The sequence below is a fragment of the Drosophila hydei genome, unplaced genomic scaffold (assembly GCF_003285905.1).
Source record: "Drosophila hydei strain 15085-1641.00,03,60 unplaced genomic scaffold, DhydRS2 tig00000001-arrow-pilon, whole genome shotgun sequence".
NCBI classification, from domain to species: domain Eukaryota; kingdom Metazoa; phylum Arthropoda; class Insecta; order Diptera; family Drosophilidae; genus Drosophila; species Drosophila hydei.
In genome coordinates, this window is record NW_022045643.1 from 13175756 (window position 1) to 13303751 (window position 127996).

Here is a 127996-nt window from a genome sequence, read left to right on the forward strand (position 1 = left end):
AATATTTAATAATACCCTAAATTCTAAATGAAACAATTTTATCAATATATTTTTATTTATTATGTTTAAATTTAAAGCAATAAAAGAGATAATAAATCAAATATTTAATTTACTGATTTTTAATATTCATTACTCTGAAATAGTTCCAAATATTTGCTTGGGGCTAGCAATTTTTTTATTTAAAAGTTTTAATCTTCACAATCTATCAGAAAACTTGGACAGCGACAGCTGCGGGTAGCTGAAAATTTAATTTTGCCGCCCCATGTTCAGCAAACGGCAACTTAATTTACGCTGAAATCCATTTGACTTTATCTGACATTCCAATCAAGCCGTCTAAAAATTTGTAACAACATAAAAAAAATCATAATAAAAAGCCAAAAAAAGATCCCGAAAACAAAAAAAAACTTGCTCACAGTCACGTCGTACAACTTTTGATACAAATTTTTTTCCTAGAGCATTTTTTTCAGTTTGGCCTGCCTGTGCCCTGGCGATGATGATGATGAGAAAGGATGATGATGATGATGATGATAGTGGGGTGGCGCTGCGCTAATGGGCAGCCCACCCCTCGCTGATTTTACGTACAAAAATAATTCAATTGTTCGTGCGTTCGCCTCTCTAGCGAGAGAAGGACTCGGAAAATTAAAATAGTGTGGCAAAATAATAAAAAAAAATAACAAAAAACGCTGAAAAATATAAAAAAAACGTGAACCGACATGGCAACAATATGTGCTGCGTACTTGCCACGGGGCCAGTCGGCCTGGTCGGCAAATGCTTGGGTAACTCGGTTTCCTTTTAGCTGCTGCCATCTGATGCTCTGCTTCTGATGCTGCTGCTGCTGTTGCTTCTTTTTCTGTGCGCACATAATTTCCGGCTTGCTTTCATTTCATTTTTTTTTACTGGAAATCACATGCTGACATATTCTTCCTTACAACAAAAAAAAACCTTTTTTTTATTAAAATTTTTTAAATGTAATTTTACAGTCAAATTGTAACAGTTTTTTTAATGCTCTAACAAAGAGCATTTGCATTTTGATACACAGCTTATAGGAGACAGCTATAACCACATATGTTATATATTCTGATTCCGCTTTAATTTAGACTTTTAGAGTATTTAGCTTATGTCACAAAATTTATAATATGTAAACTGAATGTTTTGCATATAGCCTTCAGTCATGAATGTACTTCAAGATGCAACTGAAATGTCTCTTGTCTCTTACTAAAATCTCAACTATTCGATTATTTTCTGGAAGACATGCCCAACATGAGTTTGAAAAATAAATGTATTTGTAATGTTTCATATAATTAATTCCGCAATTCTTTAGGATATCTTATTCGTCATCTTTTAACCTCTCCTTCACATCTCGATGTCTCCATCAAATTTCTTAGTATTTATTAAAAATAAATACATTTTTGCTAGAGTATTCAATATTCGTCTGTTTGTGCTGTTCTACTTATGTTTCAGGGTGTACTTAAAAAAATAAATATATATATATATAAAAATATATATATATATATACATATATATGTATATGTATAAATGAAATTAAAAAGTGCACAGTTTACGCTCTATAAATTTTAATGTAAATGGATTTAGGTTTCTTCTGCTTCTTGTTGTTGTTGTTGTGGCCATTGCGTTTCGTTTCGCACACGCTCGTTAGCTTTAAAGCGCATTGTTACTGACAAGCTGTCGGATGCGTTTTATGTTATAAATTTTGACTTGTTTTTGTGAAGAGCAATAATAAAAAAAAGAAACGAAAACCAAAAAAAACAGAGACAAAAAATGTTGAAAAAACGGCGCATAATATGCAAATGCGTGAGTAGTTTGTTGTCTGTTTGGGAACTTGGTTTTATGTGTGCATAAGTGTACTCAACTCAGCGCTATATGGCTGAAAGGTAATGACAGCAATGAGCATGCCTAATGAAATATAGCCAATGATATATGCGCCTAATGATTTATAGCCTAGTTGCTTGGTTAACTATTCAGTTAAAGGTTAATTTTGTAGACTATATATCGCATGCTATTTAAATGAAAAATCACTCACAGATCTGGGCGATTTACAAAGGAGAACTTGATCGGTCACAGGGCAGTTGCTGGCTAGGAAAAGTTAGACTTCCATCTTCTTGAGTGGCTGCTGTAGAAGCTGTCAGAGAAGACACATTTGTAACCAGCTTGCTTTTAAATCAATTCCTATAATAGTTCTATAGCATCTACTTGGCCATTTGGCCTCTAGATAGGTCAAAGTCCAAGTGAGTCGAGGGCATCTAAACATCCTTTACTCCACCTACTTCCTTTGAGTATAATAAGCTTATTGAACATTAAATTGAATAATAATAAATAAAAATAATAATAAGCTGAATAAAAACATTATAGCCAAATCTTCCAGCTCACCTTAATCATTGCTATTGGCCTTAATTCGCGCCTGGCTACGATAACCTATTAATCTTCACTTGTTAGTTTCATCAGTTTCCAATTGCACAGCCTTGGTAATTAATGGAACTGCATTTTTCCAAGCCAGCGAATTTGATGTTCAACAACTTAATGGGACAGTCAACTTCATCTACTACTGCATGCATATCTGACAAACTTTTCCACTAACTTAAAACCACATTAATCTTGGCCACTCGTCGTCGTGTTACGTGGGTAACATCAATCACCAGTCAATTTGCTCACCCCGAACCCAAGTAACACACAGGCAACCCACAACATGGCGGCCGCTCTACCAATCTCTCTGCCTCGCGCCCTCTCTGCACAGATTTTTTCCACTTTTATTTTTTTTGCAAATTTATTGACATACAAATGGGATTTTGACGGCGCTAACAAGTCAATAAAGCAAAGTCATAGACCTCAAGCGACGACACAAACTGACAGCTAAAATTGTCAGTTTCAAGTGCTTGGGCAAATTTTACAATAAATAAAAGTCGAAAGAGTGCGCTACCAACAGCAGCAACAGCAACAGCAACAGCAACAACAATACGAATTAAGCCTATTAACCTTTTTTCTGCTAACAATATGAGTAGTACAAAAAACGAGATGAAAAGAAAAAAACTCTGACGGGTCGCTCCGTTAGGGGTTGTGCCAGACTTACCCCAGCGGACGCACCCCACACGCACAATTTCACACCAAGCGATCAATGCTCATTTTGCCGATTGTCGATGTTGTTGTTGCTGGTGTTTGCTGTGTGTGTATATAAATATATATTTCCAATATAAGTGCCGATTTGCGATCGATTATGCGGTCTGCATTGATCCCATTATTGATTATTGCTGTGCTGCGCCCCTCATTAGAGCTGGGCGTGAAAAACCCCTCGGGCAACCCTCGAGCCTTTCTCGCGCTAATTTGCTATTTGTAATTGCATTGTCTGTGCCCAGGCTCGAATTTTACTGTCGCAATACTTTAATTTGCCACCTGAGTTCATTGGCGACCTTTCCGCCTTACTTTCCTTCGCCTCGCCTTCTCCTCTTTTTGTGGTTACCTCCCGTCAGACGCTCTTCCAATTGGAATTGCTAAATACGAATGCTGCAGACGCGAAACCAACTCAAAGAATTTTGTTTGAATCAGCATAATTATGCAAAGCGAGTGCAAATTCGCTGGCAAGGAGTGTGCGCTCACCAGATACTCTGTCCGTCTCGTCCTCTATTGTAAGGCAAATTCATAATTAATTATAAACATCTTTCAAAACATTTGTTATTCATTGCACAACTATGGCATATAGTTTACATATAAATATATTATAATTAATTAATAAATTTAAATATTTAGCTTGAGTTATTATTTATTCGATCAATGATCTTTAAGTGAGCTGCATATGCAATCCGACTACCACAGACAAATTTATTAAAAGCATAAATTAATTATGTAATTGATAATATTCTATGATTAGAAAAAGTTGATAATTGCTTCCACTTGGAGTCACATAAGTCGAGCTTTTCGTTTAAGCCAAGGCTTTCTAAAACATCATGATATATGATTTATCCAGCTGGAACTTTGAGCTTTTACAGTCTGTAACTATCTGAAAGTTCACTTAGCAAAGAGCTTCAACACTCTAACCAGCAGCTTTAATGAGCTTTCCCACCTCAAAGCCTTTTAATATTATTTTAAGCAATAACCCTGTATATAAATGTTTATCCACCTTTTCTCTGCAGCCTTTTCTATGCGGATCCACTGGAATCGCATTCCGCAAGTTTTGCAATTAGCTGCTGGTCAGTTCGGAGAGGCGTCTCTCTTTCACATTCATTTCATTCGAGAATGGAACAGCTTTTTCATTTGCCATTGTGTGCCGGCCGGCAGACCCCAGTGCCCAGCTCCCAGCTCCCAGCTCCCAGCTGGGGCCTGAGGCGGGGAAGCGCCGTTGAAATGCCTTTTAATGTGGGCTGCCGCCCGCTCACTAATATTTCTTAATTACGCGCATATTTCGCTGGTTTAGCGTTAGCCACAAAAATATTTCGCAGTTCATAAAATTCGCCCGGTCGGCCGCAACCCCAGAACTCCCTGGCAATGTCAGAGAATTTAAAAAACTATTATTTTTCACACAAAGTACAATATAAGCTCGCCGGGGCTTCCTTATTAAATTTCCAGCACAGACACTAAGGATGCCTGCGCGTGGAATTTCTTCAAGGAAATCTTTTCAATTACAATTCGTGCAGATGGTTGCGTTTCCTTCGCGACACGCCGCTTCCCCTCTCACCTCTTTCTGCCTCTCTGTTCCCTCTCTGACGGAGCTTTGCCCTTTTTTGCTGGTTACTTTGTAAGGCCGGCAGACAGTGGCAATTTCTTTTCATTTTCTGGCGTGTCTTCCCGTGGTCCTGAATGTCGTCCTGCTAGAGCCTGTTGACAAACTGCGGGCCATTTCCCCGCAGAGCCTTACGGCTCGCCCCCTTTTGGGCTCCCTCGAGTGGCGCTGCGCCATTACAAGTGTCTACTCGAGACCCGGACCCGCACCCGCACCCGGACCCTACTCAAAAGGTAAGGCATCTCCTGGCCTGCAACTTGCAGTTAATTAGTGTATGTGGTGCACAGCGCCGATTGCAGGCGACAGCTGCCACCAAGCCGCCCGAAGCTGCACAGCAATCTGGTTTCTTGCACAGTGCGATTAGTCCACTGCCATCAGAAGTATTTGCGACTTCATAAAGAACGGAAAAATCTTGCATTTATGTACCCAAATGACGTCAGCAGTTGTAGCCGCCTTGGCTGGTGGTCCGGCTTGGCCATAAGTTATGGCCGACGACTACAAATTGGAAAACCATTTAGGCCCTAATGAAGATCCGCCCATGGCTTGTAGCGCCAGCTCATGTAAAATATGTCTGTGGCCAGACAGAGAAGATTGTAGTCCCAACGTACCTGGCAACATCTCCCAACTGAGCGCTACTCTGTGTGAAGCTCGAACTGTTAAAGTGCAACCACTATTCATGTTTGCTTAATGCTGACTCAAAAACTAAAATGCTCTTTATCTCTAACAAAGGAGTATGAATAGCTATGGCAGAGAATAACTCTGCTGCTGCTAATACTAGATTGTTTATTTCGATAGGGTCGGCCAGCAGGTTGATTTGATAACCTGCACTAAGGGCATTAGGACAAATTATTTATCAAGAATATATTAATGTAATGTAATGTAAATATGATTTCCAAAAGAATGTTGCTCACATAAATTATAATAATAAATGTTGTTAAGAACAAGTGAAAGAAGTCGCAGAGCAGCTCATCTACGTTGTAGCGCAGCATCCACTGGAAGCCAAGCCATACTGCAGTTTGCAGCGTGCAACAACTTCGCATCAATAAAAATTTGTTTATGAACGACAATGATTGAGCGGATTGGGGAATGGAAATTTTGGACCGAGCGATTGGTGATCAATAAGAAGGCAGCAATGCAGAGTGGAGCGTTTGTCATTCAGGTGGAACGCCCACATTGATGAGGCTCAATGCAGACGCCTGAGGCTCGAGTGTTTCATGGGATTTGTGCAGTAATTACAGTTAACATTGTGAAGCTAGCACAATGTGGTGTGGAGGCCTTTGCGACAGAGCTGACAAATTTTTGCCATTTTTATTTACAACTGAAATCGTAATATTCTGACATAATCCGCTTAAATGTATGCAGCTTTGCCATAAATTCCAGTGCATTGTTCCATGTCACTAAATCATATCAACAGCGACAATTTATGCAAGCCCACAACACAGATACCGAATAACCTGAGCCCACAGACTCTGACTGTCGACTCAGATGGAGACTTCGAGTCGGAGGCAGACCCAGGGGCAGAGGCCGAGGCAGAGGCAGACGCTGGTCCAGTTGAGCTCTAGTCTCAGATTCAGTTTCTGTTCGCCCAATTAAAATGCAAGAATTGTTAATGTGCGACATTAAAATTCATTATTATTACATACGTTTATTACTATTACAGGTATTTGGCATGCCTATTGCTCTTGTTGCTTTTATAGTTGTTGTTCCTCTAGCTGATCTCGTGGCTGTGCCATGCAAATGGCCAAGTGAAACGCCTCTAAGCGCTTCAGGCGCACGTCTAAGGCGCAGAGATGTAATCCGCAAAGGGGCTCAAATTCGACTTTTATAGCAGCCAAATGTGGGCTATTAAAAGTTTAGAAGTCAAGGCATGGACTAACCCGCAAGTATATTCGACAAATAAGCAGATATATAAAGTTCTATGAGGATATTCATTGCTCTCCAGTAGCTGGGAGTCTGCATCATTGAGCTGTAAGGCCTGGCATGTGCCCCTTTCGCAGTCATGGCAGCTGCGCCTCTGCTGTCTTTGGCACCTGAGGCCAGGCAACTCACACGCTTTTTCACTCCTACCGTCTGTCAAACGCGTCAAAGACCAGCCCAGGCCGCATTGTAATTATTGACAATAATTTCTGTTATTTCTTGTTGCGGGCTAGCTCGGGTTCTCGAGCACTGCTACCTTCATTTGGTGTCATTAAAATTGAAAAATGCTGCAACATATTTCGCTCGTGTGTGTTTTGTTCATGCCCACCAAACGGCAAACCCGTTATAATTTATGGCCACAACTCAGGCAGCAAGTTTTTGCAATTGTTATTATTATTGAGTTGTTAACAGACGTTGCATGATTTATTTTTTACCTTTTGCCAGATTGCCTATCGACAAGCACTAAACGAACGCGCCAGGCTGTAAAAACCCCAAAAGCACTCGCCGGCCGCAGTCCAAATCAAACAGCTCGCCAATCCACCCCGTGGCTGACCCTTGGCCTAAGCTCAATCAGTGCCGTGCCAGCCCAGCGAGATAGTCCAGACTAGATAACGACAGCTGCAAGTCCGTTTACACACGCACACACACACACACACACACTGATGTATGTAGCATGCAGGATCACAGGACCTCAGCTCACAGTTGGATGCACAACAAAAGCCTTAACCCTTTGCGAGGCGCTGGAAAAAAATCAGAAAGCAAAAAAGGAGTCGTCGCTGCCGAAATTTCATTTTAAAACATTTTTAATATGCACGCATGCGGTTCGTGTTGAGTTCTTGTTTGATTTGCAGTTCATTTCGGGCTGGTCCTGGTTCTGGTTCTGGTCAGAGGCTGGCTAGACAGCTGCCTGCTGCCTGCTGCCCGCTGCCCGCTGCCTGGCTACTCAGCTCCTCGACCTGCCCTCCTCCTGCGGCCCGTGCAATAATTACACGCGGCATTTGCTTTGTTTCGTGTGAGTTTTTTGAGCAGGGCAGGGCCAGCATCCCGTAAAAGGACGAACGCGCGCGCTTAAATAAGCAATTACCGTCTAGCAGCATCCTGCCAAAGTCCACAACGGCAGAGTTAAAACGAAAGGGTTAAGGCACAACTCCTGTGCTTTGTGCTGCTGTCAGCTTTGATTTAAATCTCTTGGCCATGACATGTGGCCAGCAGACTGAGCTGCCTCGCCTCACGAGCTGCGTCTCTGGCCCTCTGCTGAGCATCCTCTATGGTAAAATCAATAAGCGTCAAGGCACTCTTTAAAGCCCACTCTCCGCCTGGCTGCCAAGTTCAAGTTCAACACTCGATAATTAATTGCGCGCCAGCTCGGAAGCCCCACAGCCCAAGCTGCTGCCCCAACCCTAACCCCAACCCCAGCCCCTGGCGCGAATGCGTGCCGGCAAAAGGGTCGTTGGGTCGGGTCATTGTGCTTTTAATTACAAAAAGGACCAAAGGACGGACTGAACGGGTTGAAAATGAAAATAGAGTAAAATAAAATGAAAACTCATTAAGATTTACGCTGTACATAAGCCCTTTTTTAGCTTTGCCGCTGCTGACCCAGTTTCGTCCAGCTCTGACCCTTGACGATGGCACGCCTAGCCCGAGTGCTAATTAAGTAATTAAGCTAAAAACACTTTCATCCTTTCTCTGCGAGCGACCCAAAGCGAAACGAGCCCTGACCCAGGTCAACCACGTTTCGCAATAGCCAGCCAGAAGCACAGGTGTCGTTGAATGTTGTGTGTGTGTGTGTGTGTGTGCGTGTGTGTGTGTAGGTGCGCTTGTGCATGTGAGTGTGTCCACTTCCTGTCGCTCTTTTACGTGATTGCATTGGCCGGGGCCAATATGTGCAGATGACCTCGTGTATCTCTTTTTGGACACCAACAGCTGCGCTCGACTCGACCGCCAGTTGGCTGGCCAACTGCAGTTGCAGTTGCAGTTGCCTTCCCCACGATGTATTTGTGTTTGTTGCTGTTGTTGTTGGCGCTGTCCTTCACATTGACACATTTAGGCTTGTTTTGCTGTTTTTTGCTGTCTGCAACATTTCCCACACATGCAACATCCCTGACCCAGCGCAATGTGCATTTTATTTGGTTGCGACTTTTCTGAGTTTCGCTTGGAACAAATTCATTGAAGCTATTAAGTTAAGTTAAGTTAAGTTGGCTAAACCGAAGACAAAATTTCTGATTGTCGAAATATCTTAAATATAAATTAACTTCAAGTTACTTGTATCATGGCTTTGATTCATATTCGACCTGTAGATCTCAATCTGTTAATGTCTCTGGAAATCGAGCTCTTTGATTCTACTTTGAGCTACTAATGAGCTCTTTCAGCTTTGCCTTTTTTCGAGTAAAATCTTACAGAAGACAATATATTGCATATTCCTCATTATAATCTGGTTCAACAGAAACATATATATATATATTAATATTATTTATATACATATATATATGCCTAATGCATAATTAACTCTGAATAAAATAGGAAATTTCAATTGAATTTCGAATTAGTTGAAGAAAAGCTAAATAATAATGAGAAATATATATATATATATATTATTTGATGAAATTTCCTATTTTATTCAGAGTTAATTCGCATATCGATTACAAATATTCATATCAATTTCAAATGAGATCTTTAAAGGTTTCTATACAATTTTGTGAGGCATTCAAAGTTTTTTGAGAAATGTATTTTGCAGGTAGTTTCAAATTGTGTTTTTCTTAATTTATTTAATTTATTTGATGTTGTCGGATCCTCGAACAGTCGCATTTAAATGTAAATTATTCGAGTGCCTTGTGCGAATTCCTTAGAACACGCGCCAACATATCTTTGCACCCGAAACATATCAGACCTGAAGCATCACTCGACGGTATGCCGGGTGCTAGCAGATGTTTCTGCTGTGGCTGTCTGTGTCCGAGTCCCTTCGAGCTGCTGGCCACACAATAAAAATGCAAAAAGACAACTCCGAAGCCATCGATCAATGAGGAACGTGGACATTAGAAGCTTCTGGCTGGGACCGAGACAGCGAGGATCCACGAGACTTGATTTATGGCACTGCTCTTCCATTGAAAGCTAGTCTTGCTTTCGATAGCCGAGATCCAGCACAGACACACACATACATATATATATATATATATATATATATATATATATATATGTGAATTTGATCGACCCGACAATAAATAACAAAATAATACAAAAAGCTGGCTCAGCTCAATTTGTAGTTTTCAATGTCTGAAGGCGAAAAACAGCGGCTAATGAGCATCTCCCAGAGATGAGACCCATCTAAGTTGCCTCTGGCTGGCTGACTGGATGGCTGGCCACCTGCGCCCACCCTTGACTTTGTCGCTACAACTGCTTCTGTTTCTACTCATGTCTGCCGTCGGTTACACAATAGCCTGTCGGCAGAGCGAGGCCTGGGCACAGGTGGGGGCGGGAGTGGGAGCGGAGGCCGATGCCCGCATTGAGCGTGCCTCGGGAGCTGCAATACGTTTGCCGGCTGCCTGATTTTTCAAGATTTTTAAGCACTGCAGCTGCAGCAGTGCGGGCGCCATAGGCGGGCGCAGCGCATGCCAAAGAGTTGAGGTCGAGGTCATGTGTGGGTGGAGCGCACTGCTGGGCTGGTGGCAGGAACCGCTTCAGTTGGAGCTGCAGCTTTTGTGTCGGTTGCCAACCGCAGAAACTCGCTGTGCCTCGCTGTTTGTTGTAGTTTTTGCTGTTGCCAAGCGAAAAGCAATGCCAACTAATTGAATGTGCAAAACTCTCTCTCCCACACACACACACACGGATGCAACAGCATTAATATCGCGTTATATGGCGCATTAAGGCGCTCATTTCAACGCTTTTTTTGCTTTGGCTTTGGCTTTTGGTTTGTTCTGGCCCCAGAGACGGAAATCTAAAGCAAAGACCACGAGTGGGCGGCGGCTCATGATGATTTCTCCGTTGCGCCTTGCATTTGTATTGGTAATTACGATGTCCCAGTATATATATATATATATATAAGTGTGCGTGTGTGTGAGTGTGTGTGCGTGTGAGTGAGTGACGTCTGTTTGCTGTCCCTTTGCCATGGGGTGGATTTTGCTCGCATTTTTTTCCAACATTTTTTTTAGAATTTTTTCTGTTTGGCTGTCGCTCTCTCGCTCGCACTTACGCAGGCACGGCGGGGGCAGGGACAGCAGCAGGGCGACTGCTCCTCCTCCTCGCCCTCGTCCATCGGCTTTTTTCTCTGTTTGCCTGCCTCGGAAACCGCCATTTTTTATGCGCGCTAACTACGCCAACCTCTCCGTCAGCCCTCTTACAGCGTTGCTCGCCTCTCTCATTCCGTCTCTCTCATTCCTTCGCATCGGCCAGCTCGCACCCTGACGCACTCGCACCCTCGCACAGAATTTGCGCATTAGAAAAAAATGTGGGCTGCAGATAAATAAAAAATGGCGGTTTCTGTTGATGCAAAAAGTAGATAAAAGTATTTTGTACATTTATTTGCCTGGCAATAATAAAGTATGAAAAAAATAAACAGTAAATAAATTTATTAGCTTAACATCAGATTTACTCGGGGAAAAGTTCATATCGAGGTACAATTTTGTGATGTGTAGTTTTTAATTTATTCATTTTATCCACTTAAACATATCTTAAACGAGCCAACAGAAACCACATTGTCGAGTTTAAAGAATTAAAAGAAAATTAGTGAATATTTTATAAATTTTGTACTTCAATAATTGTGTGCCCAAATCGCCATCTATTGCACAATTGCCGAACATGTACAATCAAGTGCCATCTAGTAGTTGAGTTTCAATGTTACAGTTTTGCCTTAGCGCCACCTATTAGTCAGCAAAGCAACATAGGCAAATATATCGATACTTATATCGATTGTGATGTATATTATATTAGTATTTTCGATTTATAGCAGCTGGTCACACTAATTCAACGTTCGACTATTCTGGCAACAAAATAACGCGAAAGTATTAAGAAAATAAATTAGTATTCAAGAAGAAAATAGTAAGTATATGCATAAGCTGTCAAAACCAAAAGCGTCCTACTATGTATTAATATAACCATAGCGAACTGAAGCGGACTGGGAGAAAACACTGCTTCCAACCACCTACAACAACAACGCACAACAATATGAACATGAATAATGTCAATAAAGGCGGATATGTACCGCCTGGCTATTATCCACCAAATGCACCGCCTGCAGAGGGTGCTCCATTCGCGCCGCCCGCCGCAAGTGCTCCATACGCACCACCGAATGCGCCCTATCCACCAGGACCACAGCACGGTGGCCAGCCACAACCACACAACTATGTGAGTACCCTCGATTTTTGGGGGCGTTGTCAACTCGGGTATACATAATAATACATTCACTCGCACACATTTATATATGAATATGACGTCACTTTTAAGTTTGCGTGTTTATTTTTGTTTCCAGTTCACAAATGATAAACTATTTGTATAATAACAACACAAAAAGGGCGTGTTCTAATATGTTTCAAGTCCCTTATAGGCAGGTTTCCCTGTGTAAATAGCAAGACGTAGAATTTTGAAATGAAAATGGATTGCATTTGTTATTTCGCTGAGTTGTCCATTGCGAACATATTTAGAAATTATTTGAGTTTCCAGCATTGCATTAGTCATTAAACAATTTAAAGAGCGATTGCATTGAAGACTGAAACAGGTTTCCTAATCGATTAATAATGTTAAATAACACATTAGTGAATATATATCAATTAGCTTTTTGGAAGCTTTCTATTTTGTAGCGTTTGTACCTGTATTTGTTGATTAATTTTAATCAACGTTTCAAATTGCTTAGTCTCTATCTTTATTATACGAACCTTCCGGTTCTTTCATCAGCAGACTTTGCTATCGACTACTGACTGGTCTTTGCCTTGCTGCTCTTGCTAAGCTGTAATCATTTGAGATATTATTGTAAACACAGGTATGCAATAGAATTCTTATATTTATCAGAGTCAGCGGTTATTATTACGTCATACTATAGCCATCAGATTCTTGTAAGTTCTATCAAATATTGCAATAATCAGATAACACCAGAATTACCTATATATTTGTATGAAGATATCACGTTTGACATGCCAGTGGTAGCTTTTCTTTGTCATTGACTATAATTTATGGTGAATTATTACACGTTAATTGCTTTGCAGGGCTTCACGCCGGGTCCACCCCAAGGAGGTTACGCACCAATACCTCAAATGCCTAGCGGAGAGCCCCATTATGGAGGTCCAGCGCCTTTTGGAGCTGGTGGTGGTCCACAGCCGTTTGGGTACCCGCCTGGGCCGACTGGTCCGCCGCAACCATTTGGATATCCACCAGGTCCAGCAGGGCCTCAGCAACCAATTGTAAGCCAGCCTGGTATGCCGCCAATTCATCCACATCCAGGCATGGGACCAGCTCATCCACACCCTGGTCCAGGGGGACCAGCAGGTAAGTTTTACCAGTTGCTGTATAAATAAGATCACTTTCTACACCCTTTACAAAACACATGTGCATGTGGTCTACTTATAGGTTTGGGGTACAAATCAAGCAACTTTGAACAAACGCACAATAGCACAATAGGAATGGACTGAAATCAATTAAGACAAAAGAGTGCATTCACGCATTGCTCAGTTTCTATATTCACAATTAGGGTCACTGCACTGTGAATGTGATAATAGCTTGTCCACATCTGCACTGGCATCGTAACGCATCGCCGTGTCAAGGTGTTTAATGATAACGAAGCGGTAGACTACAAAGTCAATTTCTATTAGCACCCGAAATAGAGTGGTAAACATTTACATTTACAGTGTGATTGGTTTTTTGAACTGTCCCAGATGAGCTCTTGCCCAGATAAGCAAAGATAACACAAAGACGTTTCTGTCAACTGAAAGATGTTGTTGACAAACCAAGTGCGCTTACTCTCCGACTTGATAATGGGCCGAGGCTTCCTCATATGCAGGCTATATGCATCCCAAAGCCAACCCGCTGGCTCTTATCGCGAAGCGCCGTTTGCTTTAATTGAACCAATAAAATAATACAATATGCTGTTTAAAACACGTTCGGCTATGGTGACTACGATGAATTTTGAAAGCCGACGTGCTGTCAACTGTCAACTTGTGTGGCGTCTCTCAGGCAGTCGTTTCAGTTCAGCTCAGTGCAGCATCGTGAACAGTCGCAACAACGTTTCTATCAATTACTGAGTGCGATGTCAGCCTCAAACGCCGTAGTAAACGCTACAGCTGCAGCATCCAGTTCGAATTATCTGTCCACATTGGATCTGACTAAAAACGAGTCTGGTGACCAAAAGGAGTCCACGAGTGGCGGTGCCAGCAGCGGCTCGAAAGTGATACGCTTCATTTGGCATTCACTGTACAGCCAGTATAACTTTTTCTGCACACGCTCCAAGACGCTTAAGCAGCTGGTCTGTCGTGAGGCTAATAAGCCCTTGCCTAAAAAGTTTCGGCACACAATGCGGCTAAATAAGTCGGCTAAGCGCAAGGGCTACGAATTCTATATGAGTGATGAGGACAAGAGGTGAGGCAAACCACAGCAATTTACAGTTTTACTGTATTCATACTTCAAATGTGATTGGCTTATCAAGGTTAAATCAGCTCATCACGATATATCTTATCGTACAGCTTAGAAATTTGCCTTGATAGATGTGCCAAAGAAAACAGCCATATAATAATAGACTCATCGTGATGAAATATTATCTGACGTAAATATTACCGCTAAGCCTACAATGAGATTAGATAAAATAAGCTACTCTAAGTGGCGTAAAAAGCACAATAAACCGCCCAGGGTCGTGGTCTTTCCACTGTAATGCCTTCAATTAGGCTTGTTCTTGATGACGCTGGGCAATTGAAATGATGACAGCGACATTGACCAATTGACACGCTTTTGTGGGCGGTCGGGGCTTGCATCCCACATGTGTTGATGTGATTTTGAAAGAGTGCTCCACTTAAGAGCAGCTGCATTGATGATGTGTATTTTATTCTTTATTTTACAACAGGCGACTGGATGAGTATACCTTCAGGAATTCCGAACTGTCCGCGCGGATTGGAATACCTTACGAGTATAGATCAACTTTTAGTTAAACAGAAAGTAGAGTTGCTTGAGGCTTTTACTGGCTTCGAGACCAACAACAAGTTCTCAATCAAAAACGCACTCGGCCAGAAGGTCTATTATGCGGTGGAGGAAAATGATTGCTGCACACGCAACATGTGTGGTCCTTCACGGCCCTTCGATATGAAAATTTTCGACAACTTCCAGCAAGAAGTCATTCACTTGAGTCGTCCATTGGCCTGTTCAGCTTGCTGCTTTCCCTGCTGCCTACAGACACTGGAAGTCTCCGCGCCACCAGGCAATGTTATTGGATCTATAGAACAGGAGTGGTCCATTTGCTCTCCGTCGTTTCGCATTTTAAATCACCTTGGCGACACGGTGCTTCGCATTGAGGGTCCCATGTGCACGTTCTCACTGTGTGGCGACGTCGAGTTCAACGTAAGAGTTTTCAACTTGATAAAGGACTTGTTAATAATTATATTTGCAATACAGGTCGTCTCCCTAACTGGAGCGAAGGTGGGAAAAATATCCAAGCAGTGGTCAGGTCTGGCACGCGAAATCTTTACCGACGCAGACTTTTTTGGCATCACTTTCCCACTGGATCTAGACGTACGCATGAAAGCCGTGCTGCTGGGTGCCACGTTCCTCATTGTAAGCAACTGCTTTTGTTATTTAATCGCACAATCGGATAGTAAATCACACAATATGCATTTTAATTTCGGCTTATTACATTTTGATCTAATTTATTAATTCATTCAATTTTGTTTCTTTATAGGATGCCATGTTCTTTGAGAAGTCCGGAAACCGCGAGACCGATACGCCAGGAATGTTCTAGCTGTTTGTGAATTTTTGTACAATAGACGTGTCCCCAATGTAACGCTAAATTTACTATCGAAACCCTGTGACCTATCGCATACTAGTCCCCTATGGCCAAAGCAACTACAATCTTTAACTCCCCAAGCTATACTGAATTGATTTCAACCAATTTCGCTAAAGGCAACTTAAAAAGTTTAAACATTTTTGTTATACTCAGGATACATTTTGAATGTAATTATTTTTGCTCTATTAGGTAACAGTGTTACTGGGATTTTTATTTATATAAGTATTTGAGATATTTATATATATATATATATATATATATTGATGTTTTAATGAATATAAAAAAATTATTGATGAATGATATAAATATATATGAATGAAAAATTGAATCTAGACAGGGTGAAAAATGTACTTTAACTATTTATGTGTCTTCGTATATTTAATATAAATACAGATTATATATGTATAAATATATATATAAATATTTAGTGCATATAAAAAGATATATATATGTGTGTATTGCAGAATATTTAAAGTAAATATCTTTAATGTACTCATCTACTCTGAAGAAGTACCTATCTTTGATTGTTAAATAAATTTACGAATATATATGTACATGCACATTAATGTTCCTTGTACTGTTTATATTTTGTTAATTGAATTTAAAATCAGCTTAATAAAATAATCGAGTAGAACAATTTACTAAAACTGAAATATTTTAATATATTTTATTTATAAACATGTCTAATCAATTTTAAATGTACTATGAAGCATTTGATATATGGATTCCTTATTTCTTACTTTGTTAGTTCAGACCACGCCTAACAAAGAAAACGAGTTACTGACATGAGACATCTTTTAAAACACAAACTCCGTAGAACGCCTATTTTTACCTTGGGATTACCAAGTTTTGAATAAAAGGATAATCGAATAACTAAATAATTTCTTATACAAAACGGACTACAGCAGAATAAATAGAATTCTGTTAAAAATATTTATGGACATCTGATTCCTCCGACTCTCTCTCACGCGTATAAACTGGCTTGCCAGCAGTTCGCCAGGCTTGAAATGCGTCAAAACAAGTTTAACGCCTAAAAATAAACAATGCTACGCACTGCATGTTAATTAAAGAGCGGTTTAGTAGTAATTCAGATGTTGTCGATATCGGTTTTAGCTCTACTCGTGTTCTGTGGGGTGCAAACAAAAGCAATACAGGAATGTGAGCATGTTGAACATCAAAGCTATGTTTGCCGTGAGATCGAAAACTTTGAGCAGCTGAGTCAATATATTGAAGAAGATTGGCAAAGCGTGAATATTGTCAACGAACATACTGACATTGAAAATGATAACAGTCCGCTTCCTAAGCTATCTAAGCTGCACGCACTGGATCTGTCACAGTCTGGTGGCTTGACGCTGGGCAGGAATGGGTTCCGAGATTTTTCTTCGCTGCAGCGATTAAATTTATCGCACTGTCAACTCGAGGAGCTGCGGGGAAAACACTTTGTGAACAACGCGACCTTGGTTAACTTGGATGTCAGCGACAACGACTTGTTGCGTATCGACCGCTCTCTTATGAGACAGATGCCAAATCTTGTCTACGCTAACTTCTCAAGCAATTCAATAGCCCACGTGGAGCTTGATGCCTTCAAGAACCTTAACCACTTGATACTCTTGGATCTCCACACCAATGAACAGGAGAACATTACAATAGGCTCCAATGCCAATCTGCGGTACTTATCCATTGGCAACAACAATGTTAGAGATGTAAGTTAAGATCCTTTAAATGCCAGTTATAGGGCAATTTAGAGTCTTGCATTTCTTTGTAGTTTCAGTGGTGTCGTCTGCGAGGGCTTCCACAGCTGTACGAACTGCACTTGGACAGCAACTGGCTGGAGGTTCTAGACATGGGCATTTTCTATGTGTTGCCTCAGCTGCGTGTGCTCAACGTTTCCAATAACAATATCTATGAAATTCAACGTCAATTGTTCGTTGGTCCTGGACCTGACGTTGACCCTTTGCTGCAATTGCTTGACTATAGCTCGAATAATGTGGACTTTCTGGAGGATTATGTGTTTAATAGGTTGCATCACTTAGAGACACTGAACCTTAGGCTTAATCAGATCAGTAAGATATCTCCAACTGCCTTTCGAGGCTTGACCAATTTACAATCTCTGCAGCTGCAGGGAAACAAAATAAACCATTTGCCCGACGAGGTTTTTGCTAACTTGACCGCATTACGGATGCTCGACCTGAGTAAAAATAACATAAGGCAACTAGGCACCAATGTCTTCGGAAGTTATATTCTGAAAAATCTCAGTGCGTTCTATTTGAGCCACAATGACATTGAGCAACTGCATCCGCTGGCTTTCAGCTCCATGCCATTTCTGCAAGAACTGCGCCTGAGCCGCAACAAGTTGACTGCGCTGGACATTCGCATGTTTGCCCCGTTGCGTCGGCTGCGGGTGTTGACTGTGAGTGAAAATCGGCTAGTGGAAATCGAGGATGATTTGCTTAACACCTTTGACAAGCTAACCGACCTGGAAATTAATAACAATCGTCTGACCTTTCTGCCTACATTGAAGGAGCAGCTGGTCCTGCCGCTGTTGCGTCACATCAGGATCGAGGGTAATCCTTGGCAGTGTTTGTGCCTGGACGAACTGACAAGCTGGCTGCACGCACGTCTTGTTAGCTATGCGGCGACTGCCAGCGCCTATTACAGTGGCCGGAAGCCTCTCTGTATAGTCACGCCCATGGAGCAATGCTTGAGGGACTTGCAGGCGGTGCGCGAGCACGGAATAGTCGAGAGCTACGAACACATCTAAGGTGGCAAAGGAGCAATAAATCAATAACACTAAATGCTAGTGGAGTTTCTTAATGGGTGGTCCAGATGAGCAAGGCTGGGTGGCTAGTGGGTAGTGGGTGGCTGGCTGACTGCCTTTCGTAAATCACGGACAAATGAATGACCATCAGGCGCAAAAGTTTTGCAAGCCAAAGTATTTTGCCAACTGTCGTAAAACAATAAAACAAAAAGCGGCCGCAGAGCAAAGCACAAATACAGAACAACAGACGAGCGTTCCATGGAGTGGCCATGGACGGGGATACATAGAGGAGCACAGATTTTCAAATACTTAACACCACTTAAGCGAACACTTGGACAATGACAGCGACAAGTGGATTGAGGGTGGTTGGACATGGGCATGGGCGGGGCATACATTGATTGTTGAGCGTAATTTAACGTAAGAATTTTTATTAAAATTTTCCGTTTACGTATACAGCAAAAAGTTTTTGCTTGCAATGAGCAGCTGACTGTCCGTGACTTAATGAATAAATGATTGATAATGAATAAATGCGAATGTGAGTTTGTGTCGGCGTTTGAATCGAAAGGAAGAAGGCTTCCGGTGTGAAAATTGAGCTGTGGGAACTTTTAGTGTATTTTGAGGATTGCATAATTGAACGAACGAGTTCAACAGCCATCCACATGAATAATGAATAAATAAGTCAGGTGAGTTGCGCGCAAATGTTGCATATTAAATACATTCAAGCCTGAACCATGTTGAGTGCTGGGCGAATATTTATTTGTCTTATGACATTGTCAATGCAGACGATTCATTTGCAGCAAGTTTTTCTATTTCCTCAGCTCAGTTTTCGGAAGGCAAATTATTCTGAATGTTGTCCTAAGAAAATGTTTGCTTCTGTGAAGATAAATAACTGCACAGGTCACACACATAGAGACAGAGACACACACTTACACTGGTAGCTTTATGTTGTGCGTCGGCAAATAAGTAGTTCAAGATTTGCGTATTCACGCAAATGCATTGAAATCGCGCACAAGTATTTGAGGCATTCACACGCACAGGTGACAAAAGCCAACAACACCAACGTGGAGCACTGAAAAAGATGTCAACGCAGTTAGTGCCAGAATAAGGTTTCAGATACGAGCACAGCGCCAAGCGCACAGCGAATGCGGCAATTATAGGAGCCGAAGGAACAGTAGGAGCTGCCCAGCACAAAAGAAGATGGAGCCTAGCAGCTGGCGTCGTTGCCCAACAGCGACAATAAAAGTTTTGCTTAGCTTTTGCACAATGCGGACCGAGAAGGAAATTACTTGTGCTGGCTATGTAGGTCTCGCCGGCGCTGTGTGCGCAAAAATGCAAACTAATTAAATTACTTTTATTTTTGAGGTTAACATTTTCAAACGCATGTCGATGTTCGGTCGGTCAAACCGTTTCCGGTTAAATCTAAAACTTTTTAAAGGTTGCGTCAATTTTCTTATGAATCTTGAGGCCGACAGCGAGGTGACGTTAGCAGGTAACTGGACAGGGTCCTTTCAATTAATTTCCAAGCAAGCCTAGATTAGAGTTTTGTTTGAACAATTTGATAACGCAGTCACACTCAGTTAGGCTGTGTGCGTGGGCGTGCAACAAGTGTGCTATCAACGGAGTGGCAAATATTGAACCCTCATCAAAACAATTTGACGTTCAGTGCTGTCAAAGGCAAAACAGCCATCCATTGGCAGAGTAAAGTTTTGTCATTGTCCAAACATTGAACTTTCAGTTTTATATTCGGCTCACCTGGCGTATGCGTGATATTAGGAAACGTCATATTTTTGACTATCTGCAGTTGATGTACTCGGCGCTTGGAGTGCAGCAATTGTTGTCGAGTTGACTTTGAGAGGCTCCTGGCTACCACGATGTATGTGTGTTTGCCGTACTCATATTTCAGTTAATTTCGCTCACGGCTAATTGCATTTTTGTGGCCTAAATAGCCACACATAATTAGCGAACAAAATATTTGTAAAACATGTTATCATTTTTATACAATTAGAACGGCAATTGTATATATTTTAATGCAACGCATTCTCTATGAAATACCAACAAAAATCAAAAATTAGCGCAAACTATGCAATGGCAGCGACAGCGGCAGCGGCGGCCGGATGTGGTACGGACTGCACTTCGAATTACAAAATTTTGCGGCTCTGTGGTTCGCTGAATTTATAATTATCCACAGTTGCAGTTTTCTGTGTGTTGCGTAATTCGATTTACACGCAAACTTTTCGGCTTAATTTCACGCTGAGTTAAGAGTTGTGCCTGACTGCCAATTCGCAGGAAACTTTTCTGCGAGTTCTGTTAGTCATTTTATTGTGTTGTTGCATCGACTGCATATATATATTCTTAAACTAAAATATATACATGCACATGCAATATTGTAGTTCATCATCAAGAGATTCTTATCATTCAGCTCATCTTCATCTTCATGTCTTAAATCTACTATTATTCTATACTTTTATTGTTGCAACACCAAGTTGGATGAGAAAGGGAAAGTCAACAGCTAATTATTTATCTACCCTTAAGTATATGGTATAGCTCCCTATGCTACGATCGTTCCAGGCCGATCCTTGATCTGTGTTTAGGAAACTTCTGAAGCGATTCGATTTATGTATCCAGCTGGTGCGTGTCCTGTTCTGCTTTATCCACTAAAGTTGCATGTTCTGATTGTTCCTTTTTATTTAGCTGTTTACCATTGGACGCAGTGGAGGAGCTTTCGATACCGAAAGAGGCAGTGCTGGTACCTAAACCAGCACTGCAGGCAGCCCATGTTGTCAGTATGCAGTTTTCGCCACACAATGCCGACTTGCTACTGAAGTTGCAATAATGTCAGTGCCTGCTGCCTCTTCGTTTAATAAAAACGCTTGGCTGGCGCCATAAAGTATGCAGCATGCAGCTGTGGCTACGTTGCCTGCCAAAAATGTGACTTCATCGTCATCGTGCTCAGGGCAGCTAGGCAGCTCTGGGCAGGCAGACACAAAATACCTATGCTAATGATTTTTAATGGCTAAATTGCATGGCAAGTCTTGAGTTTGAGTAGAGGTCGCTTAAGGCTAGCTAGCAACCAGGTTGCCAGGCTCTACGGATGGTTGCCATCATTATATGATAGGACCTGCTCGTTCCAGCTGCTCGCTTGCTTATTAAAAGGGTATTTGTTGCTGGTCCTCCATTAAGCTGGGCCAATAGTGTAGACTTTCAGCCTCATACAGGTGCAAACAGAAATCGATGCAAATTTTAGGTCAATAAATTATGCATGCCACCGACTCAATAGCGCCAACCCCAACAAAAGCAAAAAGGCGTAAGGTGAGAGGGCAGGCAGCCATACCACAAAAAAAAAAAAAAAAAACAAATTAGTGGCGCTTACTCAACAAGATTGAGTCTGTTTGTGGCTGTGTCATCGTAATGCTCCTGTCTGTGTCGTAGAGAGGCAGTTCACTCAGCCCCTTCACACTCGCCGCCTCTGAGCGCTGCGTGCAACATGCGAGTGAACGCAGCATGCAAAAAAGAGGAATTCGAACTTAATTAATGAAAAAGCTTCCGGCTGTCATTCCGGGCGTAGAGCCCATTCTCTCTCTCGCTCTGCAGGGCACCACTATTTATATACCCATAGATATTAAGTGATGAATATTTACACAAATATGTGCGGGATGAGTGCTCGCATAACGTACGATGCTGACATGGCAAATCAACAGTTGAATATAAATTTGTTTATAAAAACGTGCAATACTCCTTATTTGTTGAAGTCCTGACATTGTGTGGGAGCTGCGAATGAATAGGCACCGCAACGCGAATGTTAATGGAAATGGAAATGTGGAGATGTGTGGACTGCTGGCAATTGGCCTCCGCATCTGTTGCAAATGAAATTATGTAAATGTGACAGCAGCAGCTGCCGCGTTTCCCCGCACGCGCGTGTGTATGTCGGAGGTTGACCCACAAATACAATGGGCATGCGGTTTTGGTGGCTGTCGCTTGCCTAAACATGGCTTAATGCTGATTACTTGCATTAAGCATGCGAAAAACGCACAGTATATCGGCAAATACATGCATGTGTGTGTTTGTAAAGCGAATTGGCGCTACAATTAAACATTCGCGTGGCAATTGAATACATTTAATTGCAAATAGAGCTTATTACGACTGGCAAACGGCCAATGAAAATGGAAATTACTGCGGCTGCCCATAAACTTAGCAAAGCCAATCGAAGCTGCAAACTCCGACTGCAGCATGCAAATTGTAAGAAAAATCCCATTCAAGTGCCCACAAGCTGTTTACGATGCTTGCAACGGCACGGCACGGCACGGCACAGCACGGCACGGCACGGCGCGACGCGGTACGGCACGGCACAGTACGGCTAACTTTAATCGTAAATAACAACAATAACAAGAGCCGCAGGAGCCGCCAAGCCGCAGCTGCGCCACGTTCAAAACTTGCCACGAAAAAGTTGGAGAACAACATTTTCCTTTGACGGCCGTCACATGGCCAGCTCCTTGACGGGTTTTACGGTCCAAGACAGCGTTAAGCAAGGGCCTTACAGGAACAACATTGAACTGTCTATTCATCTCTTCTGACAGATTAACTAGCTGAGGCAAATATTTGATTTGTAAATCAATTTATTGTTAGATATTTGTAAGAGTATTTGCCAGTTGCATTGAGTGGCTGCCTTTTCCATTCCCTATTTAAAGTCAATGCCAATGACGGCGATGCTGAGGGCTAGACCAAATTAATATTGATTTTGTTATTGGCCTGCTCCGGCTGCTGGTTGGCTTGGCCTTATCAGAAAGGGTTGCGCCTCAAGTGACAAAAAGTTTCCAGTATTATTTATGCGCTTTACATGGCCCAAGGCAGTGGACTCTTAATACATTGTTTATCCAAACGGTGCTTGAACGTTTCGTTTTAAACTTATGTAACAGCTGTGTACAATAAAATACCATATACCGAAATGTCAAATGCATTCGGCTAAAGAGCCCAAATTCTCATAATGTGTTAAGTTTTGGCATTTCGAATGCTGGCATTTCTGAGTGCTGCTGCTGCTGCTGCTGCTGTTGCTGCTGTTGCTGTTGGTGCCACTCGAGCTGTTGGCAAACAGTCTGGTAAGCAACTTCGCCACTTGAAATGCCGAAAAGTTTACCCAAAAGAGGCCAGCAAACTAATTATTTAGTTTCATTTCGAGCAATGGCAAACGGCAAGCGGCAAACAGCAAGCGGCAAACGGCAAGCGGCAAACGGCAAACGGCAAACGTCAGCGTAAGCAAAATATCAATAAAAACTCCAATCGAGATCTATTTCAATTAAGTTGTATGAAAACTTTTTAATTAACGGCACTGCAGAGCCAGAGAAACACAAGCCGGTCTTTATTTCCGGCTTGCCTCAAATTGTTGAGCAATTTATTGCTGCGTCTAATTGGGCAACGTGCAACAACCAAAAGCTTAAACAATACAAAAAGAACGAAGAAGAATAAAGCATCTAAATGAAAAAATTCTAGTTATGTAAATGTGTATAAATCAAGTTGTGACTGTTGTACTTGACAAGCGGACAACTGTTGGACAGTCCAAATAAATAAGTAAATACGTATTAAGCAAAGGACCTCAACGTGTTCATGCTGACCCCATTGTGTGGCTGGTCTAGTGGGAACTACTTGTAATGTTGCATACTGTGCTGAGACCCTCATCAGAAATGGAATCGGAGTCGCGGTCGGAGTCGGAGTCGGAGTCGGAGTAGGGCTTTGCCATGACACCTTGTGATTTAGAAGGCAGGTGGAAACTAAAGCTTTGCCATTCGACTTGCTGATTTATTACAGTTAACCTGGGTTAGTGCTAAAAATGCTATTAGCTGTTGCCAAAGCAGGCAGACTACTAAGCAGAGGCGAACACACGATATGTTGCCCACAATTATTTCGTCTAGACTCCGAGCGCACTCTAGGAACTGTCTACTTTTCATTGTTCATCCTTCATCGGCAGACTTACAGTCAATGGCCCGAAGTTTATTATAGAAATGACAAACGCAGCGACATCTCGAATTGAACTGGCGATGAGACGCTTTTTTCTATCCAGCTGCTTGATAAATTATGTGCCGCCTTCACCCATCGGGCTATTAATAAGATAAATGAGCGACAATAAGTTCTGGGGCTTGCTTCCGCTGCACAATAAGGCATACGCGTAATTACCATTTCATATGCATTAAGCTTCAATCACAAGCCGCACAGCTCTGAGCGCAGAGCACAGAGCGTTTAAGCAAATATTTGTTGTACTTGGCCTGGCTAAGAGGCTTCCCTAGCTGGCTGGGATGGCTGGCTGGATGGCCGACTGTCTGGTCTGGTCTGGTCTGGTCTGGTATGTTGGCTGGTGACTGGTGGGCTGACTGCCAAATGGCAACGCAATGTCATTAAGCGCATTTGTAAAATCATCAACAATCGCTGATGTCGTCGCCGGCGTTGTCGGGTTGGTAAATGGATTTTATTGTAAGTGAGGCATAAAAAATGCACAACAAATTGAAGTGCGATCAATAATAATTATTGTTGGGGCACACAGTCAATACACAGAATAATTGCGTTTCCATGCAATTGCTCAATTCTCAATTCCACAAGGAGCTGCCTATCGCACAATGCCGGGATTATCGAAAGAAATTGATGGTCCTCAAATAACATCGAGTGACAGCTTGAACAGAAATAGTAATGTATATACAAAAATTGTTTAGTGACGTTTATAAATCGACTGCATTGCCTTGAGATCAATCAATTTGTAAACAGAACTACGAAAATAATTTAAGCCGCTATTCGAAATCGATTCTTTGAAATCGCTAGCCTGCAAATTCTCACCGCAAACTTTCAATTATCATCCCATTGTGCGGCAGCAGCCGGCGGCGGCATCGTTTAAAAAAACATTAGTCCGCGTGACAGTTGGGAGCGGGCAGCATTACAGCTTCAGCTTAAAGCTATAAAGTAGTAAAAGTTTACGGCTATTGAGGCACAAGCATCCTGACTATTTCGGATGACCGCAAGGCCGACACTGCTGCTGGTAAACGGCCTTGTCTAGTTCGTCACAATGAAAATCCAATTTAATTTTACTGACTCTGCACTTTGAGCAAATCGAAGCGGGCGCAACGAATCGTCAGACCACAAACTGTGTGTGTGTGGATGGGGAAAATGGCTGCATCTCAGAGATGTGGGCCATATTGTAAATGTATGCGGAGATCAGTCGACGGCGCATCTAATTATTGTTTACCGTTCCTAAACGCCAGGAAAATTGAATTGAAATCAAAATAAAATGCGAGGAAAATTGAATTTGGGTCCGGAAGTTGAGTTGGCGGACAAGACAAGCAACCGTAACCTGTGTCAGCCAGGTCAGCTATGCCTGGCGCCACATTGAAGCCCAGCGCCCACAAGTCCTTAAAGATTTCAGTTTAGCCCGTAGCCCTAAGCAATAAGAAGCAAAAGAAGCGTAACATCAGCAAAGGTAAAAGCAGCAGGTAAAATAAGACGAACAACCAGCAGAGTCCAAGAACTCAGAGCAAGGGCAAGGAGTGCTCTGCTTCAGTATTAGTGGTCTGCCAAGGTTAAGCTGGGTCTTGCCCTTGCCCGGTTTATCGGTTTACCGGTTTACCAACATCCAGCAATGTGTGTTTGACATTTGATTTCACGGAAAAAGAAAAGTCGTCAACGCTGCTCCTCGCCGCTTGTAATCATTTTACTGCATGACTCTCGACTCGCAACTTGATGCGGCAGGGAAAATGCAGCAGAGCAGAGCAAAACGATATCCAATCATAGGAAAACACGAAACGAGCAGGCCGAGCAGCTGTCAGGTATTCAAGTTGCTTGACCTCGCCAACCTTAAGATTCATTTGCATTTACAAATGCAAATTAGATTCAGATGCGTGTGAATGGGCAGCAGTTCACAAAAAGCAAAAACAGTTCACAAATTTAAGTTCCTGGAGTGAGAAATATTTTCGATTCAATTTTTGTGAGCAAATGTTAGCGAAAATTTAATTGAATACATAAAATAAAAATGTTTAAGGATTTGCTTCAGGGTAAACAAAAGTGATATGTAAATGTCCAGCCCTAAGTACTGCCTGTTAGGCGCTTCATAGTCAGAGTCCGAGTCATGCAGTGACGGTTGGCGCTACAGGCAGCAGCAGGCTGAACAGGATTCTTCCGGTTTGTGTATCTACTCAGATTTAATGCAAATGCTTGCCTTTTTAGCATGACCAACAACTCAAGACGCTCCCGTTATTTTCGATGGCCTCCCAAAAGTATACTACAAATATACAACCACAGGTTATGCTAATGCCCTGGCCGGCCGTTGAAGCCGGTGGGGAGGGTTGAGCCCGTTGACTTTTTGGTGTTAATTCAAATGACATTATTTAATGCACAGCACACGAAACACGGTGCTAAGTGTCTTTGCGTACGTGTGTGTAAAAAGAAAGTGTTTTTATATGAATGTGTTAACCGCTTGCATAATTCGGAAATGTCACTAAAAGTGAATTTATTCATGCTGGAAACTTTTTATTACACAATCGATGCATGTCTGTTAACAATTGCTTGAGTGCCAAAAAAACGAACTATCACTAATGGCAACTCAATGCTAAAGTGGCAATTACAGCTCATCAATTGTATCGCAGGAGAGTTGAAAACACGCATACGACACGTATTCGTGTGTCTGACATGCTTGACAAACACTTTGCCACTAGTTAATAACAATAGCAACACCTTCAATGAAAATCAATAATTTTCAGATAAGCTTAAGCGTTGCAAATTTGCATGTTTATTAAATTTTGTGATTGGATACGATTAACCTGAATATGTGCAGCTTCCGGAAAGTAGAAAAACGTATCAGGTAATCAAAGGACGCACCTAAATGCAATTAAGATAATTGAAAGCTTTTGTGATTTTACAGCACAACACGAATGAAGGGAATTTACATAAATAAACAAACTAAGACAATAAATTGCATAGTCTATCCCCTTGTTATCTACTAAATATTAGTGACAAAATAACAAACAGATGAATCATTTTTAATGGAAAGCTAACAATGCGACGCAAACAAGGTGATTCATGAAAAAACTCTTCAAAGCTATGAAATTCCGCTTAAATTGTTAGATTATGAAAGTAAAGGCTGATAAAAATCTGCAAAATTTGAATTAATGTTGTGCTGTTAGAGAGTTGTTTTCCATAGCAAATTGTTCACATTATTTTGAGTGGAAAGATTAAAGGGAATCTTGGAGAATTAATTCCATTTATTCTGTCTGGACTAACACATTGACCCCAGACCCTTCGCTGCCCCTGTCTGTGATAGAAGGGAGTAATTTAAGTAAAATTTGTCGTTAATCTACAAACAACAATTGCGCTCTGCGTATGCCGGAAAGGTGAGTAAGTACTTAGAACAGAAACAGAGATACACTGCACTGGAACTCGTCGTTGCTTGCATTGTCAAAGTCGATTCTGATCTGACATTGATATGGCTTTTCAATGCGCTCTGCGCATCTCTTGCTGCTTCCATCATATCGCAGTTGTTGTTGTTGCTTTGTTGCCGACACTTCAGCTTGACAGTTTTATGAGCATAAATGGCATTTTGTTAATGCTGTAGTCACGCCCACAGCAGTCAGCTGTGACGCCCACGCGGCCTCTGGCGCCCATTTCATTGCCTTCAGAGTGTCAATTACCAAAAAGACTTCAAGCGAGTTTCTTTCCCGAATCTAATAAATATATGTATGAGTGGTTATGTATATATAAATGTGTTTGTGTGTGTGGGTGTATGTATGCTTAAATTATAAATTGCCTAAGGGCAACAACGACAAGAATAGCAACAACAATTGTAATAAGAGCAATTGGTCTATTTATTTTTATTTGTTGTGGATGCCAGTCGTTGATTTTCTGCTTCCCTTTTGGTTGTTGTTACCTGTTGTCGGCGTCGTTGTTGTTGTTGTTGCTGTTGCTGTTGTTGCCGTTATCGGCAGTGAAAGAAAGAGAAAGTGCCTCTAGCCAGTTTTTGGTATTTAAGTTGTTGTTTTTGTTGTATTTACTTATTTGAATTGCCTGCTCTGTGCTCTTGTGAGTGAGGAGGCAAAGAATGTCAATTTCTTGCCGTAATGCTCATGTAGAGACCACATCAGACTTTTGCTTTTTTTGAAGCTGCGAAGCAAGCCCCACATAAACTCAGTTACAAAGACACACACACACACAAACACACATTCTCTTCTGCTTACAAAGTGACACGTTCGTCTATAGCTTTCCCTTCCTGTTCGAGAGTAGCTCGTGAGGCGTCCACTTCCACCTGGCCGGCGTCTCTTTGTTTTTGTTTTTTTTTTTTTTTTTTGTTCGATAGGCTTTATTCGGTGTTTTTTGGTTGATTATGTTTTTTTATGTTTCTTATTGGTTATTGGCCCAGCCATAAGATGCGACGAAATTAAAAATGGACATCAATTAAATGACGTCGCTGACAACTTTTTCTTTTTGTAGAACGATGAATATGCATATCAGTGGAAGGCTTCTCGTGGCAGACTTTCGCTAATTGAAAGACGAAAGACAAGTTTTCGGCTCAGAGCTTAAGTTCTCTCTGCATATTCATTGCAATGCGACACAATTAAATCAGACAGATATAGATATAGAGATGGGCATGGTCAAGTAGCCGTTGCCCAACCCAAAAGACTTCGGGCCAAGCGCACAAATTTAGAAAACATTTTGAGGGCACTTTCATTTACCATTTTTTTTTCTATATTATTTTTCGCCGGTGCGTATTGAAATTGCTTGGCTCGACTCGGCTTTCGTTCGATGGATGCGCCGCTCATTGAATGCGAAATGAGCAGCACAAGAGTACAGGAAGGTACTTGGAACTTATAGCTTGAAACTTGAAGCTTGGCACTTGGAGCTGGCTTAACGGTCAACAGAATTGCCGTCCGATGTCGTAGCTGTTGCTGTTGCTGTTGTTGTTGCTGTTACCGCTGCCGTTGCCGTGGTCGTTATCGTTGGGGATTGTACGTGAATGAATTCATCAAAAAACAGCAACAACCACCTCTTGAGTTCAGTCAGTGGCAATGCACAGCCTGAAAAATTGAATATAATGTGCAAATGAAATTCAACACCAACAACAAGTTCAAACTCAAATTCAAACTCAAACTCAAACCCAGTTCCAAATCCCAATACAAATCCGCGTCGACAGTTTCTGCGGCCTGGCTTGCCACCGCATATTTGAATTTTCAACAAATGAAATTGTTAGCACGCATTTCGAATATAATCAGGCACCAACAAATAGTCGCTATCTAAAAACCACTTTGAAAATCGATTAGTTGGCAGCCACACGCACTGGATGGCAGGTAGCCTCTTACTTAGCTGACAATTGTGAGGACCCCCCTCACACGCCCTGCTAATTATTCCGAGCACAAAGCGTCGCTTTCATGCATAATCTCACCTAAAGCTACAACAGCAACGACAACAATAACGAAAACAACAGCAACAGTAGCAACACACGTGCAGAGAGATAAAACTTACTAAGGTATTTTTATTTCACTTTTTGTGGGCTGTTCGAAGCCAAAAGAAAAGCGAAACTTTTTCGAGACGTTGAGCTGGTTTGGTTAGAAAAACGGATGGTAATCAAATAATTTCTAGCATTTAATTGTCAACGTCAATATTGTGTGACTGCTCGCTAACGAAGGCGGAAAAGAGAGTCAGCAAATTGAATTGCTTAAGCGCAGCAGACACGAATATCGCCAGCGCTAAACGCCTTTTCACAGGAACTGCCAATTAAGTTTGCAATGCCCTGGCACTCAAACTAATATTGGCCAGCCCTATGCGAATGAAGTGTCAGAATGATATAAATAATTTGACCTGGCTAAAATTAATTGCCCAGTGAAATCGATAATTCACATTGACCAAGAGACCATTGGCGTTAAATATTAATATAACTATATTATTGGCAAGTGGAAAAAGACATTAGTTCCATTCAATATGAATAATTAAAACACTTTTGAGTTCTTCAATTAAAACTGATCGAACAAAAGATACCTTGTGCTCAGCACTGAACTTCCCTGACTTCATATAATATATGCACACACCCAACACGCCTAATATATTAAATTATATTGAAAGTAGTCGATGGTCTTACTGTTGTGAATTGTCACATTCTATTGTAGTTGCATGCTTCAAACTAGAAAGTTATGGCTTCTGGAATCTCTTTGAAACTCTGAGACGAACACATTTGCAATTTATTTGCATAACTTACATATGTCCGTTATGAATGGTCAAAGGGTATTCACATATGTATCAAGATAAATATCAAATTCATTTTCATGGCGTTTTTAATGCATGACATTATTGTAATATTGAACTGAGATCTGTTCATTTAACTCAATTAATTGTTGGGGATAGACTCTATTAGAGAAGGAGCATATTACAAGCATTGTATACACTCTATAGGAACTGGTTATGCTGGCCCAATTTAAAGCTTTATTTCTAAATTTTGTGTTCCTTCTGCATGCAAAAATAACAAATTTTTGATTACTCAGACCTACGCAATAAAATGAACTTGAGTGGATTTTCCATAAGTTCTTGACAAATGAGAAATGAACAAAACCAAAAGCAAACTAGAAAATTAACATGTAAGCCGAAAAAACTTTTTTGCTAGCTGCGAAAACTAATCAGCCGCAGATACCCGCATTTTCATCATTTTCTGTTTGCAAGAAAGTTGAGAAAATTAATTAGTCAAATGGAGCAACGTCTCTGAGTTGGAGCCGCGAGGACCCCGAGCTTTCTTGGTACGCCCCGTTGATTTGCTTATGAAAATGTTAACAAAGCCACCAAATAGCAAATTACTTTTTGATTAGGTGCAACTAAGTTTGATCTTGGGTGGTCTTTAGTTGGGCAACAGCTTCGCCTCATTTCGCACAGCAGTCGGGCGTTACGTTTAATTTTTTTTTCTCTTTGTCGGTTTTGCCACCTGACTGGTGTTGGTAACAAAAATGTCAAAGTATATTAAGCCACCAAAAGGGTAAGCTATTTGGGGTTTGAACTAATGCACCAGTCACCAGTCATTTTAGAATAGTCAAAATTTAGCCAAGCGAAAATATGTAGCCTTGAACAAAAGTTTTTGCCAGTTGTTGATGTTAGTCTAAGCTCTCTTGTATATATATATATATATATATACATATATAAAAAATTAAGTTTTTTTGTGTTTTCTGTTGTTTTTTTCGGCGCATTACATAAAATTTCGTAACATTCTGCGGCAAAAGACTGAAAACGTCTGCAAGTCGAGTTAAGTTTTTAAGTTGAGAAAACTCCACTGACCTGTTAACTGAAATGCATCGCAAAGGCTTACATACTTGGCCTGCTGTCTCAATAACAGCAGCGACAAAACAACAACAGCAACAGCAACGACAACAAGTTGCGAAGAAAGTTATAGACAGCCCAAGCTCTCTTCTACAGTAAAAACAACTTTTGCCCAACTAGAAAAACTACAACTACAACAACTACTCCAGCAATAGACCGCTATAAACGAGTAGAACACGTTTTACTGTTGTACGCGTCGACTGCGCAGCCAGCGACGCTTTTGTCGTATATTAGTGAGAGCGTCTATGTGTGCGTGTGTGTGTGGGAAAGCTTTGCTTTGAACCCTTTACACGCCCCTCCCCGCTGACTGTCCATTTTCCACTCTGTCCCGGACATTGAAAATGAAATGCAAGTTAAATTAATTACATTACAAGCTGTCAAAGCTATGAGTAACACTTTACTGAACGTTTTTTAATTCTTTTTTTTGGCTAATATCAGAGTCAACTGCTCAATGGCTGACGATTTCACTTTAATGTACCTGTGCTCGCCAGCAGACCCCAGAAATTAGCACTTCCTATTGACCGAACGCGAATAAGCTCATCAATAAAAGTCGCACATAGCCAAATACTATATACACGAACATTCTCATTTACAAAGTACAAGTTAAGAGAGTGGGCTCGCAGGAATGTCTGAAATAGGCCACGGGAGTGTCAGCGAGAATGAAAAGAAGAAAGATGCATTCAAATGTTAATTGATAGTGACAAAATACGGACAGAAAGTCGAATATACGAAATTGGCACCGAATACATTTAAATATTATGTCATGCCATTTTTACCTTGGCTAAAAGAGTATGAAAAAATCTTTAAGAACTGCCAAAAATACTCCAGTCCATCTTAACTGATAGCTCTTTGAGGTAAGTGCGCCAGCAGCCTGTTTGGTTGCTAACTGTAATAACGAGTTGTTTACTGTGCCAAATACTTTCCCATAGGAACGCCGACGAGCGCATGTCCAAAATTGATTGAAAATCTAGTTGGCCAGTAAAACGAGATAGCAGAAGTAATCTAAAGATAAAGATAGAGAGAGAGAGAGAGGGAGAGAGTTAGCGTGCGAGAGAGGAATGCTATCAAAAGAGAGCGCAAAGAAAGCAATGCAAACAAATTGTTGGGCAACTGTTCACTGTGTTCACCGTGTCGTCTACAACTATGCTGGTAACTGAAGATTCCAGCCTCGATCAGTTGCAGACGGTCAGTCGTGCGAGACAGTTGTGTGCGCGGCGGTGTGAAAATTGCCAACATCGAAGCTCGACAACAACACTAAATAAGCAACAACAATCACAATCACAAACCAAAAACTCCCCCAGCGAGAAACAGGTAAAAGCAAACGTTGAAAAAAGAAAGTCAGTTCAGAATCGCATGGGGCTAAAAACCATACGAAAGAAGCTCAAACAGCGACAGTCTTGGACGGGTACTCGAGGAGTGAGCAACGGTTACTTACACTCAAACACAAATCGGTTTTCGTAACACGACCTGCAAAACTAAACAAACATTTCAAAAATTTATGGTGTGTGACGAAACTAAAGCTGAACAACATCACTCAAATAATCGATCAACATTATCATAACCAAGGGCAGCTCAAGGTTAGCATTGGATTAACAGTGTTTAAGCCTGAGGACTATCGTTACCTCGTATCGTATCGTGTGTGTGTTATTCTTGAATGATAAGAGCAAGCAATTGGCATGCAAAGCGATTACACCATCCAAACGCATTGCTGCTGACCCATAAAACAGTTCGCAAACGAGAAATAGAAGGAGCTCCGGCAACGTCTTGGGCCAGAACTTTTAATTGATTTTCGAGAGCTTACAAAAACCCGAAACCGACTGAAACTCGGACACAGGCTCTTAACTGGCTGGGGCCATAAATTGTATCAGCGCAGCAATTTAGAGCCATCCCCGGTTTTTTTATGTGCTCTGCCCCACATACACGCCATACAGCCCAGCTCTGCTCCATTTCATGTGTGCTCTGTGGTCAGCAGCAGCAGCACCAGTAGCAGCAGCAACAACAACAGCAGCAACAGTAGGAGCAGTCGCCTTGTTGAGTAATCTCTCATGCCTTCTCTCAGGTTTCTTCTTGCAAACTGACCCACATACCAGACAGTGGCTAATTTAAGTGTTTCCTGGCATCGCAGTTATAGTTCACGTTAGTTTACACAGCTTCTGCACTTTGCTGCCAAAACAAAACATTCTCAAGTGTTGTACCAAAGAGTCACATCAGTATCAGCAGCAGCAGCACCACCACCACCAGCAGCACCGATGCACTTAAGACAAGTAGAAGCTATTAAGAGAGAAATATTCGACACGGACATTGTGGCTCTGCAAAGAAATTTGAGTGAACCACATGCCCGAAAATTTGTCCACTTTTTTTTCGTTTATGACAAAAAGTATAAAAAGTTTACGCTTCTTTTCAAATGGTTTAACTCGCATGAAACTATTAAAAAGGTATCGTGGTTAATGACTGTAAAATACCTTGTACTCTGATAATCGTGAAATAAGTCGAATATTAATTTAAATAGCATTTTCTTATTGCTTAAAAACATGACTTTGTAATCAGTTTTCTATAAAACTATAATTAACATATCGAAGATCAGAAGGAAAATTAAAAGCTTCGATTGAGACCATAAGACCATAAGGCAAAGAATAGCTAAAATGTTTGGCATCAACACTCCTGCTCAAAGTAAAGGGTATGCATGTAGAAAAGCTTTGGGTAGATCGTGTCCATTACTTGGTGAAGGAACCTGGCAGTCATGCAGCATGTGCATTGTTGTTCCGCCAGGTGGCGCTGATGCGACGGTACCAGCTCCTAATTCATGCGATGTGCATGCAGAAAGTGAGCGGGATAGATGTAAAAGATTGTTGAATGTGTGTGCCTGTGTGTGTGAGGGTATGTGGGAGTGTGTGATAGAGAGAGAGAGAGGGAGACGGAATCTTGTCTAAGTGCTGCGGCTGCAGGTGCTGCAGCATGGGGCGAGGCAGTTCAAGCGGCACGTGTAAAGATTATTTTTCTACTTTGCTTCTTCAGCCATTGTCTTGGAAAATTAACCGCACCAGCAGCAGCCGGCAAGACAAGCTCGCCCAGCCCAACCAACATATGAGGCAAGTTTAAACAAAGAGTCGACAGCTCTTGAATAGCGATGGTAGCAGTCTGATATGCAAATCCTGAGGCACTTTTGTGGCCATCAACGCGTAGCCTTTTGTGCGGCGAACATATTTATTGATATGACGCTGATATGACAATGCATACGTAGATTGAACGGAGCAGGAGCAGGAGCATAGCTACGGGAGGGTGGACTGCCATCGGGCACAATAATGCCCATTGTGAACGAGTGTGTGTATCTGTGTGAGACTTAAGTAATTTTGCTGGCTGTCATGCAAGTGCACAGCAAACACACTCGTTGCGCTTCCCCCACCCCATTCAGTCCTCCACATGCCGCACTCCCACTTGCATGAATATTAATGTAAAATGCACACACGGTTAGCTTCATTTTTCTATGGAACATTAAAATATAGTGGGAGCAGCGTTCCATATGAGTTAGTGCCTACAATAGAGAGCAACGCCAACCGGTTGCCATTCCCATTGGTGAGCAAGACGAGCGAAGCGGGAAGCAGGGCGGGCGCTGGAGAAGCTGCCACGCACTCGTGTGCTTGTCAAAAGTTTTCCCATTGCATTGCTGCTGTTGTTGTTGCTTTTATAGCATGATGCGTAAAATGTTTGGAGTTAGGTGAGAAAATGGAAGAACATTGAGCAGCTCAAGAAGCACGAGAGAAGCGGGCCACGAGACAAAACGTATGCACGGGCAAAGTAAACGCTATTTCGTAGACTTCAATAACCTGAGTTTATAAGTACCCAACTGAAGATGCCGTAGAAGGTAGTTGCGAAAACGTCAACAAGTACAATGGGAAAATAATGATAAAACTCTTCAACATTCCTTGTGCACGAAATAATTATAGTGCTGAATATTTTGTGTATGAGTGCTAAGTCTGGAGTAGAAACAACTTCAGTTGAATCTTATTTGTTGCCCTTAATTTCAGTTACTCAGCCCCAAATAAATAGATGCAATATAGAAGATACCTGTATAGCAACATTATTCCCTTTTTTGCTGCTCAAGTTCATTTGGTTTCCACATTCCATTGATTGGTTGTCGTTGCCTAGCAGCCGCAGCTGATAGATGTGCGAGGCGTGGTCTAGGAGAAGGTGATATGTCATCTCCGCTCAAGTGCCACGCCCAAAACGTCGCTTCCTTTTCGCTGCTGTGTCGCTGCCATTGCACTGCCAGGGGCTTCAGATTTTAATAAACGCTGCTCAAGAAAACGCGGCGTCGTAAAAGTTTTAATTAAGCGGAGCGTTGTGACGATGCGTCTTCAGCCTCAGTTGGATGGTAAGAGATTTGGACGCCATGAAACTGCGCTCTGAACTTATCATCTGGGCTATCTTTATCTTTGGCTTGGCGAAGCCCTTAAAGAAAACCCACAGATACTGGCATAGCCACACACACAGCCACATACCCCAAGCAGTTGGCCAACAGACTTGACTTCGCTTGGCCTGATCTAGCCTGGCAGCCCGGGCAGTAGGTCACTGGGTTTTCACTTTGCTTTATGGTCAGCGACGTTTGCTTATCAGCACTAAGCTGAACTCGATTTTTAAAACGTTTTACTCATTTTTCAATAAGTGGCCGAGCAGGCAGCCAACAACAGTAAAAACGCCAGCGACAACACAACAACAAATCGCTGCGGCAACACTGCCGCAACAAAACTTGTTCATGGCAGCGACGACGACGTTGCTTTCACTTGGGGCAGTCGCACTTGACAGTGCGACAATAACAACAGCAACAAGAGCAACGGCAATTGTTGCGGTTGTTTGTTATAGCCATTGGCTGTTGGCCATGCTGATTGTCATGGCTAAAGAGCCAACAGCAATCGCAGCTACAGTAACAGCAACAAAACAATACCAATGCGAATGGAAAGTTGAGGATGGGCACGTAAACAACAAAGATACCCTGCAAATAGCATTACGACTTTACTTACAGACGTCGAAGTGATACAAAACACCAAAAGAAAAGCAACCCAATCTCGCAAAAGAAACTCAATCACGCTCTCTTCGATATCAACTGTTCGGTTTTTTACATCATCTAAGCCAATGCTTTAATTTGCACTGTCGTCGCTCGGAAATGTTTTCGGATACGTGGAATCCGATTAGTAAAACCTGCATTTGAGACTGTCAGATGCCAGCTGTCAGCATGAAAACGTGTCTAGATCTATGAAGTTTGGAAGCGGTAGCTTGGTGCTGCCAATTAGCTTTGACTTTGCACGTTTGCAACATCAGCCACAGAGTCGCTGTACCACTGCAATACACTCACTTTTGTCTGTCTTTACCTGCCACTGTGGTGGCTGCGGCGACGGCAGTGGCGTCAAACGGCGCCTGCAGCTGTCCAAAAAGCATTGTTGTAGCTGTTCGAGCTTCAGTTGCTGCTGCTGCTGCTGCTGCTGCTGCTGTTGTTGTGTGTCAAGTGCCAACAAAGTGGACATGTGGACACAGCCCGGTGGCAACTTTGAGGCACAGTTCAAAAACATGTTTGCACTTACGCAGCTACACACACACACACACACACACACACACACACACACACGTACACAGCACGTTGTGTCTGCAATTATTTGGTTGCTTTCTTTGATGTCTTATTGACTAGCTGTGCAACTTGGTGGCCAGTCAGTTGGCTTTGCTCGATAAATATGTAATTTATAAGTCATGGAAAAGAAAGTGTTGCACTTCGACAACAAATTGGGTTAACCGCAAAAGTAAAAGTTCTCTGCAAATATTGTGGTCCCTGAATTTAACTCTTCTCGTTTTGCTTTTCATCTGTTGCAGAGACGAACCAATAATGAAATTCGTGATTTTGCTGTGCGTACTAAGTGCGCTGCTGCTGCAGATTGAGGCATCGCCGGTGAAGCTACATTCGAGGAGCGAACGGGCCGTGTCCCGCCAGCAGGCGGTCAACAACGAAGTGGCACCGGCTGCGGCGCCAGCCAGCGATGATGACGACGACGACGATGAAGACGATGACGACGATGAGCCGGACTTGGGCGATTTAGTTGATGACGATGATGGTAGGTAGACAGACCGTTTGCACTCACCCACACACACAGATTTATAAGCAAGCACCCGAGCACCTGAGCACCATGCACCACCAGCAGCACTACTGAGCCCAGAAACTGCATATGCAACTCCAATTGCAACCACAAAGTGGCACTCAACGATCAACCACCATTCGCAACTACGATATCTGCATAATTGTGTGATGTTATTAACGAATATCTTGTGCTCTCCTTTCCTTGGGTAACACAGTTATTTTGCTTTCGGGGTTTACAGATGATGACGACGACGAGGACGACGATGATGAGGAGGAAGACGATACGCCCCAGGGCCAGGCTGCCCCAGCAGCCACCGCCAGCGACGACGACGACGAAGAGGATGACGACGATGATGACTACTTGGATAGGCTCTTCGATGATATTTTGGGTGGTAAGACCGAGCAGTTGCAGGTGGCTGGCCAGGGGAATTTAGTCTATTTCCCATTCATTAACAGATGATGACGATGAGGACGACGATGATGAGGTGGTGCCTGCTGCCAGTGTGCAGCAAACCCCTGTTGCCGCTGCGCCCGCACAGCCACTTGAAGAAGTTGCGCCCGCTGCGGCCGCCAGCTCGCTGAGCTCAGGCATTTCCGATGGCGTCGACTTGCCAGCGGAGAGCGGCAATGCTGTAGAGGCTGTTGCAGCTGGTAACGCTGTAGAGGATGTGGCTGCAGCTGTAGCGCCCGCCCAGACATCGAGCAATAGCAACAACGAAGGTGAACTAAATGTTTTTTACGATGAAGATGCACTTGTAGACGGTAGTAGTGGTAGCACAAATAGTTTAAGTAGCACAAATGCAATTGACCAACAAAAACAAAACATAATACAAATACAACAACAACAAATACAACAACAACTGCCACAACAACAGCAACATGCGACACATCAAACAGTAACAGCAAATCAACCATCATCACAACAGCATATCACAACAATCACAACAACATCAACAACGAACACTCTTAAGAATAACAATAACAATAACTTAGTTGTCAGCACCGCTCCGGCGCAGTCAGCGGTGGGCGCTGTGGGCGTGGCAACTGGGCCGATTGCAGCGCCTGCTGCTGTTAATAATGGCGCCGGTGCAGCGTCTGATGACGAAGACGACGACGACGAGGACGATGAATATGATGATGATGATGATGATGATGATATTGATGATGGAGTCGATGAAATTACAGGTGCGCTGACAGGTGACGACGAGGAGGCTGACGACGATGATGATGACGATGACGATGATGATATTATTGGCGATGACGTCATCGAGGCCAGACGCGAAGCACGTGAGTCCAAGTCAACAGCAGCAACAAAAACAGCCAAGGCCAAAAAGTCAACAAGTGTTGCCAAGAAGTCCAAAAAAGAGCTGAAGCATTAAAAACGCAAACAAACAACTGCCACAACGACACAAACACAACAACGACAGCCAAAACAGGAACTGCAAATGACAGGGACAATCAAACCACATCGAAATGACTTATAACGTTGCAAGGCATTGCCAACCGTTTTTTGGGTAGGACAAACTTAAATCTCTCGGACATTGCATAATTCTTTGCTTGCACTGACTATCCCTCATGCCCAAAAACTGCAAATCAATCAAACAAACCACTGAAATGCAACAACCTATTTCTAATTTATTTATTTATTTATTTTTGAGTTTTAGTTAAAATGCAAAAGAAAGTCTCTAGTTTAACAAAACAAAACTAAAAAATAACAGAAACAAAAACAAAAGCAAAATTGCATATTAATGTAAAGAAATATTTATACAATATCCTCGAAAAGAGTTGATTGAGAGTTTGGTGCTAGTCAAACTATCTGCAAAATGACAACGAACAGCACAGAAAAAATCAAGCAAATACAAATGCAAACTTTTAAGCTGCACGCACAAGCAACATTTATCCACAACACCCCCACCCCTTACAGTTTCACACACTTGTTTCGTTTAATTTCCAAGTTATTTACGCACGGACTGTTTCACATGACCACCAAGATCACAGCAACTACAAGAACAACAGCAACAAACCGCACAGCAACAAAATGTTTAATGCCGAAGCACAAATTGTTGAAATTATGTTCAGAGCAAAATGAGCAATGAAAAAATGCAAAAGTTAAAAGTGAAGAGCGCGCTCGATGGTATGCAGCAAATGTGGCTGAGCTGAATGGCGAGCCGCCATTTTGGCGGACATGTTTGTTGCCATCGCACGTCGCACTCACTCACGCCAACACAGACACACTCACTCACACACAAATAGCTAAATTTATGTATGTAAACCACGAGAACAAGAGCAACAACAACGGCAACAATAATTGTTCACATAGTGTAATTTATTGATAATAATTTTAATTTTTTCTTGCTTCACATTGTTATTAATTTTACTGTTCACATCAACAACAAAAACTACAACAACAAATTATCGGAGACATTATCAATGCATCTTTATAATGCATATCGAAAGTCCTCTATACATACTTTTCTACTATATGTGTATTTCTCTATCCCTGTCTCTGTCGCTCACTTACCCTTTCACTCACGCTTTCACACATTTGGCTTACAATTGACATCAAAGATTAATCGCTGACTATTTTCTTTTTTGGCTTTTTTCTGGCTCGCATAACTTTCCGTAAACGTAAATAACGCAAATTGTAAAAATAATAAAAGCAAACAACGAAAGCAAAAACAGAATGAAAAAACACACAAAATTAAACCAACTGTAAATTGTAGCTAAAAGTTGAACGCTTGAAAGGCAGCGCACGATTTGCCAAATTTTTCCCAAAATGAAAAGTGACGTCATTTACATCTACATTTTCATTGCACAAATTGTTAAGCTTTGCGTTTTAGGTTCATTAAATTTGTAATTTATTATTTATTTATTTATTTATTTATTTATTTATTATATATTGTAAAAAACATAAACAAAACAAGACAACAAGTAAAGCTGCACACGCACATGAACACAAAAGAATTGCTTAAATAAATTTTTAATTAAATTTGTGTACAATTTTTTGACAAATCAATTGAAAAAACTAAAAAATCCGAATTTGTGTTTTATTTAAAAAGTGTCCGTATAATACTTTCAAGCGTCACGATTTGCATAATGGTCAAGGTATTTGTAACATCTCCTTTATCCCTACTATCCGTCTCTCTCTCTCTCTCTCTCTTTCCCTCTCATTATTAACAGCTTCAGCTATGACTCCCTGTCATCCATTTAATTAAGTTTACATTACACCTGACATGTATATAATTTCGTTCCTCTTTGTGGCTGGGCAAAAGTCTCCCATTATATTATATTTTTACACCGCTCACAACTGCACTCACATTTAAATATAGTTACTTGTGGGAAGTGGCTGCTCTATAAAAAGGGATTATTACATCTATTTTAAATACATATGCCAAACGTGTAGCAGGCGCAATGACCTTAAGCAGAGCTTTGCCTTAATTAGTTATAAAGGACAAAGTTGCACTTAAACGTTTCAGCTGAGTAGGGGCTCTCTTTCGGTAGTAAATCTGTTGCTCTATAAATGAGTGCACCTTTTTGCATTACAGCTTAAATGAAAGAGTGTAAAAAGAGCAACAGAACGAACACCCAACATGCTCAAAGTAGCATAAAATATTTAACGATTAGTAAGTCAGAGAAGAATTAGGCAAAATGATGAAATCAAAACTCAATGAAAATATATTCAGTAGATAAAAGATAATACTTAGCAAGGGATTTTAGTGAAAATATTGATAAACTCTCAATACGTATTGTAGTTAATTTGAGTGACTATCCAATTGAATTAAACAAAATTTGACAGAATTAATTATTGAGTAGTCACTCAGGAGTTAATATTCTAGTGCCGTTCCCTAGTGAAATATTTAGCGCTCTTTGAGCAAGTTTCTAGCCTGTTTAAAGTTAATTGCGAATCATAATGAAACTCACAAACTAATGACAATAATAAAAGTCTAAAAGCTGCTTTTTCTGTATATAATTAGCTATAGCTATATATAATGCTTGTTGTATGTGCCACTGATATTTAGTTCTCATTTCTGTGTGGAAGTAAATCTTCTTTGTGCACAAGCTTATGGGTATGGTGGTTCAATGGATTGGCCCTGTTTCCCTATCTCACATGCTCGTTCAGATACACGCTCACTCGCTAAGCCGCACAGTTACACAGTAAACAGTGGCCACACTGTGTGTCTGATAGGCTCTATGTGAGCCTACGCTAGTTGACACATCTGAAATTGGAGGCACACTGCACTAACACACTGCAAAGCTAACCACAAAGGCCGAAATACCCACAAATTTTCACCCATACCAGAGCGAACACACGAAACCACAAAATGAACTTTTAAGCAAGTGTCGTAAAAGCTTATTAACGTGACATCTTCTATGGTGCGGGGCAGGTGATCTGAAAAACAACGTGATTGACATGTCGACGGATGCATTCCAAGCGCGCCATAATCACTTCATCGATGCCATATTCTCTCGTATAAACCGCATTGTCGCTGACAATTACGATCCATTTGTTGTGCGATTGGCTGGGCGCTCAGCCACGCCCACGTATGGCAATGCTGCAGTGAAGAGCCCAACGAAGACCAAGGGCAATGCCAACCATAAGGCAACAACGCACAAGAAACTGTAAGTGCCAAAAATCAAAACTTGAATATACACAGATGACAAACCCTATCCTCAAATTAGACTTGAATATATCAGTGAATATAGTTTTTATATTGAAATCAGATGTAGTTGTAGGGATTAAGTAGGGAAATAATCTAATCTTAAATGTGATTAACTAGCTTCTCAATATCTCAATTGAAGTCGATGCAGCCTGATAACGAAAGAACTTCATTGCCTTAGTGAGGGTATAAAGCTGACAGCCAATTATGTTTACAGCAAAGTCAAAGTCAAATTATGCAAATTTGTCAATCTCTCTGACTTGCAGCAAGAATACCCGATCGGAACCGCGCATGGCCAGCAGCACGGAGTCTGTCAAATTGCAGCAGCAATTGACGCAATTACAGACGGAGCTTGGCCTCAAAGCCGGCGAACAGCGAACGGTGGAGGAACAGAGGCAGCAGGCCGTGGCATCCGGCTCTGTCAAAGCGGAAACTCGCACCGTGTTCAATGGGGAGCAGGCAGTGAGCAAAGCCAGCCAAAAGAAATCCACGGCTGGACAGCAGCAGACGACGCATAAACACAACACGAAGAAGACGGCGGCTGCAGCGGCACAGAAGGCGGGCAACGGCAACTACAATCAGCCAGCGGGCGTGGGGGCAACTAAAGCGGGCACGGAAGTGGAGAAGTTGCAAAAGGCTGAGGGCAGTCTGTCTGGTCTGGCGTCGCTGAAACGTGTGGGCAATGTGAAGGTGATCAGCGATGTGGAAACTCGCAATTCGACCATTAAGGCCAGATTTACGTTGGGCCCATTGACTCTGCGCGTCGAGAAGTCCTTCAAGCGAGGCAGCGTGCGAAACGTAAAAAGTGCAACGGCCAGGACCAATGAGATGATCGGCCGCATCAAGTTCAGTGTGCTGGATGATCGGGCCACCCTGATGTCAATCAAGGTGCAGCAGCCCAAGCAGGTAAGCCAGTCACCTCACCGCAAGCACCCTTTGTGCTTTGTGCTTTGAGCAATTAGCCTTAATTCTTTGTACTTTCCCATTTCCCTTTTTGTGCAGGTGGAGGTGGAGAGCAAGGACAATCACGACCGAACCCGCGAATTTGTCTGGCGTCGCACACCCAAAATTGCCAAATTGGTCAACGAGAAGCTTAAATTGGCAGCAGAGTCCCTATTCATGCCGCAGGGCGTTGAGGTTGTCAGACTCTAAAAACCCGGCAGGCAGTCGCCTTCTTTTGCACAGCCAGATTAATGTAGTCTAACTTAACCTAAGTGTAATGCGTAATTTATTTATTTAATTTATTTGCTTTCACTATATCATAATGAAATTATTTATTTCAATTCACTATGGACTTAAGTTCAATAAATTCTGAAGAAAAGTTTCTTTAAAGTAAAACCCTTTATGAGATCATTTTTTATTTGACTCGATTTATAATTAATCTATTGAATACTGAGACGACACAGGGATAACAGAACAGACAGAATAACAATAATAGAATAACAGACAAAATAACAGACAGAATAACAGAATTTCAGTCTTAACTTTTCCCTCCAGCTTCATTAAAATCTGGAGCAAATGTGGTTTAAGTCGTGGACAATTCTGTTATATACCGTTCTCCCTCTCTCCTTCTCTTTCTTTCTTTCTGTCTCTCTCCCTTTCTCTCTCACTCTCTCTTTCTCTCTGCTCTGCCTCTCTCTCACTCTTTCTCTCTCAGCTCTTCCTCTCTCTCACTCTCTGCTCTGCTTCTCTCTCTAACTCTCTATCTCCATCTCTATCTCCCCCTATATTTCTATCCATCTCTATTTATACTTCTTCAGTACACACTCTGATGCTTAACAACAAAATATTAATATTGCTAATGGATGTAAGAGAAGATTGCCAGACACTTACAAGATGTCGGTGCGCTTGAGTTCATTTAACCGAAAATATATGATTACTGCTTTTGTGAATGTCGAGAATTCCTATAACAATGTTTTACACATTTGCAGTGTGTGTGTCAATTGGTCGCTCCAGGTGCAGTTTTAGTTGGCTTCAAACAACCAATATTGCTAAGAGTATCTGTATCAGGTCACTTAAGGTTTTCATTAATGCTGCAGGTGGATTTCAACTGTGTTGCTGTAACCCTCCGCCCGACGCCGAATTCGTCCATATACTTGGTAAAGTAAATATGAGTGCGTATGTCGTGTGTTGCAGCTAAGGCGGAAGGACATGCAATTTGTTGTTGTTTGCTTTTGTTGGTGTACGTCCTATGTCGCATGCAGTCCTTTTTGCTGGCTACCGCCTCGATTGCCCTCTGTTAGAGCCCCCTGTCAGTAAGGTCTAGGATTCTTTGTCGCCATCGTGCATGCTGTTTGTTTTGTCCTGTCTGACGTTCGTTGTTGTTCTTTGTTGCACCTAAATTGACAACAATATCGTTTCATTTGCTCAGTGAAGTGAACTCATCAGTGCCGAGATCCGTCCCACAGCCATACCCCGGCAACCTTTTTATCTCCTCCACTAGCATATGGGACACGCATTGGCACTTCATTTTTTGCCATCTGCTATAGCTGCTGCTTGTGCTGCTCTTGCTGTCGATGTTGCTGCCGCAGCTGCTGTTGCTGTTGCTGTTGGTGTTGGCAGTGGGCTCCCATTTGGTAGCTTGATTATGTTGGCTGGCATTAGCCGGCAGGATGTCAGGACAATCTGTGGATGTGCTCGAATTTAATCTTAACTTCAGATACTTTTACATTGTATTACGTAATGCAATTGTTGCTTAGTTATGCCACACGAACATCTGAGCAACAAATTAAACCAATTCAATTGGTCAACGGAGCAGAAAAGAGCAAAGGGTCTCACTGTGCCAAAAACTCATTTGCACAGTTGCCTGTCAGAGCGAAAAATACGTAAATTTGTAGTAACTAAATTTCTTCAGAATTCATTTGCATTTAGAATTACTTCGTCGGTTTCCCAGTTGCAGTTCCTGACCATGCAACAGTAACAGTAATGGAGACAAAGCAACTCAATCCCGGGCAACGCACTGCCCTAAAACTCTGTTAGAAAATTAAATTCCATCCTCAAACTGATTGCATTACTCGAGGGAGGTTCCATTGTCCATTTCTTAGAGGAAACTAAAATAAATTCATAAATCATAATATAGCCTTGCCAGAGAGTATGGTCATATAAATGCGTTCAATAGTGCTGAGAAGTCAACTTCAATACATGTTCCTCAGTCGTGTAACTTGGTCATAACTATTAGATGAAATTGTAAAATTGAAATTGGAAGTGAAAAGTTTATATTTATTTTCGTGAAGTCTGCACGTAAAGATCAACTGCAGTTGGGGTTGCCACGAGTTTTCCCACAACTTAAGAACTGCCAGAAAAAGACATAAAAGATGTCGAAACTTAAATCTAAACTATTTAGTTGGTGGTATTTTGCAAAGTTTAATACCTTAAGCATGTGGCACGCTGTTCATTATATAGGTATAGACGCACACGATAATACGTGGATAAAAGTTAGGGGAACATTATTATAGCTATGCTAAAGTTGGCAAAGACTGTCGCTTGACAGCTAGGTGGCTTGCGACCTGGCACAGTCAAGGTCAAGGAGCATTGAAATTAATCAACTTGTTTTATTAGCTCGCTAAGCTTTGAATGAGCTTTACCTGCTGTCAGGGCCAAATTCTCTGATCGGCTGTGTTCTCGTGGCTCGCCACAAATGCGACAACTAATTGCCACATAATCAACATCAACAACAACAACAGCAGCTGAAAAGACACTGCGAATGAGCAAAGGCACAGTGACAGCCGCAACTGACTGCTGCGGGACACAGTAAGTTGGTAAGTTGGGTGTCAGCAGGCTGTAAATCGGGTCGGAATTTAAGCTCTTGCGCTTTTTACCAACTCAATTTACGCTAATTACTGATTTTCGCCACAGCTACAACACGGCCGCTGTATTTGCCCAGCTCTCAGCTATCCCAAGAGATATAACCGATAGTAAGTGTATATATGTATATTCTCATGCAGAGGCAGAGCTATAGCTACAGAGTTAACAGTAGGAGCATCGTCAACCACAGCGCTTATTGCCCATCTGCAGCAGCTTTCCGAATACCATGTGAATTTATATTGTCATTAGCTCTTTTTATGTAAAGTCGCGACGTAAATTTTATTAAAATTCTTTGAATTCGCCGTGAAAGAGAGGCGCACTGAGAGCACGTTATGCTCATGCGCTCTGCAGTCTAAGTTCTCTTCATGTCTTCTTAGCACTGACCTAAAGTTTTCTTAGTGCGGATGCTGTTGTCTGAGTCCGCCACTCAATTAATGTCAATGCGATTGTTTATGCTGCTGCTAAGTGGAGAATAACTAACAAAACTAAAAAATTCATTTCAAAATAAGACTGAAAAAAATTAAGAAAAACACTGTAAAATAATAACAAGCATGCTTTTCTAAGTATATTTTCTAATGGAAATACAAAATAATCTAATATGTGTTGCAAAAAATTTAATATCTTTCGTTAAATGATATTTTATGTTATATGTGGAAAATATTTGTAATATACAAAATATTGAAACATTTACGACATGATTAATTATAGTCAAATTACCATTTGAATTCGGTTTTGTTTTCTTTGACTTTTGTTTAGAAAAAAAAATGGTTTTAGTGTTATTTATTTTTAAAAATTACTTTGCATACTAAACTTTTATACTCTGTATTATGTTTTGAACTCTGTATCCTATACTAAATAAAGATTTAGATTTAGATTGACAGTCAAGTGACTTTAAACAATTTAACGGTTTCATATATAAAGAGCACGAGTTTGTGAAAGTAAAGAGCGAATTGTGTTAAAGAGAAACAGATTGCGGCGAATTGACAGCACTGGCTGGCATTCGGTTTTTGCCACACATCGACGACGACAGCAGCATAGCTGGCGATGCCCACAAGACCCGAAGACGAAAGCAACAACAACCGACAACAACACGAGGCTTCATCCTGATAATGGAGGAGGCTAAGGCTCGTCCGGTGTTGGCTGGCAAGTGCAAGGCCCAAAATAAGTTTCTGTTTCAGTTTGTGTGCGACTGCGACAGTGAACACATGCGAGATAGGCGCTGCGGGTTACGCGCGCGAATCAGAATCCCAAGTCGGATCCAAATTCAAATTCGATAACAAAAACCAGTTGATATAGATCGTGTTTTTAGAAACACGTGTCGCAAGTGACATCTGCATCTACACCAGTGTGTAAAATTGTGTGTGACTGTGAGTTTGTGTGTATAAGCAAAGTTGAGACCAACATCTTAAGAATGACTCAAAAAAACCAGTGTCGTAAATTTTGAACGTGTGAAAACGCAGGAAAAGCCTCATTGGCTCATTGCCGGCGTGGTAGGAGACGAAATTGAAAGCTCCATTGTTGTTGTTATTGTTGTTGCCATTGTTGTTGGCAATGTTGCTGGCATTGTTGTTACTGCCGTTAGCTTATGTCTTTTGGGGCAGTTTACTAAAGCGCGCGACGCACGCGAATATTTTATGATATCGTTTCGAATTATATGCGATTTTTTTTCGGTGCCCGCCTCGTGTTCGCAACTTGTTAGCAGTGGCAGGCGACAAAAGACGAAACTAATAAAATAAAGGCACCAAAACGCACACACAACAAATAAAAATGTGTTTACGCCTACACAACGACTTGCTGCCCTACCCGCTGCCGGAACACTCGTGCCCCTCTGCAGCACTCTGTCTCATTAGCAGTCAGCAAATTAAGTTGTTTTATATTTAGGCTAGCAGTTCCACAACGCCAAAATAAATTAACAAACTAAAAACAGAACTCAAACTCAATACCAGCAGCTCGACAATGTACTAAATCGTCTTTGATCTTTAGCACTGCCGATAAATGGAAAGCGCGTCAAAACAAATTGTGTACACAAATTTCCCTGGCGGCAATATTTTGTAATTCAATATTTTCATAGCCTTCGGGCGGCGGGCGAGTGACAAAAATTAATAGAAAACACATAAAAAATTAACTTAAAAATGTGCCAAACAACGTGGCTGTGGTGGCTTTTAGCGGGGTAAATGAGATCGCCAGCGAGCGCACAGTGCGTATGCGCATTGCGTAAACGAATTTGCTACGCATACGTCATGTTGTCCCACGGACAAGCAGACAGCCCCCTAACAGCTACAATCGTTATTGCTGGGATGCTTTTTTTGCCAAAAAAGTTTACTCTTGATTGTTGCACTAAGTAGTTGAAGACAAGCGAGAAAACTTTTGCGGAGTTCTTAAAAATAGGAGCACACATCAGCAAAAGTGGCGACAAAGAAAGAAAATCCCAAGAGCCAAGTTACATTTTGTTTTTTTATCTGGACTCAAGCTGTCGAAAAACAAAAGTCAGAAACGGGGAAAAAATTGGGACAATCCTTTCAATAGTAAATAATACTTAAGACTCTTCAAGGCTCTACAGCAGACAAGCTGAAACCCAGAGGCATATTTTGCAATTCAATCAGAAAATATACATAAACTGAAATATTTGATAGTCGTATAAATATTTAGTTATTATTCAAATGTCCTGTTATATTCTGAAATACATTTCGAAAGTTTTGAATAAAAAATAGCTGACTCTTGAAGATTCTCTTCATTATTACTTCATGAATTTACTTTTAAATGCAGTATTAACGAACTCCCGGCAGCCCAATCAAGCTGGGCCATAACCATTACGCTAAATGCAAGGGAAATCTGAGTAAATTGTTTTCAATTTAGCTAAACAGGCAAACAAAATGGAAACGAACGTAAAATCAACACACATATGTGTATCTGTATCAATAAAATATTCATGAACAATGCTCCGCAGTATCGCACGGGGAAACACTGAATAGTAGCAATGCGGAAATGTCCCGACGCATGGGGGAGTGCAGTGAAGGGCATATCATCTAATCACGGATACTAAGCATACTGGTAAGCGTTGCCGAAGGGGATAGGAAAAGCTCAAGAGCTGAGCAACAAACTGCAGACGTTCACAATTACACAAACCAACACAATTTGCGGGGGAAGAGAGGGAGACAGCGAGAGAAAGTGCGACAAGTGGACTTCACTTCAGCTTTCACAGCCTTAGGCAACAATTACCAAGCCGCATACACTCACACACTAGACACTTGTATGGTATACAGCTACGTATATATACATATATATATCAACAACACAAAGAACTTGAGTGCGTTAACACTTTCGAGTGGCACAGGAGCAACGGCGTTGTCCTGTGCCTTTCAGCCAGCTTGCTGCCTGGTCTTCTCTCTAATTCCATTACGGAAGCAACAGTGACAAGTGGCCCCCACAGGGCACGGGCCTGGCTAAACTGGATAAGAGGCTTCTGCTGCTGATTGAAGTCTCGAATAGGGCAGCATCAGCTGCTGTCAGTCATTGTACCTTTGAGTTGGCCCTCAACGCGACCGCCCATTCCAGCTGTAGTCCGTAATTAGTTGAAGGTACTGCTGCAAATTTGCAACTAATTAGCTTTTAATTAATTTTGCACTCCACCCTTCAAGTCCCTAAATGAATGCCAACAATGGCATCAACAAATTATAAGTAAATCACAAGCTAAAAATGTACCCAGGAGAACTGAGGCTGAAGCTTGGTCGAAAAGTTCAACCTGCCGCAGGTCAAATTGATTGATATCCAGACGACATCATGTGAATAAATTCTAATACATGGGAACTGCTTATGGTGGAATTGCCAAGGGTAACCAAAGGTTGCCCACAGGCCGAGTCGACAGTTGGCGGGTTTCCATTTTGCGACGTGACGAGCCCCCAGGCCAATCTATTTCCCCTTCCAATAAGATCCCAGACGCCCATATGCAATAAAATACATACAAATATGTATGTAAATAACTCTGTGTTTATCTTATATGTTTTCTTTGCGTTTAGGACATTTGATTACTTTATTCGAGAACAGATTTATTTTCGGATGGGCTCAGCTGACATGCGTGTCAGTTCGATTCATAAAATATGCACCATGACTAAAAGTTCTGTTAATTATACACGTTTCCTTTGAACGCGTGCAAAGACTTAATTGATTTTTTATTTTAAAAGAATCGGGCTTAAGGAAATGCATAGACTCTAGATCTGGCTGGGGCAGTTATAAGAAACTTATGTTTACAATAGGCTAAGTATAAAATTAACATGTATACGTAATAAGTTCATTCTATTTAAAGTTCAACATTAAAAATATCTTGCAACGCCTTTGAGTCTATTTTTAAAAGTCGAAAAATATTATAGTGAATGATGAAAATAATCAATACAGACAAAGACACACACACGCTAAGCAATACCTTTTATTTTGAAGTTTTCAATCAGTAGATTTTATTAGGTGAAAATGCGTAAATGCGCCCATGCTAACGGCATTATAAAAACAATGATAAATTTAATCAATTTAAGTTCAGAGAGCTGACAAAATCAATTTACTTTGGCAGAGGCGACAAAAAACGGTGAAAACGAATGGCAAAAAGCAAGGCAACAACAAAATGGCATAAATAAAAGACTAAGAAGAAAATGGAAAAACAAATAATGATATTTGGCCTAGGCAGCAACGCAAACAACAACACACAACAGCAACAAACAACAACAAGCAAGAACGAACGGGAAAAGGTTGAAAACAAACAAACGTTAAAAGATTAAATTGTCTGCCGTTGGAATTAAGTGTTTTAAATGTCATTGCGAGTGTTTAATTCATGAGAGGCGACTGTAGCACGAGAAGAGCAGTAATTGTTGTTGTTGCTGTTGTTGTTCTGTGTGTGCAGCTGCATCCAAATAATAGTATCATTTACAGTGAGAATGCAAAAAAGCGTAATGCAACTATAATAGTGCAAATACAAAAACACTTTCAGCTACCAAATTGTAAGTCGATAGCGGAAATTAAGCAAAACTTGTGGAGAAAGCGAGAGTATCGGGGCAAGTGATAAAGAACCAGCAAACAGGACACTCCAGGAGTAATCCAGCGATAGACAGAGAGAGAGAGGGAAAACGAAGAACAGCGTGAAGCACACGGAACTGGACGCCCCTACCAATCAAAATGTTGACCCTTACGACGGTGCTCTGCTGCATGATGGGTAAGTCGTAAGTCGGGGCATAACACTTGAACGTCGCCATAGTCCCAGTAACACACACGCACACTTGCATATCGAATCCTGTTTAAGCATGCATAAGATTATCGGCGATTGCCGGCGACAACGAACCCAAGCGACCCCACCAAGTTATTATTGTGGTTGCGGCCGCAATGGCAGCACCCACGGCGAATCCTTTAAAAAACATTTGTGGCCCAGGCTGCGAAAATCCTGATTTATGTCTGCCTGCTGCGCTGCACTGCGCTGCGTTCCCATTCTCGGGCTCGGTGTCGTTGTCGTTGTCGTTGTCGCTGCCGTTGTCGTTGTCGTTGTCGTTGTTTTTGTCCTTGCCAACGACATGGCCAATGCCAACCACAGCAGGGGCAGCGGAAGGCAAACAAAAAATGCGGTCGCTTCGCCTTAGCCCGCCCAGGGGATATCGCATAACGGGAACGAATAGCGGGCGAGTCCTGTGCAGGGGACGGCCGATTGCTGCTGCACTTTAAACTTTCAACTTTAAGCGACAAAACACAAATTGCTCTCTGCACATAATTATGCATAATTGAAAAGTATAATTATGTGCTCGACTCGGGCGCTGATTTTATGAGGCGCAGCTTCAAGCTCAATCAAGCATGCCGACAGAATAAACAACGGGCAGCAATATCCGCAGGAGTGCCAACAAAAGGCAGCTAAGGCACAATATTTATGACCCTCTGCTCCTTTTAATTGCTGTCAAATACAGCCCAGCCCCAAGATGTTAAAACCAGGCCAGCACCAGCCGTCCTGCACCTCCTGCACAAGCTAAACAAAACATTGTAACGCTCGAGTCTCCCTTCACAAAAGCCACTGCTGTTCGCCACAGATCAGTTAACCCACGCGTATATAAGAACTAAAGTATTACCATTTATTATATACATTATTGAATCTTTCTGCCTTCATCAAAAATTAAGTTAAACATTTTCGGGACTTAGTGAATTTGTTTGTGTAATTTGATTTTATATTTTTAATTGTATTTGTGTCCTTTGATAATTGAGTTATGAAATTTGACCAAGTATTAAAACCTTTATGCTTTATTTTGTCTGCAATTTAATGAATTATCATGTTTTATCTATGCAAATTACTGATTAACATTTTTCTTTCAATAACCGTTCAATGATTTTAATTTTCAAATCAAAAAATTTAATTTAACATTGTTTTTTTTTTATAAACATATCATTTTAATTTATAAAAGTGAAAAAAAAAATAATGGGCGTGATATATTCCGATTAACAAAAACATTACTTAATAAATATTTAAATATTGATATTATTATGTAGTAAAAAAGCTATTAAATGAAATGAAAGCCAAACAAATGTGAGTACAAATGTGACTAGGAAATACCCTGCACCCTGCAAAGAGCTGACTCATGTTGAACAGTTCAGGAAAACACTGTATCCAAAATTTCCATTTCCCATCATACATATATTGTTTTATATTGAAGCATGAAAGAAATAAGCTAACTATTATTAACGATTTCCCAATAGTTTTTTATGTACAATAAATACAAAATAGTAAGAAACACTGACCCTCCATTAAGACAACGTGTCAGGCATTCCTGACGACCATTAACACAACTCATCTATCGAATGTTACTTGATATATGGATATGCAACTGAGTATACAAATATTAACGGACAACTGGTATCAATGTATATTAGAGGGCTCATTAGGGATTACAGCTGTGAAGCATACAATGAGCCGGAGTCAAACAGTTATTTGGTAGATATATTCAAAAACACGCGGCTCTTTTAGCAAGCAAAAGCGACCCAATACTCCCCATATGAGTCTGATTATGAATAGTATAGAAAATGCTTAGTCCGTCACAACGATTAGTGGACTTGGCTTGGGTTGACTGAGTTAGGAATTAGGGCACCTGGAAACCGTCGTCTGCATGACAAGCAGTGACACATTATGAAGGTTAGAAACCTATTTTATGCATAATGGAGAGCCCACGTGCCCTTGGCGTACACTTGGCTGATCAAAAATACATATGAACAATAAAGAAAAACGTAGTCTACTTCCATAGCTGTTCTACGTTTTTCTTTTCGTGTCGTGCTTAGCTGTTAGTTGTGAAGATTTTAACTTTAGCTCGCTTGGTCTTTTTTTCCTTTTATACTTCGCTCATTTTGACGCTAGCTTTTCTTGAGTGGGGTGTTTTCTCTGTTGCCGCTTGCCATGTGTTTTTATTGCATTAATTTTTATGGTCTTTGGGTCGCGTTGTTGTTGCCGCGGCTGTTCTTGAAGTTGCCGCTATTATTGCTGTTGTTGGTGTTGCTGCTTTTGTTTTACTTTGCGTATGCCCCAAAGTAATAAAGTGAATTGGATTTCTCAAATAATTTCCATTTTAAATCCAGTCAGCAAATCCGCACAAGCCATGCCTCCTCAGCCTCTGCCGATCAGTGGCCCTCTTCAGCAGTAGCCCGGACAACGTTTGTTCTTGTTGCTGCTGTTGTTGTGCTGGCAAAAGTGGCTTCATTTTCTCGCATAAAATTGTTTTGTAAAGTTTGTTGAGATTTGTTTGGCGACAGCACTTGCAATTGTTTTTGTTTCCTGAATTCTTTTAGTTTGTGTTGTTATTGTAGCTGTCGCGTTTTGGTTTTTTGGCGTTGAATACTATTTGCATTTGCGTCCAATAGCACCGCTGTCGTCAATGTGAACAAGGACTCAAAATTTAATTGAAATTTAGTGTAAACAAAATGACAGGCTGTCGATTATCCTGCGCCGAATTCCATACCGACACCTACCGACGCCCCAGCACGTCTAAGTCGATATTTCCGCGAAAGCCTTTCTCGCGCAAATCCTGTCAACTTGGCTTCGCTGTCAATTTGCCAAGCGCCTTTGTATGTCAAAACTTGATACGTAACACGGCAAACATTTCGCACATGTCACTGAGCCAGTGAAGTTGTTGCCGTGCGCCCTATCAAGGATGTGCCCCGCCACGCCCACTACACGTTTGGCTGACAAAAAAAGGACCAACAACATTGTATCAAGACCTCCACACACACGTACAACATACTCCCCAAGTTTGAAAGTAAACTTCAATTGTTTACATATTTGCCTTGCGCATATGGAAATAAAATGGCAAATAAGCGAATGAAAAGGAATGAAAAAATTACGTTGACTTTGCCAAATGTACATAAGCGACGTATAAACACACATATAAACAGGACTCCAAACACAAGCATACGGGGCAGAAAGGCAACACGCCGCCGGCGATAGCGGTACAAAAAATAAAGTAACAACAAACTGATTTCGTATGACCCCTTCGCTTGCAATCCGTCTCTGTCACAAGGCAATCGTAATGCCAAGCAACAGCTGCTTGTGCGGCAGCGATTTGTTGTTTCTTCTTCGCTAACCCAAGTTGCAATCTCTCAGATTTACAATGATCAAAATGGTTTATATTGGTTTTACATCGAAATTGACATAATAATACTAAAGCCTGCAAAAACTGAAGCTGCCTTTTACGACTTCTCTGCGCAATTGTTCAATTGTCTCTCGCTCTGCCTTTGCTTTATTTTAATTGTAAAGCATATTTAAATCTTAAAAGCCAATTGTCACTCTGTACAGCCCATTTAACCAATGAATAGCTTTTGTTGTATTAGCGTTTCGGCTTCGTTTGTTTTATTTTCTATTTGTATACTTCTCCTCTGTTTTTTGCTACATTTTTATTTCTCTGGGTGGCAGCTTTTTCAATTTCTCTGTGTATTTCTTTATTTTGCTTATCAGAAGGCATCGCATTGAAATAAACACAAAGAAGATATAACAGAGTAGCTAGAAAAAAGGAAAATAAAGGGGCATGAACAAATTGTTTACGGATGTGTTTGCGTCCTTCGTCTAATCTTCGTTGTTGCCGCAACTGCCATTGCAGAAAGGAAGTAAATGGAGGCAAAGAAGCAACCCAAAAACGAAAAGGGATGTAACAGAAATTCATAACAAAGTACATTTCATGGCACTGCGAGCAACTCGTTCATCCTGTTCGGTTTCATTCGGCTGCGTGTTCTGACTGTCTGTGAATCTGTTTGTGGTTCCGTGTGTGTGTGTGTGTGTGTGTGTCGCTTTTTTATTGTGTGTTTGGCCAGAAAAGGAAATTCACTTGACTTTTTGGCTACAATAGTTTCATTTTTTGCAGCTTCTAAGTTTGTATGTTGCTTGTTGTTGTTGCTATAATTTTTTGTGCTGCTGCCGAGGTTGGCTAAAGGCATAAATAAGCCAGGAGTCGGCTGCAGTTGTCGCTGCTTGGCAGCTTGAGTGCGTTTTGGCCATGGCCAATAAACTAAGATGTGGCCAGTAGGCAGAATACACACACTCGCACACACGTCCAAGACATAGATGTGTACGTACTTATTTATGGCAATTTGTCGTAAATGCTTGGGCATCTATATTTATTAGAAATAAGAGCTTTCGCTACAATGTAATATTTTCAAACAATAAAATACGCCTCAAGACTGTTCCTGACAGGAATGATAGAGTAGTCAGCTGGTGTAAGTCCTATTCCTATTCCCTTATAATTATATTAAACGATGTATAGTTAAATCTTAAATAGATCACAAATTAGTGCTTAGTCTGTAAATTAACAAATAATTGTTGTAGTCAGTAAATCCGCGCAAAGTTGGGACAAAATTTCTTATATTCGAATATAACTTTAATTTTATTCACTTATATAAAACACTCGAAGTACTCTCTTGTTACTCTTGAAAGTCTCATTCACTGGCACGTTCAATAGCAAATCAACTGGCTGCCACATAGCAATTGCTGACATAATTGCAGCATAACAGGAACATGTTAGGCCCCATCAAACAACAACAACAACAGCAAAGTGGTGGTCCACTCAGTGTGCCTTCCTTTAATCCCAGTCCCACTCGCCGCACACCAGTATCAGGGCCAAAACATAACGACCCAGGCTAGCTTTTATTATTCCGCTAAATTGATTTTGAATTTAGTTCAATGTTTATGGTCAAATGGTTGCGTTTTTGTGTCACCAGCCTTGGTGTGGAAATAGCAACACAGTCTGATATGTCGATTTATACAGTACCAATGGCTTGGCGCCTCTACCTTCACCTTGCGCTATCTATTTTGGGAGCTAGGTGCGGCTACATTTCTTGCTTTGTGTACGTTATAAATCATTTTTGCTTCAATGCGTAAGCGAGACCAGGTCCCGAGTACGCCCTGGCAGCTCCTAGAACCGATAAGTCTCTCGGGCCGAAAATAAATACACCTATGCCTAAAGAATGCCCGGAACGAGGTAAAAATGAAAAGCGTTCGAAAGTAATCCCCAATCGATTTTCAAGCATATTCAATAATGTGTCGGCGGCCATTTTGTGATTTAAAGGCGTTTTTTGCGGTAACCTTTTTTTTACTTTTTTCTACTTTTTGTTACACATTTTATTTTTATTTTTTTTGCATATTACTCATGCATATGCTTAGAACGCGGCCCATGCCAAACGTAAGTGAGTTTATACATTTTTTATTTATTTCATATCCATTAAGTTCAAAGCGGAATGTGTCAGAGAAGGCGTCTAATGTATTGGCTGCTGGAGGGCGTTCGGGGGAGTGACTTTAGTAGAGCGTTGGGATGCGTTCCGGCTTGCCAGCTTGGCTTCTTTGGTCTGGGTCGCTGTCGGGGTGTGTGTGAGGTGCGGTGAGGTCTTGTTTGGTCGGATGGTTCCAGCGTTGAAATTTCAATTACTCAAGCATATGATAAATGAACTTGTAGCCGCAAATTTGCTCGTCTTTTTTCTGGCAGGCCAGGGAATCCATTATGAAGACACGCCGCAAGCCGCCCACTAAGTATGTAGGCGTGTCACTCACATGTTCATATGCGAAAAGTGCAGCATGTAAAATGATTGCGAAAAACTTGCGCAACTTTGGCCCAGGGCAACAGTTTGCTCTGACCAAATATGCAAAGCCTCTTCCGAGCTAACTGGAGCTTGCAGGAGCTGGGCTGGGGCTGTTGGGCAGGAGCCTCCTGTTAAATGCCATTCGCTCGCTGAAAAGTTGTCGTGACTTGACAGCTTTTGCTAGCACCAGCTGCCTGGTAATGCCACTGCCAAGTCACTTTGGCACTCGCTTAATTAACAACAAAAATAAAGGTGAGCACTAGTTGTATGCATGCTTTAAATTAAGTTAATTAAGTTACGTGTCTGGCATGTCAACTGCGTATTATACTTACTCGCATAAGCTCAAATGTGCTCACATATGAGCTCAATACTGGCCGTCATTAGTGCTGGAAATTCATTTGCGCTTTGCCAATTCATAGGTGTTACAGTTGCCGTTGTTGTTGCGCCCTAAAATAGCTCTATGTGGCTTTGTCAGTCAGCCATGCATTCAAGCATCCAGCCACTATAAACATGTATCGACATCAACTTAATTGCATTTCATTCATTGCTAAGCAGCAGCAGCTGCTTCGACAGCTGGCATCAAGCTGCAAGGTGGGCGCGGAGCGCAGACAGGTGATGGGATCTCGGGCAAATGGTGTGAAGTTTTATTTCACTTCAGTTCCATTTGCTGATGCGGGTGCAAAAAAAGGCAAGCAACAAAAAAAACACATATAAAATGAAAGGCGATGCTAGAGGAGCAGCCCAGCTCAATTGCGAATGAGACCGATGGAGGCTGCCACTCAGCGAGGCAGCGAGCAGACGCTCTACACCAGTTGCCAAACAATGGGAGCAGTGACTGAGGAAAAGGTTTAAACACAAACATAACTTTTCAAAAAGTTTTTTTACGTTTTTCATTTTGCAAAGTCAAAGCATACAAAAGTGTTGTGAGCTCTCTTCATATTATTTAAAAATTATATTTATCGGATGTTTCTATTTATTTCTGACAGCAACTGGATCTAAGTTTAAGCTTATAAAATATTTTCTCTTCTTTTGTTTTAAAGAAATACTAATTTCTGTCATATTCTTTAAAAGATATGCTAATATGGACTTTATTTATATATTTTAGCTTAGTTGTATATACATAAATATATATTTGTCCCACTGTAGCTCTTGCTTGCCTCTAGGCACTTATATACCCGCTCTTTCGGCTGCTCTTCTGCTTTCCCATTCGGTGAACGTTGCTCATTGCTTTCGGTTTTTGCCGCGTGGCACTGCTGAAATAGCTAAAATTGAGACGTCACCGTCATTTTACTGCACCGAAAGGAAATACTAGAGAGCAAGAAAACGAGAGCAAATAGAAAAGGATAGGGGAAAAAACAAACTTTTTAATTGAATTGTATGCTGCACAGCTTCAATTGCAAGTACGTTTCGGTTAGGGTTAGATATCGGTCTGGGACTCACCTGGATGGGGCTGGGTTAGTGTGTGCTTCATCGACATTGTTCACATTTTAGCTGTCAAATGGGAGTAGGAGTTGCAGTTAAAGATCCGGCGTCTGTTTAGCGTTTTGGCACGTTTTACTGATTTCGTTGCCCATCCCCGCGCGGCGTCTGTTCCTCAAATTTAGTTGCCACATCCGCTCGACTAAACGCGCGTGCTTGGATCCAAACAAGTAATGCAAACACTTACGACACAGCTGCTGCCGGAACGAAATGGTCTGGCTGAGATCAGGGCGGTGCTGTTGCTTCAGATTGTGGTTATATTTTTTGTTGCTCTGGTCCCCTTCTCTCCTCGCTTTTATTAACACAAATATTAATTTTTGCGGCGCTGCATGTGGCATGTGGCAGTCTTGTTTACACTGACGCCATCGGCAGCCGGCTTTGCCCCCGCTCCCTTACTCATTTCCGCCCAGCTCGTTTCTGTTTTGTTGTTGCGTGTATCTCATTAAAGTCAAAGCGCCCAGCACGCACTTCAATTTGCATGAACAAAGCTTTGAGATGTCCCTTTTTCGGCAAAGCGGACCTGCTGCCTGGGCAATGGCTTCATTTGGACATTCTATGTATAACTTAACAGTGTGGAGCAGCAAGAAAATCTCATCATAAAACTGACGGCGTACGTCAAATGCATTTGGGGCCCTGTTGCTTATCGCCGGGGCGATGGCAATGAACGTAACGATGTCCATCAGCACAGGGAAAAGAAAACTTTACAGTAACGACAAATTGCATGGGGAGGGTTGATGGAAGATGGGGAGATGGGAGTGGATGGCACTGTGGCTCTGACTGTAGGTGGAGACATGTGTACAAACTGCCAATCGCACCTGACCCAATTCAGCGCTGATTTCGCCGATACAGCAGGATGAATAAGCAAACTGATGTGTAATCAGACAAGGCTCCATGTCAATACACTTTATCAGCATGCAATTATCAGGGCCTTCTCAAGCTGCTGTGGACCAAAAGAGATTCCGGCTTCCTCCTTCTACAGTAGAGCTTTTAATTTATTTGAATTAAGATCATTTTTTGTTCAAAACTACTTTGGCGTTCACTAGACTCCAATAACTACTGTACTGATAGTTTCCATTCTTCTTTTCATCTGCTATAAATTTGAAATCATTTTCAAGTATTTCTTAGACAGTCTTATGTGAGCGCTTGCTTAGCTCAAAACAGATGATTCAAGACTTACTTTCACAGAGAAGTTATTTTAAAGTGTATAAGAATGGTCTGATATATCAACAATATACATACATATGCCCGTATTCATTTCTCCTGCTCTTCTTCTTTTATACAGTTTCCTTTTGGAGCAAGGCCGCAGCTGCAGCCATCTTGGACTTGCTCTTGGCACACAATTGCCGAGAAATGTTTTGTGCTACTTCTGGATGCAGCAGCTCGTTGCTCGTTCCGAGAAGCAATCTCTGCAGGCGGCATTGCCATACATACATGCGGCTGTTGCACGCCTGGCTGGCTCTTTGGCGGAATCCTTTTTTTGCCACAACTCTGCTTGGCATTTCCTGCAGCATTTGCAACGCATTTTAGTCTTCTTCCCATTCAGCGCCTGTGTTGGCTGGCCGTGCGATTGCTTGGCAAATATTTTCTTAATTAGTTGGCAGTGTGCTGCCTGAAAAACTTGGTAATTTCACTTTTCACTCGTCTACACATCTTTCTACTTTCTTCTTCGCTCGGCTGACCAACTGTCAAGTGTGAAAAATTGCAACTCAAATTGCTGTACAAAATGGCTTTAAGAGCTCGTTAAAAGTCACGCAGCGTATTGTTTAATTTATGCGAACGAAAACAGAAATTATATTAATTACGACTGCAGTGCAAGGGAGTGGCAAGTGTCCGCAGTGGGGGCAGAGGTGTCCCACAGTGCAGCGTACAACACGAAACGGCAGCGAGCTTAAACAGCAACAGCAAACAAGTCCGAGCAAGTTCTCAAATGTAGCCCCCCAGTATTTCGAGTAAAATTTCCCCCAAGTTCAGAATAAAAAATGCATAAAATTTGCATGTCAAAAGTGCGTCGACGACGTTGTACCCCATTCGTCCTGGCACAGCTCCAGTCCTCCATTCCCTTCTGGATCGTCAACAGAGTTGCTGGCAAGCGGTCTGGGCTTTGGCTTAACCACAAGCGGTAAAAATTTTGCAATCAACATAACAATTATGTGGCGTTGAGGACGCAATGGTGGCGATGAGGTTCGGCAAGGGGAATCAAGGGGAAGGAACAGATTTTCAAATTTTTGGAAGGAAACGTCACAGCACACAGATTCATCTTGTTTGCATATTCAAAACTCTCCCGTGCCATGTGCTTTAATAGTGCGTTTAAATTTTTACAGTCCACGCGGCTAATTACGTGTGGGCTGTTTATACGATTCGTTTTGCCACGGGGTGTTTAATGTCGTCGCATAAATGTCGAAATGATGCGGCTGTTGCGCCACATGTTTGATTTGATGTAGACGTCGCGTTGATAGGGGGCATAGTTAAGGGCCAAAAAGGGGCGCGGTATGGGTGCCTGGCTCATTGTCTCGTCTGTGCGTCTGGCTGCCTTCCGTCTAAGCAAGATAAACGAAATGTGAGCAACGCGCACAGCAAATGTCAAAGCGTATTTAATGAGCCCACGTACCCCATACCATCCGCCTGCACACCCATGAATGTTGCCGCGATTTTCTGCGAAAATCAGAAAATCAGTTGGCAAGAAATCAGATTGAGAGTTGCGGCAACTGCGGCACGGCGAGAAGGCAACATCGACAATGTGGTGGCAGAAACAGTCGGGGTCTGAGTGTGGAGAGTCTGTCGGTATGACGACACCAAGGAGCTGTAGATAAAGCTAAAGCATATGCCACGATGCGTGTCAGAGACTGTCGGCCGTCTACTGTCTGTATTCCTAGGTGCTGTACATCAAGCGTGGCTAACAAAGAACGAGACGCCACCAATGAAGACGCTGATGAAGTCTATGCTAAGTTGACAGCAACAAGGTGGTGTAGACAATGTGTCTGGTCACATGCCACAAACGACAACAAATTGTTGAGGCAGCGCCCCTTAAAAGCCTGTGCGTGTGAGTGTTGCCCCAGGTAGATAATGTCATTTACATTGCGAAAAGTCGGTCGAAATGTGACCTAACATCGTATCTGACTTTGACTTGATTTGCTACGCAAATATTGGATTTTATAAATAATATACCAAATTTTGTGTATTTAAGAAAGAAACTGAAAAATGCTAAGCTTGATCTCTTCAGATTTACCACGTTTTCTATGAACAATAATTGACCTTGAAGCCAATTATATTGAAGTCAAAAGAAAACTCCCACACACTAAGAATGCACTTATATCACGTATAGCAAACATAGTAGCAAATGGACTTATCCTTGTTTTCCCAGTCGGGCAGTTGGTCACTCAAGAAATATATAAGTATTTATATATAAAAGATAAGCTGCAAAAATTTCAAAGCATTTGATTCAGACAATTTCTCTCCTATTTGAGTTGGTCTTCGCTTTATCTGTGCCTCTTGGCTACTGGTGCATGCCTTTGAGCTGTTAAATGCCATTTTCAGCATACACATTACCACAGCCACAAGACTTTTCATTAGTGCAAGTGCTGCATAGCTCACACATACGCACGCACACAGAGGCACGCGCACACATGAACATTCACCGCGCGCTTCAAGCATTGCTGAACGTGCCAAAAGCCATTGCATAAGCGCAGGCGGACGACAATGCAAAATAAATAAGGTAGAAAGGAATGGCGAGTACAATATTTTTGCCAGCTCTTCACCGTCGCACAACGGCAAACAAATCTCAGCCTTGGCAGAGTTAAAACTGAAAACAAAAAAACAAGAGTGCACAAATACCTTCAGTGTCTGGACTATTTCATACTCTTGAATGTTCACGCAATGTATCATTATTTAGTTTATATACAAACACAACTCAGTTAACAAAGAGAGATAAACCAGTCTTTACACACATTCATACTGCGATTTGGAATAAGTTTATTTCGCTTATTAAAAATATTTTATTTTTTTGTCAATTGAAGCTTTGACTGCTGAAATATTTGGTTTATAAAACTGCCTTTTGCTGCTGCTTGGAGTCCAAACTAAAATACCCGTTGACAGTGTGTAAGAAAAGCTAGCTGGCGCCACGCGCTGGCCATAAATGTGGGCAGTCCTCAAGCACTACAAATGGAAGATATTGGAATTGCAATACGATTTGCAATCAGCTCACGACCCCACAGTTAAAGCCGCAGACGGCATGGCACTGGCACTGGCACTGGCACTGGCACTCGCAGTGGCAGTGGCAGTCAAACTCTTGGCAGATACTGACTGCCAGTCAAAAGCACTGTTGAGTCCTGTCATTCGGTATTGCGCATACGCCGCGTTGCACATGTCTCTGCTCTTGCGGTTTGCTGTTGCTGCATTGTCAACTAGGCTACGAAGCGTGTGTTAATAATGCGTGACACAAACTGAAGCTCAGGCAGCTTCTCAGCTGCTTGACTGTTCGATGCGACATGGACGTGACAAAACGAATTGAGTTGAGCATTTTAAGTGACAGGACCGAGGCGTATGGCGCGTGCAGCTCAAGAAATGGTATTCAGGATTGCGACATTGTCATTGTTTTATTGACATCCCAATGTGATTCGCAGACTCAGACATACTTCGGCACTCCCGTACACAGCATTTACGCCTGACTGCCTCTTACATGCATAACATTTAAATTTTGCCCTTAAATATGCAAATAAATGCTGCATATGGCAGTGGAAGGAAGCCAACAATCTAAGCGTGGGAATGAGGCAAGGAGTCAACAAATTCAAAACTCTCCTACACTGCATAATATATATGTATCTATGCATGTGTGCATGTGTGAGAATTTCAATTTCCGCTTTGGTACACTGACACACACACGCACACACACACACACACACACACTTACAAACAAACATGTACACAATGATGTGCAGAAGTGTGTGTATACTAAGCATGCTGCCAATTGCCGCCAATCAAAAGAAAACCAAAGTCGAAGGACGTTGCTGGCAACGCGTTTCTGATTTTTGAGGAAATTAAATGAAATTGATTTTAACCCCAAGTGTGAAAGTTAACCAGTGTGTATACATATATGCATATGAGCTTGGTGTGTGGGAGTGCGAATGTTTTCAGTCCTAGGGGCATCAAAAATAAATTTCTGTTTATTTCACTATTTAAATATGCGAACAATGCTTTAAATGAAAACTGACTTTCGTAGGAGACACTTAAAATTTAAAGTGAACAGGAGAGGCGAAGAGAAAAGATACATTTAAGCTGCTGTCGTTCGCAGCGTTTAATCCCTGCAAAAATAATTACAAACTGCAATTATTAGCCAGGAATGGGTAGTGCAGGGCACACGGCGCCTAAGCAAATCCAATTAAGCGAAAAGTGAGTGTAAGGCGAAGCTTTTCTTGTCTCCTTTTCGCTTTGCTTAAACCATTCCTTTAACGTGCTCTAAATGGAAGAAACTTGCCCAGAAAAATTGCAGTAGCTGCAAACTTGTGAAGAGTATTTCAGCTCTCAAATTTCTATTCTCTTTTGTAATCATAAAGCAAATGACCTTTACCTTAACTTATATTAAAGAAGACTTTGTCAGCTCGGGTATATATATATTGTAAACCTTAAAGCGCATACTTCTAAAAGATTCTGAAGCCTTAACTGAAGTGTAATTGAATCGCAAACAGTGCAATGGGCAGTCGGTCACAACCAGCTTACTTCTCTTTACCTTCTTTTTCATTTTACTTTATTTGCTACACGACCATAAAGCTTGAAATTTAATTGGCGTCAGCTAAAATAATAATAATAGTAGTTTCCGTTATTAGACTTGGGAAACTACAGATTTTCTTGTTGTAAGCTTTACGTTTTATTGCAGTCATAAAGAAATAATCTGACTGTTGTTGTGACTTATTTTCCCCTGCTGTTGAATTTAGCTTTGCCACTGTCGCTTCTCTGCTGTTATACCTGTCTCTCTTGGCAACAAATTAAATGGCTAACTCAACATCTTTCTCGCTCACAGGTATAAGCAAGTCGGTTCCCTATTTTTACTGATTCCTTCTCTTATCAATTTAAAGAATTGGCATGCTTTTCTTGTTATATGCGTTAATAACATATATTTCTTGTTCTTCACTAAATTATTAAATCTGTCTACTGTTTTTCCCATATTAAGATATGTCAATTTGCATTGGCACGTAGCTCGTTTTTGGCTCATAAAATATTTTTCAAATATTGTCAAAGATCTTAGTTCTCATTATTTATTACAAATATATGTACATATCCCTACACATACATTTATAGACGTATATAATTTTATATATATAAAAATTGAGGGATTACCTGTTATTACAAATATATGTACATATTCCTACACTTATATACCTATATAATTTTATATATATAAAAATTGAGGGGTTACCTGTTATTAGAATATAAATCAAAAACCGTTTGAAGTATCGATACATTTATTTATTTACATCAAAGAACATTTGATCACATTCTGAATAAAATTCAATTTAGTTGACATGACCTTTACGCCCACAATTGCTGAAGTCTGAATAATTTTCGATTTGAATTGACAGTAAAAATGAGGCTTATTATTATGCCACATGCCATCGACATGTTATTCGGCCCAAATTATTATTTTGCGGAATATTGATCTTGACTAATAATAGAAATTGAGCGGACCCTCCCATGAAATTCAACATTATTTAAACAATTTTCTGATCATTTGTTCTGATATAAACATAAGCCAATGAGCAATGACTGATTTTAGTCTTGCTCAGCTAACGCTCCTACAACGTCAATACTTTCCTTACTTATTACCTATACCCTGAATCCATTGAAAATTGGAATTCAGGGTATATTGGTTTTGGGAAAATGTATGTAAAAGACAGAAGGAGGCGAGTAGGCTAGCTAAGTCGATCTCTTCTGTCCATCCGTGTGAACGAAGCGATCTCGTATGCCACAAAAGCAGTACAAGTTTATAGTTTTTCTCTATTACACATGCCATGAAAAATTCGATAATTTGCTTTCTTTTTTAAGCGTAGTTCGAAAATTGTACTGAACTCACATTTGCTCTGTAGGCTTCTATTACCAACACCATTCCCTCAAACTTATGCATGCGTGTGTATGAGTATGTGTGTGCATGTGTTGTTTGCATTGCATGTGTAACAAAATCGTAGAATGTTTGGAACATCTCCTACATGCAGGGTTCAGGGTATCTCCTAGTCGAGCCGTCTCGACTAGAACAGTCTTAATTGCTTCTTATGTTGTATAAATGTTGACTGGACAGGTCGATTATGATGAAACTGATACTCTTGAAGTCTTTGTAAGAGAACGCAAAGGAAACGTTATGCAAACGTAAACTACTCCATAATGATGCGTCAAAGATTAATACAAAATATAAAGGAAATAAATAATGATGCAAAAATCAACTATAAACATAAACTATAAACAATTTGAGTTCCAATGCTAAAAAGCGTGGAATTGCTTAATCATTTTCATCAGTAGTCAAAAGAATTACTTTTCTATAAAGGCAGAAAGACAATCGTCGGCGTAAAAATTATGATTAAAGTTAACATTTTCTTACTCTGTGTATGTGTGCGTTGTTCACTTGTTATGGAATGATGAGTTTTTGTTTATTTATTTGGCTATTGATGAAAATGCTGTTTAAGCATTCTCACGCTTTTTAGCATTGGGGGAGCTTATGCTCAATTTGTTTATAGTTCACTTATGTGAAGCTTTGGTTTGGGATGAGGTCTAAGTACTACATATATAGATACATATATATAGTACTTCAAGTGGTTTTCTTTTCTGCAAAACTTGAAAAAATTAAATGAAAGTGAAAAACTACAGGAGAAGAATGTCCATTCGAAACTTGGCGTCAAGAAAAACTATTTCAATTGAGGTAGCAAATGAGCGGCGAGGGTATGGAATGGCGGCGTTTCCATTTCTCTTTCAACCGTGTCGTTTTTCTATCCTTTTTGCTTCGTTTTGCTTTTCGTCTTTTTGTCTTTTCATGAATTGCAGCAGAGATTCACAGAACATTCTGTGTTGTGTTTACGGCTTAAATTGCAGCATGAAAAGTATTTTTGCGTTGACATTTCAACACTCATTTCGCTTTACTCGTTCTACTCTACTTTTATTTTGAACATTTTTTTCTCTTCTTTTATAGTAAGTGTCAAGTGTGGCAAGTCGAGGCGGCAAGCCATTCACAGAAGCAGTTCGGATGCCTTTGGCATTGATAGCCCCTGAGTTAGTCTCATTTGCATGACACTTGAAGCAATGAATTGTGTGTGTGTGTGTATGAAGAATGTGTGTCTGCTGCATAATGTGCTAAGCCACATAGGCATGAATAAGCTGTAGTAAAGTGATTAGCAACAGTTGTTTTAGCCAAAAACAGTTGTCAAAGCACCAACGCTTGAGCTGGCAAAGTGGCTAAAATCAACTATAAAAGCCCCAGTCTAACACCAAGCACTCAACAAAAACGAAGTAACATGCCGCATTACTACAAGCATCTGTTGGCCATAGTTCTGCTGGTGATTCTGCAGCAAGTACACTGCCAGAACGAAACCAATTACTGCCAAACAGGCCTGTGTTCCAGTCTGAAAAAGCACATTGGCTGCAAGAATAATGGCGTAAGTATCGCATCAGTGGCTATGCACCACTAGCTGATCTCTTGTCCATCCCATCAGGAACTGGCCAAGGTGTGTCCACCAACAACGGAGCTTCTGAATCTTTCCCAGCATCAGGCGATTATTCTTAGCCGACACAACCAGCCACGCAATTTGCTGGCCGCCGGCAAGATCGAGGGCTTACGGAGTCCCGAGAAAATGGCTACGATGCAGTGGCATGAGGAACTGGAGCAGCTAGCGACTCTTAATGTTAAGCAGTGTGCGCTGCACTATGATCCTTGCCACAACACTTTCGACTTTCGTAATTCCGGTCAAAACTTGGCGCTTATAACCATTAACAAAACAGATATCACAAATGAGGAACTGATTAATTCTACCATCGATGGCTGGTGGAATCAGTACAAGAACATAACACAGCAGCGAGTGGACTACTTTCCCAAGGAAACAAAAATTACCGAGTGCGTCAATGCAATTCCACAGAAATGTCTTTCTCTATCTCCCCCTCTCTTAACAGCTTCGTGCGTAACTTTGCGGTGATGGCGCGCGACAACAACACACACGTGGGTTGCGCGGCCGTGAGATTTACCAAGGGACTAGTGCAGAACTTCCTAATGGCCTGTAACTACGCCAGCAATTTTGTGCCCGAGCATGCCATTTATAGAGTGAAGAGCCTGAACTGCCAAAGCGGCTATGACAGAATCTATCCGGCATTGTGCAAGACGAGCGAGCAGTACAGAGACATAGAGCCACTAGAGCCCAACAAGTGGGGGTTTTAAAAGTAATATTCATATCAGCCATTTATATATAGCTTAGCCTGCTATAGCATACAATGCCAGCACAATAAATTCAAGTGAAACGGTTTAGCTCAACTGGCAATTATATTCCCTCATATACACACTCTCAAACACGCCTGTGCTCTATTAAAAGAGGGTCGAATGCTTACTGTGTGTGGTTTTAAGCAACCCAATTTCAACAAATTACTCAGAAAGAGGAGAGAGAGAGAGAATTGATAAATATCGCTTACTTATAGTTACACAAGATGATTTTTGACATAGCGTTGACATAGCCTTGCGGAAGGGTTTCCGTTCCTGGGAGGTGATTGACATCTGTTTTACTCATTATCTACTCATGCCGTTTATTTTAATTGTTTCGCATTCGTGATTCACTCTCTTAGCTTATATCCTGAACTCACGAGCATTATTACAATAATGAGCAATTTTTGAAATACTAATTGCTAAAGGGATGCCAATCTGAGTCGGAAAATCTGAGAAACTCATCTCAACAAATCTACTGATTCTGCTCAGCTATGTATCAGACAATTGGGACCTCAAAATTTGGTTGCCCATCAGCTGTTACATATTATGCGACATTTGTGTACTCATGCTTGGCATAGTGATACTTGCTTAAAAATAACATTCAACACTAGCCTGGTCTATTTAACATGTTGATTTGTGTGTCGGAACGTGAGGCAACCATATATCATCGCCTTTATGACAGCCACATTTATTTGAGGAAGCGCGGGAAGGAAGCGCTCTTATTTGGCTGGGCCAGCTCATCACCATTCACATGCCGCAACTACTGGCTAAGGCATCATCCCATCTTTCCATTATCATCATCATTTTGAGCATCAGCTAAAATATGATACGCGTTGTTTCTGAGGCTGAGACTCTGCCAACGACGCGTCGTCGACAAGTTGGCATCTAATTTTAACGTCAATATACGCAATGTAAAAACGTGTCTTCATCAACGTTCCACGGCTCGTAATCTGCGGCGTCCGTCCTTGCCTGCGCCCCACGCCGTGTGCCTATCACTTGCAGCGCTATGCTCTAGCCTGCCCCCACACAGTTTTAAGTGCCTATTAATAATGTTGGCCTGGGCTGGCTGGGGCAATTTTTTCGTTCGTCTTTTGCTTTGCTTTGCTTTGCTTTATTTTTAGTGTACATCGTTAGCAGGCACTCTCCTGCGTTCTTCTGCGTTTAATATGCCGTTATGTCGTCAAATCTTAGGATCATTAAAAACAACAACAACCAAGAGAAACCCAAAACAACGTTTGCCAAGCGAAGAGCTCTCAAAAAGTGATTCCATTCTGCCATTGTCACATTTACAGATAATTAATAGACGCCCAAATGACGGCTACATAAAATATGCCCCAATTAAACACAATCCCCGACTTGGGCAGGTAACTAAAGTCCGAGTCGCCCAATGCGCACTGGGAGCAGCTCGTCCGATACATGCACAAATTAGTTGTTAGTGCATTTCATAAAATTATGCATACTTCTCGTTAATTATGTTGTTAAATTTGAGTTGTTCATTTTGCAAATATAATTTACGTTCTTCATGCTCATTAAATTCATGTAAAAGCGCAGTCAACATATTTTGTTATGCGCATTATGTCGTAAAAGCTTGCAACCGGCTGCCAAATACTCTGCACACAGACAAACTTCGGATGAAAATGTTAGAATGGTGTCTGCTAAAAATCCCAAAAATAAATGGACCGCGACGACACCTCTTTAAATGACTCCTGGTGCGCGAAGTGAAGTTGGAAATGATTTGTAGTTAAACAACTTATATTCATCTAAAATTAGCTTCGAATTATATTAAATATGATGTTGAATATTATTTATTACTATTTTATGATGATGAATATTTATCTACTAGTTATAAAAGTTAAAAACTAATCAAGTACATTGAAAGTTCATTTTTATTTTTCTTTGTATATACTCAGTTTCTAAAGGGTAAAAGGATATTAGCTTTGTACACTGTCCGTCCTGCGCTTCGCCTTGTCCCGTCTCTTTTAACGTTATTGTATGTGGTGTAAAAATTCTATAATTCGAAGAACATAACCTCACCCACAAATAAACATAAAAGCGATGTGTTCTGCATCTATTAAAAAAACTGAAATATAATATTCCATATATGCCTGGGTGAACAGAGTATAATGTAGTCGGTCGCGCCTGAGTGGAACGTTTTTCCTTGTTGTTTCTATTTTTATACCAGGATAGGTAGCTTAGAGTATATTAGGTTTCTCACACTATATGTACCATGCAAGCGGCGCAGATTTTCCTATTTATTTATTTTATCATTTTTAATTCTAATATAAAAATTTTATAATAATATAAATATTATTGCTGCACATTAAAAACTTTATGATAATAATAATATTCCTGTTTTAAGACCAAACATGAACGCTGAATAGAGAATTCATTCTTCACCATTTTCTCACATGTGTTAATTATGTATAAATAAATAAAACGTTTCAATTGGCACAGAAATATTTTTTACAAATATTTCACAGTCGTCATTAGGCAAATGGTATGCACACACAGCTAAAGCGAAAGAAAGAACTAAATTTATATATTTTAAATTGGGGTCCCTCGACGCTTCTCACTTTTTATTGTTGACATGTTTTTTGGGGCCTTTGGTTCGGTGGTCGTAAAATAGAAATTAATGCGCGAATTATAGGCAACAAAATATGGCATTGGTTTCATTTTGGCTTTCTGTTGTGTGAAATGTGGTCAAGTTTAAACAAGTTAGTCTAATATAATATTAGATCGAAACGAGCATAAATTACAGAAGCGTGCATAGAGCTGAGAACAAAGCGTGCATGATTTAGTATGGCCGAAATCAGCGCTATTTAAATGTTTAATGAGCAGTCAAATGTGTCAACAGGCTAAATGAAAATTTATTTAATTATAAGTCAGACAGGCCGACACAAAATACATAGAATGGAATGAAAAGTGGATCTCATAACTTTTAAGCCAGCGACGAAATATATTTGAAGCTGTTTGGTCAGCTATGCAAAATGTACATGTCGACAAATGTCTAAAAAGGCAATCAAAAGTTGCCCAAGAATTTTGGAAGACAACAAAAGTTTTGATTTATGAAATATGCGCTAAAAATACAAATACCATTTGATGACATTTGCTCTTACCGTATCGTAAACAAATTCCCAAACAAGTCCAATAAAGGCCGTAAGGGGCTTTGATTTATCATTCAGTTGGCCTGCGCTGAATGCTGCGACATTAAAGTGGCCGCAAATGTTTTTCGGCCACCCATGCAAATGTCATATAGGGCATAATAAATAAGCCAAATAAAACTTTCGCCAAGCCCCCGATCAACAAAAAGGATTGGCAATCCTTATTTATCCTTTAACTTTTTGGCAATGCAAATTACCAAGAAATATTCGCCCGACCCCAGGACATAAGGATACCTATCAGTTCTACACATGTTAGCATGTGTTGTCCACAAACATGCCATTTGAGCCACAAAACTTCCCATTGCTGCCTCATTTATTTTATGGCTGCGTCGCTTTAAGTTATTTTTCTTCATTATATTTTATATGCAGCTGGATCATAGACCAACAACAGCCGACGGCATTTGGCAATCAACGCAAATGTTACGTTTATTTGCCCAAACAATTTTCTCCTTATGTATGCAGGCATATATCATGGATCTGTATGCGTGCGGAAAATGTCAAATGGTCGCCTAAGCTGGCTATCACACATACGACGCGTTGTGCGTCCAGTCCAGTCGTTCGCTCATTTGCAGTTCGTCAGTTCATTTCTGGGGTCTTAGCGCACAGTTCATTAGCGCCGCCCCAAAGTTGGCTTATTAATCCTTAAATCCTCAGCGGAGCTGGCGCCAACACAAAACCCAAGCCTTGGCCGCCAGTTGCCATTTGGTTGTCGACAGTTGTCATTAGGCTCTGGCATAAACAGCAAATTAAGTTTTACTGTTTCATATATGTTTGGCACTCGAGCTGAATCTTAGTTTTTGAGGGTCTCTACACTGAGGCACTTTGGGAGTTCATTCATGGTGCCACAGGCCGTGTAATTTCAGGCGTTCCTATTGATATTTGATTGTTTGTAATGAGCTGTATACACAGCCTACTAAGCAAATGAATAAAACATTGATGTGGGGGCCAATCGAATCTGGATTCGGTGACCAGAATGGGTATATTATCATGACGTTGGCATTCCTAAACAAGCCTTAGTATGCCGAATGTATTAAAAATAATAATAACATAAAATTCAAGGAGAAAATATTGTGAATAGTTTGTTCTAATTATGGCTATTAATTGTGACGCATTGATTAAGTAGTCTATTCTATAGGTGTATGAATATAAATAAATACAGTGTGGGTTGTTAATGTCAAGTTGCCTAAACAAACCACTGTCGGAACTTGGGGAATATATTATTTGATTTTTTATACGCTGAGCCCCTTGAAAATGGGAAATCAGGGTATAATTTTGTAAGTGTTTGTAACGGGTAGAAAGAGGCATGACAGACACCACAAATCATATTTATTCCTGATCAGAACGATAAGCTGAGTCTATTTACAACCTGTCCGTCCAAATGTCTGTCCGTCTGCATGATCTAACAACCTTAAATATATATAGAGAGTTGACCTTTTGGAAGCTCCTTACAGCACACTCAAATCAAGTATGTTTTTATAATTGATAACTATTTCTGTTATAATGGTATCGACTAAAAGTAGTATCAAAACTTAGCTATTAAAATCTTCAAGTTGATGTATAATAAAAAAAATATAGCCAATTTGTGGAAGAGTTTGATATTTTAATAAACTGACAAATAACAAAAACATATGTAAAACGTAAAGTAATACAGAAGTTAGTCAACAAAAAGTTTGGACAGTTAGTAAAAACAAGTGGAAAGCATTTTTCCTATGCATGTGAATATACATTAAAATTTCTGCATTCTTTCCTATTCAAAGAATCACAATTACGATTGAATTGCATTTGAATAGTCAGCTGCTGCTTTATTTTAGATTTTCCACTAATCGAGCAAAGAGTGAAGAAAGGTTTTTGTATGAGCTGTTGGTTTAAGTCCTGAAGTCCAAACATCTGTTTTTCTGCCTTTTCTCTTCAATGCTATATAAAAGCTATGGAAAATATTAAAAAACGCTGATACGACTAGGTCCAGGGTATCTCCGAGTCGGGCAACCAAACTGGAGATTCCTCATTTGAATTTTTTTTTAACAATGTGCTTTTCATTAATCAATTGAAGCCAGAAAACTAGGTCAAGCGTGTAAAATTTACTGAACATAAAGCAACATTTTAAATTTGATTAAAAGAAATATTTATATATAAACATGTATGTGCTTTCATGTGAAGAACTCTAAATTTTTAATCAAATGCTACTTTAAGTCAAATTGAAAATTTGCTTTATGTTCTGTACATTTGTATATAAAATATAAACACATAGAATATTTAAATACTTCGATTGAAAAGCTTTTAATTTGGAGTTGCCTAATTAATATTGATTTATATTCATATTTTCAATTAATTATCCCGAAAATATAAATTTTCTCTTTGAATAACTTCATTTGCTAAAGTCCCCTGGCTTGCGGCTTAATAATCATTTTTTGCTTTCAGTCAGGTTTTCAACACTTTTAAATTGGACTCACATCAATTTCACATGCCAAAGGCCACTTTCATGTTTGATTCGCTTTCTGTGATTCATTTCATCTGTTTTTGTTTTACGAGCGCTTGCAGCGCCAATTGTGCGGCAAACATAATTCAATTAACGCCTGGTCAGTGAATGCACACACACACACACAGATACACCCACACAAATCACACTCGAAACTGTATTCACTCACACTCATGAACGAGCGCGAACCACTGGTCGGGCTGATTGACTACCAATCTGAGAGCCTGCGCCTCGCCAAATGGCCGGAAAGTGGCGCTTTACAATTTTGCAATTTCCGCCGCCGCACAACATCAAACAGAAAACACTTGGACTATTTCCCTCTTTTCCATCTCTCTTTCTCTCTTCTTATACCCTCAACCAGTAGCAACTTTTGGCAAATAAATGGATGAAAGTGCAGCCATATTGATATATCATAATCACTGGAAGTCTAATATTGTATATATTAGCTTTAAAACAATTTAAGCTGCTTTTGATTACTGACAAAAAAAAAATAATAACTCAATATTGGTATGGCTCCATTTCAGTCCGATTTTCTAAAGATAAAAATGTAATTAAAGCCGCTCTTTAAAGTTTATAATTCACTGCTTTCGTTCTATTTTTGTACATATTTATATATGTAAAGGCAATCAACAAATTTTCGATGGGGTAGCTTCCAATTCAAATTTCTGGCATATTTGCAAAAGCTGAAAGCATTTTTCACGAACTAAAATGAGTTTATAGGGCAATGTCAGTTTTGACCGTAGTCTCTCTCCGACAATCTGCCTGTGGAGTTAGGCACTTGGAATTTTAAATATATAGTCGTGATAACTTCACTTAATAAACGGGTTGGACTTATTGGATAAGCGCATTGAGGACATCGCAAATCGAGTCGTAGGCGTTACCCATTCATATCGAGATTGCGCTATGAATAAATTCTGTTTTACTTTGATATATTTGAAATATCTGCTTGTGTAAACAATCGCCGTATCACAATATATAGTATAGATAAAATTGTAACTTTTACAGTTTAACATATGAATCGTTACGTTTTTCAGCTGGATTACTCTGGAGCTCCTCTATAGTGGAACCTATGAATTACATGGTCCCCTATAGAGGCGCGGCGGAACCGAAAAAACTATTTCTCTTATCAATTAAAAAGTTTTTGAACTGTGAACGAGTATTATGCTGTTGGTTACACCCGTTGGCTACATTTTTAGTCGTTGTTGTGTACGAATTGTTAGCTTAGCATTCAAATATTTACTGAACCTCGATAATTTTAATATTTTGAGCAGCCATCCGAAAGTTCCACAAGTGCTCTAATCATATTTCAATATTTATAAATGATAAAATCGCTCTATCGGCATTAAATGTGAAATAATTATTTGCACATCGTAATTATTGTTGTATTAGCATTTTATTTAGTTGTGAAGTGAAATTTAATCGATTGTGATTGTTGTCGCATCGCATTGTGATGTGTGAAGCAAATATTACATTTTAATTAGCATCAATTTTATAGTAGTTGCTCGCTCTTGTATCACTTTCGTGTTTTTGGCGTTTCCTCCTACCGCTGCCACGCCCACAGATGCCATGACCGACACAATAATTGCTTAAAATAATACGACAACAAAAATACATTAATAAACATCACCGACAAAAGGAGGACGGCTAAATTAGGGAAATTTTCGCTTTAAAGCTCGACATGCGATGAAGCGCACTTGCCGCGACAGCGCAACAAACTCAACTTGGAGGCGGAACGCTGGTTGGCTGCCCTCAACATTCACTTCCGTTTCCGTTCGTTGCCACTGCACATTATTCACATGTTGTCGTGCTGTTGTGACCAGCTCCGTTGCATGCACTTAACAATCAGCGAGCTCTGGTCATCGACGTCCCCAACGACTCACAGACAATGCGTGAAGCCCGTGTATTGGTAATTATGCATATTTTATTAGGCTTCATGTTCCTGGAAATGTTTTTCGTATTGATTTTTAACCTACTTGACATATATCGGCAAATTAAATAGTCTAAAGTTACTTAAGTAATATTTCGAAAGTTAAATTCCTCATGTCAATTTCTAATTGCTTCTTCTGAAATACAATTCAAACTTCATTTCAATTAGAGTTAAAGCCAATTTACATTCAATACTCGAAGAGCAAATAAATCACAGTTTGGCTTGTAAATGATTGTGGAAACATGGCAAGTCCAGCAAACAAACTAGAAGACCTAAAGATCTTCAAACTCAACTGGACTGCAAATGTGATTTGAGCAGCTTCGCATTGCTGTAAGATTGCTCAAACTCATTTGCATGCCTTTCACAACTTAATACTTATCCACATAATTGAATATAGGTATTTAAACACTGTTTCAGTTTTAAGGTCCTTAAATTTGGGAACCTAACGAGTTGATATGCCAGCTGGCAATAAAAAATGCAACATTAAATGGGCGTTTCACATAAATAAAGCCGCTGGAATTGGGTTAAAAATTAACTACGCCAAATTTAAATCAACTGCGTGGAGACCCATAGCAACTGGCATCGTAGTTGCTGCTTGTCAGCGAGTTCTGCTCCTGCCTTCGGGACCGGTGGTAAAAAATCGACTCGATGCCGATGCCTGCCTGACTGGCTGCCTGCCTGCTAGCAAGCCGTAAATAAAGACCAGCAAACATTAATAACTCCCATTGGGTGTGTTAACAGGCAATGACCAAAAGAGGGCAGGCCTGGCATGGATTTGGACTACGCTTTTGTTGCTATTACTGCCCCTCTGAATCTTGGCCCCTGGCCTGGATTCCTCTCTGCATAAATTGCAGTAAAAACAGCACGAAAATAACTAGCCATGTTGTCGTTGGTATTTTTTATTGTAGTAGTAGTTGTTGTTGTTGCTTTTGCTGTCTATGAAAAACGATGTGCAACAAAAGTAACGCAGAAAGAGCAGGTGAAAAATTGCGCATACGTCAGGTGCGCCCATGGCCCGAGAATGCTGTGAGGCAAGCGACGTGTAATGCATGTAAGACAATCATTTTGACAAGCCAGCAGTAACAGCAGCAGCAACAGTAGCGCTACCGTGTTTACATTCTGCCACTCCCTAACCTAGACGCTGTCTGGCCCTGAGCACCTGGCCTCTGGCCCCTGGCACCTGCCGCCTGCCACCGAATTACTCATTGGCCCGTCTCTCGCCTGGCTGCCTTTTGATTATTATGCACTTTGATACTTATCTTTAATTGAGGTAACATTTCCCTCAGAGCAGCTGAAAGCTTTCTTTTTTACACTACACTTAACTCAGAATTATTTTGTCGTGCTTCATTTTTTCGCCTTCGTTTTTTTTATCGTGCTGACTTTACTAATTCATCATCAATGAGAAGTCTCAGTCTTATTACTTACGGACATTGTGGAGATTTATGCAGGAAATGTGAGCTTAAGTAAAGTGGAATTACAAGTGAATACATTGAACTCAGAATCAAGCTGTTGCTCTAAGTGTTTTTCATTCTTTCTACACCAAGTTTAATTTTTAGAAATATTGATCGGATGAAATTTCCTTTGCTTTTTAAAGAAACCCAATATGCCTGTGAGAAAACTGAGGAATATTCACAAATTAAATCTCCTGCTTGTAGAGTCTTTAAAATGTAAGAGGCCTAATCACAAGTCAGGCAAATGGCCATTGCTATGGGGATCTGGGTATAATGAAAATGAGTACATCCAAATAAAATAAAATAAGATTTAAAGAAAGAATAGTATTATTTCGCTATAATAAATGTTACTTTTGCGTTGCTTATAGTCACTTGATCCGTTTGCTTTTTGCGTTTTATATTTGAAATGGTTTTGAGTTTGCTTTATAAATATTGAAGAGCATTAAGCAGACAACCGTTTAGATACACCCGCTGGCACACACACATATACACATATACATATATAAGCAGTGCACTAAGCGTTTTATGGCCATTGTTGCCTGGCGTGCTCTTTGTGCTGAGTTCAGGGCATATGATTGTGTGTAAGCTCAGCCCCAAGCTCTACTGAAATCGTGTGCATCTTGCAGTCTTTACGAATCGTTTTGTCGTTAGTCGTCTGCAACGGATGCCAAGGCTAATTTTGCGTAAAATGAGTCCCCTAGCTCTAAGCCAATAATTCATTTGGAATCATAGGGTCGAGGGCTCAGCCACAAGCTTCACAACACGGCTTATGCAAATGAGCAATGTGTGTGGCGTTGTGTTGCGTTATGATTGTCCGTGTTTTCCCTTGCCCCAACGTGACTCGATGTCCATAATACCCTCTCTCACTCTCTCTCTCTAATCAATCAGAAATATTTACGGCTGCAGCTTCCGATTAAATTCCATTACCGTTGTATATATGCGTCGAGCCGTATGCGTGCTATTAAAGCTGCACACTCGAACTACGAAGTTAATAAATTTATACGCAAGCGTAAGATCGTGCAATGTAAAAGTTGCTCGGAGTATTTGGTGCAACACTTTAAGCTTATCCAAAAATACACTTATTGTGTCTTATCCGAACTTTCCAGTTATTTTCTGCCTATTTTTCAACGCCTTTGACCTGCCAGCAAAGGCCGAACATAGTCAACGGCCACGCTGCCATAGCGCAGCCATAGGTTGCTGTGAGTGCATTTCAATTTGCGTTGTAAGGGTCGTAGGCGCTGTGCCACCTGCCTTTTATGAAAGCAATATGCATATGCCCAACAATCCACTCGAGCGCTGCTATTTGCATTCACTTCGTTGCAGTGTTTGCCTGTCCATTCGTTGGCTCGCCCACTCCTGCTGCACACTCGTCTGCTTGCCTGGGTCGCTAGCACATTTTAATCCTGTCAAAGGCGGTTGTAGTGCTTCAGGCCAGCTCTCTTAAAGTTTCATGGAATTTACTAGCAGCTGCGAGTTGCCTCAGGTTCGTTGGCTAAACGACACTTGGCTGCATGAGTAAACAAAACAGTTGAAGCAGGCAAGTAGCACAAATTTGATTGGCATTGGACCACAGATAGGCTACGCTTTAAGTAGCTTTATAATTCTGTTGAAAGAAATGCAGTTTAGTGCTCGATTGAATTGATGGAGAATTTTTAAATGATTTTAAATTATTTCTCAGTTTTAAGCTGAATTTTTCACTTCTATTTTCTACTTCTACTTTCCTTTGCTGCTTTTAGCTTGTGGTTTTTCAATTGTCAACTCTTTTCTGAAAATACTCAAAAGTTGTGTTCATTTGCTATGCTCGCTGCTGTTGTTGATGTTGTGATTGTTGCTAACATTATTTCAGCTCTAAAAAACTTTTACACTCTTTTAGCTTTTTTACGACGCCTCTCAATTTGACATGGGCATTTTTATGAGGCTCTCAAATTGGCCGCCACTTTTTTCCATTTTTGTTGCCATTCTGTGCCTTTTGGCGAAAATTTGCTGTTTAGAGCTTTTGTTGCCGTTTCCTCTTAGTACCCTGTGCCCATTAAAATTGGATAGAAAAGGGTACATGAGTTAGGGCAAGTGTTTGGTAAAGATAGGAGTTACTTCTTGAGTAACAATTAAACTACTCCTTGTTAAGACCAGAATAGCAATATCCCAATTGGCGTACCACAAATATTATTGATAATTAATTTTGTTTTTCATCTTTAGCATACAGAAATCAATAAGATAATAAGCGGATAGATTTGCTATCTGTTATTTCTATAAAGGCTCCTCGTTTAGCATTTAAAGTTTCCTTAAAATATACTACAATGGCTAATCAAAGGGCATCTGTGCTTCGGTCAATCACAAGTAGAACACTTACCATATTTTGTAGCACAGCGTAAACATCAGAACACTTCATAGTCAGGTCTTTCGGTGCATCATAAAAAGCATTGCGTTCTCATTTCGCGAATGCTGACGAAGTCATAGAAAGTCGACGCGTCGGGTAATTAGAAAATTAGCCCCTGCCAGCGGCCCATAAATGAAATGCACAACAACCAGTGGCAGCCGTAACAACAACAACTGGCTCTCCGCAAGAGGCGCACTTGACGCTCCAGCGAGGCACATGCAGCTGCCACCGACACTTGAGCCCAGGCACAATGAGTTTGTCATTTGCGCAATTTAAGTTTTAGTTACACGAGAAGCAGGATGTGGGTGTGTCTATGTGTATGTGTGAGTACATGTGAGGGAGTTGTGTTATCCTTTCAATAGGACTGCAATTAGTACGAATTAAGGTAGATTTTTGGCTAAGCCGTTTCCTGTTTCCGGCTTGAAGCATACTTAAAGTCGCGGCCCAGTTTGCGACCGAAGCAATGTCCTTGGTCAGGAGTGCCGTTGCCCTTCAGGTGGCTTAGCTGATATTATAAGTTAATAATATAAGTATCACAAAAATTGAGGCTAAGTAGCTCGTTACACAACACTGGCGGACGTCAATGCTAAATTCCGCATGAAGAAATACATTTCTTCGTTATATATAATATATAATACTTATTTTGATTTGTGTCCTTTTCTTTCTGTTTCGCAGGGCTAACATTGTGCTACCAGCGGCAATCTGTGAGCAACAACAACAATCACAACAATGTAGATGCAAAACCAACACATCTGCCGCCATTACATTATCCGCATGGCCACAAATGGAATGAGCCGTATTTCGATTTGACAATGCCAAGGAACATAACATCCCTCGTGGGCAAATCCGCATATCTGGGCTGCCGTGTCAAGCATCTCGGCAACAAGACGGTGAGTACGGCTCGTGGCAAGACCAAGATAAGCATAAATACAAATCATCAGATGGCTATCTTTTTGTAGTCAGTACTAGCCACAAAAGCTGCCTGCCCCACTAAGATAACGTAGAATGAAAAAGAATACATACATACATATATATATATAAAAATATAAGTAAATGTATACAAAAATTATATGAAACCAGATTGGGTAACCAAAACAACAGCTCAACTGCTGGTGCGGGGGCGTCTGTTTTAATAATGTTTATTTTTATTTACATTTAATAAACAAAAATGTAGCGACAAGTGTTGGCAATATGCCGACCATCTCAGATAGTTGCTATATGATATTGGTAAAGGACGCATGTGGTGTAGTGTGTGTGCGTGGGCGTGTGCATGTGCGTGTGCGTGTGTATGCCATAATAGCAGACGCTTATTAAATTTACTGTCAGTTTATTATGTACTACGTGACGTTGAAACAATGAACCGAAGTTAAGGCAGGAAACACAAGCCAACACATGTTGTCCATGTACCCTGTCCAGATATTGTCATTATTTTTATGGCGTCACTTGATTTTCTATGGCTGGCCTAAAAAAACTTTGACCATTTGCCATATGAGACATGCTGGATGTTCGGTCCTGGCTCCAAGGCTATATTCTCTTTTCGGCAATTAACATCTCGTTTTCCAGGCTTTGCCTGCCCCGAGCAGCAGCACTTAAACTTTTGCCTCCACTCGCTTGAAAGCAGTTCTTGCGAAATTGCTAAACAAAGTATTGAATTTCAGCAAACCAATTAAATGGGTTGCCATAACTGCAATACGACTGAAATGTTAGCTGGCCAAACAGCCATACAGCCCTACAGCCGTACAATCAGCCAGTTCATCAACCCGAGCATTGGCCAAGTTCAGTCAATGCTTTGTTGTCGCTGACACTGCAGCGCAATCTGTTGCGGAGAAGCAGTAAACGTAATTTACGATGAGATTTAACAATTAAACACACCCAAACACACCAAAGAGCCGAATAGTTCACATTCACACTTCAGCATTGCGGATATACACATGCGGCCTACATGCACTCGTGAGAAACTTTGCAGGTGCTCCTCGTTTTGGGCCAGAAGTTATAAATGCTCCAGCGTTGATTACGTTAAGCGATTTAGCGTCGGGTTTGGCACCCTGGACGGGGGTTATAGATTTCCACATAACCAAATCCGCTTCCGCAATCAGTAAACTACACACACATCCAGGCAGACAGACAGTGAAAGAGAGGGAAAGAGGGACAGAGAGAGGGAGAGAGAGACAGACAGAATGAGTGTGCAGGGGATTTCGGGGCAAGTTTCTCTAGTTAACTGGCGGCTCGTTTCTGGCCAACGGTAAATTTATGTTGCCAGTGCGGCAAAAACTCTGACGAAAAAAGTTTTTTTTGCTGGCCTGGACTGTTATTGCCGAATTAGACAGACGGCAACTGGAACTGCACAGATGGATGCCTGGCACAGTTGGCTGACTCTGACGCAGTGTCTGTCTATATTCCCAGCTGTCTGTCCGTTCGCTTGTACGTCTGCCAACGACCGCATATGTGTGTGTGTGTGTGTGTGTGTACTTGTTCCTTTAGCAGTTGGCCACCGCGTAAAAAGGCAGCCAAAAACTTGCCAAAACAGTGGCAGCTCAAATAAATACAAAAAATTTAGCATCAAAAATTTACAAAATGTAGTGGCCAATGCGGAAAAGGAATGTCGAGGCTAAGAGCACGGAAGTATCATTTTCCGGGGCTGTCATGCGTGGTGCACACTAATTTTTAGTTATTTAATATTTAGATTGCGAGCTGCATACATTTTCGGCCTGTGGCTGTCCCCGACACTGAGGCCAAAGCTGGGACCACGGCCGGCCAAAGCATTAGGCAGCAAATTGACACAAGTTTCTGCTTTGCCCAATCAAAATGCAAATCAGCGTGGGACGCACAAATACCACAAAAAACGCACTCTAATATATTTAAATTTGCCTTTGTTTCTGGCTCTTTAAACAGTCTGTGGCTAGAAGTCTGAAAAGCTCTTTCAATTGAATTATGCGCATATTTTCACATTTGAATAATGAAAAGCTGTGTGTTTAATTAAAAGAATGATAAAGAGAAAATAAATTATTTATTTAATAATATATGGCTTAGCACTTCTGGAAAGCCAGACACGAGCTGGTAACCTTATAAAGAATTGCACAAACACACAACCAATTGAAGAGGCAGACTTATTAGTGGGCGAACATGCACATAAGGCTAAACAAGCTCAAATTTTGAATTGAGCCTTTCGAAAATTATTAAAAATTATTTAACCGTGTTAATTAATTGACAATATTACAGGTCGCCTGGATACGTCATCGTGATCTGCACATACTCACCGTGGGCACATATACCTATACAACGGATCAGCGTTTCCAGACCTCCTATCATCGGGATATTGACGAGTGGACACTGCAAATCAAATGGGCCCAGCAGCGGGATGCTGGCGTCTACGAATGCCAAATATCGACGCAGCCGGTGCGCAGCTATTCGGTCAACTTGAATATTGTGGGTGAGTTAAACCAAAAAGTGTGTCAAGCGATATGTACACTATCCAAACAGGCAGATGTATATGCTCGTCCATATATAATGCCAAACATTTATATATCCGTGCAGCTGACGAAGCTTTAGCCGTTGGGCTTTTGCATATTTCAACTTCGGTTGCTTCTCCCAGCGTATACGTAATATTTCGGCACGTCACACGAAAAAAAACAAACGTTACTATGGGTTTTCGCATTTTTCTTATTTGCATATTCATGCAATTTGCAAAAGTGTAAATTATGCACACTTGGCAATATCGCTACAAAAATACACAAAATAATAAAAACATGTAACAAGCATTTTAAGCTGAAAGCAACTGACTGTGACAATACTCTATTTAAGTACACTAGCTAACAAAGTCAAAGTATTCTATAAAATAGTTTATTGCATCAGTATATGAATATATTAATTGAAAATGATACTTTCAAACTGAAGTTAACTTTAAAATTGAAGTCAAGTTGCGCAGAAAAGTCAGATCACATTCATCCTTACACTTTAACAGGCGCAGACTAAGACGAGACTATTTTACATGTATAAGGATTGTATAGGTCTCTCTAAGACGGTTATCGGGACCTACAAAGCCAATATACTCTCGAAAGCTTGCACAAGCAGAAAACAGCAGAAAAACCAACAACAACTGCTGCAACAACACATGAGTTGATCGAAAGCGCACATGGGTTACAACGTTTCTCGAATTTCCCAAAAATATGTGAAAAGTTGTCATGATAGTAAAATAAAGAGTGAGGAAAAGCTAGATACAGGCCACAACATATTTTTTTTGTTCCACATTTAACATGGGCATAAAGTCATGTGACAAGATTGATTTCAATTAAATTAATTTGCGTTTACTTTTTGTTGTGTGACATCACCTTTATATTATTTTAGTGATTTATTTGGTGCTATTGGTGCTATTGTATATTGAGCATGGTGTAAGTTGAAAATAACGAACCTTTTCACATTAGTATTTTTGTATTTCTGTAGATGTTTTATATTTTTTATAGATATGCTCTCTAAAGCAAATTAAGAGACCACAAAATTAATTTAAATAATTAAATTGCATCAATTTTGAATATTATTTTACTTCTATATTATTTATATTTATTATTAATATTTTATATTTAAAAAAATTTTTATTAATTATAATTTATTTATTAAGTTTCCCTTTTTATTTATTTTTTTATTTTCATTGATTCGATTGTTTTCCTCATATGTAAGACATAATTGATGAGGAGACCAGCAGTCTGATGCAGCAATATTACAACGACGATGCCTTCTACATAGCCGCGGATCGGGTCTATCAGTCCAGCGATGACGAGTTTGCGGGCATGTTTGGCCCCATTCAGACAGTTGCGGGTTTGTAAAAAATACGACATAAGCAGTGAAACTCTTAAAGACAGCTTCCTGGCAAGCTTCTGTGCAACCAGAACATGCGTTAGTTAACAGTTGCCGTAGACAGATGGGGAAGCTGAAAGCTGAGAAGTTGACAAGCATGTGCATATATTACTTTCATACCCTAAGCCCATTGAAAATGGCAGTTGAAGGTATATCGGTTATATTATCGGGTGAAAGAGGCGTGGCTGAACCTACCAAGCATTTATATTGTCGATCAGGCAGTCCATTTGCATGCATTCATGATCAAATTTCTTCAATTTGATTGAATTGCTTCAATTGCCAGCTGCTTTGTAGTGCTGGATTAGCCATTCCACCGCAAATTCCTGGAATGACATGGACTGCGCTAGGAATTCTGTATTGTTATTCAATTTGGTTATTGTTTGATTGCTTGTGAAGATACGTGCTCGAGGCTGGCAGGGTATATTCTAGTCAGGTACCCCCGACTGGAACTTTCTCGCTTGTTTTTATTATTTTTCATATATTTCGTGCCAGTTATGTGCACTTTTCAGCCAAGTCCTCCAGTCGGGTGGAAGTAGAAGTGCTGTAGAGGCGAGCTAAGCGGTTGTGGCTGGAGCAACGTTTTTCTGGCTCCTAACGAACAAATTGCTTTGGAAAATACTTTTTCCGACTAACTTTGTCAGTTTGTTATTTTCCACATTTTACCTTACCCATTTTGTCTGGAGACCTAACAATTTTCATAAAAATATTATGGCATAAATTTGTTTATTTCTCAAGTACGCGTCCCATTTAATTAAAAAGTCATCAGTAGTGAAACGTATTAGTTGTTGCTTAATTATGTGTTTATTAGTCAAATTTATCAGGAAGCGTCTTGCAGAGATGTGGATAGTCTTCGCTAACGCCCTCGACACACTTATCGGCTGAGAATGTGCCCGCCGTATAGAGTGGGGAAGACGGTTCTCTCTGATTATTATAATAACAAATGAGAACAAAACGACTGGCCTCCCGGTCCAAATCCTCAGCGGCCGCACAGCCTACGTAGCTGTTGTTGTCGTTGAGTATATTTTTGATCTCATTGAGTTCTTCCTCATCAAATATATTTAGTCCCAGCCTGTACACCTGGTGCATCCACTGTTCCGTTTGAACAGTCAGTTTCTCGGAGTTGGTCGATGGCACGTATTTGGGCAGCGACTTAATATCGAGCCAATTCATGCCATAGTTTAAAGCTGGAGTCGCAAATGTAGAAACGGCCATACAGTAGTCGAGGCTTTGTAAACAACGCTTCACATGATACTCGGCAATCAGAGCCAGCTTAAAATGCCAAATTAGCTCGGGCATATGACTGGCCTTAGCCAGCCCCCTGATTTCTCCAGATGCCACATCTTCACGGTACTTATTGTGCAGCTTGAGTAGGTAGTCCCTGTAGACTTGCATGTTAAACAGTATACGGGTGCGCAAGCAACTCTCATGAAAGGTCTAGAAGAGAGTAGAGTAATAAGGGCTTAGCTGGTTCAAAGTCTTACCAAATTATTTTCGCAGCCCAAATGGTGCACGCCTTGGCATTCAGGCATATTACAAAAGTCTATCGCCAGACATTTGTTCCAGCAGAGAACAAACAGAAAAACTATAAGCTTCATTCGCTGCATTCTATGATCACAGATCTACTGAAACTAGTTAACGAACGCCAGTGCCTTATATTGAAAATATGTGATTCAATTAACTTCAAGTGTCACAGCTGTTGGGATTGTTTTAACAATGCACGTGTAGGTTCAGATGACTCTCTCAGAAAAGGTGTAAAGCTTTATTTTGAAATAAATATGACCTCGAAAATTGTTGACATCTATATAAATAATCAACAGAAGTAAGCGAAACCCGAAGACCCAGCGATAAACTATATAACTCTCTGACTGTGCGCTTTTAATGGAACTTTATGATACACCTATACGTTAGCAAGAGCCGAATAATTTTATAATTGGGCATATCGTTTTCCCTAAACGGCATATTTCCAGCAATAGAATTGCTTGTTGAGTCTGGACCCCATAACAGCTCGGGTTACAATACCAATTAGTCCGAGTTTGCTTTGTAGCGAGCTGTTTTGTCACACGATGCGCTTCTTGCTCATTTCTTTGTTTGCTAGAGAGGAATGCGCATTTTGCTGATGTCTTTTATTGCCATCACATACGCAGAGCCAAGCTGTGCACTGATTGCAACGGATGGGAGAACAATGACAGGTTGCATAAGTGGCATCCACAAGCTAGGAGCTTGACAGTGAGTTTGGGTGACATCAAATAGAGTTCTTTTGTAGCAACGAAATGACATTCGAAATGACCAGCTGCCAATTTAACTAGTTTACTGAGGCATCAATTCAGCCGGGATAAGTCAACCTGGGACAGGTGCTATCGAACTCCACGTTTGTTCCTCTGCTGTTTGCGTAGTTTGCTGATTGGAAACAGTCACGTGGCTTGCGATATTTTGTCGGTAATTTGCCGTTTTAGCTGTGCTACACATTTCGCCTCTATTTCCCATTGCTGTGACTGATGAAGCTTGTCGACTAACTCTTTTGCAGTACCCACAGCAACGATTCTCGGCGGACCCGATCTCTATGTGGACAAGGGCAGCACCATAAATCTAACATGCATCATTAAGTTCAGCCCGGAGCCACCAACACACATCTTCTGGTATCATCAGGATAAGGTAAGCCTGCATCGAGCCTTAATCAATTTATGAAAATTAAAAAGAGGAAGAATGCTTTAAAGATAAATGTAAATTCTGTGTGCGCATCAAATTATCGTGGAATAATTGACCTTTGCCCTCGCACGAAGCGGCGCTAAAAACTCACAGTGTTTGAAACGCCAGGCACTCAAACTCAAACTGTTCCTCATACTAATACTTAAGCTCAAGGCTCAGCCAATTGCCGCTGGATAAACGTTTCAATTTTTACGAGCGCTGGGCGCGACTTGCGTTCGCTCTTTTGTTTACGCTGCGTATACGTAACGTATTTAATTTTAGCTTTTATGATTATGAGAAAACATGCTTTTGCATTTAGCTTGTTACCCGCCTGCGTGTCTGCTTGTCTGCCTGCCTGCCCGTCTGCCTGCCGCCACTAAAAATGTCTTTCGAAGGCAAAATTTTCAACGAAAATGTTTTAATACACACGTTTATACACACAGGTGCTCAGCGAGGAGACTGCGGGTGGTCGCTTGAAATTTAAGACCATTAAATCGGAGGAGACCAAATCAATTTTGCTTATCTACGATGCGGATTTATTGCACTCTGGCAAATACTCCTGCTATCCATCAAATACAGAAATTGCCAGCATACGCGTCCACGTGCTACAGGGTGAGTAAAACGGAGATTAGAGGGGCGGCTGCTGTAATACAAACATATGTGGGGCAAATGCATTAAACGATAACTTAAATAGCAAATAAGTGGAAGGAACCGGTTAGCAAACCAATAAGAAATTGAAGAATTCAATCGAACTGAAGCCCATTACCTGCAGATGCAGTTGAGAGGCTTTCAAGTATGATGATTGCACTGAAAGTATTTGCAGCTACTTGACCTTTCCGCCCCTACACATATAACATATATATAAAATATATATATATATATACTGAAGGATGGAGGACACACTCAGCATTGTTGTACACTTCTTGTACAATTCCAAGCCCAACAAACTTTATGCATTTTTGTACAAATATTTTAGTGAGCTAACCACAACAGGCATAAGTATTTCGGTTCCACTTGGTGGTCTGTGTGAGCTCTGAGCGGGGTCAGTGGGGTGTACTTGGGACTGTGAAAGGGTCCAACAAATTGTAACTCATTTATGCAATGTCTGCATTAATTTTTCTTCTGTGTTTGCTCATTTTGTACAGGCGAGCGACCCGAAGCCATGCAAACGAATGCGGCACCAGCTGCTGCCGCTTTGGCCTGGGCTTGCCACACGAAACAGGCAACGCAGGCAGTCAAAGTAATTAGCACAATGGTTGCGGCATTTGTATTGTTGGAAGCCTGCTGCACGCTGCTGCTCCAGGGAACAGGCGGAGGAGGTGTAGGCGCTGGCGGTGGGGGAGGCTTAGTTGGAGGAGAAGAAAACAGAACACCACCGTTGCAGAGTCAAACGGCGCAGGCAGACAGGAACGGCAGCTGCCCTAACCGCGACCATGGTGGCCAGCAGACGACGTCAACTTCGGCCAACCATGTCAATAAGAGGAGAACTACTGCGCGGTGATAAATTAAAGCTGTCTGGTTAGAAGCGCCACAGAAATGCCACCGCCAATGCGCCAGCCAAGCGACAGTATGCAACTAAGTGGGTTGCCCACTGGAGGGCAATCGAGATATGAAGCTTGGCTGTCGCGCGAATGATGCAATGCAGCAGTAGCTGCACCGGCACCGGCCACTGGCAGCAGTTGCAATGCAAAATACTAAAACAAGAAAAGGTAAGCTAATTACGCTAATGATGAGCTGTTGCATATGATTCGTCAACTGCTGCTGGGCCGATGCAGCAACTGCTTCTGAAATACTCTCTAAGTTGTAAGTAAGTGCGTGTATAATTTAGTGGGCTGGGACTAGCTGACACGGGGACAGCTATGTACATAGTACTCTTACCTAAACTCATATGCCAGCACTAGAAACATTAGTAAAATAGATAACAAAAAGTTTAGAGAAGCAAGAAAACTTAGAGGAAAACTTAAATAATGTAAAATTCATATATATGCTACTATCTAATAAACGTAATCATTCAAACGAAAGCAAATGGTCAGTTTTAGAACGTGTGGCAATAAGCTAATATTCGAAAGGCCACACAAACTTAATGCTAATTTCGTTGTATATATCGTCTGCTACGAGGACTTTGCGTGTGCAGTTTATAATCAGCAGTAGCTTAGACAAATTTCATGATAATCACTTGTATATATTTATAGACCTACATAGTAAGCAATGTAAATATTTACAATAACTGCCCGTACCTAATCAGGTGCAGTTGCAAAGCTAAATAATCCATTTTATTCATCAAGTTTATGTATATGATTTGACAATGTTCCTATTACCAGGTTTGCATTTCGAACGCTTTATTTGTGAGTCTAGCTAAATTTGTATAGTCTAACAGCACAAATTTATTGGGCTTCACCTCTTCCATCTTAAATCATAAATTGTACTAGCTGAGTTTCTCCATAGTTTGGCAACATTGCAAAGCCGTTCGTTGGGCTAGTTCGGAAGGATACAGAGCTCTTATCTCTTTCCTCGAAATGTCATTCGACTGTCTAGAGTATTCCATAAGGTTTTCAGTATGTGTGCACAGTCCCGAAACTCTGCAGCTTGTTTTATTTGTGGCCACAACTTCATCATGTCCGGTTGTATTTCCCAAGTAAGCTGCAAGTCACTTTGCCAATGCCTGTCAACAAAATATTTGCATTTATATTTGCCAAGCTGCCCGCTGAAGTCAAGTAGCGCCCAAGAATTTAGTTTGTTTGAAAGCATTTTGCCCAGTTTGCTGCCTGGATCGATGGCACTTGGTCGCGCAGGTACTTCTATTCCCAGGATAACGATTCACGGCGCCTCCTAGAGGTCCTCCTGCGCTTGGCACCACTTAATGTCTCCCATTTAAAAATGCATGCGACTGTCCGCTTTAATGGCCGGCCGACTATTAAATGTGATGACCGTGCGCAAGGCAAGGGACTAGCTGGGCATTAAACCGTTCAAAATTGTAAATAAAATCGCATATATGTATTCGAATAAATAAAAGCTGCTTTATTTAACTACATGTTGTAGTAGTATGTGTACTTTCCCAAAGAAAAACCAATTGCTGTCATAAATATTAATATTAATAATTAAAAATTATAAATGCGCGTCAGTGAAATTTGTCGCGACATTTAAAGGAATGTTTAATGAGTGTATGCAAATGTTGCTATAAACATTAACGCAGAAGCGAGAAAGAAAGCCGAAAATATAAACAAAAGCAAAAACAAAAAATAAAATAAAATAAAATATTTATGCAGTTAAGAGCAAAGAGTACATATAAACCTTGTGTATGTATGTATAAAAGTAATATCGAGTATTATAATCAGACATAATAATTATAATAACAACAAAAACAAAAACAAAAACACTAAGTAAAACTATGAGCATATAAACATATAAATGTCAGATAAAAGATAATGATGGTGTTGATGATATTTTGTTACAAACAAAATGAGAACACAGTATAATGGATTATAAAGTTGTTTTAATGTTTAAGTGAGTAGCGCCAGCTGAGCGTTAACATGCATTAGGATTAACTACGTTTATAATAAAAACCGCAAATATTTAAATAAAGTTTTTAGTTATTATGAAAATGGTAAATACTGCAAACACTCTGCCTTTTTACTTTTAATTCCGCCGACATTCTAATCGTCGGACTGCAAAGTTATAATAAATTACATGCACGTTGCGCGGGGGTAATGTGTGTGCAAACTTGGGAAGGAACTCACAGGCACGGTGAAAAAGATTTATGCAAATATTTGGCACACAGATATCTTAACGGCTGCACATAATAGACAGCGGAATGGAACATAGAAGAGGCCCTGTTGCGAACGCATTTTCATTTTTCAGCCTAATAAAGTAGCAACCGAAAGGAATGTAAAGTTTGGGCTGGACTCAGCGGGACGCCCGAGACCAGGACGGTGCAGAATGCGCATAAAGTGCTGTCCCCGGTGCTTCCTGCCCAGGCCATGTGTGCGCCCTACCGGTAAGGCATCAGAGGCCGTTAGCATAAAAGTTTATTATATGACAAGTAAGTACATATATTTGTATTCAGCTATGTGCCGAGCCCAGCTTCGCTCCACAAGGCAAATAACGGCAATATCATGCCAAAAAGTTTAATAGCGCAAGACGCGTCAAGGCGAATTGGCTGGAAAACGTAACGCACAGCCAGGAACACTCAGCGCATATGAAGCGTAAAGTTTTTGCCAGAACTCACAAAGCAACGGAAGCTCCAAATAAAACTATACTCCAAGGTACAGCGAACGTGGAATACCCTGTTATGCAGATAGATAGCTTATTAATAATATATTTCATACTTATTTTAATTTATTTTTTGCATAATTTATTGACTGCATATATTAATCCTATTTATTATTTATGATTTCTGTAACATTTTTTGTTTTTATACCAAATATTCTATTAAATTTTATTAAAATTAACCAAGTTTATATATCTTCTGCCGATGATTTAAAAACAAAATCATGGCCGAGCCTGCTTGAGCCGATAAAGTTTATTTTCTGATATTCGTTTTTTTTTTATTCTGTGAGATCGATTAAGAACGTTATAGAACTTCAGCTTTCAGACATATTTATTATTTTTTACACTTAGTTGTATGTATTTATGCCTGAAAAGGCTTAAATTTTAGTTGATTTAATAGATAGATAAATAATTGATTATATTATTATATAAATACATATGTTGAAAAGAGTCCTTTATTTAAAAGAATTGAATTGATTTGGAATGTCAACTGCTGTTTTAAATTGGAATGAAATCCCAAGAGCGAGGCATGTGGGAGTGCTGTCTTATATGCTAATCCTAATAATACAAAGGTATATAATTAGTATATAATTATTGCAATACTTAAATCTGCGTGTGTTTGGCTTAGGTATGATTAGAAGCAACCCACGTTGTATGCTTGAGGATAATTGCGGATTGGGTTCTGGATATTTTTTAAACAATTCCGATTTAGGCAATCTTAATTTTTCTAAGTCAATTATCCACTTTACGATTAAAATAGCTCAATCTTAAATAATGCTTCTTTAGAATATCAATGTGCCTTTTCACATCAAATAAAATATTCCTCTGAATGACACGCAAATAAAAATTTCCACGAATATTCGTACATACTTAACTTAAGTGCACGGGCAATTTTGGTATACGGACACTTTCTGGTATGGGATTTGCCCAACCTTACTTTTAATTGCACACGGCTTATGGCTCTGATCAGAGACAGAGAGAAAGAGAGGGACAGACAGAGGCCGCTAGTCAGCAGGTGGCATATGTACGGTCTGGCAATTTTGGATGAAAGCTAGAATGTCTGAGGAATGTGTGCCAACTGGTGCGAGGGGCCATTGACAAAGGCAAAATAAATTATCATCATTGTGACATTTTCATTTGTCAGCGTAATTTGCTTTGAGTCACATTTTTTGCCAACGAAATACGTCGGCGCTTAAAAGCACACTACAAGTTGTGCACCTTTGAGGCGCTCGACGCAGCCAATAAAAAGAGCAGGCAATTTGGCGAGGAATTTGCTTTGGTGCCTGGCTTCCAAATGGTTGGAGTATATTGGATGCCTCTGTCAGCGAACTGATGCGTTTTTTTATGGCTGGTAATGTGCTGTGTGGCCGGAATATTGCTCTTATTATTGCTGTGTGTATTTTGAATGTGGAGAAATATGATTTGATTTTTTACATTTATTTCTTTGCATTTGTCGCTCGCAATCTATAATTTATTGGGGCAGCTGCCAAGGCCAAAGCATTCGACTTTGAATCCCTTTTGAGCCATGCTCATATATTGAACATAAATCAGGCGACTTATGTGCCATATGTAAAACAACAGCAACAACAATAACGAGAACACGAGCCCAGGTTTCGCTTTAATGTTTGTGTCTCGCTGAAAATCCACTACATAATTTATTGACATGCATTGAAGTGCTCCCTGGCAAGTACTGTGTGACGGGCTGCCAAATGTAGCTCGCCCTCCAGCTGCCAGTTGGAATTTTCTGCCATATTTGTGGCTGTATTGCTATCTGTATGTTCTGCTACGTGTTTCCATGGCTGGTTGGCGGATCTGTGCAGTCATCCAGTTAGTTGTCAAAGCAAATGCCTGTGGCGTCCGACCATTGTATGCTCCACAGCGTTTAACTGCTGCAATGGACATTTCGATGCATCCACAAAGCGGTTTATCTAAATCATTCAAGGCATGTCTGAAGAGATTTTCATTTTTACACCACTTTCCCTTTGAAAAAGCTAAAACGCTATATCCGACCCCATAATATGTATGCTTTATTTATATTTAATCTCAGATATATAAATATATTTATTTCACCTATTGCTCGCTCTAATCAAAAACGTTTTCTTAGTTAACTTACTTTAAGTTTTCCTTACAGAATGCTCGCTTACTTGAGACCAATCACATCTACAGATGCCAGCCTATAAGCTGATCAAAACCATTTGATGGTTGGATACCTTAAATCACTCGTCATCAGAGTTGAAACCCATTTTATAATAGTAATTGCCCACATAAAGACATTTAAGCCTCGAAAACTTTATACCGAGTATTTCCGCAATAAACACAATGATTGCAATCTCAATCGAGAGGATACTTTTCGCATTCACAGTGGTAAGTCCACAGCATGTGGCTTGTGTATATGAGGATGCGTATATGTGTATTAAAATGGTTCAAATTTATGTTATAGCTGCTGGAAGCCGACTATTTGGAATCTAAAAGCCGAGCTCTATCGACTAGCTCAGATACAAACCCATTCACATCTTTTTAAATCAGAGAAGCACTTATCTAATGGAACATAACACACTAATTGAGGAAATAAATCTACGTTATTTCGTGCATTTTCTATGTGTTGAGAGTGTACAAATAGGAATAATTATTCAAGCTACCTTCAGGGCTTTATTGCCCTCCCCTCTAATATTTTTCTTACTTTTATATTTGGCCAAATTTTTTTGTAAATAATTTACTCATGTAATGAAATTTTTGTGGTTGCTCGTGCATATTTCATCGACATACACACTCAGAGCTATTACACAATATATTTTAGAGGCCATATATTCTGCAATTCTCGTTTTTGAGCTCAGCTCCTCTTAAGAGTGGCTAACAAATGATGCTTTGTTATTGTGAGTGCAGCAGACAAAAGATTGATTTTCACCATGAAATATGAATGCTAATTAATCCTCAATTTCCAAATGGAGCCTGATAATCCGGCCGGAATATTCAATTTTCAAATTGCATCTTAATAATCTTTTACCATTGTTTCACAAAGTCAGGTCTATGAAAGACTTTTTATATATATAAAGATAGCATGATAAAAGCATTTTCTTTGCAATTAATTTTAATAAGATAATTTGATAAGGTCGCAAGAAGATTTGCTTGTGTATTGGGATATGCTAAGCGGGCAAAGATAATAATATGAACCCGATAATATGAATGATATGTACATGTTATAAGTGTTGTTTAGCGATGTTGCTTTCTTCAAAGATGATAGATCTGATGCTTCCCTGCAATGAGCCACGAGCTCCCACCTTTAATTTTCTGGAATATGTATTTCAAGATTGTATCTTATAAAAATATATTTAAATTTAATTTAAATGGTGTTCGCATAATATATATAATTGAGGTAATCAAAACTATCATGTACTGCCAAAAAAATATTCCCATTGAACTCACGTTACTAAATATCCAGGGTAGACGTGAAGAATAAAAAGAAAAAGTTTGTGGTTTGCGCATGATTAAATTTTCATCTGCCATGTGCTTTGGTAAAACAATGTATGAGGTGACTCTGTGTAGTAGAGTAATGTGTTTTGATTAGAAAATCGTTTTAAAATTGTTGTCGTTGTTGTGTTTATGGCTGCATATGTTTGTTATTTGTATTTGTTTTCACTTGCGTCGCGCCAAATTTGACCAGCACTGACCGAAAACCTATTTGTATGTATGTTTGCAACAGGATTAACACACAATGCACACACACACAAATGCTTCTAGATGAGAATGGGATTTTGAAAATGTGCAACATTGTTGCTGCTGGCCTCGTTATTATTTTTGTTGCTGTTGCTGTTGCCGTTGCTCTGGCTGTGTGGCAATTGCAGTTGTATTTGCTGCTGCCTTTGTCGTCTTCATGCATGCCCACAAATGTGCCCTCAGACCGAAAATTGTTGCTTACTTTTTGCACTCTTTGTGCTGTCACTTTTGCGGTCATCCTTGCCTCGTTGGTGCTCTTGTTGGACTAGAGCCCTAATGCAATTTGTCATTTTCAATTTTAGCTCACTGGGTTCTGTCCGAAATGGAATTCTCTGGCATTTGACGCCATAAATCAAGGCTATATTTAAACTATAGCAAAAATATACTATTGGCTCCATAAATTTACATGCAAATTGTTTATTTTATTTATAAAAGATTCTTTAACACTTTTCAACTTTATCCGTGCATCGGCAAATTGGTCCATTGAATTGACTTCACTTGCTGCAGCCGCTGACTTCGCTCTTGAGATGCACAAAACGCAATTACTTTCAATACATTTGCCTGCTTTTAATGCAATTTTTGCTGACCGCGTGGCCCGTGCTCTGCCGTACGCCATTGAACTGCTTGACTGTGGGCCACTTAAGTAATATTCAGTTTTATAGGTCATACGCGCGGCAACAAGTAGGCAATAAAAGAGCCTCACTTATTATATATATATAATTCGATCATATTGAAAACCTCAAAGGAGCCAGCCAGCCTGTCCGTCCCCCTTTTCCACATTTGCCAATCTCAGACGCCTTAAATGATTTATCCACAAAGTAAAATACGTACAATTGAAGACTTAATTTTATACGTGAAACTTCCAGACAGGTCTTGCCTCATAAATAACCTGGACGCATTATTCACACATAGCAATTGTTTAAATGCAATGCCCATTAATATTTCATAATACCCAATTAGAAACAATTAAAAATGATACTAAAGTCGATTAAGAAACCAACTAGATTCAAAAGAATTATATCAATTGTGAAATCCTTAAGTGATTGCAGTGATTCATAAGATTGGCAATATTAAGATATATATGATTTCTATATGAAGTGAAATGGATAGAGCTATCAACGAAGCAAAATAAATGATCTCCCATTTGCTGAACGTCGAGAAAATACAAACCAGCAATCAACTGGAGGCTGCTTTTTGCAAATAAAGGCCTCAGTGGGCTACCGTAGGTAGAGCTTTCATCTTTAAATCTTTAAATCAGTTTTCCAGGTAATTGCTGTAAATAAGATGATTTCCTGCTATTATGGGTGGGACTGGCCGTCTGTAAGTCAATCAGTCAGTGTGAAAGAGAACATGGTATATATGATATTTTGTATTTACAACTATATTCTGTCCTTCAGTGCATTGCACAGTTTGGGAATTTTCCTGACATGCTTGTGACTGAATAATTTGCTGGAATATTCGCGCGGTATTATTTATGAGCTATACTGATTTTTCGCTCCACCCTGCACGACCTAGGATCATATACTCATCTGTCTGCCAGGCGCCAGCGCAAGTGTGTGGGTGCGTGTGTGTGTGTGTGAATTGTGAGAGCTGCTTTTCTTGCTTTTGTAGTTTTATCACACATTTGACCCATAAATCAAACATGTGTAAATGTTTTCACTCTATATGCGCACTCATACATATCAAATATTTTAGCTCTCTTCTATGCATAGCGCACAAGGAGCTGAGGCGTCGACTTCGGAACGAGTGAGAAGTGTTTTCGTCTAGTTCGTGCGTGTAAGTGAAACAGCGAGGCGTGAAAAATATGCCACAAATAGCTGACTGCCGCCCACATTACAGACGTTACTGTATTTTTGTTTCATTTCATTTCTCAGTTTTGTTATGCAATGCGTTTTGAAGGCATTCCTTGTGTCTGTTTTCTTTGATTTGCATGACTCAATTAATAAATTGAGTCAAATCAAATAAAATCAGCGCGACAGAAATAATATTTAACTTAGGAACTGTGAAGTACATTTCAATTGCACAAAGTACTTAAATAATTCAATTTCTATATTTCTATAATTCAAGTGTTGCTCCAGTCTGTCCACTTTATCTACCCATCACTACTCGAAATAGATGCCTTAATAAGCACTCCAAAAATATGCAGCATCACGATTATGTCATATTTATCAGAAGAGACGATGCACTTGCCAGCACTAAAAGTTGTTTATATTCCGCCTGATGACCCCATCGTGTATGCATGCAGAGTGTATTGGAGGGAGGGGGGCCAGCCTGTTGTGTGTGGGGCAAGTGAGAGACAGATGAGAGTTTTGGCTACAACTTTTTCCATTTTACGCTTGAAAACCTTTTAAAATATAATTTTTGCCTAATTAGCAACAAACAACGACCCATTTTGTTCGTCTGTGCTGTGTCAAACACCGTTGTTCTCTTCCTTCGAATACTTACTGCGTCTGAGTCACAGACATTCGTCCAAAATCTAATTTGCGCCTTACCAGCCACTCAGGCCATGCTGGGGCCAAGGATAAGAAACCAGAGCCAGGCAAGCGTTTGTGACCTTGAAATTGTTTTAGTAGCCCTAACTTAAGGCATTAGCTGCGACAATGTGCTGGCACTCCCGCGCGGCCACTTCGAGTGATATATTAGAGGGCTGCCTCTCTGACTTGCTTCTGTATTCATAATCCTTTTGAGGAGTATCTCGCATGCGTAACCATAACAGCAATGAGAATTTCATATTCGCACGTAAACAACGCATTGAGTGGCGAGCCTTGGCCACCTACTTGCCACGCCCATTCTTGCTGAATTGGCTTCTAATCCACGGTCAGCTTGGTGAAGCATGCTCTTCCCACTTGGTCACCCAATATCGTGCTGTGCTGAATAAAAGGAAACATTTCTTTCCGCGTGACTAAATACCTTTCACGTGCTGTCAGGAGCACGCCTACCGAGACCCGCCCACCACTTGACTGTGTCCTGTTTATACCCTATAACAATTAAAAAGACTTAAAAGCTTGAGTGTCATTCATTATCTTGTCTATTGCAGCAGAAAATATTTCATATTGTCTTCATTTGAGTTCCACATTAATTAATGGAAATAGTAGCCTCTTAGAAATAGTCAAGGTTAGTTATCTGAATATACTCTTAAGCTGTGATGCTAAGAATACAGGGTATCTCTCCGACACAACACTCCTATGTCCGCCTTCTATTTGTATGTTTTATTAGTCGCGTGTCAAGTTTCATGCGTTCGTTTTACTAAGCTGAGTCTTAGTAGATTGCTCTCATACCTTTACTAAATATACCTATCGAGGAAAGGTGAGAATAAAAGGTAAACTAAAAAGTTGACAAGTTATGTTAGATTAGAGCATATTTTAGCTTTATTCTAATTTAGCACCAATTTCAAAACAGCTCAGATATATATGTAAACAATTCGAAGTGCAGGGTATTAGCTGGTCGGATACTTATTTCTACCAATTTCCCCTACTTCTTTTGTTTTTTATTGTACAACATTGTATTTGTATTCTGTTCCAATTGTTGTTCTTGTTTCTGTTTTCAGCTGCTGCCTGGTGAGCTAATTAAAAATTATAATTAATTGCATTTGTTGAGCGCACAAGTCACCTGTCTGAGTGTGTGTGCGTGTGTGTCTTACGGGTGTGTCCCAGCATATCTTGGGAAATTCATCTAATTTCTTGGTGCTTGAGCTGAGCTTGGCGCTCCGTTCCGGGAGCAGCACATTAAGCTTATTAAATTCACAGAGCTGAAAACGTCAACGAAACCGTAAACGTAAACGACTTTTACCATTTGTACACACACATGCATTAAGTTATTAAATGTTTGTTGTCTATGTAAGGCAACAACATCAGCGGCAAGAAAACATAACGATTTTTATTCCATAAGCCGAGATGTTAAGCGGCGATTAGTTGATGTTACCATGTTGCTAACTGCTTATTAAAAATCATAATTAAAATAAAATGCCGACTTCTGAGCCTTTGCTGCCGACATTGAAATGCAGGCAGGCCTCTCCATATCGTTGGGTCCACATCTTGGTCCGGTCATAAATATCCATAAATTGCGCCTGTTATTACATAACTCATTTTACCTGTCATTTGGTGGGCGGGGAATGTTTTCGTAATTAATATAAGGCACTGACAACAAATTAATATAACAGAATTGATGATGATAGTTGATAGCTGCACACCCTAGCTCGGGTAACAGATGATATCTGATAACGAAACACAAAACTTGCATTTTCTTTTGCAACAGTAATCGCTTTGTATACTTCGTATCGGCTTCACGTAGTAAGGCTAAGCTGTCAAAGAGAATATAAAAGCAGTAAGTGACATCTTTATTAAATGATAAAAACTTTTTGGTTTTTTAAAGGACTTACTTTTTCAAAGAAATACTCAAAGTTTTTATTTTTACTAGTTCGTCGATTTTTACATCATTCTTGTATGCTGTACTAGCAACTATGAAAGCTTTTTTGGGCTACGAACTTGAAGTTAATAATTTACCTACTACACCTACGACTGAGTATTCAGTTTTGATGAGCTCTTAGTAACCAACGAAAGACATTACAGTCTATCGATCGATCAACTGCTGTGCTCTGATTGAGTATCTCACAGGCTCGATTCTATTGACCCTTGCATACTCTTCATGGCGAAAAATAAAAAGTCAGCAGTCGGCAGTCAGCAATATATATGTGTGCGATAGTTCACATAATAATGAAAAAGAAAATAAATATAAATTCGCATTGATTTATGCTGCGCGAGTTTGTTGATCAATGGCAAATAATAAATTAAATTACTTTAATTGCTCTTTACTTGGACAGCTGCAGCATTAATGAGCGCCTACTGTGTACCGTCAATTAATAATGAGCAATAAAATATGAGATACAATTTACAATTACAATGCAAATTGAATGACGGCTGGCTGTGACAGTTGTTGTTGCTGTTTCTTATGCCGATGCAGCCTTTAGACGCCTTAAATACTTTTGCCCATTTCCAGGTGGGAACATCCGCAAATCAATTAATTTCGTTTAATTATTATTATTTGCTATCGTTATTGCACTGTGAAAAACAGCTGACAGTGCAATGTGCGCCGGCATTGCTATAGCCATGTCCACTGGCCGTTCCCATTCCATCATTGTCATCATTATCACCAGCCTCATCAAGATGATCATCCTTGCAGGAACTCAGAAATAACTAAGAAAATGCTTACAACGCCCTTTATTTCCGCTCGCCGCGTTAATTATTTCCGCTGCGGGTGTATTTATTGTGTTACGCGTGACAGAGAGAGAAACAGCTCAGATGCTGTCATGAAATATACATGCACTCTACTCCAAATTTGACATAAATTGTGTTTAATTGAAATGAAGTGTTCTCCTCGCTCTCCTTTGCAGATATTGTTCTTTTTGCTCCGTAATAAATACACGGCCAATGCCAACTTTGCTGTCATTTGTAATTTTCGCCGAACAGCCGACATTAGTAGGGTGGAGCACAGCATTAAATGGTATTTCCTGGAAAATCAATACAATACGCCGTTTGTCGAGCATCTATTCTGGAAAAATCATATATACATTTGAAATTTGAAATGTTTTTCCTAATAAATCATGACTGTAAACTGTGGCCAGGGGCTGGAGGACGAGCGGCTAGCTCAGCAGCTGTTGGCTGATTGATTTGCTTATAATATAGAGGGCCGGAATCGGGATTTTCTGGCAAGCATCTTGCGAAATGAACGAAAATAAAAATGCTGGCTGTGCTGGAGTTCGTTATTGACGTTGATCGACAGTGGCCATTTCTGGGCTGGATTGAAATAATTTATGGACTCGCCTTTGGGCTCGTCGTGCGCTTGAGTCGTTGCGAGGCCAATCATTTATTCATTCATTAATTTTTGTTTGTTTTATGTTAATTTATTTATTACTGACCGACTCCAGGACTGGCCACCTAGCCATCTGGCCGCCTCGCCACCTCGCCAGCTCGACAGGTGGCGAGCTAATTACGCACGCCCCACCTGCCTCCGTATGCGCATAAATTTTCTTTATTTGCCAGAAGAGCTGCGAAATGAATTAGCGGATACGAGCACTCGTTGCTGACATTTGACATGTTGCTTTTTGATTGTCACACGCAATGAATGTATTGCGAATAAAAACGTTCATGCGAGTATTTACAGTTAATTTGGCTTATTATGCCACGCATTTGCTGCCGAATTGTTTCGCATTGAATGCTGGCAAACTTATCATTTTAGGAAAAGGCTTTCTCGGTAGCCCTTGGTGTGTGGCGTATTTTAATTAAAACACGTACAAGCGCAACAACATCAAGACACGGAGACACACGGCGGGCGGTAGGGCGTGGCGGCATGCATGCAGCAATTAAAGCCAAATAATGGCAACCAGCAACGCATACAAAATGGAAATGAATGGCGCAATGGTAAAAGGCTAACAAGGCGACGACTGCCAGCGACAATGGCTCCTGGTTATGGCATTGCGTATACGCCTTGTGTTGCCTTCATTGTTTTTCATTATTTTTGTACTTTTGCAATGCTCCTACTCTCCCCTGTCCCCTATCTGCTGTCCCTTGTCCGCTGTCCGCTGTCCTCTTCTTTATTTTGCAGTTCTGGTCACGCGCGCAAAGGTCGCGCCGTATGCGCCGAAAAAAGAAGAAAAATGTTACGCAATTGCTTTGACAGCTGCATGAATGTTTGTATAGCATTTGGGGCGTTCTTCAAGACAATTGCTTGTACTTGTTTAAGATTTTCGTCAGAGACCCGAGAGTTGAGGCGTCATTTAACCTTGCTTAATTATGGTAATTTATGCAAACAATCAGTGCGCAATAGGCAGACAAGTGACAATAAGAGAAACAACAACAACGGAGTGCTGAGCGTGCCTAGGGCCAAGATAAGCACTCACAGAGCCACACACCACACACTTGAAGAGACACACATGCGAAACAATTGACTTGTGCTAACTCAAAAGATACAAGATACACAAAGTTACAATTGCGGCCATTGTTTTACAACTGAAAACAAAAGCATCAGATTCAAGTTCTTTTGAGTGTGCGTGCACATACATTAATACAACTATGTGTGTGTGTTAATTGTCTTGTTTTACAGCGACAATGATAAAGCGCTCACACATATATAACGATATATGTATTTGAACCAACATCTTGATAGAGCACCCGACAGCTCAGAATGTCAAACTGATGTTGTTGCATTTCTTATTGTGTCTGTGGTTGTTATTCTTACTAACTAGGTTAAAGGATCCATATTAAAGTGTAAATTTGTTTTATTTGGCAACGCAAGTTGCATGAAAAATGAATGAAGCCGCCAGTCGGCAGTCATCCAAGCAGAGCGACGTGCCTGGGGACTGGCAGAAAGAAAATTTCATTGAACCTAATCAGTTTTTAGGCCAACAAGTTGGGCACGTGGCAAGCATGTAGCCAGGCCACTAATCCCATAAATAATGCAAAGCCAGCAGCCGCTTGGCTTTGCTTAGCAGCTTACTTAGAGGCAGCTTTGGCATTGGATAGTGCATGTCCGGAGAATCTCGTTTTGATGACCGATGCTGTGGTCAGTAGGCGTCGTGGACGCAGGGCTCAGAGATATGGCCAATCATTTCAAGGACATAAATTTACGCAAATGTTTCAATCAACTTTGTGCAGCTCGGCACAATACAAATTCAATTTGACCCACAAATTGCTGCCAGCCAAAAGAACGATCCATTCAGCCTCATTCCGATTCCGTCATGTTGTTATTGAGCCATCTTTATACGATTACACAAACAACACAGCAAAGGCCTGGTCGGGACAGGACGGGTCAGGACAGACCGGACGAGCAATGGACAGTACACACAAAGGACGAACAGAGCGTCGCTCCAAAAAGGACAGCGCACCGGAAATATCTAACGATTGAATGAAACGGAAGGCAACGATGGGGGCCAGAAGTCACTACGAGGGGCTTAAAAGCAGCCACGATGCAAACGGTAAAAATGACATGAAAGACAACAGGCGAATTCCTTTAGAGACGATAGGCACAGCCAAAAGCGCTTAGCAAATGCAAATAAGGTGACGCCCTATGCCACACTGAATGCCACAACATGTGCACCACAGTTGCTCATTAAAAACTGACTAAATTGAGTTGTAAGCCGGAGAATACATTCCGAAAATAACGGCTGGCAATGCGCTTAGGCAGGCGGCAGCGGCTTCGAATGACTGCCACTTGCAAATGCCTGGCTCGGATTTATAATGTTGTCCTCGGCAGCGTCAGCAGCGACCCTCGAGTCGTTAAGTGCACGCGTTAACCTCGTTTTTGGTTTTGCCGCGGCAATAAACGAAAGTCCTGCAAGTGCAAGAGTTGCAATAATGTCGCAATTGTTACATAACCTAACGCCTCGAACCGTTTACATATCTGTTCAGATATTTTTATATACTGTAAACATGCATATGTTTTATGCTCCTAAAAAGTAAAATAAATCTGAATAAAATTCATCATTTGGAACTTCTTGAACTAATGCTTATAATTGTTTGTTTCGGAAAAATAATGTAAATACTAATTATGGCTTATAAAATATAAGAATCATATTTCAGGAGGACAATTTGTTAGAAGCGAAAAATTGTGTTAAAGCTAAATACTGTTTACAGACAACATGCCACTAGCTGAATATAGCCAAACAATGACATAAACAGACTTATAAAAATTTCGCGTCTCTGTAAAGCTAAAAAGCCGCAATCAGAATGGAATATTCAGCATTAGCCGGCGGGTTTGTTGAGGCATTGTCTGAGTCTAGCGCGGAATTGGCGGGACATAGTCACCAGTCGCCAGCCATTGTCTATATGTGTCAGACGGCTGGAACAATGGACGCGTGTGTTTTTGTTCCTATCCCACCTCAATGCTGTATGCACTTGCATTTTATCAACGTCATCTATTCTGGGCCAATTGGAGCTGCGCCTAGTCCTTTTTCTTGCATCTTTTGTCCATTGTTGTGGCTATTACGTGTTTTGTTTTAGAGTTGCAAAATGTGTGTCACTCGAGGAAACTAGGTTTCCTTGATAAAAAGTTGTTATGCTCGTATCCTTGTTACTCTATAGAGTTTGTAGTTTGAAACATATTCACAAATCTCGATACCTAATACACGTTTCTCCTGGTTTGATAGGCTTGCCAGTCAGTTGTGTCGGCTGTTCCGTTTTGTATTCATTATGTCCTCAAGCATATTTAATAACCGACTGCTGTTCATTCTTGATGGCTTCCAAAACAGAATATAAAAACAATTAAAGAAGCTTTAGTCTGGGTGCCCGACTAGAAGATACCCTGAACGCTGTTCGATCTGTCTTTTTAAATATTTTCTTTAGGTTGTATTTAGCATTAAAGAAACAAATGGACTGAAATTATCTCACCAGCACATTTTACATATATGATCTAAATAATATATCGGATTATTTGTTAGCTTAGTAAAAATGCAAAACTTTGCACCTAAACATCAATATAAAGACTATGAAAACATCAATATAAAGACTATAAAACTATATGCAAAATGTGAAGACTCTAGCTCTTAAGACACACGGGATATAATTTAATAATTGAATTTCGATCATGTTTTTAATCGATAGTAATAAAACTATTATCGATTACTTGAAACGAACTTGATATACACGTCCTATACACCTACAAAACTATATTTTAGGTGCTGAGATGGATGCTTTGAGACGAAGTGACAGACAGACAGGCGGACAGAGCTCAGGAGTCGACTCAGCTCGTGCACGACTTCTTCTGGATGTTACATGCATTTCTACAAAACCATTATACCCTGATTTCCCATTTTCAATGTGTTCAGGGCATAATAACAGAATTTGTAATTAACCATTTCTATTTGCTTAAATTGCAATCAAAAACATTTTATTGCCACAGCCAATCAAACAAACTGAACAAAAAGAAAATAATAAAATGGCTTCTTTCTTTGCTTAATGTCATAAATGAGCAAAAACTTTTCAAATGGAAGAATGAACTGAAATGCAAATAGCAGCAGAAATAAAAATCGAAATCGTAATTGTAAAGAGATGATTTCCAGCTCTAGCTATAATCAAACCTCACATTTCAAAATAAATTCACTATATACAGAAGCTCCACAAGCACAGGGAGGAGTGAACCACATCCCTCTATACTCTATGCCACTCGCTCAGTTTCTGCCTTCTGTACCTGGCCCTTGTTGCTCCTCTACGGCAACGGCAACGGCAACCCTTTCTATCAAGCCAGCTGCTCGTAAATTTTGAGGCCCCGTCAGCAAACTCGCTTACAATTTGAATTGATTACTTTTACCCGCAGGTTACTGGGATGGCCACATAATATCAATTACTATCTAGCACACTCCTGCAACACCTCTCCCCTTCCACATATGAGCTGAAACCTCGACCACCAATTTTTCATTTCAATTTCTCCAATTTACAGCACAGTTGCTCTTGCTCCTGCTGTTGTTGCTGTTTACCTTTTTCCTGTGATTTTTGTATAGTCCACACAGCTGTATATATATGCTATGTATATTTAATCATTATCAAAACTTACTAAATTAAAATGGTCATTGGGGCGTTTTTTTGTGGCTTTGTTCCGAAAGCCTTTACGAGTATTTTCAATTTGCGTGGCATGCTTTTAGACGCGCACGTTTTATACTCCTCCTATTTATATCAATCTATATTACTATTTTGTGTGAGTGTGTCTATGTTTGAACGGCATTTAGTTTTGTTTGGCCACGCTTTTGGAGTGGAAATCGGGGAGGGCTTTCCGTATGAAATGTTTGTGAGCGGCGCTTGTGTTTGGAATATTGATTAAAGTGAAGCGCCGTCTCGAAACAAAGGGCAGCAAAAGCAAAAATTGAAATGGCCAACAATTGCAAGTTGGCATTTAATGCTGATTGTTCACATAAAAGCTTAAACAATTACGTCAATTCAGGGGTGGCATTTTCTGGCAATCTTTTATATATGTGTCCGTTATTTGTTTTGCGCAAAGTGAGGCAATTTGTTTTGGAATTGGCGGGAATGCGAAATGCGTGTATAATTAAGCGTAAATGTGCTGAGTTTAAAGTTAAATGATGAACGAATAAAACATTGACTAAATCATTTTTGTTGCGCAAACTGTGCCCCCGAAGGTTGACGGTCGACGGTTGACGGTCGACGCACAGCTCCCAACTGGCCAACTCCCGGCTTTAGGCTACCCATTAGGATACGCTCTGAGGCGCTCGTTTGCGCATCCTGCCGTTTAGCCTGGCTTTCAGCAGCAGTAGCAGCAGCAGCGCCAAGGAAGTTGTTTGTTAAACTCAGACACTGCCTGCCTTTGGCGTCGCACGCCTCTCTTCACCGGCGCTCCATTAAAAATGCATTTATCATTTGGCATTTGAAAAGCTTCCTTCCTGTTGGCAGGCGACTGACACCTAAGACCAGCACCACAGCCTTTTCCATCTCCGGCTATAACAGTCTACTCTCGGCTATCCCCCTCCCTCATTTAGTCCAAGAGCCGCAGCAGTCTAAGCTGCAGCCTTTTTTCAATGTTGTCTTTTCTTTTCTTTTCTGCTCTTTTCTTTTCTTTTCTCAACTCGTTGGGTGCGGTACAAATTGTATTTGTTTTCCCAAAAACTTCACAAGTGCGCTGCGAAATTTGCGCAAATTTAGTTTGCAAAAGTAAAAACTAAACACACACGCAACCACACACATGCACAGATGCATGTGTGCGCGTGTGTGCTGTTGTGCACTTGAGCTGAGCGAAGCTTGGGCATGTTTAAGCGTTAAACTGTTACTTCCACATGCGCGCGCACTTAGCAAGGACGAGGCCGGAGATGCAGAGACGTGGTTGTTGCGGCGGTCGGACTCCAGCTGGCCATCAATGCAGTTTTAACTAAGAGCCAAGACAAAGGCGGCCCAAAGTGTTCATAAAATGTTCGAAGCCATAGACGAGGCACAGTTCCAAAGCCAAAGTGAAAGCGCTCCGCGTCCTGTGCCCCTGAAGTAGGTCAGCAGTAAACACACAAAAACTCTTTCTCACACACACATAGAGCATATGGCGCCGCATTGTAAATTGCGGCCAACGTCAGGTAAAAGTTACCATCGTGTTGTGTATGCCACCGTGTGTGTGTGTTTATGTGTGTGTGAGGTCTACATGTCCTGTAGTTGCCATTCATGTGCAGCCGCATTGCAGCCCCTGCATAAATTTCATTAGATTTTAGCTGAGGGCTCTCTGAGCTGTCCCATTGTTTCCCAAACAGAATTTTATGTGAAATCAATTGGCTTTCAATGCCGCCGTAAAGAAAGAAGTGAACAGAATCACAAGGCGAGAGGCGAACAGAGCATCGTAAATGCCCTTCTAATGAAGTCATAAAGAGCCGTCGACAAGTAGATGTCCGTGCGTTCCATTAAGCGCACCTTGCGCCTAGAAGTAAGCTAATAAACCTAAGCCATGCCCCATCATGAAGTTGCCCATAAAAAAAACATAAACAACTCTGCGCCACCTTTGAAATGCTCTTCAAGCGAACCAGCAAAGTATTTGAAAAGCTATACAAAATATAATTAATTTCAATGAGATTAATTGACCCTCTTTTTAGTATAAGTAACTTCCTCAATTAGCAGTACTTCTTCTTCTTAGTCTATTTAAGTACACCTCGAAATGCACTTATTTTCAATGCGGCTGTAACACGGTTGCCAAGCTAATCTGCAGTATAAATGGTATAAATGGTCTTTTGGGCTCGAAGGAGTCTGCACCATTACATTTTATACACTCTCCAATACCCACTGGCTGCTAACCATAAAAAGCAAACGGGGCCAAGTGGCTGGCAAAAAGTATTTGCTCGCTTTAGCGCAACTTTACGTATTACGCATATCGTATACGTAACGTGAGTTGTGTGGGTCAAAGGCACAATGATAATGATGTTGGCTGTGTGTCTAGATGGCTTTGCGAGAACGACCAGCAAGAGGATGAAAAGACTTGCGACTTATGGTTGACAGACGTTCTCTAATGCTAACAGTTCCCCAACTCAGCCCTGTCCCCATTTCCATGCCCAGATGTGTGAGTAGACAAAAGTGCATTCTAAAGCGTTTCACGCTAATGCACCATTATCAAAAGCTGCCCTACAACACTCGTAAATCTTCACTTGCATCTGACTGCAAAGCTTTAATAGATATTTATGTGTGCTTCCATATGTGTGTGTGTATCTGTGTGTGTTTGTGTTGCGTTTGTAGTTGATCATAAATTATAATAAATTGTTGAACTATTAACAGCCAAACGAACTAAAAGCCCTAACTTGAGGCGCTTTAACAATACAAGAGCAACACATGTAATCTGAAAGCCAAGCCATTCTAGCCTGAGCATCTCATTGGCGGACATTATTCAAAATCTAGGCAAGCTACATCATACTATTGGGTAGCTATAGCCTTCAAATATATATCACTAAGTTGATTTGCTTAGGAATGCAAGCGTTAAGTACAGAGCTTAATATCGCCTATGCTGGTGCAAACTGATGCTTAAATAAGTAATTGAAAATACGACTTCATTACCAATGATGTGATACTAATGTATATTAGTTACCAGCTAGCAGCACATCAATTGAAGGACAATTGGTTAATTGTCTTCATAGCTCAACTTAATATTAAGAAAGTCCTTTGAAATTCATAGAATTGTTTTGATTTCCAGCGAAAACGCTTTTCACAGGGTATTTTTGAATCGAATGCCCAAATTTTCTGTGTATTTTGTTTTCTATTTGGACAGGAGGAAACCTTAAAAGCGAGCAACGCTTCAAATTTATGTGCTGCGGAAGTAGCGACTTTTAGTTTTTTCAGGTGCTAACAGCTACAGCAAAGCACTAAGGAAGCGTGCAGGTGAGTTGAGTTGAAGAAACCTCTCCAGGCGGCAAGCCAAATGCAATCCAAATGCGCTTTTCACTGGCTCAGGAAAAGTCGATTTAAAAGTCAGATCTCGCAGCTTTTTCGCTTTTTGTTTTTAATTCGTTTTCAGTTAATCTCACACTTAACCAAAGCGCATTTCACATGCAGTGCAATCAAATGAAGTCGCACCAAATAAAATAATTGAAAAGCAATTCAAGAGCTAATCGGATTTCCGATAGCGGCTTAATTCATCAATTCAGAGGTGCTAAAAGAAAGTGCACACTAGAAACTGCGATAGACTCACACTTGAGCACTTGCTAAGCCCACAGGTAGACATTTCACCAGTTCGTGTCAGGTGTAAAAATGATTTCCTCATTATGAGACGCAGCTTCCCTGCAGTGAAACACATTTCAACTGCGGTATAAGCTGCTAGTTCATATCGCAGCTTCCTCTAATCGTTGGCTTTAAACTGCTTAAAGACTCAACTGAGATCTCAATACTTTGCCAATTAAATATAATTCAAAACTCCAAATGAGTATTTTAAGTGCAGATTATCAATTTACTAACCATTTCACTAACAAAAATGTAGTTTTAAACATTTCGGTCCTTTGTTAGTGCACAAAGCGAGGCATGGCTCATGAGCTGTATGCGTTAGAGTTTTGATTGAGCATGCATATTTCTATACCCTGAGCCCATTGAAAATGCGAATTTAGGGTATATACGTTTTGTGAAAATGTTTGTCATAGGCAGAGAGAGACGTGACAAGCTTCCTGCTATAATTTCTTAACCATGCTTACGAACTGAGTAGACCCTTTCGTTCATCAACAGCCAGAAATTTTAAATTGAAAATGTTTATATCGTAAGTACAGTTTATCGTTCGTCGAAAGCTTATCACAATTAATTACAATCTAAAAAATTGATTATTTGATTTCGTTTCAAAAAAATTATTATATTATATTATTATATTATATTTTATATATTTTTGATTTTGGATAACTCCCCCATATCACCAAACTTAAAAAAAAAAATCTATTTCAAATTCTAATGACTTGTGCATTAGAATTTGTTTCCTCAGAATTAATTTCCCATAGAAAAGTTCAAACTTCAACCCAAGCGCAGCCAGTATCTAATCATTATGCTCAGAAGAAGCGTATGACAGAAATATCAGCCATCGCAGGCTTCAAGCTATGTAACAGTCGAGCAGTCTCGACTCGAGCACGCTTACTTCTTTTAAATAGCTATATGAGCCCTTCTATAATGCAAATCGTTAGGAATTGCACACAATTATGTAATCATAAATTCGCTCTTCCTATTGATTGAGATAGTATTGAGTGTGGGAACGCTTTTGTCCAGGTAACAGCGACAATTTCTCGCTTCCTGCTAGGCACACCAAAGCCCGCGCCCAACCCACCAGCCAGCCATCATTCTAGGGTATCTCCGGCAAATGTGCGTCGTGCTAAGTTTACTGCAATAGGCAGGAAATTTGCAGAAATTCCATTTTGATGCTGCGCCATTCGAATTTTGCATGCGTAATGATTTCGTTTTGCAGAGAGACCATCGCAGCGGCTGTTGCTATGCGGAATTTATCTATTGCGAATGAAAGGCGCGTGCCGCGCCATAGCCATAGCAATAGCCATTCAAATGGCATAAATAGGGATGGCGTTAATTTCACAATCCGACACAGCAAGCGGATGCTCATTTAAATTTATTTGCGGTTCGTTGTAGGGCTACATATATTGTTATATCTAGCTCTAGGGCTATTTAGGCAGTAAGGCATTTAGGCAAATATTTCCTTTTTGGAGCAGAGGGCTTTGTATTGTGCGTTGGCCCCAGTGGTGCAACCCACGGCGCGGAAATGATAGATCGGCCGACCACAGATATAATTCTCGGCATAGTTGCAGGTCAGCTTGAAATACGATATATCTTTCGACTCATATCGCAGCCCGGCGCAGCCAACATGCGTATTATTTTCGATGGCCATCACCGCAAAGTGGCGAAACGATCTGTCGCAATGGTTGAACGAATTAAGAAGCTAATTCAAAAGAAGCTGCTGGACACTTACTGATGTTGGTAGGGCTTTATAGCGGAGCATGGGTTGTGTTCCACATCTGCAGCTGTCATCATGCGACTGCTGTTGAGGTGCTCCGACCACCAAGTGCGAGCGCCGATGGTGATTAGCTGGGGATACATCTTCTCCATCAAGTCATCTTCCACCAGACGAGTCATGTTGAACATCTGAGCAAATCAACAATTTCTTATCAATCCTAAATCAAACTTGATCATACTTACAATGATGTTTTGGCCAGAGTTCTTGAAGTTGGCCGTGTTGTGGCAATCGTCGTGCTTTGCCTTGCACATGCGTACATTGTAGCTAGCCAACGTGGCCAACTCCTCGCTCCACTGCATCACAACCATGCGCGCGGCTCTTGGCAGAGTCATATTCCGGCCATTGCCTAAGCGCTGACGATACTCGTTGTGCGCCTTGAGAATATTGTCAACGTATTTGGTGAGATTCACTGACTCGCTCTTCTGAATATTGCACGCTTTGTTCACGTCCTACAATGCAGTCGAGTATACATAAGTAACTTATGAGCAGTACTTAGAGTCAACGCTTACCGCTGGCGGCTTCTCACAGGCAATATGACGCTTAGCCCGAGGACAGAGTTGAGGCAGGCAATAGGGATTATTGGGTCCTGTCGCTATCTCCTCCTGAGCAACTGCCAGAAGAAAGTACATTGCACAAAGCAATGCTGGGAACAAAATTAACACATTCATTTTGCTTCAGTTACTAAATGGAACAGTGACTAAACCACTTCTCGCTTAGCTGTTTTATAGGCGAACTACGCTGACATGAAGTGTGTTCAAAAGCAGTTGTCAGTTGTTTATTATTTACTAATTCACAAGTCTGTTTTAGTAGCTGATTAAGCTAATAGTACAATCATTTCCTGCCATCTCATTTGGCAAATGCTGTTGTCGGCAAGAAAGTTGACTTTGAATAACAGTTATAGCAGCTTAAAGCTTACTTAAACTATTCGTGTCTATAATGTGGGAAAATTATATTACAAATTCATATATATGAGCTTATGTATATTATTATGGATATGAATTTCAATTATGAAAGCATGAACATATTCGCTTTAATGTTAATTGTAGCAACGTATCTTAGTTGTGAGTATCATTCAACTAAGTAGCTTTTCGTATGCAGCAGTCAATCAAGTATATCTAAGTTATTTGATGAGATAGTTGATTGCAAAGTGTTTAATGTTTTAATCACTAATCATACTCATAATTTGCCGCAAATATTTGGAAAGCAAAATGTGCCACCGCAGACAAATTAAGTTTGTAAGTTACCAGCGAAGTGGTGCCACAATCTATGCTGATGTTGTTGCTATCTTATTAGCTGTCGATTTTAACGCTTGACTGCCTGAGCTGGCAGTATCGACGGTTACGCCTCTAGGTCTGTTCGAGGTTCAAAGGCCACAAGACTGTATTCGGAAACACTAAGTGACACTTCATGAATGTAAAGAGAAGCCAACAACATTTTCTCGGAAGCCTGCAATGCTAATAACTCAACATCGCACAATTGATTAAAGCAAAGGTCCTTGGCACAAGCCATTCAGCAGTCCAACCACCCAACCGTTCTGCCGCCCCGCCTTCTCCCTGCCTTGCCGACGTCTATAATAATTGTCTAACAACGGCAACTGATGCTCAGCAGCTGATTTGTCTAATTGGTTTTACCCAAGCCGGCTTAATTAGGCATGTCGGCTCGAGGAAGCCTGTTTCGCTATTGCCCCGGCCAGTCCACTGCCGACTTAAAGTTTCACAGTTACTCCATGGAAAGATAAATGTTAAAATTATGCATAATTATTCATATAGGGAAACTTGCGCGTGCACCCGTCAAGTTTTGGTTGCTTTGGCTTGTTTAGTAGGTTGTAAATTTTAATGCAAAAAAAGATAAACGAAGGGCACAACATTTTTGTGTGATTTATTGTTTGGGGCGAGTCATGTGAAGGGCCATGCATTAAACAACAGACAAGGGCCAGCCTCTGGACAGTCAGTGCCTCCCGGAAACCAGAAGCATAGCCGGAATCAGAAGTATTTGTAGCCGACGCCCGAGGCACGCGCTGCACCTGTTGCCTGTTCTTGCCCACCTCCCCCTCACCGTTTGCTAGCTTGTGCCATAAAGTCAGTTTGGTTGGCAAATTTATGGCTTAATACGTAACCTCGATACAATTTTTTCATACTTTGTATATAATTCATTTTTAATAGAGAAGCAAACGTGGATTGCTTTCAGCTTTGCAGTTTATGCTTTTCTTCTTTCGCTCTTCTTCTGACCTCACAAAATGTGCGAGTCGAAATGGCGCAGGGCTTCACTGTTATCGGGCGTTTAATCATGTTCACGTTGCGCATTTATAATGTCATTATCAAGTCAAAGTCAAAGGATGCAGATGTAGCTGCATTGAGTGCCCTCTGAGATCCTGGCAATGCATCTTCGCGTTTCCTCGAAATTGCCGCTGTCTGAATTTCACAATTGAATAATCAAGCTTAATGGCATTGTTGTAAAGGCCCTTTGTCTGAGCTGATTTATTGTTTGGACAGGTCGCAATAAATTAAATTGGCTTGCGCTAATATTTGCCTAATAAAATTGATGCAAACACATTGCGGATTTCTGGATACCCTTGTCAAAGGATTGGGCTTTAGTTTGACTTTGATCAGAGGCTGTCGCTGGCCCATCAATATGCACATAAAGTTTAATATTTCTCGCAATTCACCGAATCCTGTTACAATAAGCCTTAATTTTATGCAAATCTCGTCAAAGTAACCCACAATGTCTGTCTCCTGCCTCCCGAATCCCGCCGTGTGTCTTTCGCCTCCCGCGCTGGCTTCCGTGATGAGCTTAGCTCTCGCAATCCGCTCCGCAAGTCGTTCGAAAACTTTTTAAGCATCGCCGTGAAAAACTTGTTCGTGTCCTGCATGATAAAAATGTGTCAACTACGCTGAGATACTCTCAGCTTGAACTCAAAGCAACGAGAGCTTGTCCTAGTCGCAGCCTTATGAACTCCTCAGTCGTTAACATGAAAAACACAGTGCATTATCATCACAACTTTTAACTCTTTATTTCAAATCGCGTTCAGCTTAATACCTCTGTAACATAATTTAAATTAATTAACAACTTAAATGGACCAAAAGCACCCTCGCTAGACACATTCAAATAAACAACTTTAACACAACTATTAAATTATTATTTGAGTCTACAGAAAAGGTGCAATAATAGATTAATCACTTTATATAAGCGTAGGTTTCTGCGTTTTACCTTCAGTTGCACAGCTTAAATATACTTTTGCCCAACCTAAGTCCTCGCTTAGTTTGGACTCAGTTTTTAGGAATTGCATACATGGAATAGAGTACATGTATGCCTTGGCTCATTGCAGAAACTTAACCACATTTAGTTTAAAGCGTAATTATGTTAATATATGTTGCTTGGACCCCAAGCGCAATAAAATGAGAACTCTTTATTCATTTTTTCTCAGTTTTTGCTTTCATGCGCGAGCTTTAAAGCTGCGCGAAATATGCAAATTGTTGTGTTATTTGTCGCATTCAGCGTGGTGAAAGTATTTTTGTATGCGAGTGCATTGTTCTCGCACATATATTTTAGGCTAGCGCACATCAACACTTTTGAATACACACACACACACACAGACACATTCACATTCATGTACATAAGCAGCTGTGGCGTTATTTGGGTGAAGGCCGTACGTATGCCAAAAAGCAGCAACAACAAAGCAGGACTAAAAAAAGGAATACAACCAACACAACGCAAATCTGAAAATTAAATGCAATTTAGTGCAGCAAAGTGGCAACGCACACAAGTAAAGAAGCAAACAAACAAACAAACACTCACACGCACCGACACACATGCATGATGAGATGCCTGGACTCTGGAAAAATCAACACAAGCATCAGGTTTCATGTAAGTAGAGCAACAAACACAACAACACATGAGCAACCCCAATAAAAAGAAAACGTTTAACATTTTGCTTTTATCGAATTTGAATTCCACTTTGTAATGTTTCTTTTTCTCGTCTGTGCTCAGAAATTACACAATTCATTTTTGGCATAACATGTCAATTTGTATGCCTAATGCCAAACACTGGAGGTGGGGAGGATTGACGAAGGCAGCCAGCAAATTCGTGTTCTTTTCAAAATAGTAAACAAAATGTGCTAGCTTAGACGCGCTTACAATGCCATTAGGCTCAGCAGTCGAAAAGAGCAAAAGGGCTGCCAATGCCAATGGCAATAGCAATGCCAAATACCGATAAGAACCAAGTGATTGGAAAGGCATGCTTAAGATTTTGTATGAGAATGCTGCTCAGTTGCTGTTCAGCTTTGTAACACATTAAATATATATTTAACTCTTGATCACAATTAGATGAGTTGATAATTTATTGTGCGTTGCCTTTTGAATTGGATTACTACTGAATCAGCGTCATATTTACAAGAGTATTAGTGTGAGAAGAGATTGAGTTCTGAACTGAACGTCGACTATGACATATCCAACATTCAAAACACAAAACAGGCCTGGACTTGTGACATTGCATCAAAAATTCATTCAACTGCTTTCCGTTTGCGTGCAGGGTTTTTTATAAGCCCTTCGTCTTTCACAATCAGCGGGCAAAGCAAGCAGCCAAAGCTGAAAACCCGAATTGAAAATGCAAATCTTTGACAAAGCTCGAAAGTGCAAAGCAAACAATATAAATATTACGCTCCAGAAGCGACAATGCTCAAGTCTGAGGCTGAAGGCGAACTGAATAAATTGTAGCGCACTTTAGAGCTGTAATAATTGCAAAGCAGTTGGCAACAACTCTTAGCCGTTTACTTACCAGGTGAAAGTTTTGCGCTGCAGCTTCTCGGCAGCGTTCGTTTCTGGCTCTTCAGTCAGCTAATTGGCTAAATAAGTTCTGTTTAACTTGGCAAATTTTTAGAATGCTTGAATAATAACGAACACGCCACCAGTGGCCCGATGTGAAAGATAATTGCCATTTTATAGCGACAAGCATTGCGCAATGAGCCTCCAAATGTTGCCATAGTATACGTTCTATAATACGGCGCTATCTGACTCTTCGCTCTTGGCTCTCCGCTCTTCACAATGCCCATGCTCAAGTCCATTTTCCCGCTTCTATTGTGGCTTTGTGTGCGGCGAGTTTTTATTGCTTTTTTGCTTTGCCTTTGACACGATTGCTGCTTAATCTTTAGCGTTTACCAAAAATTATACCCCGAGGGCCATTACAAAATGAATTGCATTATGAGAACTGTCCGCAACGCGAAGATGCCCTAAAGCTTTAAGTCCGCTTTTCGCATACGCCTGCAAGTATGCAATATTCCAACACCAGCTTAAAACTTTAAACTAGCTAAGACTAATTTAAGCATACAGTGCACTACAAAGCTATAATTCGCCTGCTTGGCGAAGGTCGATGGTATACCAAATACTACCTTGATTACTGCTGCTGAGTACGTACCGAAACTGACCTTAAAATGCCACAATATGGAAATGGTATAAGCCAAGCCAAACCTCGATTACCAAATGCATTCTTTAGCCAAGGCCTGTAGGGCATTTGACTCAGCGCATCTGCCAAAGATCTATATAGATATAAATTAAATTTGATAGTTGTTTAGCCTAATTTTAGTTTTCTTGTTAACAAGTCAAATTTTTATATACATTGGGGTAAATCTGTCAATTATAAAGTGAAATATATTCTATAAGCGTTCTCAAACTTTAATAAGCTTAAAATCAAACTAAAATTATGTCCACAAATGCTTGTGATTAATGTCAGACACCCACATTTCCATACACGTATATATAGACACGCATGCACACATACACATACGCCACACTGCATATGCCTTATCACATTGTTGGCAGTTATTAACCGTCATTGTTGTTAAGCTGTTGTTGCTGTTGCTGTTGTTGTTGTCGCCGGTGTTATCGTGAACCTGGCAGTGTTACTTATAACATGGTCAGGCCATTGTAGCCGCATTGTGGCAGCCGCTGGGAGCCCAGCTATTAGTTGTTTTATGAGCACACGATACTATCAGCTGGACGAATCGGGCCGATGGAAGTGCAGTGCATGGCAGTGGCTCGGTAAATTCGATGCATAATTTTGCACTCAATTATAATGGATGGCAACGCTTGGGCTGGCTGGATAATAACGTGGCAACTTTGGCGCTTCAAGTGGCACTGGGTTGCATGAAATTAAGAAATTGTGTCACAGTCGTTTATTCACGGAAGTGCGATTAAGATGCAGCTCGCATGAATTAGCATTAAGTGTGTCTAATCAATTAATCAGTCGAAGATTGGACCCTTCGTCGCTGGAAGCTGCCCGGCTCGGGGCTCATCTGCTTAAAAGTTTGGGTCAAGTGGCGTTCGGCTGGGCACGATTTGGGTTAAGTTATAGCATATTAAAAAACATTTGAAGCGTTTTATTGCTGCACAGAAATGAGTTCAACTTTGAGCGATGTTGGGCGTTGAAGTTGCAACTTCAAAGCTGCCAACTGGCAACTTTGCGAGCGTAACTTACCCAAGCCTCAAACTGTAAAACTGTGCAACCTGCACATGGATGATTGAAACTTTTTCGATTTTATACTCATAATTTTGCAATGCTAACACAACAGCCCGCAGGCAACACTCACTCAGCAGCCAGCAGCCAGCGACGAGCAACGAGCAATGGACGCGACCAACTTTGCTCGAAATTAGCATAATTATTGTGCCATAAAGTTGAGTTGTGCCAAAGGCAATAAGACTGCTAATGCTGGATTTGATATGCAAATGCAAGTGCAAAAGCGACGCTGCAGCTCTCACACTTTTAACATCTGTGGACAGGTTCAATATGCTACTGACTTTGACCAGAAAGGAACGATAACATGATGTTATATGTCGAATAGGAATAGCAGTTGGTAAGATTTTTATTTTGAGCTTTACACAATATTAACGCATATGTTGTTGTTTTCATTCAGGTAAACTTATTTGCCTTATGAATAACAACTTACTTGTTGGAACTTAGTAGCTCCATTTGACATCTTTTCTCTTGTCTACTTGACAATGCAGTCGTATTTTGGGTTTCAGCGCCACTCAATAGTTGCTCGTTGCCACAAAATCTTTTAAGCAATTTATTGCCCTGGCTGCAACTAAAAACTTTAGCTAACATATTATACTTGCAACCGCAAAACCCACAAAAACAGCTTAGCAGGCGGCAGCGCTGAGGTCCTCCAACTCTCCATTGGCCTTGCTGCAGCTACCGAGCGGGCCAACATTTCTTGTAACCCAAATTGTCAGTCTAGCTAGTCCTTGCCGACTCAGTACGTAAGTCCGGCCAGACACACAGCTGTGTCCTGAAACCCGACATGAAAGTGTGTGTGTGTGACTGTGGCATGGATTTAGAGCATGTGCCCCTTTTTATAGGATAGACATGGACTGTAAAAGTGTCTCCGGCCAGCCGGGACACTTTTATTGCTCAGCATGTGACCAAAAAATAGTTGCGGTGGATTTTGTGTGCGATTTCTGGACCACACTGGGATATTTTTATGCACAGCTTCTCGGTTGCCACTTGAAGTTCGCCCTGGAATACTGCGTATCAGCATAAGCGAAACCATGTGCTGAATTGTTAAGCATGTGAGGTGTGGGATGTGAAAAGCCGCCATCTTCCGACATGCGCCAGCCCCATAAATGTCTGCCACAACTTGACCTTCGGCTTGCTAAGGTTCATCCTAGGACTTCCAGGCTTGACCAGCAGTCATCAGCATCTGAATCCATATAAAAGTCAGTTGCATCTTTACCTTGAGCCATTCATTGCAGGTAGGTAGGTTGGTTGGTCTTCAACTGAACAATTAATAAATGCTTCTTTTCAAACAAAGCATAAGCTGAAGGATATAAAAAACAAAATTTATATTTTTGCAAATAAAAAATAATTCGCATAGCATTTCATGAAAAAATACAAATATTTTTACTAAAGCTCATCTACTTAACACAGTAAGATAAAGAGATTTCATTGCTATGCGAACTTATTTCAATTTCTCTTATAACATGACATTTATCTTAGCTTAAAATTCTTTCGAAACTGATTTTTGCTTTCAATTACTTTGAGTATGCAACTGACCACAAACAAGGGCGAGAAAAAGATATCTCAGTGAATGCTCTACTCGAGAGTGCATGACCAGATTATTCAGCGAACGGCGTGTTGCTCTTATTGATTATATTTGTGTCTATTGTTATCTATATATATATATAGTTATTGAATATTTGAGACATACTGCATCTGATCTTCTATTCTAAAATTGCAAGTGTGTAGTTCATAAAAGTTCTTATATCATAATATTAAAATAAAATATCAAAATCATAATAAAACATCATCTTATAGTATCATAAATAATATAAAAAAATACAAAAAAATGAGTTTTTATAAATAAAATGCAAGTTAGATAGGTAAATAGCTTCGCTATTTAAGCAAGCTTATAAATCGTCTGTTTTCACTTCATTAAAAAAGGCATGACATTTTTATTTCAAACATGTCACAGTTATTAAATAGCAATTAATATAATGAATACAAGGAATACATTCAGCCTACTTTTAAAGATATTGTTGTCTGTGCGAACAAGGTCACAGAGTAATGGACATCGAGGGAAGGGGGACGAAAGGTCTGGCAAATAGTACAATATCCTGTCAGTCGAGTGCGCGTGTTTTTAGCTAAGCGCCTTGGATTTAAAATAAATTGAGGTCAAATGAGAGAATGAGAGCCAGAGCTGGTGTTATCGCTGCAGTTGTTGTCCTGGTTGTCGTTGTCTTTGTTTCTGCTGCTGTTACATGGCTTTTAGTGTGCGCTCGAATCGTAAAGAGAAATTCGGCGTGCATAATGGTAATTGCGTGTTTTTTCCACTCTAATTACAAGTTATATGCACTTGCACTTGCACTTGCACTAACACTAATACAATAACGAAAGCCTGGCACATCCAGCAGGGCACATCCTTGCCAACACTCACTTCCGCGGCAGTGGATATGGCCGTAGCTTCTGAGAGAGGGTGCCAAAAGAAACGCCAACCTACATTCGTTGCAGGCTGAGCAGCGTCATCGTCGCAGCCTCCGCATATAAAAATGAAAATTAAAAGAAAAACTGCATATAAAGTGTTGCATTTGCGGCATGCTCTTGGTTTCATCGTGTTGCTCTTTTTCGCCTTTTCACACTCTCTGCTAATTAAAAACAGCGCATACTGCCATTAAAGCCAAAAGTTCACTTCACATGATTTTTCGCCTATCCTTTTTTCAGTCTGCGAAGAAAAGGCCAAAGCGAAGGAGAGCTCACGAATGAGGGCGAAAGATAGATGTAGATTTGCCACAAACGTTGCGTATGCGGCCGTTGTACAGATTATCTCATTATGCTTATGGTTGCTGCCATTTGCGGCCATCGCAAACCACGTGGCGTATAATTAATTACGTATTGAGTGTCTGGCAAGTGCAAGAAAACTGCGAAGTTTCTGGAGCTGTCAGTTCTTTTGCTGCTTACTCTACGTAGTTACGTCGTTTTATAGCTGCGATAAGATAAGCCTTCATTGTTCCTCGGCCTACTCTGTTCATAATAGAAATTCTAAAATACAATAATTATCAAGAAGCTACAGTATCCATTAATCGCGCGCTTATTACTCTGTTCACGAAGTTAAGAGGAAATATTGGGTTAATAAATATTCGAATGTAAAACAAATTATTCATCCATTTATCTCTGCAAATATATAACAAAATATTACGAAAATTAAAAAATATAATAAATATTTCATTCAATTAAGTTAAATTAATGTTAAAAAACAAACAAAATTCATCTGTCTGCAACCAGAGCAGTGCACAGTTGGTTTCACCTGATAGCAACGTTCTCACATGTTTCTCCTCAGTTCTCTTATCGCCGTCATTTAAAAATGTTGCTTGCTTTGTGTGCAGCCAAACGCGCAACTCGACCAATGACATAGGCTCTTTAGAAAAAGTACCCGTACAAAAATGCATGTGCACGAACATATTCAGGCTATTCAGGCTGAATACCTCCCACCTATTAGAAACTGGTAAATATACTGCAGGTGTCCTGCAGCTGAGCGCTTCTTTGTAGCGTCCGAGCTGACACAGTTTCGAGCCCATATATTATGTATTTGTTTTTAATATAATTCACAGGAATTTTAATTTATTGATTTTTGACTATTCGATTGCTTGTCTATCTGTGAGTAAGTAGATTTACAACTTCAGATTATTGTAATAATTATTATGTGAAGAATGCCTGTAGTATTAATAAATAAATAAATACTAATGCAAATACAGGAAAATCCTATTGATATATAAGGAATTATTTATAAGGAATTATTATATATAAGGAATTATTTATATCTATATGTGAGTGGAGGGTATTATCTTGTCAGTTGTGCTCTACTATCGAGCCTTCATTTTTTTCATTGGCTTACGTAGTATATACTATGTATTTTACCAATTATCTATCATGTATTTTTTCTACTACCGGATCTAGGGGCGTAAAAAATAATATTAATTTAAAAATATTTGTGCAGAAAGGCAACTGACTTGCATAGAATATACACACTACATTGTTTGTATGAATAATTCAAAATCTCCTAACAAACATTATATAATAATATAATAATTTTGCTTCTATACTATATAACAGCTAACAAAACAGCTTCGTTTATGGTATAAAATGAAATCACACAAATGCTTAAAAATTGCATACGTCTAAATAAAAAGTTTATCTATGTATTCAAGGCATTGTTATTCCGAAAGTGAAGTGTTGTTAAATTGCTTTATTCATATTTATAAAAATAATATTTTCAAATTATTAAATAGATAGAGAAGCAAGCAACTGGGACAGTGACTACTATTTTTACTAAGAGCAAACAAGTCGAACGTAAATTTCAGGCAATTATAAAAATGTGGCTAGTTTTTAACGCTTTAAACACTGAAGCATAACCTACATCACGGCTGGCCGTGTAAGCGAAGGCTCCCCTGAGACCATCTGACAATAGTTTATAGCACAAGTGTTAAATATTTTTGCTTGGCACGCCAGTGCACTAAAGCAGCCCAGCAATCCAGCGAGCCAGCTACCCATTTTGGCAGGCTAGGAATTTACAAATCCAAAGCGACAGCTTGAGCTTTTCGGTTGGCCCCGATCCCGCCCTGGCAACAATTACAACGACGCCAAACAGCATAAATAAATGTAGAAATTATTATTAAATACGACCAGTTCGCAATCAGTTCCCCATCCTCTCCAGCCACGCAACCCCAGAGTTGCCCATTGATTGTGCCTTATCGATCTAACAGTTTTTGGAGAGCGCGGGTATTTTACAATAAATAACCGAGCAATACAAAAGCGGAATTCATGTACATATTGGATGGAGGGCCATAAATTAGAGCTCATTCCAAGTTGTGGGCGAGGATAACAGACATTAGACACATTTTTGCATTGGCGGACTTTAATTGGTCTACGGCAAAAAACCCCGAAATCAATTGGCCAACACAGCAACCAACGGCTAAGTTTTAAACTATTTTTAACTTTTTCAATTGATAGAATAAAAAATTATTAAACGCTCAACAGAAACAACAGCAACAACAAGGGACCAAAAAGGGCAAAAAAGGTGCTCGAAATTATAATGCTTAACCTTTAAGCCCCGTTTGGATTGCGTGTTAAGTCGCCTGAAAGTTCTTTCTTACTACTTAGGCAAGTTGTTGTTGATGCCCTACAGCATGTTGAGGATTATAAGAGTATTATAATTTTGTCTCTAACTATGCGCCGAAATCAAATTTGTTACAGTTTACAAGCAAGAGTCAAAAATAAAAATAGTCTCACATATTTCTTGCCAGCGCAGATGAAATTGTTCTTCTGCGCCCTTAGCTATGCCTCAATGTATTTACCCATCCATCCATAAATATATAAAACATTTTGTCTCATGCAGAATATTCAGAATAAATTTGTAAAATTTTTTTTAGTTCGTCTCCAAGATGGAAAACGAGCGTCTACTCTCCTCCGTAACTATGACGATATGCGTCCCTCGACTTAAATGTCATGATATTCGCATTACGTTTTTGGATTTTATTTTGCTTTTTTTTGACACAGTGGCAGTTGGCAGAGTGTGGCATGGTCGAGGTCAAGCACTTCCTGCCACATCCTTGCCGCTTTATACTTTTATTTCTTTAGCCGCTCTATTCCACGCTTGTTGGCACCTACGAACTTTTTTTTCAGCCGGGCGGGTTTAAGCCGTCCCAGCTGTTAACGACCTTTGCTAGTTGAAACCCGTTCGCTGCCCAACTGTAGGGGCGGGGCAATCAACTAGCGAGCGCCACGGGATGGGGGCGTTAAGCTGCAATTGCGAGCAAACTTTATAAAAATGGCCAAGTGCTTCGCGATGTGTATATAAGTTTTCTAAATTTATTACAATTCGCACGAAACCTGAAAGCTATAATTTTCGAGCGGTTTTACAACCACGCCCAGAATGTTGAATGTCGAATGTCGATTTTTGATATTTGCTCTTGACACGCAACACGCTTTAAACTTTTACACAGTTGCGGCTTGCTTCTTCTCTAAAAATATCCATAAATCAATTTTAGTTGATTCGTGTTGAAGAGAGTCGAGTTAGGCCCGGTCGAGAGCTGTGAGCGCAACGAGTGTCTTCCACAAATTGAAAGCGACGAGGCAGTAGGCAGCAGGCAGCAGGCAGCAGGCTGAGGGGGGTGGCGTTTGAGGGGGTTTGTTTTCGCATAACTTTACATAAATTTAACAGATATCCTTGGCATATTTGCCCACGTTGGCGGTTGTGCCACCAGAAACGGGCCGCAGAATATTTGCTTGGTCAATAGTTTCAATTCGAAGCCGCCAGTTCTTATTTCAACACTTTGCGCATATTTCCCACGCTTAATTGCATTTTTAATTTTATACATTCATTTTTATTCTTCGTTGTTTTTTTGTTGTGCATTTGCATATATTAAGTGCGCAGTACCCACGGCTCTCTGGATCTCTGCTTTTGGATGGCTGAATTCGTTCCGTCATCCGTCCATCGACATCAGCGCTGTCAAAAGATTTAACAGTTTAATGAGGTTTTGCAATACTCACATCTGCGGGTATATGTGTATATATATTCATATGTCAGCGTGTGTATTTATTGTATTTATTGTAACACTGCGGTGCGGTCAATCCTGCCACTGGCAACGGCCCCTCTCCGCAACCTCCTCGCCCTGCGGCAATGTCGCCGCCATCGTCGCTCGTCGTCGCATGTCAATGCTGCTGGCCATTGTTGACAGAAGGATTTATGTTTCAGCAGTGTCACTCCTCACTCACATATACACACTCACACATACACACTCACACATGAACGGGCTTATACACATACAAACAAATGTAGCAAACTTTTGCCCATTAACATATTGATTTTTATGGCCAACAAATTTACGAGCTTTGCTTTGCGTGGGCATTTTCTTTGTTTTTTGTGCCTTGCTGGCGTGTATAAAAGGTTTCAAAAGTAACGCCATTAATTTGTGCCAAACGCTTTCTGAATTATTTCTTGGCATTGACTCAAATTCCTTTCATTTCCCAAGAAAAGAGCGGGCATTATAATTCCCTGCCTCCGCCTGGCTCTTCTAATATAACACTAACGGATCTACATCTGAACTAAATAAGTATATTCTGAATACTTTGTAGAGTTACAAAATCTCATCTTCACTAAGCAACGTGTCACTTTATATGCATGTGGTTCCAGTAGTAAGAAAAAATAAAAGAAAATTTAAATTGTAGTCCAAGTTCACATTAATTACTTTCAACGAAAGTAATTTAAATGAGAGTTTCTTTTAAAGTCGTAATGAATTACACTCGCTGAAAACCGCAGCTCAGTATGTAACAGATTTCACCTGATGAGCTACAGAGCAAGCCCAACACCTACTTCCTCCCAGACTCCCACACACCTGCGCCTAAGTACATTCATAAATAAGCAAATAGTTTGATAACAGCCAAACAGCAACAACTTTCGCCCAATATAGTTTGGAAGGTAAATATTGATATTTTGATTTGAAATTAAGCAAACCAATATCCCACTCCTAGTCCCACTATTTAATTTGTATGTGCTTAGTATGTGTATAAACATTTGACTCGCATTTCCGTCTGACATTAAGCACTCCGGACGTAGCCGCTTTAGGGTAATTAAAAGCAGCAATGCATGAATGTGAGTTTTGCACTTTGAAGTTTGAATAGGACGTGCATATAGTAAACCTATCTGCACGTTAGCGGCAGCATCAATAGACTGAAAAGAATATAAGCCACATGAAAACTATTGCAAGTGCTGTGTGAGATGTTGCTTGGTAAATATTTGCTCACAATTATTTGCGTTAAACGTTTTCTGCCCATGGCCAAAGTCAGTTCGAGTGCCACTGGCGACGCTTTATTTGGTTCTTAAATAAATTATGTGACCTGCCTTTGGTTTGTGAAGATAGACACGTTCCAGCTACAGCAAACCGCATAAACCTTTACAATTACTTATAAATTTCCACCATTTATAGCATGCTTAATGCATTTCCACTGGAGCAGAAGCATTGCCCTTCTACCTCCTTGTCCTTACCGCCGTCTGCCTATCCGCCTGGCTGCATGTCTTCCAGTTCCTTGCCTTGGCAATGTTTTCGTTGAATTATGATGCTTTTAAAATGTAATTTATTTTTTTTTTTTAAATAAACACTCGGCGGAACTGCTTTCACTCAGGCTCGGGCTGGCTCTTCGGCTGCTTTTGGCGCTACGCAGCGGCAATCAGTAATGAGTTAAATTTAATTTTATTATTTCAGCCGAAATTATGTATTTTATTAAGATTGTTCAGCGCTGATCTATCCCTATGGCATTAGCATAATAATTTGCAAATGCTTAATTGAATAAGAGAATGTTATGGGTGTTGCTGCGCAGAGATGTAATGTTGCATAGTATAATTTACTTGCTCCATAAGCACCATGCAAAGGAAATGATGAATATATCATGAAACATTCATTCAGCCTTCTCACACGATATGCACGTCAAGCATGAAATATCAAATCAAAGATGTGCACTTTCCTTGTTGATATGTTCATTATGGGCATTGGGCAAACAAGCGTCGCACACAATTTTTCTAACTGCCTGCGCTGAAATTGCATGGGGCAAACCAACTTTGTGCAATCAAATTTCGCAAACAGCGTCGTGCAACATACACAGTTTGAACAGCATACGCCAAACCCTCTCACACTCGATATTCCAGAATTCAAGATGTGCATATTTATCAAAACATTTTTGATCGGAAATGGAAGAAAAAATTGCGCGTGCATGCCAAAAGCAAATACGGGAAAATTGCAAGCACTGTGCATATGGCAAGTCAGAAGGAATAGTAGCAAGTGCTTGGCCAAGGAGAAGACTTGCTGATTTTGCTGGCAGAGCGTGCAACGCAACGCACTCGACTTGCAGCAATGTGTAAAATATTTAACATATTTGAAATTGTGCCACGCGGAACACAGAGGCAAACATTATTTATTGTCTGTATATGGAAAATTGATGTGTCCGATCGACTGTGTTGCGCAAGTCTGCCTTTGATTGATACAAGCAATAACCCATGCGGCGTATGCGTAATGTACATATAGATAAGCAAATAACATATACGAATCGATAGCAGAGGCAGCGGCATTAATGGCAACCATTAAGCTAGTCGCTATTGTTGCATTTCACTTGGTAATTATCCACGCCAGGCGCCTGTGGCAGAAGCAATGAGCAAAGATTGCACGTGGACAGCGACTTGGAAAGACAGCAGAAACAATTTTACACCTGTCAGCGAATAAAACGTTGATACACAAATACAAAAATCCGTTTAAGTAGCCAAATTATTGTTGAAAGAAAAAAATCGACGAATCCGAGCGAAACAAACTGGCAAAAGGCAACCAAAAAGCAGTAGCCAAAGCCGTTGGCCTTGGCATTAGGACGAACAAAATACAAGCAGACAGCTCATTGTTCTTGCTTGTTCTTGCTGTGTTCACCTTTCGGGCTCTTGCCGATTTTTACGTTCTACCTTTTTTTGCTTTTCTGCTAAATAAACATTTATAAAAACAGCAAAAGTTTTATTCTCGCTGATGTTGCTGTTCGTCCTTTTTTGTTCGCCTCTCCTTCTCCGCACCTTCCCTCCCTCCATCAGCGCGTTGGCTCAAAATTTAATTTGAGCTTCCAGCGAGCAATACAGACTCCCTGACTGTGATGCGTGCCCAAAATGCATATATATGTCTAGCTTTCTATGTATTCGGACAAAAACTGGGAAATATACGTATGACGGTAAATATGTACAAATATATACTCAGTGGCTGATGGCTGTCTATAGTACGTAAATTAAGATGACTTCAGGGCAGTTTTATTTGTTTTCCAATAAAATAAGCGTATAAAACAAACTTTTTATTCCCAAACTATATCAAATATGTATTTATTGCACTAGATATTTATGTTTATTATGAGGTAAGATATAAATAGATATATTTCTAAAACTATAAGCCGTATTAAGCGAAGCGTAGTATTTAATATTCGACTAGTGGGGCCTAGAAAAAGAGTTGACTTATCTCATTGACCATATTTTAAAAGGAAACTGTTTGCAGTAGTTAAAGATAAATATGTGCGTAGGTCGCCGTTTTGCTGTGCGTGCGGCCATTCGCCTCAAGCTAAACATCTTAAACGAGATCTGTGCCGCACTGCTATAGATAATCTAGGAGCATAATATAGCTTCTGTGTGTATATATGTGTGTGGCCAAGTATACCCACACACAGAGAGACAAACACATACTGTGTGGTAAACATAGACACACGACTTCTGGTCATACATTTGCGCTGAGTAATGGGAGCCATTGTTTGTTTTAAGCGTTGGCGATGCCTTGGCTATGATAATGGCATATGAATGCAAGCCACTTGGATATGCAAACGAGGC

General features: G+C 40.5%; 7 protein-coding genes across 13 annotated transcripts; 5 read left to right on the forward strand and 2 right to left on the reverse strand.

The window, feature by feature from the left end:
* Window positions 1-11577: 11577 nt before the first annotated feature.
* Window positions 11578-15798, forward strand: LOC111597590 (phospholipid scramblase 2). Of its 2 annotated transcripts, XM_023312388.2 has the most exons (6): window positions 11578-11677; window positions 11740-11983; window positions 12838-13117; window positions 14682-15172; window positions 15227-15385; window positions 15510-15792. In XM_023312388.2, exons 2-6 carry the CDS (start codon window positions 11804-11806, stop codon window positions 15567-15569), a joined length of 1170 nt encoding a protein of 389 aa, XP_023168156.1. In that variant the 5' UTR covers window positions 11578-11677; window positions 11740-11803; the 3' UTR covers window positions 15570-15792. The 2 variants fall into 2 exon arrangements, with proteins under 2 accessions (XP_023168156.1, XP_023168157.2); XM_023312389.2 differs by lacking the exons at window positions 11578-11677; window positions 11740-11983; window positions 12838-13117 and adding an exon at window positions 13821-14203 and having other exon boundaries at window positions 14695-15172; window positions 15510-15798.
* A 907-nt stretch (window positions 15799-16705) lies between these two features.
* On the forward strand, window positions 16706-18375 carry LOC111597606 (insulin-like growth factor-binding protein complex acid labile subunit). Its single transcript, XM_023312407.2, has 2 exons — window positions 16706-17317; window positions 17380-18375. Exons 1-2 carry the CDS (start codon window positions 16706-16708, stop codon window positions 18373-18375), a joined length of 1608 nt encoding a protein of 535 aa, XP_023168175.2.
* A 14552-nt stretch (window positions 18376-32927) lies between these two features.
* Window positions 32928-43673, forward strand: LOC111597533 (FK506-binding protein 3). The gene is made up of 8 exons (XM_023312311.2): window positions 32928-32997; window positions 37546-37784; window positions 38047-38199; window positions 38264-38527; window positions 38993-39094; window positions 42193-42427; window positions 42732-43371; window positions 43468-43673. Exons 2-8 carry the CDS (start codon window positions 37559-37561, stop codon window positions 43615-43617), a joined length of 1770 nt encoding a protein of 589 aa, XP_023168079.2. The 5' UTR covers window positions 32928-32997; window positions 37546-37558; the 3' UTR covers window positions 43618-43673.
* A 3791-nt stretch (window positions 43674-47464) lies between these two features.
* Window positions 47465-90408, forward strand: LOC111597506 (zwei Ig domain protein zig-8). 6 transcript variants are annotated; one of them, XM_023312272.2, is made up of 8 exons: window positions 47465-47636; window positions 51175-51466; window positions 80325-80539; window positions 82869-83079; window positions 84324-84461; window positions 87025-87152; window positions 87629-87797; window positions 88331-90408. In XM_023312272.2, the coding sequence occupies exons 2-8, from the start codon at window positions 51430-51432 to the stop codon at window positions 88684-88686; spliced, it is 1254 nt and encodes a 417-aa protein (XP_023168040.1). In that variant the 5' UTR covers window positions 47465-47636; window positions 51175-51429; the 3' UTR covers window positions 88687-90408. The 6 variants fall into 6 exon arrangements, with proteins under 6 accessions (XP_023168040.1, XP_023168039.1, XP_023168043.1 ...); XM_023312271.2 differs by having other exon boundaries at window positions 51187-51466; XM_023312275.2 differs by having other exon boundaries at window positions 51245-51466.
* LOC111597509 (venom allergen 3) lies at window positions 67275-68347 on the forward strand. The gene is made up of 3 exons (XM_023312277.2): window positions 67275-67445; window positions 67503-67900; window positions 67957-68347. The coding sequence occupies exons 1-3, from the start codon at window positions 67305-67307 to the stop codon at window positions 68216-68218; spliced, it is 801 nt and encodes a 266-aa protein (XP_023168045.2). The 5' UTR covers window positions 67275-67304; the 3' UTR covers window positions 68219-68347.
* On the reverse strand, window positions 85250-86111 carry LOC111597510 (venom allergen 3 homolog). The gene is made up of 2 exons (XM_023312278.2): window positions 85982-86111; window positions 85250-85934 (listed from the first exon to the last, which is right to left on the reverse strand). The coding sequence occupies exons 1-2, from the start codon at window positions 86102-86104 to the stop codon at window positions 85305-85307; spliced, it is 753 nt and encodes a 250-aa protein (XP_023168046.1). The 5' UTR covers window positions 86105-86111; the 3' UTR covers window positions 85250-85304.
* A 20263-nt stretch (window positions 90409-110671) lies between the features above and the next one.
* Window positions 110672-111797, reverse strand: LOC111597553 (venom allergen 5-like). The gene is made up of 4 exons (XM_023312349.2): window positions 111626-111797; window positions 111299-111565; window positions 111072-111244; window positions 110672-111012 (listed from the first exon to the last, which is right to left on the reverse strand). The coding sequence occupies exons 1-4, from the start codon at window positions 111782-111784 to the stop codon at window positions 110787-110789; spliced, it is 825 nt and encodes a 274-aa protein (XP_023168117.1). The 5' UTR covers window positions 111785-111797; the 3' UTR covers window positions 110672-110786.
* Between the last annotated feature and the right edge of the window lie 16199 nt (window positions 111798-127996).

Bases quoted from the DNA above. Each gene is read 5' to 3' on its own strand.
- LOC111597606 (XM_023312407.2), top strand. From the start codon at position 16,706: ATGTTGTCGATATCGGTTTTAGCTCTACTCGTGTTCTGTGGGGTGCAA. The intron at 17,318-17,379 runs GTAAGTTAAGAT...ATTTCTTTGTAG, and splicing joins GCAACAACAATGTTAGAGAT to TTTCAGTGGTGTCGTCTGCG.
- LOC111597590 (XM_023312388.2), top strand. From the start codon at position 11,804: ATGAACATGAATAATGTCAATAAAGGCGGATATGTACCGCCTGGCTAT. The intron at 15,173-15,226 runs GTAAGAGTTTTC...TTTGCAATACAG, and splicing joins GTGGCGACGTCGAGTTCAAC to GTCGTCTCCCTAACTGGAGC. The intron at 15,386-15,509 runs GTAAGCAACTGC...GTTTCTTTATAG, and splicing joins TGGGTGCCACGTTCCTCATT to GATGCCATGTTCTTTGAGAA.
- LOC111597509 (XM_023312277.2), top strand. From the start codon at position 67,305: ATGCCGCATTACTACAAGCATCTGTTGGCCATAGTTCTGCTGGTGATT. The intron at 67,446-67,502 runs GTAAGTATCGCA...CCATCCCATCAG, and splicing joins TTGGCTGCAAGAATAATGGC to GAACTGGCCAAGGTGTGTCC. The intron at 67,901-67,956 runs GTGCGTCAATGC...CTCTCTTAACAG, and splicing joins AAGGAAACAAAAATTACCGA to CTTCGTGCGTAACTTTGCGG.
- LOC111597553 (XM_023312349.2), bottom strand. From the start codon at position 111,784: ATGAATGTGTTAATTTTGTTCCCAGCATTGCTTTGTGCAATGTACTTT. The intron at 111,245-111,298 runs GTAAGTATGATC...TGATTTGCTCAG, and splicing joins ACTCTGGCCAAAACATCATT to ATGTTCAACATGACTCGTCT. The intron at 111,013-111,071 runs GTAAGTGTCCAG...CCATTGCGACAG, and splicing joins ATAAAGCCCTACCAACATCA to ATCGTTTCGCCACTTTGCGG.
- LOC111597510 (XM_023312278.2), bottom strand. From the start codon at position 86,104: ATGCAGCGAATGAAGCTTATAGTTTTTCTGTTTGTTCTCTGCTGGAAC. The intron at 85,935-85,981 runs GTAAGACTTTGA...ACTCTCTTCTAG, and splicing joins TGGGCTGCGAAAATAATTTG to ACCTTTCATGAGAGTTGCTT.
- LOC111597533 (XM_023312311.2), top strand. From the start codon at position 37,559: ATGAAATTCGTGATTTTGCTGTGCGTACTAAGTGCGCTGCTGCTGCAG. The intron at 37,785-38,046 runs GTAGGTAGACAG...CGGGGTTTACAG, and splicing joins TTTAGTTGATGACGATGATG to ATGATGACGACGACGAGGAC. The intron at 38,528-38,992 runs GTGAACTAAATG...ATGAAATTACAG, and splicing joins GAGCAATAGCAACAACGAAG to GTGCGCTGACAGGTGACGAC.
- LOC111597506 (XM_023312272.2), top strand. From the start codon at position 51,430: ATGTTGACCCTTACGACGGTGCTCTGCTGCATGATGG. The intron at 51,467-80,324 runs GTAAGTCGTAAG...TCTGTTTCGCAG, and splicing joins GGTGCTCTGCTGCATGATGG to GGCTAACATTGTGCTACCAG. The intron at 87,798-88,330 runs GTGAGTAAAACG...CATTTTGTACAG, and splicing joins ACGCGTCCACGTGCTACAGG to GCGAGCGACCCGAAGCCATG.